Source organism: Anopheles maculipalpis, chromosome 3RL (assembly GCF_943734695.1).
Source record: "Anopheles maculipalpis chromosome 3RL, idAnoMacuDA_375_x, whole genome shotgun sequence".
NCBI lineage: Eukaryota > Metazoa > Arthropoda > Insecta > Diptera > Culicidae > Anopheles > Anopheles maculipalpis.
The window spans coordinates 14,161,428-14,305,606 of NC_064872.1; the positions used below are offsets into that span (position 1 = coordinate 14,161,428).

General features: G+C 43.3%; 12 protein-coding genes across 12 annotated transcripts in view; 7 read left to right on the plus strand and 5 right to left on the minus strand.

The window, feature by feature from the left end:
- Positions 1 to 337: 337 nt before the first annotated feature.
- LOC126560419 (MAGE-like protein 2) lies at positions 338 to 37,175 on the minus strand. Its single transcript, XM_050216379.1, has 3 exons — positions 37,170 to 37,175; positions 36,625 to 37,071; positions 338 to 622 (listed from the first exon to the last, which is right to left on the minus strand). Exons 1-3 carry the CDS (start codon positions 37,173 to 37,175, stop codon positions 338 to 340), a joined length of 738 nt encoding a protein of 245 aa, XP_050072336.1.
- A 7,770-nt stretch (positions 37,176 to 44,945) lies between these two features.
- Positions 44,946 to 61,272, plus strand: LOC126560420 (keratin, type I cytoskeletal 9-like). Its single transcript, XM_050216380.1, has 5 exons — positions 44,946 to 44,951; positions 45,208 to 45,897; positions 46,018 to 46,265; positions 47,041 to 47,143; positions 59,983 to 61,272. The coding sequence occupies exons 1-5, from the start codon at positions 44,946 to 44,948 to the stop codon at positions 61,213 to 61,215; spliced, it is 2,280 nt and encodes a 759-aa protein (XP_050072337.1). The 3' UTR covers positions 61,216 to 61,272.
- Positions 61,273 to 68,628: 7,356 nt separating this feature from the next.
- The window catches only part of LOC126564268 (carnitine O-palmitoyltransferase 2, mitochondrial), a 141,739-nt gene continuing 66,188 nt past the window's right edge, over positions 68,629 to 144,179 (minus strand). Inside the window, exon 3 of the mRNA XM_050221269.1 lies at positions 68,629 to 68,640. Within this exon, the coding sequence (XP_050077226.1) occupies positions 68,637 to 68,640 (4 nt within the window). The 3' untranslated portion in view covers positions 68,629 to 68,636. The remainder of the gene's footprint in view (positions 68,641 to 144,179) is intronic.
- On the plus strand, positions 82,592 to 83,340 carry LOC126565924 (zinc finger protein 512B-like). The gene is made up of 2 exons (XM_050223127.1): positions 82,592 to 82,605; positions 82,771 to 83,340. The coding sequence occupies exons 1-2, from the start codon at positions 82,600 to 82,602 to the stop codon at positions 83,338 to 83,340; spliced, it is 576 nt and encodes a 191-aa protein (XP_050079084.1). The 5' UTR covers positions 82,592 to 82,599.
- LOC126565926 (hornerin-like) lies at positions 89,998 to 92,894 on the plus strand. The gene is made up of 2 exons (XM_050223128.1): positions 89,998 to 90,009; positions 90,246 to 92,894. The coding sequence occupies exons 1-2, from the start codon at positions 89,998 to 90,000 to the stop codon at positions 92,892 to 92,894; spliced, it is 2,661 nt and encodes an 886-aa protein (XP_050079085.1).
- Positions 94,414 to 95,606, minus strand: LOC126565524 (chorion protein S38-like). The gene is made up of 2 exons (XM_050222710.1): positions 95,580 to 95,606; positions 94,414 to 95,499 (listed from the first exon to the last, which is right to left on the minus strand). Exons 1-2 carry the CDS (start codon positions 95,601 to 95,603, stop codon positions 94,414 to 94,416), a joined length of 1,110 nt encoding a protein of 369 aa, XP_050078667.1. The 5' UTR covers positions 95,604 to 95,606.
- LOC126565909 (actin-related protein 2/3 complex subunit 5-C) lies at positions 98,133 to 98,897 on the plus strand. Its single transcript, XM_050223118.1, has 3 exons — positions 98,133 to 98,186; positions 98,257 to 98,417; positions 98,574 to 98,897. The coding sequence occupies exons 2-3, from the start codon at positions 98,272 to 98,274 to the stop codon at positions 98,887 to 98,889; spliced, it is 462 nt and encodes a 153-aa protein (XP_050079075.1). The 5' UTR covers positions 98,133 to 98,186; positions 98,257 to 98,271; the 3' UTR covers positions 98,890 to 98,897.
- Positions 100,771 to 104,464, minus strand: LOC126564181 (dynamin-1-like protein). Its single transcript, XM_050221145.1, has 4 exons — positions 104,362 to 104,464; positions 102,209 to 104,063; positions 100,957 to 101,168; positions 100,771 to 100,879 (listed from the first exon to the last, which is right to left on the minus strand). The coding sequence occupies exons 1-4, from the start codon at positions 104,461 to 104,463 to the stop codon at positions 100,823 to 100,825; spliced, it is 2,226 nt and encodes a 741-aa protein (XP_050077102.1). The 5' UTR covers position 104,464; the 3' UTR covers positions 100,771 to 100,822.
- On the plus strand, positions 105,565 to 109,284 carry LOC126565927 (nucleolar transcription factor 1-like). The gene is made up of 6 exons (XM_050223129.1): positions 105,565 to 105,643; positions 105,723 to 106,132; positions 106,201 to 106,322; positions 106,396 to 107,301; positions 108,639 to 108,770; positions 108,852 to 109,284. The coding sequence occupies exons 1-6, from the start codon at positions 105,568 to 105,570 to the stop codon at positions 109,282 to 109,284; spliced, it is 2,079 nt and encodes a 692-aa protein (XP_050079086.1). The 5' UTR covers positions 105,565 to 105,567.
- On the plus strand, positions 110,699 to 111,406 carry LOC126565674 (ATPase inhibitor mai-2, mitochondrial-like). Its single transcript, XM_050222873.1, has 3 exons — positions 110,699 to 110,799; positions 111,036 to 111,171; positions 111,238 to 111,406. Exons 1-3 carry the CDS (start codon positions 110,750 to 110,752, stop codon positions 111,367 to 111,369), a joined length of 318 nt encoding a protein of 105 aa, XP_050078830.1. The 5' UTR covers positions 110,699 to 110,749; the 3' UTR covers positions 111,370 to 111,406.
- Positions 121,159 to 121,578, minus strand: LOC126565621 (pupal cuticle protein C1B-like). Its single transcript, XM_050222816.1, has one exon. The coding sequence runs from the start codon at positions 121,540 to 121,542 to the stop codon at positions 121,162 to 121,164; it is 381 nt and encodes a 126-aa protein (XP_050078773.1). The 5' UTR covers positions 121,543 to 121,578; the 3' UTR covers positions 121,159 to 121,161.
- Positions 128,406 to 144,179, plus strand: part of LOC126565782 (uncharacterized) — a 29,257-nt gene continuing 13,483 nt past the window's right edge. Inside the window, exon 1 of the mRNA XM_050222992.1 lies at positions 128,406 to 128,610. Within this exon, the coding sequence (XP_050078949.1) occupies positions 128,406 to 128,610 (205 nt within the window). The remainder of the gene's footprint in view (positions 128,611 to 144,179) is intronic.

Sequence of the window (144,179 nt, forward strand, 5' to 3'; positions counted from 1 at the left end):
GAGTGACGAAACAATATTTGCGCTCGCCGCCGATGAGGTACTTGAACTTGAAGAGACTAATTTGCTGTGTGCACAGACCATTGCAATGGTTGCCATTTTTCATCGTACGTCTCCCAACGGCTGCGGTAAACAAATGTATGCACCGATTTCGCTACCGAACAAATGCCACAGACGGGAAATTGATAAAGAGAAACAACGCTTACTGCACCTCTAAGTCAGCCTCTTTCGCGCTGTGTATTTATTGTGGCAAGTTAAACAAAATAATAACAATAACGATCCAACATGGACGAAATGACTGCACGAACCGGTTGCTTCAACCGGTTCATCGACATCACACTCAAGCTTTCGTCGCCTTGACCAAGCTCTGTTTGGGGGGACTCTTCTTCACCCGATTGACGGTGCTTTTCTGAGGTTGCACCTTTTGCTTCACAAAGATCGGTTTCTTAATGTACACTGGGTAGGGTTTCGGGACGTGCACCGGGTATGGTTTGGGCACTTCGACGGCCACCTTATGGAAGACGGGTATCTCAATGGGCAGTGCGTACGGAACCGGCCGATCAACCTGAACCGGTATCGGTTTCTCCACGTACACCGGGATCTTGCGCTCGACCACGATCGGTATCTTGTTGTGAATGGCGATCGGCACCGGTATCTTCACCGGAACGGCAACATGGCGCTCCACCTTGATCGGGTAAGGGACGGGAACGTTTTTGGTGATGGTAATCTCCTTAAACTGCTTGTTGCCCCATGGTTCCGGGTTTTGCGTATCAAAGGTATGGGACGAAATGACGTGTTCGGACGTTCCCAGGGGAATGTAGCGTTTGGTGGGAGCCTCCCGCTGGGACACTATTATCGCGAAGGATCGTTTCGTCGCTAGCACCAACAGGATTAACACAATGCTCTAGTAATTCCGAAAGAACAGAAACATTTATATAGAACACAGGAAAATGCACACCCACTAGACACTAGATCACTCGTCGCTTGTTACTTACTTTCATACTGTACCACCGATCGTTCCAATGTTGCAAACTGCAATGATTGAGGAACCACCCACAACGGGCATATTTATACATGGTGCATTTCACACCGACGCGCGTGCCATGACCGGCGTGGATTGAAGCAGGTGGTACTCGGTGGCTTACCTGGAATCACTTCAAATCCTCATTAGGACATGGAAGTGAGTGGAAGCTTGTTATAAGTTAAAACGGCATGAACTCCCAGTGCGGTACAGTACGTTATACAAAGGTAATTATGGTACCGATAATTTTTTGTTACTTCTCCACAATTAGTATAATATTGTAAAGGAACAGAGCCACAAAACACACCTGTGCCCTGCGAGGAATGTGGAATTTAGTTGTAAGGGCTCTCATTTTACATGCAAAAACGAATCATTGATAGCATGTTGTAGCACTGCTTCCAATGTTGTTCACAGGCTTGTATCATAACAATCGAGCTGAAATATTGTTTCCAGGGTATGAGATCGAGAAATGCTTATCGTTTATCGAATTTGGTAATTTTTTTCTAGAGTTAGTTGAGTAAAGTAAATATCAAAGAGATATGCTGATAAATTGTATGTAAACATTTTATTAAATTTTTAATTTTATTTGAAGTATTAGTGCCGTTTTCTCAGCACTTCTTAAGCTGATTTTGTTTGAATTTCACAAGACATTTATATTTGCCGAAATAGTTCCAAAAGTTAAATGGCAAATTCCTTGATGCTGTGTGAAGCGAGTCTTTGGACCAAGAATACCAATGCCAATTTTAATTTAAATTAGCATCAATTCAATGTCAAAACTGCAGCCCAATTTCTCCAGCTTATTGCAAAACAATTTCACCGATAAAATGTGCATTTCATACAGCCGTATCGGAGGATCCAAAATATGGTTCATTAAATCGTAATTTACAATTCCATCGTACCAGCAACACGAGCAAGAAGGACGATCTTGAAGCTTCCGTAGCCGAAGCATCATTATCCTATGGCTTCAATCGCCTTATCGGGCCCAGCGATTCTACGAAATGCAGCGATTAATTCGTTGCACAGAAAATTTATTACCCTACCACTCCAGCCTACGCCACGCAAAACACCCAACGCCCACCGCACACCCATTTGACCTACGGCAAATGTGATTGCGACCCTTTCTGGTCACGTAGTTCTTCTTCTTTGTCATCGATACCACCAGGATACGGTGCAGAAATTCGCTGTCGGTAAACAAACCATAAAGATATATCATCGATAAATGGTCCATTGCGTTTATCCGACGCTGAAGATCTTCGGGCTTCCGAGCGCTTCGAGAAGGGTGGTCCGAAAGCGGGTCGAAACCCGTGGACGTGGCCCTAATTCATTACGCCCTAATTGGAATGCCTTGCCCACTGTTTGCGTCGGTTAGGTCGGCGGTTTCCTGTTGGTCGGTCGGTCGGTGCCTTGGAAACTTGCATCGCCCAGGTCAGGTGAAAAACGTGTTCAACGGTTGGGTACAGCACCCTACAGCGCCAGACGAAGCGCTTGCAAAGCACATTCAATGAAGTCATTGTTTCCAACGACCTTTCCGGCCTGCTCTGGTGCACTTTCTTAAGGACACTACCCACGGACTGTGCTCTGTCCCTTGGTTAAGGGTGCGTACAAACTTTCCCGTCTGCACGAATCGTGCCGCAGGCCCGTTTACTGTGTCCCTTTGCAGGAGAGATAGTTTTGCTGGCGGTTGGATTTTGGTTGGATCAGCAAGGTGTCCTTTGCAAGGGACGGACCTTGGATGTAGGGTATCGGTTCGGTGGTGGCTAGCGTCTCCAAGTCTTCCCCTCCATCTGCACAGCCTAACGTTTCCCTAATCAAATTCACTTCGATCCAGCTCGCTGCCGGTTCGACTGCGTTCGCTGAAGCACCAGGACCAGGTCGCAGATCGAAACCATTGTTTTTGCGGCCACTATAGAGCAAATTGCTTCCACACAAAACCCGTGCCCCGTTATTGTGCACTGCACACAATGGAAATTAATAATCCACAGAGCGCCGCGACGCCATCCTACCCATCGCCTTCCGAAGGCGCTCGGTACGTATAATGGCTTGTACTTACATCGATGAACCGTCTCCGGAATTTCTAGCCAAAGAAGCTTCCCAGCGCCTTATCGTGTGCCGACCATCTTGAATCGAATCGAACAAGAGCTCAGAGCGGTTCCAACGCCGAAGAAAATGAGCTTATTTCTAATTTCGAACGTGAATTAAAATAACGAGCTGCGGAAAGGAATCGAAAGCACTATTTCAACGCTTTATCTGATGCCGATATGCTAATGCCTCACTCGCTGGAGCCACACGTCACCGAAAAAGGCTCCGAGTGGCACGAGTGAAGGTGCTAGAGCTAGAGCTAAACATGCTTCGCTAGCGAAAACGTGTTCAAGTGCTACTTCTGGTGAGCCGTGCATGCCGAGACAGGTCCTCACGGCCCAACTTTCCCACGCAAACGATTCGCGATGAAATACGTGCAGTTGGCATGAAAATCTGTGTTTACAGTTTACAGCCTTCGTTCTTTTGCGGCTGGGAGTAGATGAGTAGTTGTTCGTTGCTTCTTTTTTGGCCTCTTCTTCTCGCGTTACATACAGGACTAGGATCCCGGGTGGAATGGCACGAAGCTCGATGGAGATATGGTCGGGACAATTAGATAACGGTAATGAAAAATGGAGCGTGGAGTTGCCGGATACCGCCTGGATGTGTGTTTAGTTGCCCAAAGAGTCTATTTTACAGGGACGTTGGCAGTATAGTCGTCAATAAATGTAACTCATAATCGTATCAAACGATCAGTGTCTACAGGCACGTAAAAGCTACTTCACTCGAAGGGAGTGTTGATGACATATTAAGTTTTGCTTCTTTTTTGCTCATCAGGGCGTCTAAGGGAGCTTTTCAGTGGAAAAAAAGTGCCACACTCTTAGTAATGCTAATTGGACTCATAAACAAGCAGCACTCAATTCCGTAAGCAACTCTTAATGTGAATAAATAAGTGTGAAACTGTATAAAAACTTAGATTTTCTTTGAACAAAGACTTTCTTATACATGATTTATTAACGATTGCTAATCAAAAGTGAAAGAAGCGTCGCTCGTGGCTTCTTCCCACGTATAAAAAAATAACTTTGTAATGCTTAGAAAAAGATTTTTTGTTAATGATCGCCATTAAATAATTGTTTCATGTAGATAGAAATGTAATAATCAAAAACAAAGTTTTTCAGCAACGACTGTTACATGGGAAAATTGAATCCTTGCTGAACGAACGTACTCAAATTCAACATCCTATTTAAAAGGGTTTGGTTAGCCTCTAATTGACATGGTAGAGTAATTAGCGTTCGTCATGTAATTGTAATGGTGGTTGTAATTGAAGTATAATTATCGTTTACATAGTGTGAAATCTTAAACTTAAATGACAGGCAATGAATGATGCCATTTGACACTGTAAGCGTTCACAGGAGCAAATAAATTGTTTAATTATTTGCGGTTTCTGTGACGTAATTCAAACTTACTACATCGAAAACATCCTTTCCAGGAGGCTTTAAATTTTATTTTATACTAACAGTTGATTGCTATCTTCAACATTATTACCAGATTTTGTTCACGTATTCAGTATTTTTTAAAATTAGCTATGGGATCAAACCTTGGAGATATTTCTCCTTCTTGGCATAACGATCTACTAGGTCACAGCGGCATTCAAATGGTTTACTAGACTTGCTAGGCAACACTTAATCACCAACCGACTCGTCGCAGCTGCTGCTCGGATCCTTGACAAAGGAATCCGCGCAAATGCACTCATTACTAAAGCTAATACCGAACTGCAACTTTTCACCAACCACCAACTCCCACCGATCGTTCAATCCACCCGCCGAAAAATTCGTCCCTGGTACCACCGTACAGCTGCAATGGGAACTGGGAACATAACCGCTATCTCCGGGGAACCCGAAAAAGCAGCCACATTGCCAATAGTAGCTTTACCCAGTTAATACACAGTAAATATAAAAATTGTCCCCATGTCTTTACGAACGGCTCCGTTCACCAGGACTCAGTTGGCTGTGGAATCCATTCCTCCATAGACAAGTGCGCCATCAAACTTCCTAATCGCACTTCCAGCTTCTTTGTCGAAGCAATAGCCATCCAACTAGCAGCCAACGAAGGACTAAAGACCGACCGACAGAACGTCATCTTCATTCATTCAGCTCCGAGACTCCATACCTGCCTTAAAATAGTTTTCTGCTGGATTCCGGGTCATTCCGGAATCAACAGAAAACGGGAAAGCTTGCCATCCGTTTTACCAACATCATAGTCTCCCAACGCTGGAACACCACCTGGCACAACCTAGACCTTAGCAACAGACTTCGCTCTATCCTGCACATGGGAGGGACATTCATGTTGACATCATTATCTGCCACATCCTTAGACCGATCACGTGACAACCGACTCGGCGTCAGAACCGACTTATTAGATTCTTACGCATCTGTTATTTATATAGAGAAATTTAAGCAATAGTTTTATCTTTTTACTAACCATAATTGTATCAATAGTTTATGATAACAGACCAGCCACATCCGCAGTAGCCACAATGTAGGGACTGGCGACACTGTTGACTCTACCACCGGCCCGGACAACGTAGCGTTCCTTGCAATAAGATCAGATCGTCCTTTATTTTTATTTATTTTAAGTATGACGGCTTGAGCCGTATTGTCATAGATCGTTCTTTAAATATCAGAAAAATAAAACGGATCAAACGTAGTTTTATTCAACATTCAATCCATAAGGTAATGAAGGTAATCCTTAAGATAAGTCTGATAATATTAAAATACCATTTCATGCACTTGGCAACACCTCACAGTCACTGCGCCATATTTAGCGTTCGATAATAGATGGTTATAGTAGCGTTTAATATGTCGCGACCAGCAAACAGCGATCAATTTTATTGTTATTATTAAACTATCGATTTATCTGGATAAAAGGTGGAACAGTCACGTAAGACTACTGCACCCGCATCGGAAGTATCCTGTGTCAGGCAATTCCGTACCTTAAGGCGTCTCGAAAGCTACGGAAAGAATTCAACAAGGGAGCGGTTGCGGCCCCCACTCATACACGACGGTCGAAGCTGCAAAGTTATTGCAGCCGTTTATTGAATTGCTGTGTACGACTTCCTCCGCTATCCACTGTGCACTGGCTGGGTAGCTACCCTCTGGTAACGACTGGTAATTTATCCATAAACATTATCTGGCCACTTCTATCGAGTGGGTGGGATCATTCTGGGCATATGTCGGGGGACCTCGGTCCGTTTGGCACGAATAGATTTACCATAAAGTGCACCGTGCGATAGGTCGCACAGGGATAGTTGCATTTCGACACACGAACCCCCACATGGTACATACGGATTCGCCAAAAAATGGTCGCATCACAGGTGAAACAAACACGAAACGGAGGGGGGTGAAAACGCGGACAAGGAACCCGAAGAACAAATGCAGCTGAAATATGCAGAGCCCGAGACACACCCGAGGCACTCGACAGTTTGGGTCCATAAATAATAATATTGGCAGGTGGCAGCTACCGAAACCATCCTCAAGAAGACTGTCTACGGCCAGTGTCCTTTGCGTTTCGGTTGCAGGGAACAAACATAAAAAGAAGAGTTGGGTTAGAAGATATGTACAAGCACAGACAGGGAGTGAAGAAGTACGAAAGCTGCGAGCTTCTTCACAGTGAGCATAAAACTAGCTAAACTCAATAAGCGCACCCGTTAGTGGGACATAAATGCACCAATTCATGGCATTTCTATCGCGTTTTGGAGAGGACAAAAAAAGGATCACCTCGCGCTTTAGCGAACTCTAGCTAGAGCACAGGTTTAAAAAGCGGGGTGGGAAAATTTATGGCAAACCCCACCTCGACGGTGTTGGCTCGTTTGTCTGTCACTAAAAATCCGGCACCGGTTGGATGGTTTGCGCCGTCAGTGGATTTCATATTCTCATATTCACTTAACGCGTGGCGCGAAATAGTGATTCAACTCGAAGAAGAAACAATGGAAGAATGTGGAAAACTGTCGGGCAGGGATTGCAAATAAAAATCAACTTCCCTCGGAATTCGCTGAAAGTCTACTCCGGTTTTCCACCAGCAAAATAAGGGTAAAAGTTGGTGCTGCCAGAAGCGAAAACAATACGGATAAAAAAGCCGAGAGAAGCTCATAGGTAGAAACCCAACCAAGATGCGCCCGGTTTGCCCACGTGAACAAATGGTCACGTGAGGATAAACTTCCGCAAAGCACATATGAAGCAGACACGGTGGGAGAAGAAGGAGAGGAAAGAAACCCTCCAGGATGGAAAACTCGGGACACAAAAAACCACCGGTTGTGAAACAAAAGTGTAAAACAAAATGAAGCTCGTTATACGGTTGGAGCAAAAAAAAAAAAACAGCAAAGCACAGAACAGAACGATGCATCTCCTTTTTCACACACCGTAAAGGTCCTGTAAAAACCCTGGTTGCCCATAAAACAAGTGCAGTCGTTCCGGTTGATTGAAATAATACCGCCAAAGAATTAGTTTCCTAAAGCGAGATTCATGCCACACGAGTTGCTTGCATTCAGGCGTGTATCTGCTGTCACGGTTTGGATGGAGGAAATGACAGCACACGTGAGTGCCCTGTTCGGGACCTGATCGACCTTAAGCTTCTTGTTTATCCCACATGTTCGGGTGTGTGTATGTGTGTGTGTTCGATTCCGTATTCGAGTTGGACAGTTTCCCGGAAGTTTAGCGAGCGGCGATGGACGAAACCGTACATTTTCCCAGCATTGTCCTGGAACACTTATCTCATCGTCATTCGTTACTCATTTGTTTGGGCTTCATCTTCCTAAGAGCAGGCAGCCTTTTCGTGGCAATATTGGTTGTTCGATACGGTGATGTCGTCGAAGCTTTCTGCCGAGAAACAAAACCGAACGAACGGAGGTTTTTCTTCTCACTTTTCCGATTAAAAGGAAAGCATAAATGCACTTTCTTTATCAACCGGATGTAAGGGAACACCTGATGATAATTTATTTATTAGTTGCCTTGCGTTCTCTTTCGTTTCGTAGTTCAACTTGTACGATGGTCTCCTCAGCATCGCCTTTGAAACGTACGGAAAAGAAAGCGAACCATATCCGCAGGTTTGTGATGTGTTTTACCTCTTCCACACAGCATTCTCCTCTTGATTCGGGGTTTGGCACATGGCCGTTTTCCGTGCCAATCGGCCATTGATGTATCAACAGGAAGGCAGGCTCCTCGGGTCCGGGGAACCTTCAATTTCCTGCCATTGTTCGATGAGCAGTTTGCCCAACTCCGAAGCGACAAAGCTGTCGCAATGAAGTGGATGGACAAGCGGTATCCACTTCCCACGCTTCAATCCCGGGCTGGACTGTGTCCAGCCCGGGCGCCGGGACACTGTTTGCAAAACACTTACGGCATTAAGGTCTTCCAGTGCATTTGATGGCATTATCAGGCACGGTACAGCAGTATTTCGCTAGCGTACACTCACATTCCCGGAGTGCCGTGTGTGTGGATGAGAATGTTTTAAAACAGTCGAGTGGTTTCTTAAAATCCATCCAACTAAACGACAACAATGTTACAGCACTGCTGCTACTCTTGAACGTCAACTTATGCTGACACAACGGCTTTGTTTGGGACCGGAAGCTGGGAGGGGTGGACCGTATTTCTGTGAAATACGAGGTCGATTGCAATGTTTTTAGAAGCAATCTGTATCGATCCTGTTCGGATGAAGCGAGCTCAAAACATGTGCTCGCAGAATGGGGGACGGATGGTTTTTGTCCCGCCTCGGTAGAGATGCTCGGTGACGCAATTGGCTGTCATATGGTCGTGGTAACATTCGTGGAATGAGGATAGACCATTGCTGGTGCCGGACTGGAAATAGACTTGTGGATCTTTTTAAAGGTTAGCGAGACGAACTGAAGTGGATGTAATTTCACCTGCCTTTTGCTATGTGACTGACACTGGGGGAAGGGAGCGGACGGGGACATTAATGAGCCGGTGGATATGTTCCATGTGTACAGCTAATCCAACAACGATGTCAAGTAACATCATGATGGGGATGTTTTTTTTTTTTTTTACGTTGGCGTCGCTGGCAGCATATTTTTATGTTGTTCAAATGTGTTTCCTATTTCCTGGTTTAGCTAATTCCTGAGTTTGTTTCAAGAATAGTAACAACAGTGTTGTATTGCAAGCTGAATGGAAACAGTCTCTCAACTCTAAGCATGTCCTCTAATACTACAACGCGAACATGACTAGAGAAGCCTGTGGATGTTCTTGCATTACAGATCTTAGGCCGAATTAAAAATGTCATCATCATTACAGAGCTTTAAACAATCTCAATCAGGATTATACTCTCGATAGGATCATAATCTCTTTTCACTGGGTAACATTGCAGATAAACAGCCATTAATCTAAAACGGTTCAAGATCAATATCGGATCTACTCTTGGATCTTGGATGTCTTGCGAATAGTCTTATTTGTTAATTAGTCACACACACCAGAACTCGAATTTCGCTAAAACGGCATGAAGCAGTAGTTGGTCAGCTCGATTGCCGATTGGAAGGTAGATTTTGACGACTGCCTCTTAAGCACTGGTTTGGCCGAGTAGCAAGGATTGAAATAATTCATCTTCTTCTATATAATTACTACTTCTTTATTATTAAAAAATGCACGTAAAATTCTCCAATGGTTCTTAAGATCAAATGCTATCCTCCACAGCTTTCAAATATTAATAATTTTTCAATCAAATCGTATCAACCGGATCTTTGCTTTGTGTGTCTTATTTGTCCTGTGTATATTTAAATAAGGCGAAAATCTCTCAATACATTCCATGAAAAATGTAACAAGCCGACCGAGGCGATTTCGGTTATTTCGGCGAGGTTCCCCTGAAAATGTGTGATGCCGTCCAAATGCTCGAATCATCCATAACCACACTTATAGGACACTTATAGGCACAATTAATGAAATCAAACATGATTAGTAATATAGCTTCTATGAAGTAAAGTAAATCTGTATAAAAGAAAATAATTTTTTTAACCACAATCATACAATGTATAACATTAAATAATTGTGGAACAAAGTCTAGCAACCATTCGTAATGATACGTTTGAGTTAATTACAACCGTCACATTAATTTTACAGTTCATGATCACGATCGAAAGTTGAGCTTATCAGTTTGTGCAATTACAAAGTAATACTGTCTTTGAAAGTCATCGATCGATTGCGCTCGAAATTAATCCTTTCTCCTATCAAAAACTGCCACGCAATCGATCAAAACCTTGCAGACGATTCGGGGCAGGGTGATGGAGAAAGAAAAAAAGCCGAAACTCCAGCTGTGTCGTCGGTTTCGGTGCGAGAAATTAACGCCTTCCACTCTCTAATTAAACCATTGCAGGCAAAACCTCCAGCAGCGCGTGCTCGGTGCTTTGGTAGTCACATTTGATTAAAATGTCCTGTTTTCCAACGTCGGCCGTGCCTTTTCAACACGCTCCCTAATTGACGCCCTTTTGCAGCACTCTGACACACTGGCTGACTGGCGGCCCCAGCGATGTGCCAACCGTCGTTCAAATCGATGCCTTTCGATCTGCACGCTGCTATAATTTGATGCAGTTGCAGTGATTTTCAACTTTGACAAGAGGAGGGGAAGGAGCCGGATAGATTATTGGCCATAATACACACCCACACACACGTATGCACACAGCTGGTACCAGGCGGGAGAAAACCATCCAGAGTTGCAATTCGTCAACGTGTTTTTATTTAAACCAACGCAGACAAACACTGACACACAGCCTCAAAATTGATCGAATGGAAACGTATCGAGGGAGGTTATGTAGGGGGTTTTGGTTGGAGCGAACCAAGAAAAAAAAAGGGAAAGCAACGTTGGTTGGCTGGACCACACGGCAGGAGGCACACTTTTAATTACGAATGCATTCATAAAATCACTCTAATTTCGAATGGCTACCGTTTCCCCGTAAGGCCGGTGGGAAAACGGGGTTTCGTTCTGCTTGCCCTTCACCGGTATTGGAAAACAATATTTGCAATAATTCCCCTTCTGGGCTTCTGCCCGCCAACGGAAACCGGCCAACCCGTGCCAACGCTTTACGAGGAAGGTTGCGAGAAGGGATGGCAAAATAAATTATCAGATTATCAAACGGCTGGCGTGCGGATGATTGATTTCGATATCAGAAACTAAAGCGAGATACTGGCAGAGAACATAATTTCCATAAGGTCCCGCTGGGCGGTCCGATACGTTGTAGTGCACTTGTAGCACAATGATTGAATTATTTTAATTCATATCGACTGCAGGCGACTACTATTGGCACCCTGTGTTTGGTGCGGTGTGGTTCGGAGCAGGCGAGAAATGGAAACACGACCGTGTCCTACTTCGTAACAATTTGGGGTATTTATTTGCTTGCCTTGCCTCGGAAATCGGTTTGTTACAGTGACGCTATCGCCTCATAGCTACATAGCTGGACACTTGCAAGTGCTTTGCGTTTGTAATAATGTTTTGTAAAGGTTTTGAAGAAATTGTAAATGAAAAATTATTTAATTAAAGTAGACTTTTTGAGCTGCAATTTAATTGCTCAAAACATAATTATGATAATTACATCAATTACTCACATTTACAAGGGATTTACTCCTTTGTTTTAGTGCTTCTTTTCTTACTTCTAGAGCATATTTAAATACTTTTTCTTGGTACTTCAACTTCAAGCAAGGCTATTGAAATTACAGCAGGCTTCTTATATGTTTTCCTATTGTTTAGGTCCGGTATCTTATCGGTGTGTTGGTACAATATTGAGGCCCATTTGATAAATTCATCAAAAGTTATTTTGTTGAGTTATAAGCTACTTCTAAAAAGCAGTGGCTGATTTAGCCTTTCTGGGGCCTTAAGCGGATTGAAAGTAGGAGCCCTCTATCACATTAAATCTTAATTCTCTTCTTGTTCAAAAAATCCCTAAACTTACTATTTTAATCATCGTTAAGCATTGATCTAAATAAGACAAAAATTGCAGAGAAACTGAGGCGAAGCGATCGGTTTATGTTGTTTTTCAAAAAAGATGCTCGACCCAATTACGCATCCAACAGTATGCAGAACACAAAATTAGCGAGTTATCGTCGTTTTTCCACGGGAATGCTGTTGGTAGAATTTTATGGGAGTTTCTGGGCCCACATTAGCCCGTGGAAAATCGGCAATAACTTGCCCAGTTTTGATTTGATCGAAGCGTTCCACATATCGTTGGATACGTCTTTGAGTCGTGCATCTGTTTGTCCAACACCTCATTTCGATTTCTTCACAACCCGCCCAGTTACTCTACGAAAAAAGGGGATTTCTGCGGAAAAGCTGCGATACCACGCTCATTTTTGGTTCGATCAAGTTTAGTCAAGCTCAGTTTTAATCCGAGAGTAGGTCTTCCTGCATACCGTTTAATGCGTCTTTGGGACGCGCATCTTTATGTCGTACATCTCCCCTCGATCCCTTCACCCCTTACCGAGTAACAGGAGAGCATCCACTCGAGGAGGTAACCGGTAAAGTGTAAAATTTGAAACCGGTTTTATCAAGAAACTAGTGTCGTTGCCATTATATCACTAAACTTTAAAGCTAGACAAATTGCAAAAAAATGTAAAAATTGTCATTTGAAGTAAAATGTATAACATTTATTAAATAGCCGGAAGCCACATATTTCTTGGCGAATGCTTTTTTGGCGAAGCTAGCTTAAATGTTTTAAAATGAAAAAAAAAAACATTTTGGAAAATAAACAACTTCCTTGTTTCATTTATAATGTGTAAAAAGTCCAAAGCTCGTTCCATTTATCAAGCGAGGAGCTTTCATATTAAAGTTTTCGGAACAATTTTTCCATTCCAAACTCACCCAACATGATCGAGTTACAATGAAGATGAAATACTTGACCCTTCATGAAAGTGATATTTTATAACGACTCGAACAACATAACCATCTTTAGCCACGCACACAAACACAGTAAAAGGTAAATCTTTAATAAAGCTGTTTCACCTAAACTCCCCTTCCCAAAAAAAAACCACCAATTTTGATTGTTTTCTTTTCCGCCGTTTTCCGCTTCATTCAACCGTGGCGTTCCCTTTATTGGTGCATCGCAAGCATGAATAATTTATTGTGATAATTGTAATGCTTACCTACCCGCAGTCGTAAGCATCGTGTTCAAATAATATTGATGCTCGAGTCATAAATGTGTACCACCAGACGTACCGCTAGTGGACGTCTGTCATTCGGGTTTGACCCGACGTCGAAGGTTGGGTTGCTGGCGAAGCCGATGATGTAACATTGTAACACAGAAATGTATTCAAAGCATCCAAGCGCACACCGCCAGCTGCCAGCCAGATCGACAAACGCGATGAGAAAGTTCATCTGCGTGATGCGCTTTGGCTGTGTTTCATCGCGTTTGTTGAAGAAAAGGGTAAAACTAGTGAAGACGGAGTGGAAGACAGGACGGTGGACGCGCAATGTGGCGTATGATTTGAAGCAATGTGTGCGAGATGCAAATGTTAGCATCTCGCACCATGGGTGTTTTGGAGCCTAATGTTGCCATTGGGCTCCCTCCCCAACTAGTAGAGAGATAACGCGTTCGTGCCAGCGGAAGATGATCACGCGGCCCGCAGCGGGGACGTAATGGAACTGTTTGTCCGGATCCGGTCGTACCAAGACGCTTTGAGCGAGGTTATAAAAGTATCCGAGCGGAAGATGCACGCGGTCAGTGCTGTATGATCGGTTCCGGTGGCTGGACGTTTGTGGTGGGTGGTACGAACCCTTGGAAAGTTCGAACATGGAAGTAAGTACTGTTTGAAAGATACCGAAGATGTTGGCGTTGATTCACTTCCTGTTTGTTGCAGATCTGTTCATCACGTTTGTTCGAAAGTTTACCAATACTGACTTTTGGCGGTGCATCACAGCGTCGGTGGAAATTTGGACGAGATCTACTGTTAGGACACTGCTGTCTGTTGATGCTGGTGTTGTTCTGCTGGCACCAAACTCCCGTACAGGGAGCACCAGGGTGGCGAAACATTGCAAAATCGGACGATTCCGATGAAGGTTACTACGAAACGGATGGCAGTTACGAGACGGACGAAGGTGAGGAACAGCACGAAACGGGTGAGGTGAATTACGGTGCATCCAATCCTCATGACGAAAACGAATCTGTAGAAATCGAGTACGAAGAGCACGATCACCATCATCCTCACCATCACCATCACCAACACCATCTTCCGAATGGAGTCTCGGAGTCTGACGAATCCAGCGAAGATCAGCCGGATTCCTTCAACAACGCCGAGCTTCTAGCACAGCTCGGCATCCATCAGAAGGCTCCACGCGCGAAGAAAAAGGGCAGAAAGCTACCACCCCCGGTAACGATCGCCGTTCCCTATCCGGTGCACATCGAACGCAAGGTGCCCGTGTTCATCGAGAAGAAGGTGCCGGTGATCGTGGAAAAGAAGGTTGAAGTGCCTGTGGATCGCCCGTACGAAGTGCCCGTCCCGGTGAAAGTGCCCGTACACGAAAAGGAAGTGATACACGTGCCGAAACCGATTGTCTTTAACGTCGATCGGCCCTATCCAGTGTTTGTGCATCGGACTGTGTTTGTGGAGAAGTACCGACCGTTTAAGGTGTTGATAAAGTCGAGAACTCGCAACTAGGCTCGCAATATAACACATGTGACATGTGTCCAAAAGTATCTCCAGCGTTCGGATACACTGCAATCGACACTGGAAGTGAAATTTTTGAGGGGAAGTCAAGGAAAGTTACCCTAAGCTGTGCGCAGTGCCGAACCCAATCGAAATGGGCAACAGAAACCAATCGGGAAAACAAACGTCAATGAACTTGCTGAATAGTAGTGCTTCGCATAGAGATGGAGAGTTTGTGTGGGCTGCTCACTGCGTCTAATCCGTTCGCCAATTTTCGGGGAAACCAACTTTAGGTAATGTGGTCCGGTATATCCGTAGCGCCTGGTGCTTGGTGGGGCGGACAGAGTACGAATAAATCAGTGAAACGCACAAAAGCCATAGACTCTGCTGCTGTGGCACTGCACTGCTCCGTCTTCTTCGTGTGGCTCTTCACGTAACCTCAAACAAGCGAACATAAGAAAGAAGAAAAAAAAACAGTAACGAGAGCCTTTTTGCCCGTTTGGGATTTACTGTGGCGTTCGTCAATGCTTTGGCTGCGCCTATTATGCTTATACACGCTCGTTTCGTTTCGTGTTCGGTACGGTACGGATTGACGGTGTGTAAGTGATGTTGGTGAGTTTTTTGCTTCCTCCATCTATCTTGCTGCTGCTGCCTTTTTTCTTTCTTTCATTTGTAGCTACAAAATTTGGGACTGGGTGGACCACGGATTTCCAACATCCAACGAATAATCCATGCAAATTAATCGCCCACTTGTAAAGGTGGTACTTATTAGTCAGCGTTAGGCTCGGATGGGTTGTTATCTCACCGTAGCAGTGCGAAAGTGGCCCCATTGTTTTGTCTGCGGCAAGCACTATCAGCGAGGCTTGTTTTAGAAATTGACGAGAACCAACGAGTGTGAATGATTGCAGCGCACAAGTGGATAAAGGTGCGATAAAAGGTGATGAAATGCATGATTGACTATTGGCAGCTGTCAATGGTTTAGAAAGGGGTTGGGCAGCTTTACAGGCATTACATAAACAAAGTGTACAAAGTGTATGTAGCGCATTAAGCTAGAATGGAAAGGTCAGTGCCTTCATTAAAACCTAAATAATTAAGTCCTACAAATGAGGGCCTCTTCATTGAATAACGAAAATAAATGCTTTTACTTGCTCAAAATTCATTTCTTTTCGGTCGTCAATACCAGATTTTCTACTATAAACACATCAAAGTTAATGATTGTATGTAACGAGTCAAAATAAATTATGCAAAAGACAGAATTCAACAAAAAAGACGGCCAAATTAAACGATGTATGATCCAAATTGCATTTAAAATAAAGTAGTCTTGGACATATTTTGCTACATGTCTTCACATGGCAGTTAGGGATATCGAATCTCAACCGGATCACCTCTCCCGGGACCCGGGACTGAGAATCCAGCTAGAGATATTATCACGTCTAGGAGACAAAAAATGCCAGACACAAAGACCTGTAAGGGTATAGAAAACTTATATTACGGGAGGAATCAAATACTTTGGGAATGGGTTTGATTAAATATTCATCTTCTTTTTGTGGTCAATTAAATAATCTGGTCATGGTATATACTTCAGTTCAGTTTCCCAAGCACATTAACCGCAATGGAAACAGAAAGGTTCCAGTTTTCATCTCTAAAAGAAACAAAAATTAAAGCTACATGAAATCGTAGCTTTACGGAATCCACAATTTAAACTGACAGATATTTTTAGAAATAGTTTTCCTCAACTTCATAATTATACCGTTTTTCAATGATTTACCCTCATTTCTACTACACTTAGTTACAGAAATAAAATCACATAGTGAGTTAGCTTTACCGTAAAGCAATCCAAATGTTTTGTTGCTATATGTAGTTCCAACTCTGCTTTGCTCTCTATTAACAATTTTCATCAAACATTCCAAAATGTCCGTACGATTTAATTTCCAGAGAAAAGCGCAGGAAAGTCTCCGATTAACAGCATGCACTTATTGTCAAACGAGCTTTATTGACATGTGAACATAAAAGTGCGGCATGCTTAAGGATCCTTTGTTTGCTGTTCCCAAAAATTCCGAAAAGCTCTTAGCCCTGGTTTTAGTGTTGGGAAAAGCGAATGTCAATGGAGCCAGATCTTTAATTCGTCTCTCAGAATCTGAATCGGTCATGTTCGCCGCATATTTTTTACGTGACTGGGGAGGGGAATGATTTGATTCATTTAACTCTTTACAATAATTATTGTAGATACTCCCATGCCAAAATAAAATAAAAGAATAAAAAATATCTTAAAGTGCGAGTGACTCAAAACAAAGTAACAAAGTAATAAAATATTACGGTTTATTACTTGAAATAAGAAAACTCTGCTGATGCTCATGTTAAACTTCAATAACATCGATTTATAAATTTAAACTTTAAACAATGAACTTTGTCAAATGAATGCCAAATGTATTTCAATTAGGCTTTCGCTGATCTTAAAGTGGTCTTTAAGGAAGTCTGAACGCAGTTTTATGGCGGCCATTAAGGGTATTTTGTTCTACCATATTATTACCATATTAATGTGGTCTTACGGCGGTCTTAATGCGATCTTAAAGTGATTTTAAGGTCTTAAGGCGGCCCTTAAATAATTCTTTATGTTCTTTCACTACATATAGGCCGTCTTAAAGCGATTTAAACGCAGTCTTCAGGCGATCTATAGGACTGATTTTGTGATATGAAAACATTATCTGTGATAAAAATTTAAAAGCAAACGATCGAATCCCATTCAAAATCCAATCCGATGCGCAAATGATCCAATCCGATGCGAATCTTTTTTATGGGATTGAATCCACGAATCTACCGAAACCCGAATCTGCCAACACTAGCCCTGTTCCTACTTTAAAATGATTGTAACATCGATTACTTTTTGCCAGTTGCGTCACACTCTTAACAATCCTCCCTGCTCCTACGACACGTACGCTTGGCTCTAATTTGGTATGAAATTTACATTTCTCCATTACTCATTCGTCGCTAGCGTTACTAACTCACAAACGCCATTAAAAGAACAAGGCATCCGACCCCCGAACGCATTCCAAATAAATTGAGCACATCGATGCACATCATGTACGAGGTTTTTTTCTCCCCCCAGTACGTAGATTGCGTTTCATATTTCTTCTTCCGGTTAGCCTACGGTTAGCCACAGAACCTACGGTCAACCATTGTTCCAATTTTAGTTGGCATCCTTTTGTGTTGCGGTTAGCCTGACTGCCAAACCGATCCGGTGGCATGGTGGTGGTGGTGTTGGTTTGCGAGTGGGAAAGGAAAACAGAAGCATAAACCCTCCACCAACAAACCCCGATGTGAAATCGGTCCAGTTCATCGTACACAATGGACTCAATCCTGCCGATGGCCTGTCTAAACTGTTATGATTTGCAGCAGAAGTAGCAGCAGTAGAAGCAGCAGCCTTCTTCTGCACGTGCAGCACGCAGTCTCTTGGTTCTTTTTTTTTTGTCGTTGCATTAGATAAAGTGCACCTAATGGGTGAGGTAACGGACGAACTGTGCCGGAGGGTACTTACATATAAGGACAGTGGCCAACAAAAGGCGGGAACCCCGTAACGAACATGCAATTTGAAGATGAAACCATAACCTGAAACGGTGCTGAAGAAATGAAGAGTGAGAGAGAAAGAAAAATAGGAACAACCAGACCATACTACCATCAGCAGCGAAAAGATAGTGAAACCCGGCGGCCATCGGTTGGACGGTGTGGGCACACGATGGGCAGGAATAAAGTGAATGACATGAAACAAAACTCTGAAGGAAAGAAATAGTAGAAGCAAAGGATATTCAACAACAACAACGACGACATGAAAAAAAGCTTCAAACTCCTCCGGAACACATCGGAACACACAAATCTCGTAACCGTTTGTTGACGATATTATCGCTTAGTCGGTAGAGTGGGTGCACGATGCTGAGATGTCGGACATATCGGGATCGTTTTATGGGATCGAAGGACGACGCTTTTTCCCGACGGTTTGCACCATCCGTCTCCGTCCGATGCCCGCAAGGTTCGTGCGCAAGTGCTGGATGCTCAAATGCTGCCCCCTGTGTGCCACGCGAAACGTAAAAGGAACGATGTAATACGGTCCCTTCCTCGGTACAAAAAGGGGGGGGGGGGGCAATAGGGATCATGCAATCTACACATGGTATCTATAAACATGGAACTATGATGAGTTTATGATTCGCTCCGGGGTGATGGTGATGCTTTCGTGAAGCGTTACAAAGAATTGCTGTCGTTTGCACGGACGATGCGTTGGATGCGCTGCACTAACGTTTGGTCCAGGGGTCGGTCGATGGTAGTCGTTTCGGGGTGTCTGGTTTACGGGTGCCCGATGGTCGAAGGATACGACTGCGAGCGAGTGTCGCAGCAAACGAAACTGCAACCGGAACGCAAATCGAAGGAAAGAGATTCAATTTGTAGTGATTCCGTTGTGATGTGTGTACGGTTCATGTAGAGTTGTGGAGTTTTTTTTTATTCTCATAAGTTACAGGGTATTTCACCAGAGGAAATCTAAATGGGAGTTTTGAAGCGATCGTTTCATGAAATATGAATGTTAGCAAATCCCTAGATGACAATACATGTTTGCTTGATATTGAGAAATAGTATTTATGTCTGTGGTAAGGTGGTAAGCAAGGTAGATTTATAAAATTATTCGTTATAACCGACATTTACTTAGGAATACAAAAAAAAAATTAATTTTGTAATTTTATTGCAAGAGATAAATTTGCTTTTGGACAACAAGCCTCCAAAATTTTTTGTTGCTATTCTTTAGAAAAATATGGTTTGATAAGAATAATTCCAACAAATAAATGTTCGTGCTGTCTTAACGATGTTTATTTGTTCGTTACAGTCCAGACCATAGCAAAATGATCAACAATAGATCAGCCACAACACCACAATAGCCGGAATTCGGATGCAACCAACCACCATCATTACAATAGCCACCGCAATAGAACCGGACCATCAGCCACGAATACATCATCATCATCATCATAACCATCATCATCACCATCATCATCACCATAACCGAGTATGCCCGGGATAAGGCAAAGAATAAGGAGGAAATGCCTTATCAAGATGATTATAAAATTTACTCAACACAAGCGGTGTTGACAATACGGCACTGGACCGTCATTATTAATTATAAATAAATAAATAAATAAGAATAATTCCACGAGCCTGACAATAATAACATTCACTTACATATTGTGTACTTAAAAAGAGTTGTCCTCAGCGCCTTCTACCGGAATAATGAGGTATTGTCTGGTAAAGCTAGGGTTTATAAAATTGTGTTTACAGTTACATGAAATAAAGAAATTTTAAGTTGAACGATGCCTTGTGCAGAACTTTTAGAAATCACAAACGCTTAGCTGCCACTTTAACCGACACCTTATAAGGTTCAAACTGGTCAGCATTTTATCAGCAATATTTTAAAATTTAAAATCTCTCTATAAGTTTAAGTACAGTTTGAATGATAAGCAATTGAATTTACTACGTATATGAGCTGATAATGGTTTGATATATTTTATAACGATAAGTACAGTCTGGATAGTAATCCCATTAGGATCATTCCCTCAGACAAGCAATCCAACTACAGAGGAATTGTTCGAGAAGGCCATAAATAATATGCCAAACACTTCCCGATTACGAGGCGGCCCGGTGGTTATAGCGACAGCGCTGCCAGTCTGCACACGGCAAGACCAAGGTTCAAATCCCATTCGAAACCGTCTCTCCCGTAGTGAGGACTGACTATCCAGGTACGTGGTATAGGAAATTTTAGTAAGCCATTCGATGGCCTGGGCGCAACTTAGAAGGGTCGTTAAGCGAAGAAGAAGACTTCACGAAAAAAAATTTAGTGCTATAAGAAGACGAACTGGGCTGCAGCAACAACTATGGTGTACTCTGCTTAGTTTGATTACAAAAACCATTAAAATAAAACATTAAATAAAAATTGAAATTAAATTCTTTTGCAGTTCTTTCTTATAATTATGCTTCCTGGCTTAACGACCTTCGAGGTAACGCTGGTCATTTAATGATTCACTAGACTTATAGATACCAAGTGGTTAGATAGTTGAATAGTTAATAAAATTTCAAATCAATCCATTTGTATGACAAACAACAATTATATACTTTTAATAATTTTATTATCTCCTATCATCCATATATGCCACAACCCTGTGATTTAAGCGGCAAGCTCGTTAAAACAGAATACATCAGCGCAATGTTATTGGTTCCTTCCGGGGGCGGGAAAAAAAGCGTCACACAATGTAGTACAAGTGTGCGGGCGCGTAGCAAGCAATCACTGCATCGATGCACTCTTGGTTGATGTCGTGCTGCTGCCGGTGGTACCAACGTGTTGTAACCCAGAGAAGCAAGAAAAAAACATCCATAAACTTCTATTCGCGTCCATATTGCGGGTGCGGTGCAAAGTTTCCCAGCCTCAAAGCCACCATTTTCTAGAATGGATGCACCAGAGATAGGGGCGTTTTTTTTTTGGGAGCAGTAAGGTGTCAAAATTCAATTTAAAACAACAGCTCGAGGCTTTTGAAGAGTTTCTCGCGCACAGCATGAGATACTTCACGCTCGCTTTGATTGAGTGTGCGCTTGTTTTCTGCACAACGGAACAGAATATCGGATCGTGGACCATGGAAAGGTAACGGTAGTGCCAGTGGTACTTCATCATGCCGTCATACTTTGAACCGAAAGCAGTGTTTTCGTCAATCTGACAGGCACGGGCAACCGGAGATGCAGCATGTTTCAAGCGTAACGCCTAATCGTAAGTGATCGCCCGGTGAACGTCAAAAGCTCCGCAAGTTGGTGGAAACTTTTCAACCTTACATCTTTGCTCGTTCCAGACCACACGGAGTGTCTGTACCCCTGGGCTGGATGTGTGTAGGACGACGGTGGAAAAGAACACGATTGTTCGACGCTGATGATGAGCATGATATTTCTTCTGATGATATAACCACCGACCTTAATGCTGTCATTGAACCACGAGGAACACAATAGTGTTCCAACGGGGTGACTTTTCTTGCTCTCCCCCTCCTACCCAGTAAGGGGGAGGGGGGGGGGGCGGATTTGAGTGACCGGAGTGAGTAATGGGAGGGAACTTAAATTGACAAAAGCAGTACAATGGGGAAGCGACGCCTCGCAATAGCAAAAAGAGTGCTCTCTACTCGGTTGTGGTCCGTCTTTTGTGTGAGGGATTTGTGTTGGTCTTGAGTGTGTGTATGTGCACGTCATGAACGAAAGGAGTCGCTAGTTCTTAGATCATTGTCAGAGTACGTGCAATATTAAATTGACGCAAGATCCCCAGCAGAACATGGGTGGAAGCGTAAGGGACATTGGACAAGCGTTAGATGCTATGTAAAGCTAACATTTTGCCGTAATATCGGTAACTATTGCTCATGGACTAACGTCGGACATTCAGCTCCCGTACAACCGCAAAGAAATGAAATGCCCAAGGAATGAGGCAGAGCTTTTTGAAAATAAACCCCTGGCTTCATCTAAATGAAGTGCTTTTCCGCACCGGATCTCAATCGCCTTCCCTCCCCGACGACTCGTTCCCGGTTATGCTACCACAGGATCTACTCTGATTATTACTGCTGTCGGTTGCGCAGCACAACGAGCGATGATTCTTCAGCCACCCGCTGCCCCCAAAACCGAAAAGATGGCTGCCAGAAGAGATTCACGTAGTATGTAGTAACCTCAGGAAGTTCCTCAGCCGGAACCAGCCAAAAACCAGATGCGCCCAGACTGTTTGCGTTATTAAATTGCCCATCTTCATTACCGAAATTTGCAATCACGCGTCACCGCCTGTCTGTCTGTTTCGCCCGGGCGCCTTCATCACCCAGCAGGCTCACGCTGCCGGCACACGAGAAAGATAAAGAACTTTGTCCGAGGAGTTCGATTGCCACTCGGCGAAAGGAACTCCACGAGAGGAATGGAACGAGTTGGGCGGAACAAAAAACGCAGCCAGGCCTGTGTGATGGTATAAAAGTCGAATCCATCACCATGATTGATCGATGAGTTTTATGGTTTTTGACGAGAGCCCGATCGCAACGCCCGAATGGCTGAGGCGTGGCCGGAAGCAGTGTCTGCCGAGCTGAGAGCGGTACACGGATTGTTGCTCCTTCCATTTTTTTTTGGCAGCTTGTATCGAGCACGACACACCAAACGGGCCGCTTTTTTGTCCTACTTTTTGCACCAATCATTCTCAGACTATTATTCTAGGCTTGTTCCGAGTGTGGTTTTTTGTTGGTTGTTGCATTTTTTTTTTTTGCTTTCGGAATTGATCCAAAAGGTACGCCATATGAACCATGTCTGCATGTGTAGCATGTGTGCCAGCCACACTTTGATGATGCTGTGCTGTATGTTGCATCCGTACGGAAAATTGCTGCCAGCATTCTCCAAAACACCCCAGTTGACAGTGAGGGGAATGACGACGAGCACCCAGATTTTTCGGGTTCGGATAATCAATGGTCATTGCTTTTTGTGTAATGAAATACGCTCGGATCGGGTTCCGGGTGCGGTGCCGAAATTGCAATGCAATGTAAACCTGGTGATGATGTGTCGGTCCAGTTTTCGAGGTCAGCACTGCTAATGGAGTGCATTGGAAACGAAATCAAAGACCCATCCATTCGGTATCCTGTGTACGGTGTGGGTACGGTGAGTTGTCTATTTTTGGCCAACGCCGTGTGCCTAGCGCAGGTACTCAATGTGATGAAAGGTTTATCCGGGTTTTCCGTATCAGCGTTGTCTTCTTTCCGTAGAATTGTAGAACAGTTTGAGCGCGCAATTGCATTTTCAAATTTTTTTTAAATATTTTTACATATTTTCAATTGAGACGGTTATGAGCATCGAAGAATTTTATCGGAAATTTTCATTGTAATAGCTGAAATTAAGATTTATTAAACTCCTCGACCAAACAAGTTTGTTGCTATTGAACAAATTTCCAAGCGAGATTTTGACTTGTGCTATTGGATGAATATTTTAAAATGGTTTCTTTTTATCAGACTAGCGTGTGAAAGTAGCCTCTCATGCGACTAACAGCTTTCCAAAATCAATTCTGTCTTCTATATTACAGCTATTACATGATCTACATCCTGACCGTTAATTTTATTTTAAGAAGCACAGATTTCCTCATAAACATTAAATAATCGTCACTACAATCCTGTAACGAAATGAAAAGGCATCTTGGTCAATACAACTAGTCGTCTCGTCTTTTAGATTAGAGAGTTGATTAGTTTACTTATTAGATTAGTTGATTGCTAGACTTGCTGATACCGAGAAAATGAATAGACACTCCTCACACTTAGGGGAAACGGTCCGGATGGGATTTTCATTCCTGTCCTCCCGTGCGAAGACCAGCGCTGCTGTCACCTTTCCATGATATAATGATTATGACATAAGCGTCTTGTGGCGTAGGCGACAGCGGTGCCAACGACCGGGGTTCAAATCCCTTCCGGACCGTCCCCCCTGCAGTGAAGACTCACTATCCAACTACGTGGTATCGTAGTTAGTAGGGGTATAGACAGGATTTGAGGCGCGATTTTCGGTTCATTGAACAAGAGTTTCGAACATTGACGCCTCATTCTATCTATCGCTACGAGAAAATACGCTGAATATTTCTATAATTGTTATGATATTTTATCAAACTTTCTGTTCTCTTACTTTATAGTATTCTAGCAACATTAATAAAATAAAAATAAGTATAAAAAGCATAACAGCACATCATTGTCTGCAATATCGCTTTCCTGTAACAGGGTTAAATGAAAAAAAAAAAACAAATTTTAACACCTTTTTTGTTTGAGATCGTATCATAATGGTGTATAATTAAATTCCACTACAAAGAAATTCAATACGTTTCTTAACTTCCTTAACTATCATATCTTTCTACACTTGTTTCCAACAATCTAAAGCTCTAACAGTCCCTCACAATAGCACCCCTCCCTTTTTGTTTTTTGCTAAACCATTATCTAGCGGGTCTGATCTGCACCGGAGTTATCACAATTCCGTACATTCATTTTAGCATAAACGCTCACCACCTTACCCATCGCGCAACGCGATCACACTTTCGTCTTCAACGCGCGTGAAAATGCAACCACGCGTCCTAGTGTTACGCAAGCCCGCGGGTTTTGCGCTTCTTTTTTCTATGCCACCGCACAACATTCCACCGGAATGGCATCGTAACGGATGGACGGTCACGAAGAAGATCACCACCACCACCACCCGCACGGTGCGCTTGATAAGCACCCAAATGGGGGACGAGCCATCGGCCAGCCGTGCGTCAGACGATGCTGGCGGTGTGCTGGCCGATCAGTTTCGGCCGATGATTGCTAATAAGATTTAATCACAACCACCAAACCATCGCGATAGCGCCTTAATTGGTGCGGATTTGGCATCGGTGTTTGGCGAAACGAAGCAAACTGCAAGAGTCGTCGTTGTCGTTCGGTCAGTCTTGTGCCGTGCGTGCAATGGAAACCCGATGTGGGATGGGTTAAAGGTGGGTAATGCTGCAACAGTTTGTTGTTGTTGTTTGATTTAATTTAGCGCAACTTTCTCGCTCGGTCATCGTTTGCTGGGAGTTGGTCATGTAAGATAAAAAAGGCTGCATTAACGATGGAATATTGATGGAGGCTATTTATATTGTAATAAATGAGACTAATTTGAATGTGTGTTATTATAAGATTGCAGCGATTCAGGCGTTAACATGAAAATCTCTACTCATTGGTTGCGCTTGAGGGAAACATTAGGAAAATTGATAAAGACCCAACTCAACAAAAATGGACACTCCTGGGGAAGAAGTGGAAAACTTTCAGATATAACTGGATTTTGTAGCACTTTCCTGGACTTCAAGGTTTTCTAGATGAAGTAGAGTTTATTCTGCTATACCTGTACTAAAGTCCTATAAAATCTGAACCAGTGAATATTTCGAAAGGTTTCATTCCGAGGATGCCTCTAACGATTTTATATGGTTTTTAGAACCAACATTTTTCTTCCACCAATGAAATGTGATTATGTTCCACAGACAGTCTATTTAATTGAGCATGGTCAATTCATACGCTAACAGGCTTTAAACCGTTTTTCCGAGAATTTTCACTCTTTTATTAAGGTTTTTTTTTTCTATTGCTCATACACTTTCCCAACACGTTCATCTATACTTTCGGTAGACCTCCGTATGCGAATGAGCGACGACCGTACCGGGCACCGTAGCAACAGCCGGTACCACGGGCACAACTGGCACCACCGGCACTACCAAGGGAACGGTTCCACTGCGACGATGCTGCTGTCCGATGTCAACTCGCGTGTGCAGCTGATCGACGGCCTGCATCGGACGGCGTGTTGGAAAGTGCAGCACATGTGCCGGTGTCGCCAGTTTCGTCTTTCCGTGCTGCAGAAGCTGGTTTTGAATGTGCACCGACGGGGCCACCACCGGTACGAGTGGTATCTTTTGCACGCTCGCGATCTGATCCGTTCGATACTGGTAGGCGTAGGCTACGTTCTGTCGGTAGCGAAGATCCCGCCGTGCCCTGAGTGTGTAGCCCTCGGACAGGCAGACTGTCGCGAGTACGAGAAGCAGCCAAAAGCTAACCTGGAAGGACTTGAAGGAAGGAAGGCAGGAAGAAACGTGCAAAAAAAAAGTATAATTAAATCCAAACAAATAAAATCGTGTGAAAATAGATTCCTTTTTTGTTTGCTCTTTTCTCATGGGTGCAAAGAGCTTTCCAGCTTTCCTTATCGGCCCGGGAAGTTCTAGCGTGCAACACACGATCGATTTACCTTCATGGTGTTGTTGAGCGTCGATTGCCGTCGATGTGCAGTGATGAAGTGATGCAGGTTCGGGTAATGTGTGACAGGTTTTATACCAAACCACCAGCAGTGGCTTAGGAACAGACTTTTGTGACGAGTGTGCCTTCTTCCAGGCTGGTCGCTTGTTGACTGCACCGGCAATCAGTTTATTGCTGGAGCTTTATTGATTTTATTGTACGCATTAGGACATTTCCTTCGTGTGTTTAAAGCACACGGCCGAGTTATTGAGTTGAGCAATGCGACGTCTCGTAGTTGGTCGATTCGTTTTTGCACAACGTTGTCGTTGGATGTTTTTTGGCACATGTTATTTGGCAAATGGAGTTAAAGACGTGCGAAGTGAGTAAAAACTTATGGTCCTAGCGGAACATTGGACTGTTAAGTTTAATTAAAATTAAATGACAATATTTGGTTTTTTATTTAATATTTGTTCAAAAGGCTACCTAATATTGTCTATTAAAAGGCTAACTAGCAACTTTAGTTGAAAAAAATCAAAATAAAAAAATCGCTGACTTTAGAGATTATTATTCGAAATAATGTATAGATAATAAAAATATGGACAATCGATTATAGTTTTATACATTACGAGGCTTTATTTATCATCTGTAGTTCAAGCTCTGAAAAGAAACCAAAACCCACAAATATTTAATTAATTCAAGGATAGTTTTCGCTTAGGAGCGGCGGCAGATCTTCATAGAGACCCAAAAGAAACAACCAGATTCTTTGGATTCGGATCCAGATTACCAATGAAATTTATCATGGGTGGTATGGGCGATTTTTGCTATGGGCACGGCGTCGCTCTGTGACAAACTTGTTGAGGGTTGTCGGGCGTCTTTGAATTACGATCACCGTCTGCGATCACCTGAATTAGTTTCATACGCTCAATGTGACCGCGGAAGAAGCCTTGTCCTGCCATCGGCTTAGCTGCGAAGAACTCGAATTCTCGATAACGAGGGTAAGTCTAAGATTCCACTTCGAGGAAGGGCTGGCGCGTTCACGAGCCATGAGTTAACTTTTCCCATTCAAGAGATCACTTTTTTGTAAAATCAAGCAGTTTGCAGTCAATTGTCTCGGCATTGGATGCAGCACTGAGTGTCGTCCAAGATTCTAACACACAACAAGAATCATGAGATACCATTTATCATTCTAATGAGATCATTTGCAATCTTGCTACGCGCTCCACGCAGCTTAGACGAAACATCGATGATGACGACGTACGACGGTACTTACCGCGATACTCGTCCACGAATCCTTCTATTGTTGCATCATAAAATTGGTTTAATAATTCTACGACTAAAGGGCTCCTCTTGCCTAGGCTGGCGAGAATCCCGTTGCCGACGAGATTTCCCGGCCGGTTGGTCGGCGGATCGCCTGGCCGGTCAGGTTATCTATGACAAGCCGAGTACATATTACCATTTATGTTGTATATAATAAACGTGTTATTTTTTTAGTCGGTTTTACATAGTCTCAAAAAAGGGTTGTAATTTCCCTACCTGTATCATTCACATTGAGCGCGTGTCAAAATGCTTCGATAAAATAAAGAATAAATAAATGTTTCGCGTTACATAGCGTTACATTCAATCTAAAACCATATAAATGCAATATGTTACTACAGGTATTTATCTTGTTTTAGATTTTTCTAGTCATATGTGTTAATAATAGCCGTATTTTCACTACTTCGACAGCTATTGATCACCCTGTTGCCACCTCCGTTTTATTTCCTTGGTGCTCGCACATACCATCTGAGTGAGTGTGTGAGTGTTAATGCCGTCACACTCGCAACGCCCAACCATCTTCTAATGCTAAGCCATTTACAATTTATCGAACCTGTACGAAGAGATTTCGGCTGTAAATAACTACCAAAGCCAAACAAAATGGATCGAACCAAGCGTGAAGAACGTTCCTCATGCCACGTGCACATTACAACGGACGGTTTTACTTTGGGTAGTCGTTTTTCTCCCGACACCGACCGAGTGCTGCCAGACGTTCGCAACGCGCAGTGCCACAGTTCCAGCGGTTCCTGCTTAGTGGAAGAAATGGATGGTGTCGCTGTAAACATGGTGCGCTACAAACTGTTTGCTTCCCGCCAGCCGGCTGCTGGGCTTTCCCGTGCGTCGGGTGAAACTTTCTTACCGTGTGAAAAGCACCAGCAAACGGGATGACGGCCCACCAAACCGGGCCACGGCTGTAAATTGCGTTATCAAGACGTATAAATTTAGGATGTTTTGTAATTATTTAATGTGGTTTTCTCCATATCCTAATTTATGTGCGATATTAACTTTAATTGGTGTCTCCCGAGCCGTGATAATAATGGATGTACTGCTAATGTTTTCGCTTCTCGTTCGTTCGTGTCGGAGAGCATGGAGTTCTAGGGTGCCCAGGGTCTGTAACGTCTTCCAAACGAGGTGTGTCCCAGTTGCAGTTGTTGAAAACGATCCTCTCCGGAGCTTTGTGTTGGTGTGTTGGTTGCGATGGCCGTAGTTTGCGGTTTGACTTCAATGACGCTGTGTTTCGTCGTACCAGTCTACGCTTTATCTTCCATTCGGAGTCATTTCATATTCTTACCATGATGCTTCAGTACCAACCAATTATTCCTTCTTTTGTGCTCTCACCTGGAGTGAGGTGATACTCTTGTTAACCTGCAATTTGATTCGATTGCGCTTGTACAACCATCGCTTCAGGTGAGTGTAAGGCAAATTAAAAGCATTCTAGTACTTTGTTTTCATTCAGCACCGATGAGCTCATTGCCTTGGAAGGGATCATTGGAGGGCATTGAACTACTACAGCTCGTTACTTATTTCGTGCTGGATTCTATAATGAACCGGTTCGTTAACAATGTTTTTAAAACGATAATTTTTGCATATAAAACTGTCAATTTCTTGTAACCGTTACAAGTAACATTACAGATTGTCTAAAAGTTTATGGCACTTTTATTGGTTTTGAACAACTTCCAAGGATAGTTCACAATTTTCGCGATCTATTACGGCTTCCTAAGTATTTTAAGGCTCCTTTCCTTGAAATTTTCCATTTTAACTTTAATAAAGTCCCTCCGACGATACAGAGGGTTAGGGGACAGGCCTTGCCAACCTCCCCCGAAATCATTGCAACGAAAGTTAACCAAAACAATTAACGGATTAGCAGCCTGGCCATTTCTACACGATGTGCTCAACCCTGAGCAGAACATGAAGGAGAAGAATTTGTTAAAAAAAAGAAATTATTTTATTGAGTAAATAGTTGGTAGAAATTCATGAGAAGAAATTAATTTATATTTGTCTTCTTTGACACCACAACCTTAAGAGTCTTATCGTATCATTTCTGTCTTCCTTGACTAGATATGGCTAGCTATGGGTAGATGTACTATTCGGGATTCAATGTCCGGTCCTACCGTGTGGAGGCTTGGACCACTAACATCACTACCTCTAGGTTCCCCAAAGTTTTACAAAAGAAAGACTTAATTGTGAATTTTTAAAGCTCGAAATTTTCAAAACATAAGCTTCATATCATTCATTCATATCAACCCATATCCGTATTGCCTGTCGTTTAATTTTCCGCTTACCCGTCGGCAGTAATTTCATGCACGCTGTCAGTGATTGCACAGAATAAACGCTTTTATTTGTTCATATTTCCGGATAAATAAAACGAATGTTATACACCGAGCCAGTAGACAACGAGCGAACGATTCTAGTAACACTATCAAACCAGACGCGAAGTTACTCGGATTGGTGGATGAAAACATTTTGCAAATTTTTCGCCTTTCCTAGCCAACAAATTGAAAAAAAAACCTGAGTATAACAAATGGAAAAGAGCAGTTTCACATCAGTACGACAGCAGTAGAACAACAACAGAAAAAAGCACAACCGGAAAACATGCAGGAAAAAGAACGCTGCAGCAAAGAACGGCCAATTAAACTGTTGCAAACCAACCAAAAACTCGGACCAAACATGCAGCAAATCCGGACTGTAAAATGTTCTTCGACTCGGCTACCATTTTCCCCGCGCTTCGAAACAGGACATCGTGCCAGCAAAACAAAAGAAGCAACATTAAAATCGAGTAGAGCTGCATGCAGGACCGGATCGTTCGCTTGTTACTTGCACGGTACACTGGTTATCGCTTTTGCGAAAGACAGCACAGTATCTTCCAGGAATGCCGGGCGCTTTACTGTGTAGTGCCGTGTGTAGGATAAGTTCTGAAAAATAGCACAAAACCGCGTGCGTTAACTGAAACTGAAACAAAGCGGCGAACCACCGGAACTATCGACACTCATCTCGTCCGCGTGGCAAAATTTTGTCCTTTGTGGATCGTGTGCCATCAGACAATCGGCACAGGTTTTGTCTATCGCATCACTATTGCAAGCCGTCCCGTGTAAAAGTGATCCGGGGAACAACGACAATGACAACAGCTAACGAAAAAATTACAATCAGAATGATCTTGCTTTTCCTCAGAACTTATAACGAACTGGGTGGAAAACAATGGAAACATTAAAACATACCTTGTGAAACACACAAAAAAAGGCTCCGCCTCTAAAAAGAAAACATCAACAACATGCAAATCAACGTGGGTTCCACTCGCCCCAACGCAACTTTATTCTTGTGCTACAGCAAAACAAAGCAAAAACACACAACAAAACGGACAACTCAAACGCCATCAATTTCGCGTTGTAATAAATTCATGAGAAAATTGGAAAAACTGCATGAAAAATGGACTAATAATAATTGCCAACCATAGCCCGCCCCGCCTGTTTTCTATTCTTCGCTCCTGAACAGGGCGAACAAAACGGTTGGAACTGGTGAAAATGAAACGCAACCTGGCATCAGCACGGCGAAAGATGTGCACGACACACAAACGCGACAGGATGAAAATTTGAGGCAGTGAATGGGGTTTGGGAGCAAAAACAACTGTAACAACAATGGCACTAGAAAATGCTTGTCCACAAAACACACAAACATTCAAGATTTAGCAGCCTCGCGGCTGTAACATGCAACATGAGCCGAGAGAAAGTCGCCCCAAAGGCGACACCAAATTCGCGTTTTGGCTGTGCGCACCGGTGCAAGCCGAGTATGAATTGTGGTCAGTCGCATTGCTAGAGAATAGTAATAATAGTTTGTCGTTTTTCCTATCACACACACACACACGTACAAAGGGAAAGCCACACATGCAGATCGGTGCGGATCAGCGTCATCTGTGCGAAATGTTTCTTTTTTTCCGCTCTAACTGCGGTACTTCTCGTTCGCCTTTTTGGTCGGTACACTTTTGCGCTGGAACCTGCCGGTGGAAAGTGACCACACGCTTGCAAACACTTGTACTTTGCAGGGTGATTTGTATTATTTCGTCCGTTCGTTTTTTTTTATTATCTTCTTCCGCTTTTCAACTTAGATATTCCATTCGGTTCTTTTTTTCCTTTCGTTGACGGTTAAATTGCCCCATTGCGATTGCTGGAAAATGAAGGCAAAGTTAAGCGTTCTGTTTGTAAGAAGAACATGGCTAATTGTGTTCCGTGTTGTTTTTTGTCTTCTTTTCGTTTTACCGCACAAAGCACATGCCAAAGGTGAATCGAATTCATTTTGTATTCTTTTAGTTGTCAAAATTAATTTTACGTTTGGTGGAGCGCTTAGTGGAAGCCAAACTCGGATGTAATTTTCTTTACATGCCCTGCAGCAGTTGGAAGAGTTTATTTTTTGCGGCACATTGCATCGTTTCTGTCGTTTAAAAAAAGATTTGTACATTTATGGCTTCAACACTTTTGCTTCAGAGTCCCTTGTTGGTTGATTATTAATCTTGATAAGACTCGAAATATTCATTTCTCGTTCTCTACTCTATTGTATTTCTTTTTCACCATATGGTACATGATTTACTAATAAACAAATATTTGATTTTGTTTATGTTTGTTGATGAGAATTTAATATTTTTTTTACATTTCAAGGGTTGTAGTTCAACATTGAAAAAATTCATTTTTTTGCTCTGTATTTTGTATCACTTTTTTGTTAAGAAGGTATCTTTTCCAGTTTTATTTTCATTTATATTATTTTTTCTATTTAGCCAGTGGCATGTTGGCCGATGGAGTGGACCTGGTGGAAGACAATTCATCAAAGATATGAGCTCATGAGCTGCCTTAGACTGGCCCAATTTTATGATTCGTCGAATTCAATTGATGCAGATGATCTGGAGAGTACACAAGGCAGATGTGGACATCGCGCCTGCAACATACGACCTCTAGAACAATTTTACATTTTCCTTCAAGGATAGTTTTAACAACGGTCTCATTTGACTTAAAGAGTACATAGGATTGACTTGGCGGTCCGGTGATGTCTTCACACGACATTTTCAAGGTTAAAATCTCATCCCGACTGTTCCCCTGTAGTGAGGCTCGATGACCAACGCGACCTAGAAGGTCGTTAAGCCAAGAAAAAAAAGGGTTTAATGATGACAGCTTTTTCATTTTGGAATTTATTTACCTAGCCGAAAGTTTCGATTCACTGCAGATGTACTTTTTGGGCTGTACTGATGTGATGTACTAATAATTGTGTTATTAAATTGGAACAGCTGTTACAATAACATCTATTAATTCCAGTCATTCTTGAAGATAACTCTTTGGCCTTAAGAGCGACAATATTCTGGCTACTATTATGGAATTTAACTTTTCTGCCAATAATAATAGATCAATATATTTAAAACTACGCAACCTAGCACCTACCAACTACTGCACTTGCGACGAAACACAATTGAAAGACTGCAGGCCTGAAACCGCAGAGTCATAAAACGCGTCGCAATGAATCACCATTTTTATTGGCTAGCACCCCATGGAACACACGAAACAAGTACAAAAAACACGATCCTTAGTAAAGGACAAAGCTGTATCCCCTTTACACAACTCCCCTTCTTTGCACATCCGCTTTTTTTGCCGGAAACTTTCTTCACCAGCGCTGAGTTTTAAAGCTCGCCAACCCTGTCTTTGATACCGATAGCAAAACGTCACTATCAATGGTCAACCGTGCTCGCGGGAGGTGGCAATGGTTCTGCTTCCTGTACGGGATGTCATCGTACCAGTTGTACCAGTTCGCCCTGCCCATGGGTAGCAATGATTTGCGTTTCCTGGTTTGCGAAATTGCCCCTCGAAACGAGGATCCCAGTGGATCCCGGGGCCTTTCTTTTAGACGATGCCATTCCTCGCATTCGCAGTTGTTCGTTGACAGGATTTGTGTAAAGGTTTTTTTTTACGACACGTTTTGCATGTAGCGCCTGGTGTCGGCGTCCTATGTTCCGCCTTATCCAGAACGATCTTGCATTCCGCCAGGAGAATGTATCCACCCAGCAAAATGGATGGTACGCCTTGCATTGTTTCTATGTTTTGTGAGGAACAATTTTTATGCACCCTCCTCACGGATTCCAGGACTGCGCTCCACGACACATACTCTCACATACATACACACACACACATGTACTCATCTAACCAGGGATACGAGTAACAGTAAGGGGGTTCTTTGTTTTGTGGTTGCGTTATTAGATTTTACCAGCACCCGCACACGTACACACTTCACACCTTCCCCGATCCGTATAGATCGGCTCCATTCCTCTCCTAAAACAGTCTTTCCCGTGAATGCATTCCACCGTTGGCTACTGTTGCGTTCTCGTCCGCACCCCGCCATTCTTTCGCGTATAAATTATGGATGCATTGTTCGTGCGAAAAATAAAACAGTAAAGGGAAGGGAATTTTCGCGCGCTCATAAATATGTGCGGAATAATGGGAGAGTGGTGGGTAAAAAGAGGAAAAAGAGGTGGTCCCAAACTGTGGGAAAGTAGGATTCATTTCCATGTAGGCATCCTGCGAGACAGAAGCGGTGAAAGGTGAAGAGCCGGGAGCCTGACGCCGAAAGAAAACGCGGTAGAGTTTCTGAAAGAAAAGCACAAATACCGACCAAAAGCTACGGCCAAAGCTCACTCGCAACAATACCGAAAAAAGGGGGTTCCATCCCTTCCCTTCCGCTCTTCCCCACGCGAGGGTCACTTCCGCGCGCCTCAGTAGCGCCCTACCATAAATACTCCCACCAAGCGTCCCGAGCGCACCGCGTTTCTTTGAGACTTGAGATTTTTATTGTTGCACTTTTGCATTTGCTGCAAACAACGGACGACCCTTTTTTTTGCAGTTGCTGTGGAGAGATATTTCAAAACATGAAACGAACCCGTCCGAAAACAAAACACACCGACCGGGCGGAAAAACAAGACTCGCAGTGCGCGCGTGCAGCATGATTTGAAATTTGAATTTATGGGTCGTGCACAAGAACCTTCCCGGGTACAAACATTCAATGAAACGATTCCGCAACCGGTCGTGCTACACTCGCACGAAAGGAACAGAAATAGAGAGCAGGAGAGACAGAAACAAGTTACGCTCTTAATTTTTGTTTACCTCACAGTTTTACCTCCTTTTTTTTGTGTGTGCCAGTGGTAAAGCGTTTCTGTTATTATTTCTTTTTATGCTATCGCTCCTCAGCGCCCAAAAAGCAACGTATGCAGCGTAAGAAAATGTCAACTTTTGAGCTTAAATTTAATAAAACCCGGAAGGTGAAATTGAATGGAAACCCATTTTCCTGCCACCTTTGGTTGCGTTGCGCTGTGAGCGGGTTTTTTCGTTACTGTTTTGTATTTCATTTTCATTTAAGTCTTTTATCAAAAGTGCAACAACAGAAAGAATGCACTCATTACCTACCTGGTGGAGGATGTAAAACATTGCAAAGAAAGGCAATAAATTACTCGCTGCACGGACAGAAATAAGCTATTTGCGAATGCCGGTAGATGGCGCTGTACCGCTGTCAAGCAAACGGGGTCAGCATGGTTCCGCTAATGGAGACGCCTGGTGCTTGAAGGCAAGCGATACGTAAATGAGAATCGTACAACGAGGTTTTATGACGGCAGTTTTTTAAGTGGAAAGTGATTAAAATGTGCATTTTGATACATTGTTTATCAGCACATTTTTTGAAATAAAAAATTCAAACCGGGTGTGAGTTTTTATTGCAAATTAATGCTACATTTCTTTGTGCTTTTGTGTGCAAACTTATTTTCATTCAAAGTCAATAACATTCCAGCTCATAACTGAAGCGTCAGATTTGATTCTTTCATATCAACAGAAGTAATATTAATTGTTGAAGATATTTCTTACCAATAATTTATGGCAATACTAAAATGTTTAATTAGATGAGCGGGTAGAGTGAACTTTCATTATTGATACAAATATTTTTGTTAACTGTATTGAAAATACATAATTTTGAACCAAAAAAAAGGATAACGGGGACGAGATACAAAATATTATTACATTTGAATTTTTAAATTTCTTTGCGGATAGCTTGACCCTATTACCATTTGATTAATTGTTCTCAAAAAGCTACAATTAAGTAAATTATTTCAAGAATGATTGTACAAAGCCAGGATATCCCCACAAAGGATGTAATTTTTAATTCGATCTCACCAATTCCTTACCATTCGTAGCACAATCTGCGGTAATGCGCGGGATTGATAGATTGTAATGCAAGGTCCTTTGAAAAGTCAATGAATCTCATACATTCCAACGCTTATGTATGCTTCATAGACAAACTGCTTGTCGGAGGCTTTGATCTTCATAAATCACGATTGGTAGGCAGAATATGAGTGCAAAGATCTAGAGATTATAGAGTAGTTTTGCTACAAGAGCACAATCCAGAAGACTACAGACTTCTGGTGGCCCTCATCAAAGCGAAAAAAATATGGCTGCGCTCAATCGCAGTCCCAATCAGTGATCCGATCAGTAAGAGGCTTCGACAAACATAATGAAAATAAGAAACCGCAGGATTAAAAAAGAAAGCCAGCTCCTAGACATGTCTCAAGGTTCAATTTCTATCATCAAATTTAATCATTACTTCGGATAGCAAATTAATAAGTAATACTATTCCAATCAAAATTAATATGTTGTCACCACACTCATGCCGTGACTGACTTGGGTTTGGTGCTCGTTTAATGCACCAGACATTTATTTCTTTTCGCCCTCGAACATCGATCGTTCAACAATCGATCGCTTTACACCTAAAAACGGTGTCATCCCGATCGGTCTCCTGCGCACACTCCCTCTCAGTGATGGTGCTTCTTCACCTTCTTGATGTGCACACTGACTGGGACTGGCTTTTCGATGTAGACTGGCTTCTTCACGTACACCGGGTACGGCTTCTCGACATGCACCGGGTATGGCTTGGGCACCTCGACGTACTCCTTGTGGACGACCGGCACCTCATACGGTACCTTCACTTCCACCGGCACTGGACGATCAACATGCACTGGCACCTTCTTCTCGACGTACACTGGGATCTTCTTCTCGATGATGAACGGAACCTTCTTCTCCACGTGCACCGGGTACGGGATCTTTACCGGAACTGGCACATGTTTCTCCACCTCGACTGGGTACGGCACCGGGACCTTCTTCGTAATGGTAACATGCTTCACGTGGTGATGATCCGATCGGCTTTCGATCTCACTCAGACCACGCTTCTCGATGTTTTTCTCACCGGATTCGATGGCTGCTCCGGCCACCAGTGCCACCACAATCGAAAGCACAATAAACGTCTGCAAAAAAAAGGAGTGAAGAGAAAGAAAAGGAAATTAGCTAGGAAACGGAAAGCAATCGCTGGGACACTTTCACTTTGTGCGGCACTTTGCATTACCTTCATGATTGAACGTTGAGTGTTTGGTTGTGCCGGTAGAGCTGAAATGTTAACTTGATGTAGCTCGCTACTGAACTGATCGCAACTAACTGATGTCTCTACCGGTCGTCCGTCCGTACTTTATATACGTCTGCGTACATTGTTCGACTGCCTCCAAGACAGCCATCAGTGCCCCACAGAGGGCGCTAAAGCAAACCTAATGAGTGAGCCAAATCGCCCAAAAGCCCCTACCGAACCCGCCACAATTCAAATCGCCCTCGTTCACGGTTAAGGCTCCGTGGGGCCTTAACCACCAGCCTCTGGCTTAACACGTATGACATACACCTTGTACAATCCCTTGCCAACCCACCCCACACCGCTTCTCGCCCAAAAGCCCTGTGTGTGCGATCGTTAGCAGTGCGAGAAATGCGCCCAAGCTACACAAACTAATGCCGATTGCGTCATCATCACCGGCACACCGAAAAACCACCAACACACCAAGTCGAATGTTGCCATTTGTTCTGTTTTTTTTTTGGGTTTATCCATCTTGGTTTGAAGGTACGTTTTGATTGCATTTTCAGTTCAACGCTCCAGTTACAGCGTGCGGGTCGGCTTCAGTTTGCCAATGGTCCACCGGGCATTTAGTGCGCTTTAGCAGTGACCACCGTTTTGCTTTCATTGTTTGCAGTGGTGAGTGTTTTGTTTTACCTTATCGCTAAGGATGCGCAACACACACTCACACGCGCGCACGCACGATCACCATCTTTCCTTGCGACACCTACTGAACCGCTCCAGTGATAACAGCCCTTCGCATTGCTTCAGTTGTAGTGACCTCGGTCCAGTAAAGTGACCACACTCTTACCAAGGTGTACTAATGTCAAATACGTAAAAGCATTAGTGATTTAGTGCACCTGCGACATCGCACGGGTCGTTGCGTCGTGAGCTTTTACTGCTCTGCTGCCATTTAAGCACTTCTTCTTTGGTTTAGTGATCGTTACAAGCCGGTTTGCATCATGAAAGTGAAATGTAGCGAGACGCATCGCATTCGGTCGGGAAATTGCACCGGCCGGAACACCGGAGGAAGTGTTCGTGCAACTTTTTACAGCGTGTAGCTTGGAACCAGCATCAATGGGCGCTGCCGAAGGGTGTATTACTATTGTTAGTGGCTTGTGGCTTTTGATGTGCACTTTTTCGTCATCAGTTAACAAATTGAAAATAAAAGATTATCTCTCGTATGAATGTAGTGAAAAACACGATGCTTACTAAACTGGATGCAAAATACTGTTTCCAGTTCAAATAAATTAAATAGATAATTTATGGCAAATTATATGATGGTACGATGGACCTAAGTCTTTACTATTGCTTATTTATTAGCTGACCTTTCTGGTGCTAATACTTCATCACAAACTTCGTTGTATGGAGTCATTCCCATGACATGACCAGTGAAGCTCATTAGTTATTGGCTTCCCTTATAAAGTATTAGTATCAGATGAAACGTGATGGAAATATGAAGAACTTTCAGCAGCTCGACCTGTTCTACTATATCTACTAGTTTTAATAAAATATTCTCAGCTTCGTACCTCGTCACAGGTGCTCTACGTGGAGAAATTTCTGCCGCTTTTATTGTAACCGTTGACCGATTTTGGTGCTCGCTTATGACTCCAGAGAGGAAAATAGATAGAAAGAAAATTTGCACTACTTCAAAGGTAGTATCTTTCGGTACATAGCGGCGCGTTGGTCAAAATAATTGCGAATCTTTTTTGTAGGTTGTGTAGATGCTTTTCACTCCTCAGTCATATCCTCTGTCGTGTTCTTATGACATGTTCATCTTATGTACCTTATCCTTCATAATCTTGAATTCTTAATGTATACTGGTAGCGTCCAAATTTCTCTGCTTGTTCACAAACTAAATTTCTGCCCCTGGAAACCTTTAAGACTATCTTTTTCTTACAAAACAAGCAAGCATAAAGAATCCAAACTCATTGTTTGCTGTTTCGTAGACTTACAACCCACTTCATTAATCTAATAAAATATTCATTAAAGCATTGGCGGGATAAGACCTGTGTAGACACCAAGCAAAACAGAAATGTGACTCGCAGGACTCTGAGGCCCTGTAAGTATCCAATATTCCCATGGCCAAACAGCTTCTTTTAAGGAGATTCGAATCTGTCAGGTCTCCAAGTATTTGCTTAGCTTGCTCATACTATGATCCGCCCCAGCATTAAAGTGTTTTGGTGTGCTTGATCGGTCTTCTTCTTGGCTTAACGACCTCTAAGGTCATGCCGTCCATCGAATGGCTTACTAGGCTGCCGATACCACGAAGTTGATTAGTCAGTCCTCACCGTCACTCACGGGGAAACGGTCCGGATGGGATTTTAACCCCGGTCCTGCCGTTTGAAGACCGGCGCTGCTTTCGTCTACAGCACCGGGCCGACCCGATCGGTACTCTTATGGAATATCCTTCAATAAATTGGAACACTGTCGCTCTTCTCTGTACCGCTAAATTAGGCAAAGGTACAGTGACGTTCCTCGAGTATAATGTCTTCAGTGATTCATGGGCCTCAATCATTGATCTCTACCTCAACACAAACAATTCTGCCATATATTTGACCTGGAATTGTTTCAGAGCAAATAATGTAAATTAAATTACAATTTATATTCTTGATTTAGTCAGTTACGTAGTTGTTTAGTTTGTTCTGTATGGCCCTTAAATTTAATCAGTTTTTGCTAAATTCTTGCGTTGAAGAAAATTTGAACTTGAATGTTTAATTTGAACAACTGAAACATTTACGCTCAACGCCATTTCCAAATACAAGATCAATTTTTCAAATGACATGTGGCAAATACATTATAAATCATAAAACACACATCTTACATCATGCAACATAAAGTAACTCGTACCCGAAAAGTATTTCAATCAACTAAACCGAACCGTCTGGGCCCTTAATTGACCCTTGACCCTCGTCACTCATCAGCCAATATTCCGGGCAGCACACAGCAACCCGTCGTCACGGTGCCTGCCACCGTCGATTGACAGCACAAACCGTGGATGGTGGCGGCAACGTTCCAGCCATTCGCTTGCAGGCATTCGTAAAATCGGCTGCAAACACCGGAGGGAGGACGTAATATGCAAAATTGATCTGATGTTCGCTACCACCTGCTGATGCTGGTTTATATTTTTCATTCTCCTTAGAAGTTTATTGCTGTTATTCTTTAAAATTGCTTACTGCTTACAGCCGAGAAATGAAACGCACCGCTTGTGGCCGTCCCGGTTCTTTTCTTCCCGGCAGGCAATTATAATAAATGGAGGCTTCGGGATGGAATTGAAATTCCAGACCTTGGTATCGCTTCTTTTCATCCTTACCTTCAAGAACCCTTCAGCTCGTACACCTCGTTTAGAACGTCTTCTTAGCGATCGCGTTCAATTTCACCTCATCAAGGTACCTGGTACTTTACCCCAAGGTGGGTAAAGTGTGATGGGAGAAGTGTTTTGCACGGCCGGCGAATCGACCAAACGCTTGTTTGAGCTTATTATGTTCGTGTTCGTACCGGGGAAACCCCCACCCTCCCCTCCTCCCACCCACACCGACACCGTACTTGGGCTAATCGAACTGAATTTAATTACGCTTACACTGAATCAATCGCGATTTCCGAGGAGATCCGATTTTCCTCGAGGGATGATGGCACGTGATGACTTTACACGTGCTTTCATTAGCCGACATCCATCAAAATAGATTATTTACTGATTTTTAGAACAGAAACGGAAACAACGTACACCAACAAAAGGGCGCGTTTATTGTTTTCCCTTCGTTTTCCACGAAATCTTATACAACACCTCCAAATCCGACGAGCCCACCCAGAAAGGTAATGCGTGTTTTCGGATCCGGAGAATGGCAAGTAGAAGAAGAAAAAAAGGCAACAACTCGAACTTGATTAGTCTAATCTGCGGCATCGCTTACTTCAAGAGGTGATGCAATCAATTCATCGGTTTAAATTGTCATGCAACCGTAACCAAATGGTCACGGTCCCGCACGATGCTACCGTCCATACCGTGGCCGTGGCACTGCAGCCAAGATCAAACGGTTCGGACGCCCGGTGGGATATGGTTTTTGATAAATAATTAACCAAACCCCGCGTTGGTGGGATTGCTTACCTGGCAGTTTGAGTACGTCGTTGTTTGCATTATTCATTACAAAAGCGTCAAATCAGGCGGAGTCTCTTCCATCTCTAGTCGCTTTGGTGGTTCGGGATAAAATTCAGAAATGCAAATATGACGCATATTTCGGTAGAAATGAACCGAAAGGCTCTTTAATAGCACTTAATTTTCATTGGCGATTTAGACGGCCTTTTGATTGTGTTTCAAATATACGAAGGCTGGATAATTATTTTCAAAATATTTGAATGTGTTAACACTTAGCACGAAGAGGTGTGTGTGCTAATGAGAGGTAAAGGTTTAATAGAAATCATTTTCTTCGAGCGCAAACTGTGTCTGTATTTATAAAATCTCACTTGGTAATTAGCAGTACGGACAGGCCCATCTTCAGGCCGTTCACAGTGGACAATCTCATTTCCTTCTAAAGTCAAACGATATTATGATTGAATTTTCATGTTCAACAAAACGAGTTAAAAGCATAGACCAATTAACAACAAAAACATCGCCTCTTAATATTCGGTAAGTTTTAAAAGATATCCTTTGATGAACTAATTGCATACATTTAGGCTCCCCATACTTAAGATACAACGCAGTTAAATTACGTTGAGTGATAGGATAATGTAAGTCTCTGTCCAATTATCGTCTAGTAATCGATGATATGCTGTTTGTATAGCATACTTAGGCATTGTCTGAGCTTATACTACAGATCGTAATATTTCTTATCGCGTTATAAAGAGTTCCCTTCGAAAATCTAAGTTGTTCTAGTAAAACTATTAGAAATCACGCTGAACGGATTGTAGGAGATGGATATTTACTCTTCTTTGAGTCTAAGCCACTCTTTATATAAACATAACTTCGGTGATCTTCAAAGGACGAAGATATTTATAGATTAAGATGGCGAATCACTGAAGCTCCGAACTCCGTTGATATAATAGAATTCTTAATGTTTAATGTATATTCCACAGCAATGGCGACCTAAGATTATTGTAAGAATATTCTTCCAAAACTTCGTTCTACAGATCTTCAACAATCAACATGCATTAGTCACAAAATTTCTTACATTTAAATCTCAAGCAAAATAAGCTCAGCTTTAAAACATCTACCACCTGCAGTCACCATCGAAAAACATTATTGCATCAAGCAAAAAAGTCTTTCCTCAGAGAACCACTTACCCGAGAAGGCTTCATCGAAACATCATCGACATCCCTTGTAAGACGAGATTGTTTTATGAGCTTCATAAATTATCGCTAACGTACATTCAATTATTTCCGGATGTCAGTCTTTTTAGCATTAGCCGCAGCAGCAACCTGCCCCGATATTACACTTCCCATTTGGCTCGTTCCATCCCACGTATCCTTCGGTTCGCTTGACCAGCCAACCTTTTGCATGCTGGCCAGTTTATCGCTTCATCTTCACCAGGGACAACCCGGATCGCCGGACGACTACTGACCGGTGTGGAACGGGTCCCGGTTCCGGATCGTTGCGATCGGGGCCGAAAATTGTATGTTTCCTGTCGCAATTTATTACGCCCGAGCGGATATCCTGTCTTCGGGCTGCCCGGCACTGGTTACGGCTCTGATGCGAAGGTGTCGGAACGTTTCGATGCGGTGTTGCGGCGAGCATCTTGAACTGGTCAAGCGGCAAACGATGACTATGAATTGCTATTACTCATCCAGCCTGCAAACGATTTTAAAGTGTCTATCTTTAATTGAAGAGCGATAGATAGCTGGCAGACGTTTTAATTGTTAGCTTTACGGCTTAACGTATTAAAATAATCAGCTTTTTTATACAGAACATTTGCATTGCAATCAACAACAGAAAACAGAAACACTTTGTTACCGAATACACTGGCAGCTTCTGCCAGCATAATCCTCGTTTACAAATGGTTTCACTCAGAGCTGTGTATCACATGCGCTTTTTATTGGTAATTGGATGATGATTAATTCGTACGGAATAAACACACGCCTAGCGTCGCCTTCTAACCCAAGCTATTGCATCGAAATAAGCTTACATTACATTCCGATTAAAACAACAGCATCCTTTGAAGTAAAACGTTCACCATATGGCCATATTCTCGGTTGAGTTATGATAATACGTAACACTTTTTTGGCGTTCGGTATTGCTTCCCATGAGCCGAGCATAATTTTATTTGATCTCTGACAAATAAACTGTAGCCAATCGGTTATGCATGAACCGTCAATGTGATAAATCCACACGTTTTTTTTTCTTCCACACACGCACACACAGAGACTCGTCCCAACGTTCCGTCAAAGTCAATAGCTTAAACTCAACGCAGTCACCCGTACCCGATCGGCTGCATTAATCCACTTTAGTTTCTGCAAAAATAAATGCTGCATAATGGCGATTGACACACATTTATTGCACAAACGGTCATTTATCGGCGTTTTATCTGCAGCACAAGCAGCAGAACACGCCAAGTGGGCCGTTGCGTTTCATTCATTACAATTTCGTAACCACCGGGCACGGTATCACACCGAAAAAAGGGCCATCGATCGTGAGGGGTGCCCACTTTTATGACAGTCCGAAAATCGCCGTTTATCGTGTCTTTCAGGTGAGAGATTGACCATCTTTATTGGGCCAATCAGCGTCACGATTTTTTTTTTTTCACGCTGTTATTTTTTTGCGCATCCAAAATCAATTTTCCCTGCAACAATCGGGCCCGATTGCAGCTTCTTCGGTCACAAAACTAGCGAAAAGCGAAATTTTGAGCACACCAATCGAACTCAATCAACCGATCAGCGTGATCGAACTGACGGTTTCTGGCCAAAGCAGTGCGTTCCCGAAGATGGCCCATCATTTGACGGCACAATTAACGGCACAGCGTGCGGCAGGTCCGCTTTATCAAACAGCACCTTCGGCCGCATCTTCGTAACCGTTTGCCAAACAGTAATTGACTAATCTGCTGGACATTACCTGTCCGGTGGCTTTATTTTGCCACGGCAATCCGTTTTACAGTGTTTATTTTTTGTTGCACAGCTGTCTGCCCTCTTTCGTCAGTCTTCCTTTCCGATAACTGATGGGTGTGACGAGCCTTTCCGTTCCCGTGGTGGAGGATGTGTGTCGAGAGTCTTCAGCGATTCCATTTTTATTTTGCTTGCCCGTCTTCTTTAATAATCGATGAAAAATGCATCACTTTTCGGGTCGGAGCGTTATCGTACTGGTGGCCGCAAAAAGCATTACATGTCCTCCATCGTGCTAATTTGTTGTCAAGTTTCTGCTTCTGCCCAACCGACATGCTTTCATCATCAGCGCGTGGTGATCGTCAAGCTGCCTATGTGCAAGACCCCATCCGGATGGGGTAGAAAGAGCAATCGTATGGTGAAAAACGGTACGGCTGAACGAGATGCAACGAAAACAACTCCTATCGCGGTCTCGTCTTTGCGGTGGAAAACTCTCGTGCGTCGATGGAAAATTTTGGGCGCGGTATAAATTGATTACGATCCACGGTGGGAAGCATCATTCGCTAGCGATCGTTCGTACCATCTCAATCGTGTGAGCGTTTGGATATAGAGTTTTCACGAATTTTCGACATTTTCATATTGATTGTGCAGTGTGTGCAGTGTGTCTTCTGGCATTTGGACATTCAATTCAACACAGCAGATAGCTGCAGATTGAACTCAGTTATGAAGGTGCGTTAGTGTTCTTGTGCGCTTGTGTAAAGTCAAGAAGTGATCAAGGACATTTAAGAAAATCCTGTGAAGTTTTGCGATCTTTAGACGTGAATATACATCTGTTAAAAGTGATCTTGAGATTTTCTGGATAATTTCCTTTTCTTGAAGGACTTTTCTCGGACAAGAACCCATTCTGTGAATATATATGTGTGTTTGTGATGTGTTTCTAATACGACTTCTCTGTGTTTTTCTTTCCACCACCCATCTTTTGCAGACGTTCATTGTGTTGAGTCTGGCGGTGGCACTGGTGGCCGGTGCCAGTCTGGATAAGTCCTCTGCTAAGGAAGCACAGGATCGCAAACTGGACGGACAGTCCAAGAACCATGGCAAGCGTGGTTTACTTGACTACGGTTACGGCTACGCCAAGGAACCAGAGCTGCAGGGTGGCTTTAAGCCCTCCTTCGGATACGACATCACCGTAAACGAGCATCATGTACCACAGTTTAAGACCTATTCTGCTCCCGAATATCACCACAACCAGTACGCGCCGTTTCACAAGGAACCAACCGTGTACAACTGGAAGGAAGAGAAGCACACCATCATCACCAAGAAAGTCCCCGTACCGTACCCGGTGAATGTGGAGAAGCAGGTGGTGATCGAAAAGAAGGTCCCAGTCCATGTGCCAGTGAAGGTGCACGTCCCGTATCGCGTGGAAGTGGAGAAGAAGGTCCCCGTGTACGTCGAGAAGAAGGTTCACGTTGATCGTCCGGTGCCGTATCCGGTGAAGGTGAAGGTTCCAGTGTACCACAAGGTGGAAGTTGAAGTTCCCAAGCCGTACCCGGTTCACATTCCCAAGCCGTACCCGGTGTACATCGAAAAGGAAGTTCACGTCCCGGTCGTTCACCGTGTGGAGGTTGAGAAGCCGTACCCGGTGTATGTGGAGAAACCGGTGCTAGTGGAGCAGGTTGAACAGCACGAGCATGAGCACAGCCTGGAGCATGAGCAGAGCCACGAACTTCAGCTTCACAGCCACGAGCAACGTAGCCACGAACTGCAGAGCCACGAGCTGCAGAGCCATGAGCAGAGCCACGAGCATAGCCACGAGCATAGCCACGAGCAGGAGCACACCGTGCATCACAACATTCGCCCAGTTGGCATCAAGTCTACGGACTTCATCTCCGAGCCTATCAATGTTGCCGAGCACGAACATCAGTACGGTGAGGAGTCGCAGAAGATCGAACGTAAGGTGGAAAGCAATCAGAAGTCTGCTTCGGACGCTGCCAGCGAACAGTCGAAGGAGTCGGAAAAAACAACCGAAAAGGAATCTGCTCAGTAATGAGATCGTACTCAGTTTAGTGTAGTTAGCCAGTTTCATCCATTTTGCTTAAGAACATCCCATTTTCATCATTAGGGATGCTTTCTGCATGTTGATCTTGCGTACAGAGAGGCCCACCTAGTTATCATAACGCCACTAAAGGACTCACAAAAAATCGCGTGACGAACCTTTTGTTCTAATAGCTAAGAACTATAACCACCAACACCAACTCTAGTCTCAAACCGTACACTTTTGCACCGTGCGAAATGTGTGTTTGTTCCAGTTGAAAATGAGTAGCTTACGGATCAAAACAAATCATCCCCTCCCTCAACATGTTACTCCAAACGAAAAGTGTAACGAAATAAGTAAATAAACAAAACGAACTGTCAAAATGAAAAACTGGACCGCCTTTTCTTGACGATCGATCGATCAGCCACGTGCCGACAAATGCCGACCAGTTTCCCTCTCGATGGTACGCGTCAAACCGTTTGCGAGCTTTGACCCAGTTTTCTCGGCCGTTTTCTCTCCGCACGGGAGAGTGATGATCGATGATACAACAACTGCCGCGTCATATTTGAGCTTATTGCTCAATAACTTACACTTTTACCCTCGTTACATGGCCGGTTGCTTTCGCCCAGACGACGCGCGCACGCACCCCACGCTCGAACGTCGCCCGATCTCGATCGCACATTAGATACGGCTCCCGGTGGAAATGAGCCGAAAGCCGAAACCCTGCCTGCCTCACGAACCTCTTCCGCTAAACTTAATTTCGTCTCGATTCGTCGCACACAGCGCTGGGGCGGCCCCCGGTTACCGTTCACCAATCGGTGAGATGATTTGCAACGGGATTCGTGAAGATCTTCACGATCCGTCCTACAGTTTGGGCGATCTGTGGGTATTAAGTAATCGGTAGAGGGGTGGAATGGAAAGAAAAAAAAACGGGGAGGGATGAAAGGAAGCAACATAAGGCCTAAGAATTGGCCCAAGCAAATCAAACCAACCATCCACACCCTACCCAACAGCGAAACCGTGGCAGCGACAAAACAGATGTAACTGAAACCGATCCGAGATTGTAATGCGTACCGTTTTCGTACGCCGTGAGCCATGAAACGTGGCTGGGTACATAATTTTGCATTACTATTGGTAAATACTTTTAAACAAACAGCACACGGAAGGTAAAGAAGGGTCCTGATTATGTTGGGCTTTTGATGAGTTTATTAATTTGCTGAGATTGCATTGACCTGCATTTTTCTGTTTGTTTGGAGTTTTGAAACCAAGCAATAACTAATGAGAAATTGATTGAATTCATTAGGCGAAATCAAGGGCCTTCCGGGCACTGGAAGATAATAGGGTTTGTTGTTTGTAAACTTATTTCTAGAAAAGGAAAAAAAGTGGTGAGACTTTCAGATTTGTTGAATGGAGAGAAAGTGTATTCAATGTTTCTTCTTTTATTTTACTATCATTTTAAACAACAATACTAAAAAGCAGTTCAAATGCTCATTATCGTCCATTTTTTTTTAGTATTGATGGGTGCTAATGCACTTAAAAAAAGTCATTAGTGTCATAGTCATTAGCTAATGATATATAATCAGATTAATTTTTCTAATTCGCTCAATATAAATACATTTTAAAAAAACAAACCTTGGAACCTCACCAATAATTGATGGCAATTAAAGCTCTTCATTTCCTTCTCGTGATTAATTACGGCAGAGAGTATTAATTGTAGCTCTTTTAAAATAAAATTATGTTACGTTATATTCCACTAAATATTTAATTCAAATCATTACATATAATTTAGTGTTATTCAACGCATATATTCTGGCAAAAATGATATAAAACTTCAAACATAGAAATTTGTGTTGCTTAATTAAAATATGGAAGATAGTTTCCGCAAACACATTTTCACGTATCAATGCAAATAAAAAGCTTTTGTGAGCTGACATTCGACGTGTTTTATCGTTAGGCCTCTTAATATTAATGGATGGCTTTCGAAGAGCAGTGCATCGTATTCTCTCATTCAGGCAATATATCTCAAGTTTCCACACACAGGGAAATCTCTTCATTTCGAACCCTTTTAAAATTGAACTTTGGCAGTTAATACCAATTCGAGGCCTTTTGCTACTATTAGGATTGAGCTTCAACGAACTGGAGAAAATATATCAATAGACAGTTGAGTATACTTTTGATACATTTAATATTTGAATCCTTTTTGTTGCCAAAAATTGACTAAGGAAGGTTGAGAACCTTTTTGGTTTAAACAAAACCATTAGTTAGATTGTTGAAGAATAGCAATAGTACCTTTTTTAGTATGTATACCATTCCAAACAAAAGCAATAAATGTATCATCACTTCCAGTTTTTCTGCTCAGTTTTCATTATTATATTTTAAAATTACATTTTTGTTTTCTGACACACATCATCTACCAATACATCATCATCAGCTTCATCACCACAACCATAACCGAGTATGCCCGGGATAAGGCACCTTACCAATAAGATTGTAAAATTTATTCAGCACAAGCGGTGTTGACAATACGGCACTGGACCGTTATACTGAATTGTAAATAAATAAATTAAAAAAAAAATGTTTTCTGTGAGGATCGGCCTAAGCGTATCGCTAATACGAGAGCTGACAATAAAGTAAGGTCTCCAACGCTGCAACTTCGCCGGATCACGCGCTAGGCGAAATCTGGCAACACCGCCGTGTTCCTTGGTTCCCCCACTACCACTTTGCCGCTGGGTGAGGCTTCCCCGACCGCACAGTCTTGGCTGAGCAGCCGTCAACGATGGAGGTACCCCTCGCGTCAGCGTCCAAGACCGAATTGCGTTCTGTAATACGTTTTTTGAGTGCGAAAAAGGTGACAACTATTGAAATCCAATGTCAACTAGTTGAAGTTTACAGGGAAATGTGTATGGACATAAAAAACGTGCGTAAGTGGAGCCGCGAGTTCAATTCCGGGCGCACTAATGTTCACGACGAGGAGAGAAGTGGCCGACCGTCGGTCTCGGATGCGATTGTTCAAGCAGTGGAGGCAGAAATGCTGAAAAACCGCCGTGCGACAATTAGGGACTTGGAAGAGAAGCTTGGAGGAGTGTGTAGCAGCGAAACAATCCGTCATATCCTTGTGAACAACTTGCACTATCACAAAGTTTCTGCCCGATGGGTGCCGAAACAGCTGACGCGGAGGTTTAGAAAGAGGTCAACACCTGGCTGCGCGAGGCGGACGGAGAGTGGTATTCTGCCGGCATAGACAAGTTCATCGTGCGGATGCGCAAGGTGTTGGAAAAAAAATGGCGATTATGTAAAAAAGTAGCCAAGACCTTGGTCTTTCCAACGGTGTATCGCTTTTTGTAAATAAATGTCATTTTCTATGAAAAAAAAATTGGAGACCTTACTTTATTGTCAGCCCTCGTATTACATTGTATTTGCTGATTAAACATTCTTAGGACAATGAGCGATAAATCACAATACTATAATATAATATTTAAACAGTCTAAGGTTATTATACTTTTTTAATGCTGCTGAAGTTAATAATTATTATTCTATATCATTTTTTTATGGGAATCCAACTCAAGAATCGACCTTTTTAGCGTGAGCCTAAAACCAAAACTAACTCATATTGTTGCTGATAGCTGATGTTTTCGATTGCTTGTGTTATAGATGTTGTTTGTTGTAGTTTTTTTCATTCGCCTCTTCCCTTAGACAATCTAAATTTAAATCCATCTTTTAATTACTAAGCAAAAATCAAATCTCAGAGCATAACCTGACGTCTTTCAAAATTTTTTTTTAATTTGTTTCTGTCTCCTTGATGTTGTGCACAACTTCTAGGAGCCCACTTAGTTCGTATTTCTCCCTTTTCTCGGGAATATCCATGGCATTCTGTTAGAAGGTGCTGTCTTGTGACCGCTAGGCCACAGCATTGACTTATTAGCCGTGATTCTTTCTTCAGCCAATGCGTGTGGGTCAATCGTGTATGGCCAATTCTTAGCCTAGAAAACGCTCGTTGCTCGTTGTGATTGTGGAGGATCAGTCCAGGATACCACTGTCAGTTTGATTTACTTAAGATGGCTCAAAGGTAGTGTACTCCAAGTGTTTAGTCAACTCTGTTGTACCATTTGTTTGAAAAAAAAAATCTCTGAAAATCTCCCGTCCACCCATCGTTTGCAAGACGGTCTGCTTTTTCATTACCAATTATACCAATGTATCCAGCATCCAGCTATCCAGCAAAGAACGATTTTACCGTTTTTCATTATGGAAGGCGATCGCTTGTATGTAAAAAAAATAATAATAAAATAAAAATTAATACTACAACTTACCGCAGTGGCTGTAGTTCAACAACCTGCAGAGTAGTGTACTAATGAGCTGCTATGGAAGAGGAATATTTTGCAGCCAAAAAAAAAATGAAAAATTAGTACAAATTACTATGACAATTTCAAACGATATCATGCTATGTATTTTGTTAAGTTTCGTGACTTTTTACGCAAATTTTAGTGGGACAAAGCTAAGGTTTCGCACATGCCGCCTACAAGTCCACATTCCAACAAATAACGTGTCCCCATCGTCATTACCAATTTAAGCCTCACTAATAAACCACCTGGGTAGGTAAATGGAACGGTTTAAAGGAAAAATAAAATTATAAAAAACACAAACACACACAAATATCCTGCTACACAGCAAGCACAGAGTGATACGCGTCAGCCTGCACGACGCCTGCTATGGTCGAGCAAATTGCTGCAAATTGAAATTTATTGAAACAGAAAACCCCCTTCATACTACGATGGGATAAGGTGGAACCGAAACAGGAGAGAGCAAAAAAAAAATATATTGTTCCCTTTGTTTTTTGTCGTTGTATTCGCTGCGTTATTATTATTATTCCTAATACAGGTCTCAATAAATTCTCCACTATTTTAGATGCCAGCAGACCGCCCGACGCAGCCTGTCAATTGCATTGTTTTTGCTGTCAAACTATTTAGTTTTATTTGACGGATTTTTTAAACGTTTTTCGCTTTGAACACAACTCCACACACACACACACATAGACATAGAGCTATGGGGCGCACACGTGCCCAGGCCAGGATGGAGTCTGTCAGTACCTAATGGACCCAGTTTTCGGGAAAAACGTGGTTTTTGCGCGAGTATTTGTGTGTGTGTGTGTTTGGCGCACGCTGATTGATTTTTATTTCTCCATTGCGTTGCATTTTGTTTTATTTTATGCTGAATGATTTTCCGTGTTTTTTTTTCTTTTTTTTTTATTTGAGTTTTTACCCAACCAACCAACACTTCCGATCCATGCCGGCTGGCGTAGGTTGGAGCTTTTTGCCTCCAAACACTCGCGTCTCGCCGTTCATCAATCTCCGTTCGGCGCGGGCGAGTGAGTGTTTAGTGATGGAACGGCCGGAAAGTTCTAATCGTTTCCTCGCACTGCATCAAGCATGGGTAAAAGTTCAATCAAATGGAACATTTTGCTTTAATGGCATTTCTAGCGTTTGCATAGGGCGCGAGCCATCCCTTCCCCGCTTCGGTCTAGACCTTTGGGTGAATTGGTTGTGTGTGTGTGTGTGTGTGTGTGTGAGTTTTTATGTGTGTTTTTTTCTTCAATTCTGCCACTATGCCTCCCCATGGCCATCGAATCGCACGGACGATGAACTTTGATGTGTTAAAGATCCATCAAAGCATACCGTACGTGCTGCACTGAAGCTTGTAGATTTGGTGGTTTGATATGTTTGCCCTAAGCTGCACTAATGCACTTTACCTCGCTGTATCGGCTGGATGCTGGCTGCAGCAGGATGCTTTTGAAATGTACGTTGAATTGGTGAATAAGGCCACACTTCACCCGCAATTGCTGATAGTCTCAATGCATCGCAGAAACTTTGCAATAGTTAACTACACGTTCATGGTTGAAGTTTATCGGAGGTTAAAGCTATTTTCTATTGATTGCAGCAAATAATATTGTTGTTTTTATTGGGTTTGGGTAAAAGGGTTTGTGGAAAAACTTTAAAGAAGTGGGTCTCATTACATTAAAAATGAAAAACATCGTGTATAAAATATTTACATAAAAAAAATTTCCGAAGCCGTAAGCTTTAAAGTAACCCTCCGACTAAGCTTTGGCAAAGCGTTGAAAACCCTCATCGAAAGCATGCCTTTTTTCATGCTGATATCTTGAGGATGTCTTTTTAATCCTACAATCTACCAGAAGAGTTGCGTGGCGTTTGCAACTTTTCTCCACTGAAAATAATCCGATTAACAGCCATTATTTCATTCTCGAAACGAATATTCTTTAATTATGTAAATAATACATAAGATTTTTTAAAATTTTTATTTTCTAGATGATTTATGTTACACGCAACATTAGCTGCAACTGCTATATGTAGTTATTTATTATTTATTTACATACTGTCCGAAAATAATGGCTTAACAAAAACACCAAAAGTCTTCATAGATAACTAATGGGGATCGGTATTTAAAGAATTTTTGAAAGGATGATGAGAAAAGGAAGAATAATTGAGGAATATTGTAGACGAATAGGTGATAAGTGTTGCTAAAAAGCCGATAGTGCACTGAGAAGAGTGTCGTTCGATCCGTAGTGAGGCGGGATAGAATATAAAAGGGTGGTCTGCAGCGAAGGTGATGAGAAGGGGCATAAGGAAGGGGATAGGGGCGTAAGGAGGGGCTGATAGGACAGATCGAACATTAAGTTTTAATTTAACAGCAGAATTGCAGTGAAGCTTGTTTGGATATAGAAATGTCTTTTTTTAATAGACTCAAGCCTAAGAAGGTGTCAATGAACAGGATAAGATCCGAGATTAGAGGTAATTAGAGAGCGCTGAACAGCTACAGGAGTAAACTTTGAAATCTGTCTAGTCTGGACGTCGCGAGTCCTGAAAAGAAACGACTACAGCTGCGTATTTCAGAGTAGATCGAATCTCATAACATTACAGAGACTTTAGGCCGAGGGGATCACGATTTTCGGACAAATGAGTGTCTTGACAAGCCACACACCTGGATGCTTTACACAGTATCACAGACTAACACTTACCGGAACTATTCCTCTGTGTCCATTCTTGTGACATCAGACAGAGAAAGAGTTTAGGATGGTTTAAATAGTACAACAGTCAGCAGACGACGTCATAGAAAGAAAAATCTGGAGATCATCAGCGTAACGTAGGAATCCCTCCGGAGAGAGGATGAAGGTACAGTCGTTGATAAATAACAGAAACAGAAGACTAAGTACATTTCCTTTAGGAACTCCAGAGGACACTCCAGCGGAGACGACATAGGAGACTGCAGAGGATTCTGAGCTTTTACGATCAGTTGCTTCGCCGCCTTGACTGTAGGATAGATCTGGATGGAGACCTCCGAAAGTGTTCTTGTTTTACTCTTCGATCGATCTGATGGAGATGATCATTATAGTCGGCTTCGTTTCAGAGACAGACTAAAAAAGATTTCACATTCTTCATATGACGGTACCGAGGCTCAAATCCCATCCGAATCGATCCACCGTAGTGAGGACTCTCTACGTGATATCAATAAGTCTAGCAAGGCATTTGATTGTCGGCCTAACCAGGACATGTCCTAACGTCCTAAGCCAGAAAAAAGGGCGAATTCGATCTTGGCAACCGGTCAAGGAGAGCAAATAAAGACCATATTAAGGTTATTGATTATTTTATCGTTCTCATTGCCGTCAAAAAGGTTCAATGGAATATGTTTTAAGTTCTGCTAATTTTTGTCTCTGATCAAAACCACATTTCCCAGTCCTTTTTTAATTGATAATAAGAATGAGCCTTCCCCTTATCGGTGCAACGAAACTGCTTTCCAGCGAAACCATTACTATTAGCTACTTTTGCCCATTTTCATGAAGCTCACTTTACTCCAAAGTAATCCCTATTACCATTAGCTGAGGAGTAGGAGAAGATAATGATACCCAAAAGCTAAATACCCTGTCCGGGAAAACATTCTTTAAGCCAACGGCGCCCATCACACAACTTTTGCGTCACCCATTTAGAGTAATAACCCTTCAAACGCAATTGTATAAGTTAAGCATTAAATAGAAACAGAAAAAAATACCCTCCATCCAACATTTGGCGTGTCCTGATACCTCCTCCAGGCTATCATCATCACGGGTCAAGCGTGATCGAAAACCGGACGAGTAATTGGGTCTACCCTTGGCCGGAAAAGTCAACTACACCGCACCGGCCTAGTCCCAATTGGATGGCAAACGATTAGCAACTTGTTGGGCACGGTTGAGCGGCCTAGAGTGAGAACGGGAGGAAGATTTATCCACCACACCCACACCCGGAAGTGAACCCTTTCCGCGTTCGGCTATACCGCACGAATCCACACTTTATGGTGACAAATTTGCGGACACCAATTACCATTTTCCTAATTTTTCCAAACCATCTCTTAATTACAATTACGCCAAAGTTCTTTGAGCAATTTTTTTGTGTGTTTGGCTCTCGCTCCCTCTCGCTTTCTGTGTTTGATAAGAGTAGGATCCGCACAAGTAGCATAAGCAGCACCATATCCTTCGGATGAGCGATTACCCGAGGAACGAAAAGCGCTCTGTAGCGGTGTGCAAATAAAGACAAACAAACAAACCGAAAAGGAAGCGTCAAAAAACACGGCCACGGTGCAAATCTCAGGCGAGCAGATGGTTTGCTTAGGACACCTGTGTGACGGGGTACGGCACAGTGGTAAAGTGGTGGACCAAGTTAGCACTTGAACGTTGGCCGCGCGGGGACCCAACCCCCCGGTTGGACGGTTTTTCACGCTTTGTAATTTTTGAGCAACATTTCCGTTTCGCTTGGTTTGGGTGGCAAAGGAAACAGGGACAAACCTCTCGCGGCTAACGCGCGACAGCCGCAGAAGGGTCTATTTCTCGCACGTTTGAAGCGACAAAAGCAAAAAATCTTCATTTGCCCCAAAAATTGTGTCTCATTCTGGTGGGAAGGGAGAGAAAAATTACCACAAAAAAAACTCCCCCATTGCGAATCGGCGCGGCACAAAGCAAAGTGGCGAAAATGCCACCGAAACAATACACCGGTATTAAATTGAATTAATATCCTCATTCGGCTGAACAAGGAACCCACCGGGGCTCGGTGGTAGGTGGTGGTGGTGATGAAAATTCCTCCCATGCTTGCGCATCTCACATGCAAACGGACCGGTGACCCGGGAACGAGAGAATTGAATGTGGAATGTCTACATTTAATGGGTGCGTCATGGGTCACCATTTTTAAAGCCTGCTTGCCAGTTGATGCGGAGAGTAGAATTTATTGAGATTTCCTACATTTCATCACATCCTCACACCCGGGTTCGAGTGAAGTGTGTAGCCGTACACCAAGACACGAGATCCCTTTAAACCCTTCCCTTTTCGTAAATGGTTCACCACTGGTACGATGTTGCTACGGATTAGATCGCATCACTAGCGAAATGGATGGAAATGATGTGCTTTCTACTGTGTGTTGCAAAAAGCCCATTCTCCCGTACAACACGTACACGGCGCAGGGAAGGCTCGGTTTGAATCGTCCTTCAGCACAACCGAAAGGAAGGGTTACATCTTTAATAAAGGATTTTAATTGTGCTCATCACGAGTACGAGTGTGGACAGCGGAAGCAGTTTCGCCATGTTTATTACCATCTTTACCGGGGTTCCCTTTTTTTGGTTCCCTGTTTTTGTGTTTGGGAATGAAAAACTTTGGTCCGGAACTAATTCCACTTGACAGTGACCGGCCGACAGACCGGGATGATGATAAGCCGACGGTTCAAAACCGAGACCCAAACCAAGTCCCGACAGGAGTGCACTTTGCAAAGCGTAAAGGTACAAAAGATATCATCCATCGAGGATTTAGTAGCAATAAAAGCAGCTCGTTTTGGTTATGGAGCACACCATCCTCCCGATTAGGCATGTAGAGCGAATGAACACGTTCGGAACCTACAACGATTTCCACTTCTCCAACGTGGAATCGCATCGACCGCGCGCCTTTTTTGAAGGTGGTGAAGAAATCGATGAAAAATTTCTGGAAACTTTTCATTGCAATGAGGGATGAAAATTCGTGGTTTATAGCAAATGGAAAGTTCATCCGCGAAGGGGAATCATTTAATGAAGGGGATGATTTTTCTCCCAAGAGGGGAACATTTCTTCGGTTCATCGAAAGGGGAAGGTAGGTAATATTTTTAAACTCAAACAAATACTGATTGTTCATTTAAGACCACATACTGTATTTTGAAGCATAACCATATCAATAATCCTTGAACAAACAAACGAATAATCAGCAGAATAAATGTAATGATAAATGTAGTTGCTTTCAAAGGTATGAAAAACAATAGTAAACGGAAATGCTCGATACCAAATGAATCTGGGAAATTTCATTGAGGTGAAAAGTGAACGGACGTTGCAGGATAAAGTCATGCAACTTGCAACTCTCCTACAAATGTTTTACCCCACATGCTCTTACTAGGGAAATTTGAATGAAGCTGGAGAACTAAATGCCCCTGTTACATGCTTCTTTGTAGCTGGGAAATTTGGTAAAAAAATCTAGAAGATATGTTGCAGGAAGAAGTCATGAAACGTGGAAATCCATCATGTACTGTCTTACGCCAAACATGACGCATAATTGTATGTAACATGGGGAATTTGGTTGAAGCAGAATTTCCCAGCTACGTAGAGATGTGTAGCAAGGAAATTTTGTTGAAACTGGAGAATGTACGTTGCATGATAAGGTCATGAAATTTCCTTTCCTCCCAAAAACGTTCTACATACGTTTACGTAGTATGGAAAAAAATACGTTGCATATAACAGGGAAAATGTAGCTAAGAATATGGTTTAAGTAGGGGAAAATCACACACTGTTATGTAGCATAGGAAATTTGCTGGCTAGGCTGGGCTGGGGAACCTGACGATTCATTCTCAATCATGTGGCGTGGTACTTCCCTTGATATGTAGCAATTTGACTGCATGGTTTTGGGAAATTTTGTTAAAGGTTATAACATGCAACGTGCGATTCCCCTCGTAATTTGCTACACCAAGGGTGATTCATGATTGAAATTTCCCATTGTGTAGTATGGGAAATTTCAACGCTGTAAGATAGAAATTTTAGAATCATGTAATCTTTATTGAAATTGGTTCATGAACGAAACACGGTAAAATCACGCTGCTTAGCACACTCCTCAATATTTTCTACATAGTTCGAGTAGTTACTATTTGTCTATTGAAATGCATTATTGAATAAATGTTACAATACGGTGCAAGATGTCATACTTAAAATAAATAAAATGAATGAATTATTGATTTTTTTGTTAATTTCGCAATAGATTCTTGTAGAAAAAAGGCTTAGGTGATGTTTCTATATAATTTTATCATAAATTCTTTTTTATCTTTCGTTAGGTCTAGATTAGGAATAGGCATTAAGTTTGGTTACTATGTTTTTCGACTCACAAATCAACCATCTTATACTTGTACACATTATACGAGCACTACACTTTAAATGAAGTATTCCTAGATTTGTCTGCGTAGGATCATTTGGCTCGAGAACCTCGAAAAGACTCCCAGTTCTGGCATTCTTTGCGTCTAGCATTCATTCATTTTACCCGCAGTTTGATAATCAGGCAGGGCATGGCAGTTAAACGAGGTACGTTAACGGGTACTGCCGTATGACGACCGGCCCTACTACCACATCCGTCTCCGGACCGCTCCTTATACGTAGAGTAAAGCATGAACAGACTTTAACAATATAATGCCATATGAGCTTATGTGTTGCTTATGTTTCTTCAACACGTTCTATTTCTTATTCTTTTAACACAATAATGTGAATACTACAGCACAACAAATTAAAATATGTTGTGTTAGTTTTGAAATTATTATACCATACTTTCCCCCGTAAACGTGAAATGATTTCACAGAATTTATAGCATTGAATTTATTCACCGAACCGGTTCGATCGATTATGGCACTATTATGGCATTTCGCACAGGGTGGTTCGTGTTCATTGACAAGAGCTGATAGAAAATATTATGCTCTTTACTTAGTTCACAAATAAAGCAGTTTGAAGTGCCTAAATTTAATTTGGATGAAAATTATTTAAATTACATTTGAAAAATGCATCATTTCACACAAATAAACAACTGCAAGTGATGAATTTGAACGTAGATATCGGTTCCATTTTTACACACCTTGCAGCCTATGAATGTGTGGCATTGAAATACTGAACCCGTTCAAACAATTTTCCTTTTACTCATTTCAAAGGGAAAGTCCTATCCTTTGTGTTGTTGGAGAATGTCGGAAAATTTATAATTGAATCATACTCCAATTACTTGTTTGCCAAAGTCAATCATAAACCTTTGTAAAGTTTACTAAGCAGTCAGCACTTCACAAGGCTATAATAGATATTTAAAAAAAATAATCATTTGAAAAACTATAATGTGCATTTATACCTCTTACAATTGTACAATACTGGCGATAAATAAAGGGAAAATTTACCTATAGATTCCACAGCTATATTCGAGAATCATTGACGATGTAAACCTCGTGCAGGTAGTTGAATTGAAGATCCTGTTTTACCTCAATAAATAACTGGCGATGTTTGGAATAATTGATTAATGAGCTGCTCATTAATAGTCACGTGCACATCGACGAAGCTTTAGCATTGCCATCGTGCTTCGAACGTTGTAAAAACGATGCATCATTCCATATTTCACTAATTGACTAATAGTAACGGCAATGCAAAGCGCCTATTGACATTGATTTAACCTCTTGTTCTAAGAAAGTGTGCTGCAAATTTCGAGATCGTGAGATACCCAACAAAGTACGCACGTGGTACATGTTTGGAAATTCAAACAGTCCTATTGCCGGATATGCCACTAAACGCCGGTGGTATCAACTCACGACCGAAGGAGTTTGCAGGAAAAAAATATTAACATAACTATCTTGAGCCAATAGCAAAATCGATTAACGAATCCACCTGCCCAACTGAACGTGAATCACTTTCAGTTTCGTTTGTAGTCACTGTTGGTAGCAAACACCGGTGCTCGTGGTGCTGTACTGCAATGTGCTTCTAGACTGGAATATCCCATTGCAACTGGCTGGGATGATTCGTGAGACGATGATTCTATTAATATGATAATTGCACTACACTGTTGAGGAGCGAGTGTTCTAACACGTTTGAGGATTGCTTGGGTGTGCCCTGGCCGGGTATAAAAACAGAAGAACAAAGCACTTCCAGCTCAATTTGTGTTTCAGGATTGATGCAGCTGGAGTTGACTCCAGGTGATAGTTTAGTAACGGAGTGATAAAATAGAATATAATTACCACCAGAAAGCGAACAAAATGAAGTGTTTCTTGGTGAGTGCAGTGAATAAAAAAAGTGCAGTGAGCGCTTAAACGTAATGGAAATTCAAATATTTTGAAGTATTGTTAAATATGATTTAAAGTATTTGTTAATTCAAACCAAATCACATATCAAAAAGTTACGTATGAGCAAGGATAAAGTGCAAAAGAACCATGGAAAAGTGTTTGCTTGTTGCTAATAACATTCTGTTTCTGAAAGCTTAACCTATTCAAAAGAGATTCAAATCGATTTTAAGCGTTTCTTGGAACGCTTCAAAAGTGTCGCACAGTGGGCACTTGAACAATATTGGTGATTCATTTTTCCACGATCGTGTAAATTAAGTGAACTATTAGAAAGACATGTTCTTAGACCAGTTTAAACAATTCATCTCAATAATTTCTCTTTTCTTATTTCTAGATTGTTTCACTTCTCACGCTGTCGCTAGCAAACGCGCATCTGTTCAAGAAAAAGCTTATACTCAGCTCGGAATCTGACGGTGGCCATAGCGGTGGAGGCAGCTTTTCCTTGGGTGGCGGAAGTTTTGGACTATCGTTTGGAGGTGGCCTGCACGGTTCCGGAGCTGGTGGTGGTCATGGAGGCTCTGCTGGAGGAGGCTATGGAGGAGGATCCGGTGGTCCGAGTTACTCAAACGGGGGACATACTGGAGGATACGGTGGAGGTGCTCCAAGTCATTCCGGTTCAGGCGGTAGCCATCAAGTAGCTGGAAGCACTGCTTTTGCAAGTGCAAGTGCAAGTGCCAGTGCAAGTGCAGGAGGTGCCTCATCGGGACACACCGGTGAACATTCCAGTTATGCTCCATCACACGGAGGATCGTCTGGATACGGACATAATGGCGGCAATGTTGGTGGACATGCAGTAAATGCCCCGTCCGACCATCTTACACCTCCAGCGGGAACGGGCAGTGCCGGTGGTTATCAAGGATCGGGTGGAGCGTCTCACAGCTATGGCAACAGTTTCGCGAACGCTGGAGCTAGTGCCGGAGGACATGCAGGTGTACCTCAAGGTTCGACGGGTGGTTCTTATCATGGTGGTGCTCCACAACAGTCATATGGTGGGGCCGGACCAGCTCCTTCCAGCGGATATGGTGGATACAGTGGATCAGCTCCTTCTAATGGACACGGTGGCCACGGTGGACACGGTGGTTTTACGAAGCAAATCACCATCACTAAACACGTCGATAACAGTCCTCCTCCGCGACCGATCGTTATTGAAAAGCCTGTCCCAGTACCGGTCGATCGACCCTATCCGGTGTACATCGAGAAAGAGGTACCTGTGACGGTAGTGAAGGAGGTCCCAGTTCACTCGGGAGGTGGTGGTGGAGGTAGTTACGGAAGTGGTTCGGGCCATGCTGCAGCCAGTGCGAGTGCCAGCGCAAGTGCGCACGCGGGAGCAAGTGCCGGTGGATTCGGTGGTAATTACGGTGGTTCTAACGGAGGCGGTTACGGAGGTAACAGTGGGCATGCTGGAGGAGGCTATGGCGGTGTAAATGGGGGAAGTGTTGGAGCAGGTGGTGGATACGGTGGTGGTAGCCATGGTGGAGGTCATGGAGGCGCATCGTTCACCAAGACGATTACATTTGAGAAAACCTTCAACAAGCATAAACACCATCTCCATCACCACGGATGGTAGAATGTGTAAGATTTCCTCATGGTTGACGGGAAATGGATGATCGTCGTATCGGACATTTTTCCCATCAATGAAAACCAGAAAAGCTTTACTTATGTATTAGGCCCCAATTGCCATGAGTGTGTGGAACTGTTGATAAATAAATAGTTAAATTAATAAACAATAACGAATTTTGGTAGATTTTTATTTGTTTAAAGTTTTCTCATACCACACAAAAATCACAACAAATTAAAAGTCTTTTCATCCATTTTAGCTATTTTTAAACTTTATTCGGTGAAGCAGTTAAAATTATTAACTGTGTATCATTAAAAACGTAAGTTTAAATGCATCTCAATTCAAATAAACCGTAACACAACGATCGTCGATCGAAACAACCCGTGCCATGGCTGGACGTGATCGTGCCTTGAGTGCCATTTGTGATGGCTCCGAAGAAAGACTCAACGAAGCAAAGCACTTTCGTACGACGCCGGATGCAAAAACCAGTCTCTGTGCCAACTTATGAATGAACTCGTCGACGGCAATCGAATGGCAAGGTGTTTCCGGTACGGTTTCGATTCAGTAGCACACCATTTCCTTCGTCGTCTACCACCCTACCCTCCCTGGGTTATGGTTCCAACAGAAACGAAACACACAAAAAAAACCCACACACCATACATTCTCGGGCAGGTCTGCCCCAGGGCGTCCAGGCGCCGACGAAACCATTTTTTTTTCTCCCGTTCGTCTAGTTTTGGAAATAAGCCATGGGAAATGGGTTACCAGGCAAAGGACGCGAATGCGCCGGACGCAAGACGCAAGCTCAGAGTTATGAAAGTGAAAATACACAGCCCTCGGGGAGGGTGTATGTGCCGTTGGGGACGAAACAGGGAATAAAGTTTTTCGGTTTAACGATGACCATCGAGGACGGAATTGGCGGGGAGCATGTGTGATTGCATGTGGCGCGTGATTTGGATCGTGACACGGTGATCGTGCAAAACGTGCCTGCCCGACTGCCGGACAAGCGTTGTTTGCTGTGTAGTACAAGAGCGTCATTTTATTGCGAGCTCATAAATAACAAAGCTGAACAGGGACCGACATAAAGGAGGTTAATTGAGTGGATTGGCAATCAATATTGTGATGCGGCTTTCGCCCCGCAAAGAAATTGATAAAAGCTAACAAATAATAAACAATGTTTATCATTCCTTTTACTACAATGTCTAGTTTGTCATAAAAGTTAACAAGGCTTTCATTATTAAAAACTAAATCTTAAATAAAGCCTCATTAATCAATTAATAAATAAAAAATAAATAAGGATAAAAGATAAAGTAAAAACAAGGAGAGGTTTCCTTGGGAAACACATACAATATCAGCACAATAATTGTTGAAAATACGGCGAAGAGTCGAAATAATTAATAACTAAATAAATAATAACCTAAGATAAGAAAACACTCATGTGAAACACTAGCTTAAGGTAATGGAAAACATTTGGAATAAAGAATTGAAAGCAACGATTTTAAATAAATAAATAATTATTTTTAAAAATGATTTACAAAGTAAAAAACAGTAAAAGAACTACAATAAAAAAGTTAAATAATTAAATAGGGTAAGTAATACCCACTTTGACCAGCTCTATGTAAGACGAAATGTTAACAAATGAAAGCAATCCGGTATTAATAATTGAATGAAAATTGTGACGCATTTCTATTAATCAACGGACCACATTTTTCACTCTCTATTTAACGCTACTGTTTTGGCATACCGTTTTTGGCCCAAGTATTATGTTCCACCGTCGGACGTGTGCCGCCGAAACCATTTCATTTATCATATGGCTAACAATCGTGAATTAAGACATCAATCTACAACAACGATTAACCTTTTATGGAACCACAGCAGGTCCATAAATGGACGTCACTAGTGGCAAAAAGAAGGTGCCACACCGTGGTTCGAGCTTACTTAGCTGCCTGATAAAATATTCGTGACCACAGTGTTTGTTTTTCGTACCGATGATTTTGTTCCACCTTTCGCGGGTGAATCGAAAAGAAGACGAGAGAAAAAACAACCCAAACAGTTCAATCTGCATGTGGAAGATGATGGTCATCCCTTCTGCGTCTTCTTCTTCATTTTCTGTGCGAAAACCTTACCGCATAACTTCCTACGCCAACCTTCCTCCCCGCGTGAACTTGATGGATTGACCAAAGTAGACGATACATCATAATAATAGGTGTGTAAATTAGGTGAAGATCAACTCACCGTGATCGAACCGGGCGAATCCAATCGGTCAGATCGCTCACCATAATGGTGTTCCAAGCGATGCGTCTCGGACCTTGAAACCATGGTACGCTTCAGGGTCTGGTTTGGTTGCAAAAACAGATGTTAAAAAGCACACAAAAGCTTTCCATACTAACACGTGAACAGGAAAGCAAATAGAAGCAAAATAAAATGGGAAGGAAAATGATTAAAAAACACCAATGAAAAAGGGTAAACTTTGGCAGTAGGTGAAGGGCACTCGGCTCCTTGTAAACCGACACAATTAATTAGGGGAATTATCTGCTGCGAAGAAAAATAAGCGACGAACCCGAAAAAAAGATGCCGAAAACCCACCCAAAAACCTAACGGCCCACTAGCGCCCCAGTCCGGACCGAACGGCAGCCGAGCGAGTAAAATCATTATGCAAGTGGCTGAAAGTGGGCCCACTAAGGTGGTCAGGGAGCCGGCGTGACCGCCGAAGGAAAATAGGGTGAGGAAAACAACCTTAAACCAGGTTTCGCTGGTTTGATATGCGCACGCGGCACAGGGCAGCAGATGTTTTTTCAAATCGGCAGCAGAAACAATACCCATTGTTTTGGTTTAACGTTTTTGATCTATTTATGGGAGACGAAACGACATCGATGCGATGTTGTTATCATCTAAATATGAGCAAACTGGAGGTAGAAGTTGACAAAGAGCTCTTAACCATACACTCACGACATCTTGACCAACTTTTATTTTTGTAGAAACTAGTTAATCTGGCCTAGTTACAGGGAAAACTGTAGGATGTGTGCCGAAGAGTCTTCTTTATGTATGCTGTTTTATGATGTCTTTTTAATTTCCAATATACACTGACAATCCCTAGGAATCGGCGTGGCGGTTCACAAAAAGCTCACTGTCAGTGCCTAGGCGCTGACACTGCAATCAACAAAAATTCTGGGAAATTCACCAAAACCTCCGTTGGTTTCGGCCGCGCAATGTAAGTCCGCCTGTGTAATTAGTTGCTCTTAAAATTGCAATCAGCACACCATACACCAACCGCATTCGGTATGTGCAAGAAGTGAAGCTACAGCATTTGATGACACTTGTCTGGAAGCGCAGCGCAATACTCTTTTGGGTCAACGAGCGCCAGGCTCAAGTGTGCTTTTTTTTTCGTTCATTCATGGAAGCCTCTCCGGCTCAAGTGAGCGACGGGACCCAATTGTAATGGTTGCTGTTGCCTTCCCCAATACGGTGATAGGTTATTATTTATCTGTGAAAAACAGCGCTGTCAGGAGCGCCGTTTGTTTGAGTTTTCGCGTTAGATAATCATGGCATGTTGCTTGTCACTGTTGTTGTTATTGTTTGTCCAGCCCGTGTACCCTCCGGTTGGCAAATAGCAGATTCCATCGAACAGGCTGGTAATATCGAAGGGGTTTTCCTTTGTTTCTTAATCGATCAGGTTCAGTAAAGAAATAGGTTGACCGGTTTTGTTTTGAACAGCGGTCTTTGCAAGAGTCCAATGGCCTTACGAGTTGACGATGGGATTAAACCCTACCTAGGAGAGAGAATGTTGCGAAACAATAGGATCTATCGCTGAACCGGCTGATGGAGAAAAAATCGCAAAATTATTGAACATTGAAATGGAGGTATGTAAAGCAAGTAAAATGTAATTACGATGATGTGTTGACTGTATTGCGAGGTGACTTCATTGGGCAAAAAGGGTCACTCCTGACTCAAAACGTAATGCTTGATTAATAAATTGCTGGAAATCGTATATGAGACCTCGTCATCTCAAGGATTTTTTCGTATATATGATCCCGTTTACTTGGACTTCAACGTCCAAAACATCTCGTGTTCCTTACCGTTTTCCTCCCAGCCCAGTCCTTCAAGAGTCCTCATATTTTATTAATCTTTGTCGTCAAAAGATTCTCTCCGCATCTGTGGGTCTTCGTTGCCTAATAGACTTTACCGTTCAGAGAAACTTACTGTCAAAGGGGTTCGTCGTCTAAGAAAACTTGTCTTATCCGGTATCAGTCAGTAAAAAGCTCTTTTGGACATTTTGCTGTCTTACATTGCCACAGGAATTCCAGATTATGGAATGATAATAAGCAGACCAAGTCCTGTCTTAAATTTTTAAGATGCAATACAGAGCCAATTTCTGATGATATGTAAGAGTTTTTGTCGTTCTTCAAAAGATAGTTCCGAGCATGCTCATACTCCTAACACTGCAAAATATCACAAAAAAAACTAGAAAACTAAATCTCTATCAAATCAAATAATTCCTACCTATTGGCGTTACAAAAACACACACCTTCTACAGAGTTGAACTACGAACTGCAACGCGGTTCAAAGCACAGCAAACATAAAATTCTCACCGTTAATCATCTCGCTACATGTTTCATTCATTTCACAACGTCTTGCAACTCGTCCGACCGGCCGAGGATTCACGCCATGGATTCCGGGAGGTGGAACGAGAAATTCGAGGCGCTCTGGCAAATAAAATAGCAAACTTACCCAAAAACCTTTAGCATCGAGTAGGTGGAAACGCTGACCGAGAGGACACTGTGACAGATACGGGTGCGATGTGCCTGGAATTGCGTCCAGCATAAGCACGCATTTAATGCTCCCGGCCGTCCCCCGATGTTGCATCTCGGTCTGCATTTACCGGCGCCTATCTACCGGCAGTTCCAGTCGGTCAGTGTGTTATGTAAATTAATTATTGCAATTCCGCCAGCTTACCCAGTTGTGCCGTGCGCCGAGACACAGGCGGACAGCATGTTTTGATGCGGTTCTTGCGCTGCATACCAAATGTCAGCCTTGTCTTGTACAGCCGTGTGCGCGTGGATTGCAATGCGGCAAAGTTCAGCTCGTAGATGACACATTCTCGCTGCTGCTACCGTTGCTGTTGCAATATTGTGCGCCTCCTCTTTCTGCCAGGCGCCCCGGCGATTCCTTTCGATCGGCGAGAACTGCGCAGTTCTCCATCATCCAATATCGATTGCACCGCTCGGTATCTTACATGGTGGAGCAATGAAAATAAAATTATAAATGAATTTTCTCAACCTCACCGCCAACGGTAGGTTTGATGGTTCAGTATCGCAGCAATAACACCACCCCATACAACACTAGCCACACAAAGAAAGAAAAACCCACGGACACGGACGCAGCATTCCAGTCGTCAGCCTGATAGAGTGAGGGATAAAATGCTGCAACATGAAAAGCATTGTGATGGGGTAGCGGGAAGATCCATCATGCAGATTGAGTAGCTGATTCATCGTCACCATTATTGCCACCTGCCAGTGCTGCTGTGTTGATGAAGCCTTTGTCACGAGAAAAGCGGCTTACACAAAGCGCGTAGAAATGAAACAAATTAAAATGAAATATTCAACGGGAAAAGTGCGAAAAGTTTTGGTTAATTTCATTGCATGAGCTATTTACAATGGATAAGTAAATGGAATGATAAGCTTCAAGAATGAAGGCATAAAGTGGTAATGTGATATCTGCTGAAGAAATTTTGAATTTTGAAAAAAATAACCGAGCATGCCCGGGATAAGGAAAAAAAAAACAGGGAGGAAATGTCCCATTAATCTAGTTTATAAAAACAGTCAACACTTGCGGTGTTTTCAATACGGTGTAAGCCGTCATACTTAAAATATTTTTTTTAAATAAAAGAAATTCCAAAAACTGCGAAACTATAAAGATTTGTTCTGAAGATTTGCTTGAGGATTTTTAGGCCATTGTTATTTTAAACACTTTTTTATATTGATAACGGTATAAAGGAACTTCAAAACTGAGTCTTTTGGTGCCTTTCACTCGTCGTCCCATTACGACCGGTGGCCCATGAAAGCGTGGAACATTAAGTGATGTGAAAAGATTGTTTATAAAATTTTGCAAACAGAGTTCGATCGTTAAATATAAAACAGAAAAACATTAGATGATTTTGAAATTACTTTAAAAGAATAAAAATAAATTTGAAAAATGCATGTACCACAAACTTTTCATCGCCCTCTACTGATCATTATCAAATCGGAGACAGAGTTCGTCGCTTATCGTAGCGTTTAACTTTATTTGCGTTCCATTTCGGTGACGCTCCGGTTTTTACCTGCCTCTTGGAAACACCTCCGGCCGCCCCCAGTCAGCTTCAGCAGCTCACGATTTTTTTCCCCATCCCAACCCTATCATTATCCGTCTTTCCCATCTTCGATGGCACGATAATCACACCATCAACGGCGCTATTGTTCACGATGCGCATTGCGTTAAATTCGCAAGCGATGTCTGGCGCATACGGAGCAAAGCGGGAAAGGGCTACAGCAAATGACGAGGACACAATTCGCAACTGAAATAAAAAAAACCATTTCGTCATTATCACACCTAAGTCAAGCGTGTGTTAAATCGACCGCGTGAATTAATGTCATCAAGTTAGCTACTTAACTAAGTGAAAATTAGCTCAAAACGGACTCGTGTAGACAAGGTGTGGGAAGAAAACCGTGCGACACTGTTTGCATAGTTTAGCACTTTTACTTTAACTAGCTGGTAAGCCGATGAATAAACCGGTGACATCAATTGTAAATCGATGGTTGTTGCGAAAACGGTGGATTTACGGTGGAAGTTGTTCTGGCATGCTTAAAGAAGATGAAGTAGAGCTAAATTACTTTTTTAGCTCACCGTACAAGCTAAATCCAATTACCGGGAAACGACACATTCCTATCTGCAACGAGACGGCAAGGTGATACACATGCCGATCGTATTGCTACCGGTTTTTGACACGTCGCATTAGGTGAGTAGAAGTGTTGTTGCAATGGTCGGTTATAAATTCATTCATGTTTCACAAACAGTGCTGTGCGATCGGTACGTACGAACATTAGTATTTGCATACTCGTACCAAACGGTGCTCATGTTAATGTTGTTTTTGAAGGAAACACGTGTGCCTTAAGCTACGTAATTGGTTCGCGTTGTTTGGTACAGTGGCCAGTGGAGCGATATTTCAGTTTAGTGATGAATTAACTTCTTACATGCCGAAATTAATCGTGCTCCATTGCATTTCCTGTTTTTGAAGAGCCATATGCTAATGAGAGGTGTAAAGAGGCCTTCTGCTTAACCTCTAACCTCTCACCAAGTGACAGTTCTCTCTCACAATATGTAAAAATGTAAACTAATCCTATGCAAGTTGGTTATACTCCTTGTATTTCTATATGAATTCAACATAAGGATGTCATGCTTCAGCTGGAGTATGCTTGTTGCACAGAGGATTCAGAATAAATTCCTCAAAAAGATCCTGAACTACCCGGTAAGGTATCACACAGCACAGCTTCGCAAAGAAGCTTAGACTCTCCTTCGAATTCAGAACATTCGGGAGGATCTTAAATCTAAAAGCCTCTTATCAGATTTAATAATAATCATCGAATCGAATGTTCAACGTTAGATGGGCTAAAGTGTGAATTCTACACATATTGTAACTATTGCCTTGTTGGAAATAAGATAAGATAGATTAGATAGATTAAATAGAAGGACAATACGACGGACGACCATCATACTAAAATATAAATAAAAATAGACTAAATATATTGGAAAATGAATTAGATAAGTTAGGGGCGTCCCGGTGGTATAGGTGATAGCGGCGTTGTTCCATAAACGACTGGACCAGGGCTCCTGAGCTGAAGAAGATAGGTTAGAAAGATTAAGTAGTAATTATTGGGCTTTCAATACCCGGGGGTCCTAGAAAAAAGTTATCCTTCTGATGTATTTTCTATCATTGCCAAAAATTCTTTAGAAAACTACAGAGTAAACACAAACACGAGAACGAATCCTGAATACGTTTCCAAAACGAACTAAATCATGTAACAATAATTCACGAAAAAACAGTTCTAATACTGTTGCGTGAAGAGAAAAGAAATGTGTGAAAAAAAATTTAAAACATAAACCCAACTGTTCGAATTTCTTCAAGATGGCCATGACCTTAAACACACTAACAGTTTTTAGCTGATCTTCGTATGGCCGTCGCATGTTGTGCCACGGTAACAGCAGTCGCTGGTGAACAATATTGGATCACGTTGTACCTTTTTGGGACGGGTCTCTAGGGACCACACTCCGGCGATTGAAGCTCGGTCCGAAGTTCTCAAATTGCAAAATCCACCTGAAACTATGTTGTAAATTGGGACGAACAAAATTTTTAATTTCAAAAGTTGTCTCTGAACTCAATAAGTTTTTAATTTGAAAAAGAAAAACAGCAAAGCTTGTGTTGTCGGGTTCATCAATTAATTTTATTTTAATTAAATCATGTCTTAGTTGTCTTGGTAATTTGCCTTTTTACATCTTTTACTTCCCCTCTTGTTAAAGCTACCATTATTTCTTTGACTATAATTCGACTCATCTCAAACGGCTCACCATCGTACCAAAAGCGAGCAACACACAATCCTGCAAAACGTCTCGACAATGACAGCACATAAATTTAACCCAATTTTCATCTAAACTCTCAAGTACGCAAAATCTCCACAGTGCCCAGGCTCACGCTGCTTAAATCGCGCACCGAGAGGTCAATCTATTTCAGTGGACTGTTTTAGCTCAACCGCTTTTTTCCATCTCCTATTTTGACTTCATCTTCAATCCACCATGTTACGTCTAATGATTTCAGCTCGCTGCGTCCCCCATGCGTACAGACTGGTGGCGTGGTCAGCCAGCGGTGAGGCTTCCGTCGGATGTAAATTATATGTTTTCCGGCACCATCGACGATGCATGAAAGGGAAAAAAAGAGACGATGAAAAGGGAAGGTCGGGTCAGTGTTGCGCCACCGTTTCGAGAGTGGCGCCTCGCGGGATCGGTGACCTTGACGGACCGCGCTGCATACTGACCTAGAGAAGTTATGTCCAATTATTTCTGCTGCGACTTGGTCAGCTTTTACTAACGCGCGGTGGCACGGGAATCAGCCGGTACATTCTACGAATAGGGTGCAGTAAAACTTCATTCTTACAGCTTTAAAAAAAAATGCCTCAAATAAAATAATCCACTGTTTCGTTTTTTTTTAGCGAGCAAAACTTTATTGAACATATTATATCTACCCTTGCCGGTTGCCCTTGCCTGCGAACCATTCAATAAACCTATTTCCCTCATTGTAACGCTGCAAACATCCAGCGTCTGGTAGCAGGAAATGAAAAATTCTACCGGAAACGGACCGGACGCACTAAAAGCATTTTCCACAAGGACGTACAGAGATTGTTTCCTACCAATACGTAAGTTTTTCCGAGTCTTTTTCAACCACAAGAGTGCGCCAGAAACACGCCGGGGAAGTGGTGTTGTTGGAGAGGAAGAGGTGTAGTGTAGCAAAGAAGAATCATAAACTCGTCGTACGTCACGGCTCGACGATGCCACCGTACCGAAACCGTTCCGAAAGCTAAATATGGTGCCAGTTTGCACATGGAATTCTACTCACCCACCGATCGGTCAGATGCTGAAACTGGTTGGAACAAATGGCTTACATTAACTAGCCGACACAGCCGCTGGGGTTCTGGTTCGCGATCAGTGCTCACGACCTATCCTTCGATGCAGTAAAAGTGCTTCCATGGCGGGCATTCTTCAGCCGATCATCATTAGATTCTGTGATGATGTAAAACCGCTGCTAATGAAGGTCTGAGTGAGATCTTGGGTTAAGGTACACGTCACGGCGGCGTCTCTATGCAGCGGTATGATTGATAGGGAACGGTCGACCCGGCGATGGTTAATCGAATCGAAAGGTGTTTAGTTCAGGTTCAGGTGTTTACGCAATTCTGAAGAGAATTAGCTGTGAAAATGAAAATTATGTTCCGGTTTATTTGTATGTTTCAGCAATGCTATGCTAAGTTGAAGTATAGTATGGCATGAAGTACAAGCTCCTAGTATTTAAAGCGAAATAGCGTGGCATAGTTGATTTACCCAGTTTTTTTTCTTTATATTCCTCTATGAATCTCACAATGAAATGTCTGATATTTGACTGAAGAATCAAATAAGTCCTCTTTAATCATAGTTTCTTTCTGCCATTAAATACCTGCACTAGCAAGATGGATTTGTGCGAGATCTGCTTTTTCTGCTAAAGTTGGAGACGATCATCTGCAACTTTCAGCAAGAATTTGGTCCAGAAATTATTAATACATCTTTGAATGTCAAAATGTCATTCCTTCGCCACTTGTCTAGCCTTTATCGGTGGACAAATAATGAATAATAATAATACAGTTCGATAAAACAGAAGTCATGAGCCCCAGTACTGACGAGCTTTGGGAGTGGTTCGATTTTCGAACTGTTTTGGAGTGAATTGCAAACGAGCAAAGTTCCCGTAGTCCAGTCATGTCATGAGAATTAATTCAAACGATCCAGTCCGTTAGTCGGATCACAAAGACTCAGAAGGTGTTGCGGTGGATCGCGTCCACTGTGCGACCGCCAAGTGTCAAACAGTTTGACAGAGGAGTTGAAGGCCCCTGACAGAAAGGTGGTACGACCTGGGACTGAGGCAACAGGCAAGTAGTAGGGATCCGGAAGCCGACCAGAAAAGTGCGGAATTATGAACTACGTTTGAATTTTTTTGTTACTTTCATTTAATATACACCTTTATACCGTCTTGCGTTGCTTATTACTTCTGATAAACCACCAGGTGAAAAGTGAAAGTTTAATTCCAAGCCTTTATTTTTCTCGCATTGTTGGACTGCGCCAACAATTTTCAAACGTAAAGTGCGACATCTCCGGATCCCTAAGATCGCGCGCGTGTGTATGTGTGTGCAATTTGGCGACCACGCTAGCAGAACAATAGGTGTTTGCGAGAATACTTGGTAAAAGCGACAAAAAGACACGCGCGTGATATCGAAACTGGAAGTGGGTTCGTGTCGGTGTGAATAAGGTGATGGACAAAACTGATCTTTCAGGGAGTGAAAAAAGCCGTACCATGCCAACTACAAGATCGCAAAAAAATTCATCCGAAAGCGGAGACGTTCCAGAAGGCGCAAGCGGGTCCGACCTATGGCCTATCGAGATGCGGCAGGAGGAGGAACGGCGTGAAAAGGAAGTCTTCGAAGAGCGCATGAAGGAGATGCGTAGGCAGTTGGAGGAACGGAAAGCACGCCATGATCAGGAGTTACAGCTCCTTAAGGAACTGCACACACTGCAAATGAAATGTGATGCAGAAAAGAAGGAGCAGGAAGAGTTGTTCAAACAGGAACGAACGCGTTTGCTACACCCACACCAACAGGACGACGAACAAAGGAGCATTCCACTAAACTGTGAAAAAACCCAAGCCTTGTTGGAGGGAGGGGATACAGCAGTTTCGACAAAGACGGAGCAGACTATTGTGCCGGCCGGTGACGGGTCGGGGCAAAGTGGAAGCAGGTTGACGAAAGAGCAGATTGCAACGAGGAAGAGCATTTCCACGAAACTGCCGAAGTTCGCCGGTGAAGCTGAAGTGTGGCCGTTGTTTATCAGCAGCTACACACACACCAACGAAGCATGCGGTTTCACCAACTTGGAGAATCTACAGCGTCTCCAGGAGTGCTTGCACGGGGAAGCGTTAGAGGCAGTGAGAGGACGTTTGCTGATGCCTCATTCGGTTCCAGGCGTGATCGCGGAATTGAAGCGTCGATATGGAAACCCAAAACGGTTGTTGAAAATGCTGCTTCGAAAGATTCGGGCTACCGAACCCCCGCGAGAGAAACGCTTGGTGACGTTTGTGGAATTCGGGACGAAGGTGCAACAGCTATGCGATCACGTAGAGGAATGCGGTCTAACCGAACACATAAGCAATCCACTGCTAGTTGACGAATTGGTGAACAAATTGCCTTTGCAGTACCAAAGAGAATGGTCTCGCTTCGAACGGGAGCAGAATGATAGCTCGTTGTTGGGATTTTCAAGGTACATTTCAGGATTGGTGGATGATATTTCGGATGTAATGGAACGCCTTGAAGACGACCGTATTCCCACACAAGAGAAAAGACGGGTAAATGTACACGCTACCGAAACATCTTCTACTCCGAGAAGCGAATCTTGCTGGAATTGCGGAGAACAGACTCATCGACTTAAGAACTGTGGAAGTTTCAAGCAGATGCCTTTGAGCGAAAAAATGAAGCGGATTAAAAATCTACAGTTGTGTGAGATCTGCTTAGCGAGAAGCTGCAACGGTTCAGGGCAGAAGTACGAGTTGATCAACACACGCACCGTGTCTGAATTGAAACTTCCCATGCCGTATACCACAATCGCCGACCTCAAGTGTAAGTATGCGCATCTTACAGACATTTCTGCGAAGGAATACCTTCCACAGAGGCCAATGATTATTCTGGGACTAGATAACGTACACTTGTTTGCTCCCATTGAGTCTCGTTTAGGAAATGTTGGGGAGCCCATCGCTGTACGATCGTTACTGGGTTGGTCGATATTCGGAACGGAGAGATGCTCGAGAATGTTCAGCGCGTATCTGAATCTCCATACGGCTTCACAAATGAGTAATGAAACGTTGCATGATTTGATAAAAGAGCAGTACAGGCTAGAAGATCTAGACAAGACGACGCATACGATGCCTGAAGCACCAGATGAACAGCGCGCTAGAACCCTGCTCGAATCTACAACGCGTCGTGTGGGTGACCGTTTCGAAACTGGTCTCCTGTGGAAGAATGATGTTCGCCACTTTCCTGACAGCTATCCAATGGCTGAAAAACGTATGCAATCCTTAGAGCGGAAGCTCAATAGGCAACCACAGTTGAAAGAGGTTGTGCTACAAAAGATGGAGGATTATCAGCAAAAGGGATATGCTCATAAAATCAATCCGAATGAAATGCTAGTACCCGGTAACAGCGTGTGGTATATTCCGCTTAATGTAGTGCAAAACCCAAAAAAGCCGGGAAAGGTACGGCTAGTATGGGATGCAGCGGCATCAGTGAAAGGTGTATCACTGAATTCAGAACTCCTTAAAGGGCCAGATATGCTGATACCGCTTCCAAACATCATCTGCAATTTCCGAGAAAAGGCAATAGCTTTCGGGGCCGATATTAAGGAGATGTACCATCAGATCGGGATTCGTGATGCTGATAAACAAGCGCAGCGATTCCTTTTTGGCTATGATTCGTCGGGTCGGCCGCAAGTCTATGTTATGGATGTTGCGACTTTCGGAGCAACGTGTTCGCCGAGTTCTGCACAATACATAAAAAACTTGAATGTCGCACAACATCAGCATGAATACCCTGAAGCAGCTGAAGCGATCATCAAACGTCACTACGTAGACGACTATTTCGACTGTACTGACACCGTTGAAGAAGCTGTTTCATTGGCAGAGCAAGTGAAATATGTCCATTCTAAGGGCGGATTTCATATCCGCAATTGGGTGTCCAACTCTACGGAGGTGTTGAGCGCTTTAAAAGAAGACAACGCAGAAGATCGAATACGCTTCAAGGGAGAAAATACCGCATTAACAGAACGAGTGCTTGGCATATCCTGGTTAGCAAATAAAGATGTATTTTGCCTCAATTCGGAGAACAATGATAATGCATTGCTAACAGATCTGCAAGGGTCACAACCGTCCAAAAGGAAAGTGCTCAGCTTCATAATGGGACATTTTGATCCAATGGGCTTCTTCGCACCGATTACCGTGAGAGGCAAAATGTTGATGCAAGATATTTGGAGAACTGGCAGCAACTGGGATGAACCTATAGAGGCGACCTGTTACGAAAGGTGGTGTCAGATGATTCAGAACATGCAGAATGTTGGTCTGCTGAAGATACCACGTAGCTACTTCGGGAAGGCTTTATCGAGCGAGACAAAAGATGTCCAGTTGCATGTATTCACGGATGCTAGTGAAGCGGCGTACGGATGTGTAGCGTATTTTCGTGCCATGGTTCAGGGTGAAGTAAGGTGTTCACTTGTGATGAGCCGCACCAAGGTGGCTCCGTTGAAGAAGATTTCGATTCCACGCCTCGAACTTCTTGGAGCAGTGTTGGGAGCACGAATGGCGAAGACAATACGAGACAACCATAAACTGGAGATTGACAGAGTGGTTATATGGACAGATGCCAAAGTCGTTTTATCATGGATCCGATCGGATCACCGCCGGTACAAGCAGTTTGTTGGATTCCGTGTGGGTGAGATACTGGATCTCACTAACATATCTGATTGGCGCTGGATTCCTAGCAAGATGAACATAGCTGACATTTTGACGAAATGGGGAAAGGCTCCAGATATAGGACCAGATAGTGATTGGGTATGTGGACCGAAGTTTCTTCGGGCGGATGAATGTTGCTGGCCTGTTCAAGAGTTACCACCTGCGAACACTACTGAGGAGCTAAGAGCACACCTTCTTATACACAATGTGGAGCTACTGAAAGGTTTCATCGATGTTAGACGTTTCTCGAAGTGGACCGTATTGGTGAGAACCGTAGCTTGTGTATACGGATTCATAGCGAACTGCATCAAGAAAGCTAAAGGAGAGCCGATTGAGACGCTACGTGCTACAGTAAATCAACAGAAGATCCTGATGGCAGTTGGCTTAATCACTAAACGTAGCCCCCTGCAACAACCCGAATATGCGAAAGCGGAGATGGTGTTAATAAGGACAGCTCAAGCCGAGAGTTTCATCGATGAGTGGAAGACCTTAATGAAGAACAAAGAGTCTTCGTCAAACCAATGGATCGGCCTGGAAAGGAGTAGCCCGCTGTTTAGATTATCTCCTTTCATAGATGAGAATGATCTAATTCGCATGGAAGGGAGGACCCAATATGCAGAATCGCTTCCTTACAACATGCGATTCCCCATCATCCTGCCGAGTGACCACTACATTACTGGATTGATCATACAACACTATCACGAGCGGTGCGGACACGGTTATCGAGAGACGGTGAAGAATGAGCTACGTCAGCACTACTACATTCCGCATCTGGATGCAGCAGTACGCAGGGAGACGGCAAAATGCATGTGGTGCAAAGTTCGTCGTAACCAACCAACAACACCAAGAATGGCACCTCTACCCCCTCAACGTTTGACGCCTAACGTCCGACCGTTCAGCTATACTGGCGTTGATTACATCGGGCCGTACGAGGTATCAATTGGGCGGAGGACGGAGAAAAGATGGATCGTACTATTCACGTGCCTGGTTGTACGCGGTATCCACCTGGAAATAGCACACAGTCTTTCAACGATGTCGTGCATGATGGCGTTGCGTAGGTTCATCTGTCGGCGAGGCTGGCCGATAGAGTTTGTATCGGACAATGGTACAAATTTCAAAGGGGCGAGTCGCGAAATAATTGGAGCTTTACGAGACATCGAAGAGGAGTGTGCGGACCAGCTGACGAACGCGCGGACAAGATGGACGTTTAATCCGCCGGTTGCACCCCATATGGGGGGCGTGTGGGAGCGGCTTGTAAGATCAGTAAAGGGTGTTTTCGATGCGTTACAAGACGGTAGAAAACTAACAGATGAGGTGTTACTAACAGCGATAGTTGAGGCCGAAGATATAGTGAATAGTCGACCCTTAACAACCGTAACACAATTAGGTAGCGAAGAATAGGCTCTAACACCAAATCATTTTTTGAGAGGGTCGTCCAAAAGTGACAATAGGGACATTCCTATGACGTGTTCCAAAGAGGCGCTCAAAGATGCATACAAAAGATCTCAACTTCTCGCGGATAGGATGTGGTCTAGATGGATTAAAGAATATACGCCAACGATCAATCAAAGATCGAAGTGGTTTAAAGAGACGAAACCTCTAAAGGTTGGGGACCTAGTATATGTTGTAGATGGGAAAGACAGGAAGTGTTGGGTCCGTGGTAAAATTGAGGAGATCATAGTGGCTAGGGATGGTCGGGTTAGACAGGCGTGGGTACGCACGAATAATGGAAGATTTAGAAGAGCAACAAACAAATTAGCGGTCTTGGAGATCGAATAAGGTAACGCCTGTTAAGGATTTTTAACAGGGTTACGGGTCGGGGAATGTTGCGGTGGATCGCGTCCACTGTGCGACCGCCAAGTGTCAAACAGTTTGACAGAGGAGTTGAAGGCCCCTGACAGAAAGGTGGTACGACCTGGGACTGAGGCAACAGGCAAGTAGTAGGGATCCGGAAGCCGACCAGAAAAGTGCGGAATTATGAACTACGTTTGAATTTTTTTGTTACTTTCATTTAATATACACCTTTATACCGTCTTGCGTTGCTTATTACTTCTGATAAACCACCAGGTGAAAAGTGAAAGTTTAATTCCAAGCCTTTATTTTTCTCGCATTGTTGGACTGCGCCAACAGAAGGTGTGATACACCTTAATATTTAAATTGACGCCTATACGTTCGCCAGAAAGATCTAGATATTTTATCGCTAGATGACGTTTCTCAACTGTCATCGGTTTAATAATAATTTTCTCGGATAATATTACATTTGTAGCAAGGAACCAAAAAGCATTTTCCACTTCTTTGTTCTAGCATCACATATGACAACACTAACATTCCAAAATAAAAACCAAACGTGACGAAATGGTCCTACCATGTACGACCTGCCGAACCGAACACTATCAACCCGATCGATCTGAGTGAGCAAACAAAAGGCGAACCCCGAAACCTTGCACCCATTAAGTGCACCCATGACCCGCCAACATAAACCGTTCCACCAAATCCACGCAAAAGCCATCATCCAAATTAATAAACCATTCACTAAGTCCCCACCACTTCGGGAGGGAATTTTCTCGTTGAGTAGCGGATTCCAATTAACGATGCTTTCGCTGTCGGGCGTCACAGGGCAGCGGATGTGGCTGATCAATAGCGACGGCACCTTTACGAGCAAATCGACATCTTGGAAGATCGCTTTAGCCTGTGTACCTTTCCAATCAACGCCCTAAACAAGCATCTGCTGCAGCGATGCAGCTGACCGAGGCCTGTGAATGAAGGCAGAAACCGTTGACCGTTCCATTCATTCCCAAAAAAAAAAAACGTTGCGAGATTCAGCTGCATATAGAATGGCATTTATGGTTTGAACCCGAAACACGAACGAAAAAACACACAATCATAAAACCTCCCTTTTCATCGTTTGTCGTACAAAAATCGATCTCCCGTGGAATGGCTCTCAGGGGTTGGCTGATCGTTGGTGTGCGCGATCATGGAAGCTGTTACGCTGGTGAAGCGTAAAAATTACTCAAGTTATCATAAAACCTCACTTTGCCGATGGTGCAATAGAATCCGGTGCTCAGAAATTAGCCCGAACACGATCGTGGTGCTAGGAGGCAGCTGGGTATCGACTGGACGGTAGGTGCAGAGTGCGTACAGTGTACCATCGTGCAGCCTTCTTACCTCGGAAAGATGATTTCCATCAGTTGGTTCGTGTGGGGAGCGGGAGACAACTCTTATGCGACTTTGCATATGACGAGCACACAAATTTTATACCGATCCGTATGCTAGCATTGCGCAAATCAACAGATTTCCACATGAGTTCTTCGTCACTCCTAGCAAATAGACTAAAAGTACCAAAGACTTAATGTACGAAGAAGGATTGATTTGCTTGTTTTTCTTTTTGATAGCTGTTTTTGTATTCGTTTTACGCACCAGGTGAGAAAGTTGCAATCAAATTTTAATTTATCCAGACTACCTACTTCAATCCCGATGCGATACAGCCGCCCCAGAACTGGTCCATAAGCTATAAACTAGCCAGTTAGCACAGGGATCGAATGGTGGGATTATGTAAATGGTGAACAGTACGGCCTTTCCAGTTCCATTTAATTTGGCCAGTGTGGAAAGACGCAACGAAAAACGAGTGTAATTCAGGTTTGTTGTGCTCATTGTGATGTACAGTGTTGATACTGTAATGTCATAATTAACAAAAGCTGGTGAGGCTCTGGAAAAAATCTAATTAAACTGAGATGAAAAGATTCTTCGTCTGTTTTGGAAGAATCGAAAAGATACAACAGAGATCAGACTTTAGAATTTATTAAAACATTGCTTGGCAATTCAATGCGACTCCAGTTGAATGCTTAAACTTCATAATGACTGCCTGTGGACTGCCCCTACAGATTATCTTCACGTTATCAGGTAAACTCGTGTTTTTATTATTAATACAAGCTTGTAATTTTATGTAATTAATTTAAGAGGCCTAAAACATAATAGCAATAGAAAGAAACGTAAAATTACATGCTTTTATATGTTTCGTGAGTAAAATGAATGCTTCTTAAAATAGTATTATTTGAAAATTTATTAATCATAATTTCATAATTGTTGATCTTCGCTTACAAATATCTGCAGTTTTTGCCGAGTAACTCCCAAGGACACCAATGCTTTCGCCTTATTGCCCAGTGCAAGGATGCCTGATCGCATTGCCCAACATCTTCCAACGTGGGTAATTGACTTTACCAACGCGCACAGCTTACAGCTATCTCGAATGTCATCTCACCATCATCACAAACCGTGCGGCCATTCATTCGTTCGACTTCGTTAAACGGCAAGGTCGCCCGAACGGAGGAAAACTGTTTGCATTCAAAACCAAAGCCAGCGCTCAAATGTCTTCATCGCCCTTCGTCGGCCTTCCGTGCGGATTCCGTGAGATTTTCAACTGCAGCCTGCCGCCATAAGCTCAGCGGACCATTTACCTCGCACGAAGATTGCCGCACCGAGCCGTGAAGCTACCCAAAGCACCAAAGGGACGCCTAGTAGCGTGTGACAATAAACGGTATCAATCGGACAGTTCTCCCAGCCCGTTGCGCGCATGGCCATTCGCTTAAGTAGTGCATTTTAATAAACTGCAGCGCCAGATTGTGGGTTATTGTTTCGTGACCAGCGAGCGACACTCGGCGACAAAACCAAACAACCATCGTGTCACACAAGTGTGACACAAGCCACCGTTAAAGTAAATGTGCTAAACGAGCTGCGCGGCACAGTGACGGTCGGCATGGAGGACGTATGGTGCGAGCGTTGTAATTAATTTTGGACGTTAATTTAGATGTTAAATCGTAATTTACACGCAACCAAGTCAAGGGTTGTTCGGGTTGTGGTACTTGGTGTGAGAAGATGTTCGCATGCTTGTAAGGTCTAGCAAACAAGCTGCACCGGTTGGAATCAACAGCTGATTAAACAGAAACATTTTTTAAAGCGATACCAAGCTTTTTATGCATTTGCTGACCAAAGATCGATCAGAACCCGTTTTTGATGGACATCCAACGCTCCAATTTGGTCCAATTAGTTGCAGTTTAAAATTTTTGTTCCAAACAACACTTTATGTAACGACTGCTGCTCCCTCTTACGTCCCGAAACTTCATGCTGTTGAGCACTGATTTAATGCTCCAAATTCGATTCGAGTGGATGGGAGCAGATCAACTTATCAATCATCTGAAGCTAAACCGAAAATTAACCGTATTATGTAGAAAGCCGGTTTTGAATCTTTAGAAGAGACTGATCAAAGTTTTTGGAATGATTTAGTGCCATAAGATTATTTCCATATTTTGGGCACACAAATCGAGGAAAAACAGTGCTACAAATGATAATACGAAAAAAGTGTTTTTTTATTAAGGGTCAAACATTTCAATCGACTTGTTGAAAATGGAAACGTTTCGTTGCTTTAAAACCACTCCAATATCGAGTTCTGCTCTCATTTAAAATAACTGATAATAATAACAACCAGAAGATAATTAAATAAAAACTTGAGTAATTGTTTTTTAATCCTCTGAACAACGACCAGGCTCCGTATAACTACTTAAATAATACATCTCAACAAGAAAATAAAATAAATTTTAACTCCTTTTGTATTTTTATTTTATGTTTAAATTTGTGATGAGTTTACAGTTTTGTGTACATTAATCATTCTACTAGAAACAAATTCCAAATTTGCTGTATAGTCTTCAGAGCTTCATGTGCCTTGTACAAAACATAAACTCACCTTAACAATTATATAGCTACAAAAAGTGTAGGACTTTCAACGTACATCTAACTCCCTCAGACATCAAACAATCCCTAACGATATTGCTCCACACACAATCCACGCCACACAACAAACCCAATCGATTAAAACACAATTGCCCAGTCCTCGTGTTGTAATGCGACAAATTAAACTTCATTACCAATCCGCGCGCACGCCGTGGATGCGAGATAAAACCGTTTATGCAAAAACACGAACCACACAACCGGTACCGACAGTGACACAGTGGCCACGCACTGTTACCCATACGGAAACCTCCGATCAACTGATGCCGCTGCGCTGTCGATGCACACGTCTCGCATCCCTGATACAGAGACCCAGAACCAGTTGCAATGACCCATGAGGGAAGGAAAACGAAACTGAACAAACCGAACCGAGCAACGCCGAGTGGCCTAATTTTGATGCGGGACCATTTGGGGGACTTATTTTCGCATTCACAACCGGGGTGTATGTGTTGGGTCCGTGCGCCAAATCACACCCCTTTTGCGATGTTCACCGTCCGTTGGAGGGGGGGGGGGGAGGTAAGGAGGCTTAGAAACATCTTCACCACCCCATGTGCCCCATGAAACTGGAATTGGTGGAGTGAATTGAAAAGTGAAAATAGACGAGATCTGTGGGTCACCGAAAATGAGGCCCTCAATCAGCTGTTTCCAACGGTGCTCATCGTTCACACGACCCATCCTGGTAAGTGTGATTCAATGAGGATATAGGTCTCAAGGGGTCCTCCCGGTCCTCTACACTCCAGATCTCCCACTTATACTCCGGTAAGGTGTCATTGGTACGGGGTGGCGTGTGGCGCTTGGAAATGTCCACATGTACGGCAAAGTTGTTTGGATGTTAGGTTTCGATTGCGCGCCAAAAACTCGGCCGGGACCCACAATCTGCTACACACACGCACACACAAACAAATGTTACTATGTCGCGACAGTCCAACACACACACACACAATTCATAGTGTGCCTGCCAACATATCGTAAGTGGGAGATGAATGCGTTCTAGCGAATGCCCACCGAACGGCCAAACATTACGGTGGGGCGAAGTGCAAGTGATCTTTGGTGGAATAATTTGACGACACGCTGCCACAGTTTGCCCTCTCCTTGTTGCGCTCGCCGACAGTTGCGGAGGACAGAAGCGAGATAGGAGCACAGCGGTGAGAGCATTGTTTTTCGGTGGCATCGAGGTGTGGGATCTGGCGGGTCTTGGTCTGCCCAGTATAAATATGGCCAGTTAGTTTTGGTAAATCATCATTCGGTCTTCGCACCAGTTCAGAGTTTTACCAGCTTGACGTGATAAAAAGCAGCTGAAAATGAAGGTGTGTGGGTAGGAGGGACATTTCGTGTCCTGGCGATGTATCGCATCCCCCGAAGTGTACTGCTTCCAGTGCCAAGTGACGGTTGGGATAAGGGTCCCGAAGACACGGTTGTGCCTCAGTGATGATAACTAATCCATTCTTTGTGTGTTCATTCCATATTCGTAGGGATTCGTAGTGTTTGCGATGGCGATTGCCCTGGTGGCGAGTGCTGCCGTCGAGAAGAAGGACGCCGAGACAGCCGCCGTCCCTGCCGAGGGTGACAAGAAGCAGGAAAAGCGTGGCCTGTGGGATCTTGGCTACGGGTACGAATCGCACGGCTGGGATTCGCCCAAGCACGGTTGGGAGGAACCGCATGTAACCACCATCACCAAGAAGGTTCACGTTCCGTACCCGGTCGAGGTGGAGAAGCACGTCCCGTACCCGGTGAAGGTACCGTACCCGGTTACCGTCGAGAAGCACGTCCCGGTTGTGGTCGAAAAGAAGGTTCCGGTGTACGTCGAGAAGCATGTCCCGGTTCATGTTGACCGTCCAGTCCCTTACCCAGTGAAGGTCCCGGTCAAGGTTGTGCATAAGGAGTACGTCGAAGTGCCGAAGCCCTACCCAGTGCACGTTGAGAAGCACGTCCCGGTGGTCGTGAAGAAGCCAGTGTACGTCGAGAAGCATGTCCCGGTTGTCGTCAAGTCGCACGGATGGGAACCTCATTCCCACTCGTACTCTGAGTTCCACTCGTGGTAAATGGGGGATCTAGCCGACCCATCGCTAACCACCGGGTGAGATGCTTTTATCGGGCGCAACGGTGGATCCTGTCCTCTCGATAAAAACATGCACCAACCCATCATACACACATGACACGCCAACACACACACACACACACTAGTACCGTTTGATTGTGATCCTCGGTTTGGCAACAACGTTCCTCGCTGTGATGACTCTGTACTGCATCCAATCCACATCTGACATCTGCTCGAAAGATCTCCCGTCGATCATTTCTACCTTGCTCTTTTGCTTCTCTACGATCCATCGAAAGCGATCGGTCACACTGGACAAACCTCAAACACAGCATCTACTTGATCTCCAGGCTTCACACATCTTCACACAGCTCTACACTTCCGCCCATTCTCCTCTGCACAACCAAAGCAATCAGAGTTGACTTTCTGCTGCCAAGAGAAGTCAAACGGGAACCGCGTATATCCCTCGTTTTCAGCGTGTTGTCAACTGTACATAAATTATTTTACCCTGTCTTACACACTGCTGTAAGCACACATGTAAAAAAGCGCAGAAACAGATGAAACATGAATATAAAATGTAATAAAAAACATAAAAATATTAAACTGGCGGTTTCTTTTCCTTTTTTGAGACCTAATCTCCACTTTGCAATCAAAATTGTTTACCTGACTAAATTACAGCTGAAAAAACTGTCCTGTGCTATGCTAATTATGCTGCTCTGATCAAACAGCTGACCTACTTTACCTACTGCATCTACCATCGGTCAAAGGTTGACCCTTGACCATTAGCGAACGTTTGGGATCGAAGCCAAAGGTGCAAAACGATGTCAAATCGACAGCACAATGCAAAACCAGTCTTCTCCCACAGAAAACCCATCATCTGGAGCGTCTGATGGATGTCTTCCGATGGCCATCGGGGATTTGGATTCTCGTACACGTACGGTTACACAACGGAGATGGGAAACTGGCGATGATGATGATGATGATGATGATGGGCCAGCGTGCCGAGGTCAAGGTACGCGACGCATGATGGATTTTGAAAGTGTAAAGCGACCAAGATCTTTGCATCAATTATGGCAGTGCTACCGTTTTGTTGTGTTGCTCGTGCAAGGAACTCGTACGCGGGTGCGTTCGTTATTTATGCTGCGTCGAAGGGCTCTCGAGAGCGGGTACAGCACATTAGGAGCAGCGAGATGGGTGATCTTGTAATGCACCGAGGTAGTAGCTTTATAGTAGCTAAACTGTGCAACTATGATCAGATATTTAGGCATTGAATGATTTGACTTCATTTGTTTGTAATATTTTTTTTATTTAATGATACGCTGTGAGTAACATGACCGAAACATAATTTTAAAAATGAACCTAACCAATCCGAACCAGCATTATTGAAACAAATAATATTTTGTAATCGTGAATCAAGCAAGCTCGTACTAGGCAAACATTAATCAAATGCCAGAACATTATTTTATAAAGATTTGCTTGTGGAGATTTTAAAGATTCATCACATTGACTAAATTTTGTACACAGAAAAAAGGTGGAAAATTTGTATTGTTAGAAACAATTTTGACGTAAAAATTGTATACAAAACGTTCATCTTCTGTTTTATCAAAACTACAGCCTCGATATGTCTTTGTCTATCAATTTTGCCTTCTTTTAACATCATTAAAATTGTAGTGAAATGGAAATTCGTTATAATGTTTCAATAACCATTGAATTTCGCAGCCATACCGTATCATGAGAATGATATCTGTTTGCCCAATCCATATTGAATCTGCAGATGAAATCGCGAGAGGAATGCGAGGAGCTTAAACACTTTCTGCTGCGAGTTAAGATGCGGTAGCGGCTTTCAATAAGTAAATAAATATTCTGAAAGGTTTTTTTCAATTTATAAATATTACAACATTAATGTACAGTGAATTTGAATACAGTTGGAATTTGAATTATCCTCTTATTGATTCAATCTAACCGTTATTTCATGCTATAAATAGTTTATAGCTATGGCGTACATTCAATTGCAGACATTTAGGCGCGTTTCGAAAAGCGTTCAGCAGCGTTTGAAATGACTTTCACTTACAAAATTTATTTATTTGAAAGAAAAACTCGTTTGATTAGTTATCGTTAGGAAAATCACACAAAACATGTATAAAAACCCAATTTGTGTTTTGCTCAGCCACACACAGGTGTTCACCGTAAAGGCTCAATTGATGAAGGCATATAATGCCATATTCATTGTCCATAATACTTGGCCACAAAAAAAAAAAAAACATTTGTTCACACTATACGCTATCATTAAACGGAATCGACATTATAACCGTAACAAAACGTTTGCTTCGCACGACTTATGGACTCACACTTGGCGTAAAATTGCTCTCACTTGATGCTCTTTAAAATCAGATAAAATGTTTTATACATCCTCCTAGCAACGGTGATTGACAGCGCTCGACGGTACTGATCATGACAGATCAGTTGTAATTAGTACGCTCGAATGCTAGTAGTATGATCTATTGCAGAAAGCATGGCTTGAAAAATACTACATAACAAGCGCTTGGCTGCACTTCTATCATTAGATTAATGAGTGGAGTTATTTGCTCATAGTTATCTTAACAAATTAGTGTAATTGTTGAGATAATCTTCCTGCTGGTTATGTTGAACGGTGGAATTGTGTTGGCAAATTTTTTTTTATTTCACATTACTTTGCTCTATTTCAAATTTTGTGTGTATGCAATTACTTTCACAAAAAATTTTTCAAACACAATTATTTTTTTCAAAAAATATTTAAAAAAATAATAAATGTAAAATAAAAGCATAGGAAATCCAACCTACCCTCAATCAAATATTTCATAATACTCCTATGAATCATGTCCATAAACCATCAACTTTCTATGGAATTCGGTAAAGAACGCTGAAGATTTAATTACTCAGGATATCTCGTGCATAAAGACGTCGATTGATCTCTACATCGATTTGGATCAATCAAACAGATTACACACTACGACCCTAATGCCACTTCAAGATCCAACCCAACCCATTCAAACAACATCCTGCAATCAAAAATAACTTTGTCACATGACGGTTGTTGCATAATTGAAAATTATTTCTATCCAAACCAGTCCGTTGAAAGCACACTCTCGAATGCAATCGCCTACGGCACCATCCCTCAGAGACTACGGGTATGCGGAACTACTTTACACCGTGGTAGGAGAGGATACCAGATGAGACACCACATCCTTTGATCTTCCATCAACACTTTGTACGTGCGTGAAGCGCACGCAATTATAAGTCGATCGAATATGCACGAAGAAACGGAGTTGGGAAACGATTAGGGGGACTTCGGCCATATCTAATGCATCAAGGGTGATACACTTACGAACCGGTTCACACTGCACCGAGCATTGCTCCGTTGTAGGCATCCCTTTAGGTGAGTACATCATCACACTGTAATTAAGTTTAAGCGTTGCAGCTTTAGCTAAAAGCACCGCACCAACCCTTGTGATGACCTCCGAAGGTGTAACGCCAGCCGAAGGAATCGGTAATCGGAAAATCTGCCCGAGTTCACCACCCATCAAGTGTTTCCTCTTGACGGCTCTTCTGTGTGATATAAGTCATTTCTATCCATACACAACGCACTACCGGCCAAAAGCTGGTAGAAAACTTTTCCACGCTGGGTGTGTTTGCTGCTCTCGTAACGTTTCCAAGCGCCAAAAAGGCCCCCCTTACGGAGGGCATCTACAGTCAAGCAGGAAGTTTTTCTTTATTCACTTTCCTGCATTTCCTTGCCCGACTAGCCTAACGTGCAAGTGGCCCAGATTTGTACAATTCCCACTCTCGGCCTCTTCACTGTGTGTGCGTGCGTGTGTGTGTGTATATGAGTGCGTTGTGAGGATTTGTTTCGTGGGCAGAAATCAACACCTACACGCCGTGGCATACGCCCCGCCGGTAGCACGCAACATAGCCGAAGGCTAGTGGCATCAAAGTGGCCAAAAAGGAAGGATGCAGTTTGTTGTGGCATGTGCGCTCGAGTGTGTCGGCTGTCGGAACTGCACGGCATAGGCGCTGCACCCGTTCTCGTTCACATACGTGTTCGGTGCAGCGAGCAAATGTGATTAATTTGGTGGAAAAAATGTATCATTTGCAACGCTTAATTGACAGTGGAAACGAGTTTGGAAGGCACTTGTTGTTATGATTAATGTGCGCATTTATTGTACTTGTATGGCGGTATCAAAGAAAGCAGTTAATTAGGAGGGACGGTATCCAATTTCTTGCATTGCGATTTTTGGAGCTCATTTTTTAGTATATTAAGTTTGGGGTTTTCCGGTGGGTTTGACACGGCAGGACACGGCGGGGTTCGAATACCATCCGTTCCCGTCGTGGCGAGGATTGACAATCCTACGTGGTATCAGGCAAGTCTAGTAAGCCATTCGATGGCCGGCGTGTCCTGGCGAATCGTTACTGTCTAGAAGAAGACGAAGAAGTTATCAGTATGCAACCAAAATAATCAATATATTATTGAAAGAACAAACAAGGATTTCACACAGTTCAAATTGCCATTACAAAGAAATTAATGATTCGAGCTCGACGCACTTAGCTTGAAGCTGACTGTATATTCCGGAAGTATTCATACCAGGTCGGATATTGGAAAAATCAGGAAAAAATACCAAAAATTATGGCTTGGAAAACATACTACTAACCGTCGATTGTCGGTTTAAGCATCATCAAACTCTAAGTATCCTCCTTGTTTATCAATGTTTACGAAATGGGCCGGAGGCGATCGGGAAAATAGCTATGAGAGTATTGCCTATCTGGAGAAGTGAAAGCTTACAGAGAGCAGACCCCCTGGAACATTGAATAGATGCTGCGGTACTCAAGGGAGTCTCCCAATAGTTGCCCCACATGCAATCGAAAGTATCATAAAGATGGCGGAGTGGTATTGTTATCTGTTCGAAGCAATTGCTGGAGGATCCCAAGTAGCCAACCTAAGTATGCTCCCAGTACCCTCCGATCGCATTTTTCTAGAACAATTCGAAGAGGAAAATCTATCTTGCATTGCCAAAGTCAGGGATGAACTGATGAAATAAGCGATGTTTTAACAGAAAAAAGGTCCAAAAAATATTTTTTATGTATGTGGCTTAACTCGATTCATCAGGGCGCAAGATGATAAGGCAAAGATATAGTTTTAAACATACTAAGCAGATGTTTCTGGGCTCGAGCTGTGAAGGAGAATCCTCAATATATGAATAGAAATAAATCTTCCTATAAGTAAGCAGAGTGGTCATGGCATTTTTGATCGTTTAGATGGCCTCAAGAATGTGAGGGGAGTCAGCAGGAGATCAGCTGCGCTATCTGAGAATAGATTGCTATCTGAGCAATCTATTCCGATGATCTTGAATTTCTTGCTGACACGACTGACTTGTCTTGACATGGCTTAGATTTTGTTTCATCCTAAGCGCGTTTGATGGCCTTCACACATTACGAGCGACGTCTTTTCAAGTACCACTTAGCCAGAAATCAACCTACGACATTTTTTACTCATTTTTACGTAGAAATACCTATCGTGAAGCAACAGATAAGGATTATAATATCCTGGAGAGTAAGAATTCAATCGAGTTTAGCTAAATTCCAAACTACGTCCAAATCTGTTCAGCGTGGTATGAAATGCGATCTATCGATCGCTATTGATTGCGAGAAAGAACAATCCCGAAAACGATTAGCCATTTTCCGATTCGATTGGGGGGGCAATTTGCGAGTGGAAATTAAAATTGATATCAATCCGTTTGCCGACGAGTGGTGATCGCTGTTTGTTCGCTACGTGCTCTACCCATCCACGCCAGGACCATGGTTCCGCGTAAAATCCCTCGGCCCATTGCGTAATTCGGACGATTCCCCCCCCCCCTCCCCCGCAGCTACTTGGCACGCCGAAAGTACGGACCGTTGGCCTTTCGCAGCAATTTCCTTTCGATTTCTGGGCGGTAACATCGGGTAGCGACGTGGTTCGTAGTTTTGTGGTGCATTTTCGCACTAACCCCTACAAACCCGCGTGTCTTGGCAGTGGCCCGGGAGGCTTCCGTTGCATTCTTGCTTCCTTTGCGTTACCGCCAGCCCGGAGCTGGCGGTTGGCGTGCTTGTTTGGGCGATGGCGCGAACGCGATGCGCTCTACGCTTGCGCTTCCTGCCCCTGTTTCGACGGTAAACAGTTGTTCTGTTTTTTTGTTCGTTCGCAGGGGAACTTTGTTACCTTTGCTTGGGGCAGGGACGAACCCAACCCTTTCGACCATTAAACAATGGTGTGTTGCGCAAATAGTATAAAAGAAAGTAGCACTAGCCGGCCATTAGACAGTGTGCAGTGCGATATCCGTTCGGGCAGGTCCTATTGTCTCGACCGAACCTCGGCTAGTGGTGTGATAGCGGGTGCTACTGAGTGGCCAGTACTCAGCAAAACAATTGTGCAGTGTGATCAAAACGAGACAGCTTCCGTCCGTAGTGAAAGTGAACGCAATTCTTCATTGCAACCAAAAGAACTGTGCGAAGAACGATAGTGGGTTCCATGAACTGACCGAAGACGCCTCATAGACGCCCAGCTAACAGCAAGCAGCCAACCCGATCGGTAACGTGATTTGGGCGGGTTTTTGTGTTGAGCAAGCAGTTCCACGCCAGAACCGCTAAACACAAAATGTATAATTTTGTAAGTTTTTGTTCCATTTTTTTGTGGTTTTAGTGTTAAGATCGTGTTCTTTAAGTGCTATTTTTGACATTAGTGACATTCGAAAAATACTACCTTAGTGAATTTAACTAATCTACGTTCTCTCTCTTTCTCTCTCCCTCTCTCTCTTTCCGTTTCCTATTTCCTTCCCTTCCCTCTTTTGCTTGATTGGCCACGACATTTGCCCACCTGTCTGTCCCAATTATGCTGTGGATCAGGTGTTCGTGGTACTGTGTGCGCTGCTGGTTGGCGGAGCGCTGGGTGAGGCGGCGCTCGGCAACTACTACAAGGATGTTGTGCGGGAGCAGCACAAGCTAATAAATGAGATGAATCAAAACTTTACCGAGCTCGAGAAGGCCAGCGAAAAGCTGATCGATCTCGGCTTCTACGTCGGCAAACACAAGCTGCCACCGAAAACGGTCAAGATCACCAAAACGGTGGCAGTGAAGGTGCCCGTACCGTTCCCGGTGAAGGTACCGGAACCGGTGCCGGTCCCGGTGCCAGTGAGCAAACCTGTCCCGGTCCCCGTTCCGACACTGGTCGCGATACCGGTCGAGAGTACTGTCGCGACCTTGCCGGCAGTTACTGTGGCCGGTAACAGTAACGGTGACCCAAGTCCGTCGCCGGCACCCACGGATGCTGACCCAGCGTCGTCACAGGCGCACGCTAGCACGGTGCAGGTCCAAGAGTACGTACAATCGTTTCCAATACACTCTGTATACGACGCTGGCGACGATTACAATCCCATGGAAGGAAACCGTCTCGCACTAGCGGAACACACTGCATCCCCTACTGAGAGCACGTTCAGTAAACCAAGTCCTTCTTCACTTCAACAGTTGGAAGAGTATCACCACCAGCACCACCAGCACCACCATGCCCAGCAGCATTCGCAACAGTCGAAGCATCATCAACATCAAAGCGCAACGCAAACGGGATCGCATTCGAGCGCGGAACAGTACTACGGGGGACACGGGATCGGGGGCAGCGGGGGTGCCCAACGACAGTACTATGTCGGTGGTGCTCAAGTTCAAACCGGTGCGCATCCGGCTGCAAAGTTCCGACCTGAGTCTCATGCGCTCCAACCGGCGGCCGAATCGTATGACTTCGGGGACTCCGCCAGCCAATTCCACTCGGCCGCGTTCGCCCGTGCCACGGATTCGCCCTATTCCGCTGCGTCAGGCCTCACCGGAGACAAATCTGCACCGTCTGCGTCGTCGGCCATCGGTGAAGACTACCACTTTGCCACCGAGCAGCAGCAGCAGCAGTTCCAGCGAGGACAGCACGGAGAATCTAACTTCGAGACAGAGCAATTCAGTCGAGGAGGAGGAGGGGGAGGAAGAGGAGGAGACGCAGGAACAACTGGACGAGGAGGAGAATCGAGCGGAGGAAGAATCTTTGGAGGAGAGATCGGAGGAATCGGAGGAACAGGAGGTGATCCGCAAGCCAGTGCGCACTCGTACGTCAAGTTCAGCGAAACTGCGGACCTCCACCAACAAGCGGACCACGAAGCGGCCCCGGTACCGCGATACCAAAGTGAAGGCGAAACGCGACTCCAAGCGGGATTCGAAGCGGGATTCCAAGAAGGGTTACAAGCGACACACCAAGCTGGACTCGAAGCGGGACTCCAAGCGGGACTCGAAGCGGGACTCCAAGCGGAACAAGCTGCCGAAAAAGGTGCGCACCGTCATGGAGCCGGTACCAAAGGTCAAGAAAGCAACGAGCTCACTCCACGCCCGTTCCAAACTGTTCGCGAATCGTACCCGCACTATGAAAAGCCCGATTTACGTCACTACCACGGAGAGTCCGGTGACCGCCACAACCACCACCACCACCAGACCATTCATAACCACCATCATACCGATCATTCGCAGCAAACCGCTGGCCGCGGTGGAAGCAGTACCGGCAGCATCCTCACCGAAGGCTACGATCACCCAGCTTTCGCCAAGTCGAACCGACCTGCTGCTGCAGGAGTCACCACCACCGCCACCGGAACTCTTTCCCCCGCCGCCCCTACACACGGTTACACGGTATCGGGGGAGCGGTCCATTTACCCGCCGGTATCCACCGCGGGCTACCATCATACGCATCCATATCCAGCGAACCTACCGGGGGAAGCGCATAAAGATCTACGTCATCAAGCCGACGCCACCGGAGCCGAACGCTTTCCTTTCTACCACGCCACCAAACACGATCCCCACCTTGCTCGGCCTGCCCTCAAACCGTATCACTCAGGCGCTGCTGCCGGACCAGCCTATCAGCTACAGCAACAGTATGGCGATCACAAGGAGTCCCAGGCGCGCGGTGCCGCCGCGCAAACCGAACTTCGGCAAGGTGGCACCGGTGGCTACAGTACCTACACCGAGCACCACAACTACCACCACCACCATCACTACCTCAACGGTCAGCAGCACGATCGCCCGAAGCACAAGGGAAGTTACGGATCCCGCTCGATCAAGCCCATCGTCTACAGTGTCCCCAGTGACGCACACCTCTACCCTGGCTACAACCAGCACCACGCTCACCAGCACGGAAGCGCCAGTGACGCAACCAACGCCGGCAACCACGCCGGAACGGCCGGCAAGTTCCACTATCACTTCCACAATGTCCACCCAGTTGGTGCCGGAAGTGGACCAGACCACCATCACGAGTCAGCTGCCAGCGAGCAGTACACCGTCCATACCGAGTACGGTGGTGTTGCCGGACCGGACGGAAGCGTCGTAACGTCGTACGATCCACCTGCCAGCGGCAGCACCATACACTTCCACGACGACGGTACGGGTGACATGTTTGCCGGTGCTTCTACCGTGCAGGAACAACATCGGGCACCGTACGGGGAGTCCTCGGACTCGTACCGGCACACGCAATGATCTCGCGCAGCGAAAGCAAAAAACGCATCATTAACTTTGATTCCTTTGGGGACATATTGAGCGGCACGAATGGAGAAGCCTCCGGATGCACAACCATAAGTTTGGACAGCGGGCAGAGGATAGAATTCCTTTTGAAATTATTTATTTTTTTCTTGCTTCTCCGGACATCTGGGATCATTTTTTGTGACGTACACACAAGTTCCTACCCGGGGCTCAAACATACCGTGTACCTATGTACTTAGTGACGCGTGATCGCGTCCGCATGTTTCACGTTTTCCAATTCCGCGCTTCCTCTTCCTTGTCCTGTCCATCTAAACCTTACTTAGTAGTGCCAACTACCAGGGAGTATCTTCCTTTCCTTGTACAGGAAACGCCCATTGGCTCATGGTTGGTTAGGCCATTAGGTAAGCAAAGACACACACACACAAAAATAGTGCTCAGGAAAAGCTCCATTCGGACGGCCATGTTTTTCCATGTGGAATTATAAACGTTAATGTTGTGTTTCCTCCAACTCTATCGTGTGTTTTGTTGCAGTGTTTTGTTGTTGTTTACTCCCCTCTAAAAACTAAGCCCGTTACCTCCGTACCAGCGAGAGTAGTGCGTGTCGTGTACCGCGTGTTTGGTGTTGTTGATTAGTGGTTTAAGAACTGTTACATTCGTAATAGCTTGTGGGCTGGACTGGCAACAACCTGCGAGCTTCCATTTCCACTAGTTCGCGTTTTTTGCGCTACGTTTATACCTTAGTAAAAGGAATTTGCACGTGCCAAGGTTACTATCAAATCGGGCGCTGTACCATCTGAATAAATTGTAAGTTTTGTACAACCGTAATGCTTTTCTTTCCTTCAAATATACACCGATGACAGAATTGTTGGACGATGGGTTTGTAATTGTTTCCTCGAATATGATCGTAGCTATACAGATGAACACAAAGGCAACAAAGAGGCGGATTAAGCCCTTTTGAGGCACCCTAAGCGGAAATGGTGTTGAAATGGGGGCCCTTTCCATCCCGTGACATTTGCACCCTTTCCAATTTAGTCAAGCAGTCTGATGGCTTTTGTGCGGAATGGATTTCGGGACCCACCACCATCAAAATAAAAATCTTTGAACAGATGGAGCGGTGGAGGTATCCTTTGCAGACTTGTGACCGAGAGAGGCTGCTTACTTTCCTTCAACCGGGCTCCTACTCGAACTTTATGTGAGGCAGCTCTCGGGGCCCTAGGTGAACGTCTAATCCAGACAGAATTCAGAGCAGACCGCTTTCAAGGATGGGGCCCCCACGCGACCGATCAGTTCACTTACAGGAAGATCCGCCTCTGAACCATCTTTAACTTTATCACGGAAAAAACAGCAAACATTGGTAACAAAAATATAGATATTTATTAAACTCTCCACTACATGCGAGAAAACGAAACGTTCGAAGCTGATAACTCCTGAGCATTGAACTTACTTACGACACGCTACATAAACTACAAACTACTTTGTGCCATTGCGAAATGCTTCCCGGGATGCCACCGATTCCCTAGTGATCGCATAGGACTCCGGCACTTAGATGACCTGAATATTGGCCAACACCGGCTCCATAGTGCGCACCGTACAGCCCCCCGTAGTGTGCTCCGGACGAACCCGTACTGCCGTACTGAGTGCCTCCAAAATGGCCGCTGGAACCATAATGTCCACCACTGCTGCCCGTGTACAGACCGGCCGTGCCGGAAGTGTATGCCTTGTACGCTCCACTCCCATAATGGCTGTGCGAGTGGTGCGTCTGATGTAAGCCATGATCGCTGACGGAAATGTGCCCAGCACTGGTAACGATCGGTGCGCTAACGATCGGTGTGCTGACGATGGCGGGCGAGTAAGCGACGACGGGCTTCGTTACGATCACTGGCGTCGGTACCTTCACCGGAACGGGATGCGGAACGGACACCGGATAAGGCTGTGGGACGGGTACGGGCACGTGCTTCGTGATCGGTACCGGTACCGGGTGCGATACAACGATCGGAACCGGAACCGTTTTCTTCACGATCACCGGATACGGTACGGGCTTGTGGATCGGTACCGGTACAGGGACCGTTTTCTTCACAAACACCGGGTACGGTTTGGGGATGGCGATCGGGATGTGCTCCTTGATCGTGGCAGTTACGATCGGTTTCGAGTAGTGTGCATGGAATCCGTGGAAACCGTCTGATCCGTAACCACCGTACCCGACACCATAGCCGGCACCGTACCCACCGTAACCTCCATAACCACGGAATCGACTTCCGTAGCCTGCACCGTACCCGTAGCTACCGTATCCGTCGTAGCCGATGCTCGATCCATACCCGACTCCAACGCCCGAACCATAGCCTACACCAACGCCCGATCCGTATCCAACACCGGCCGAAAATCCTACACCACCACCATACCCATGTCCAAACCCGAACGACAGATGACGCTTAGCATTCTTCTTATCGCCACCCTGCACACCGACGGCACCGCCATCCGACGAGGACGAAGAGCTAGGCTCGATCGGTGAGGATTCACCCCTTTCTACTGCATCCTGTCCAACGGCCACTTCCTCACCATCGATCACGCTAAAGCAGCCAAAAACGAGCAGGGCCAGAAATATCTAACGATTGGAAAAAAAGACACACCACATCAGGCTTTAGGGGTCACTTAACTTCACGCACAAGAACGTTCCCGCTTTACCCTTAGGTAGCTCATTTCGACCATGTTGCACAGGCACAAACTCACTCACTGCGCTCTTATCACTGGCTTAAGACAAACTGATGGCCAATCGTTGGCGAGTCGCTTACTTTATACATTCCACGGCTCGAATGCCACCCGTCAGCATCCCGTCAACACTATCCGGCAGCATGGTGTACTGCGACCGCTACTCAAACCCCCATTTTCCCCCTATCCGTAAGTAGTGGTTGCAGTACCACCAAGGAAGGCTTCTCATGTGACGAGTTTTGACAGATTTGCATATAATTGCATCGATTTAATCGACCCAACATAAACATCCAACTCCGGACGCTTGTGCGGTGCGTGTCTGTCAAATGGCCGCTGCGGTGGCCTATCGCAAGGAAGCTGGCAGACGGGTAGGCAGACAAGGGAACTGTCTAGCAGATCTGCAGACAAAACGATACTACTTCGTGCTGCGAGCGGGAAGGTACGTCAGCCAACGCTGATCACTTGCACTTTCGAACGGGGTTTGCCCCTTTTCAACCCGTCTTGTGCTTGCCGTCCGCGATTAGTGGAGCCTGTTTGCGGGTACGCACTATTTACCTACTAAGCTGCAAAACCAGGTGAAATACGCGTCTCGTAGTTGACTGATTGCTGGGGGGAATCCTAGTGACAGCCCGAGGGTATGACGCTGTGCATGTCTGCAGGGCGTGGATGTAATCCAGACTAGGCCATCCAACGAAACCGGTAGGTGAGTAATGCACCTTCGATCTTGCATAAATGCCTGTGCATTTTCTATTACCTCAAGTTCAGGAAGTATGTGTAATATTTTACATTTGAAAAATTCATATTTTACATAAAAAATTTCTATCACAAAGAAAAGGATCAGCTGCAACATACCACAAGTACATTATGGGACGTTAACTTGATATAATTTGAATCATTATCCCAGCAGCCCGGCGATCTGTCTTTGCATTACGTAACTGATAAGCGTGACATGATCTGGAACAGGATCATGGTGGCGGGGATCGTTCGATCAAAGCTAGGGAGAGCAACAATAAACCTCATAAGTGGCCGTAATAAATTAATTCATCTCGTTCAATGCTAATTTCACGTTACGCACGCGTACGGCACGAGCACACCGCCGGGTGATAGTTAGACGAAAGTTGCCATACGGTGCAGAGTAAGTGTGGTGCATGCAAACGGCCCAGGCCCGGAAAACTAACACGCACTGGAGAGGCAGTACACGTTTGATTAGCGAGACGAAATCGCCAAGGGGCGTTATGGTTCATCGTGTTTAGATCGTGTTGATTACGATCCTGTCGCAGATCGCAGGTCGATGTCGCACAACATGAAGGTAGTAATAAATATCCAATGAGTAACTTACTCTAGATAAATGTAGCCGAATTGTTAAATCATTGTAGATAAAAAATTTGAACATTGAAACTGCTATTCATTAATAAATAATGCAGTGGAGCTAGTTTTTAATATTTTATCTCTATAATTTGAATCTCCTTTAGATAACTATACCTTGGATATACACATTTTATACATTTATTTTGAATCTCCTTAATTTACTTAAAATTACGGTAAACGAAAACTATTCCAACGACGAACTGTGAATCAGTGCGTTCTTTCGGTTATGAACTTTTGAACATCAGCTAGTTGCCGGTAGATGACGCCACCACATTCAGCGTGAATGACCTGAAAAATGCGCACCAAGTACGATCCACAACGTGTCGTGATTTTCATCTTCTCCATCTCGTCCGTTTGAATGCCAAGAGACCAAACTGTTCACAGCAAAGGTTTTGCCCGGGTTAAGGCATAAATGGTTTGTTGGACCATTTGTGTTCAAACAGCTGACAATGACTACACTTGACTTAAGGAAAAGAGCAGTGGCGGGATAAAATACGCCAGAGTGAGCAGTGGCGCGGGGCCCGAATCCACTACGAATCTTCTCCAATCCTCTCCACCCCTCCGTGTAGTACATTTAATGTGGTAGGGTACTTCCATTCCGTGTATGGTTTCCTAGGGACTAAATTCGCCACCGAGAGAGGGAGAGCCATTCAGTACGCTCAGCTTTTTAAAGAGCAGGTATCTCAATGGTAACCGAGCTCCAAATAACAGTATGGTTGTGGCATTGTTTGAAAATGGCCCGGTGGTTTAGGCAAAAGCGGAAAACACTGGACGATTCTTCTCCTTTTAAGTAGTGAATGGTTTTGGCCCGCTTTTTTCCATCACAAGGCTGTGTGAAATTTGAAAAAAAAAATTGAGAAACAGGTGCATACACAATCTAACTACACTGGATAGATTTGGAGATTTTTTTACAGTTCCGCATCGGTTTCAGCAGTCTGAAATTTCCCATGGCCCGCAGCTTTATAAAACACTCACGAAAACCTGAAATTTTGCTTTTGAAATCTTCCGTGACCTGCTTTCTCATGGATTAATTTCTCACAAAAAAACTCGCCTTCAACCTCGCAAAGTGTAAATATACGCTGTTCGGCCATTTGCCACATGGGTTATGTCAGCTGTCATACTGTTGTGTTGACGTTTTGCTGGCCCGTGAAAAAGCCCCTCTCGGTTTGATTCATCACATTTTGGGTGTGTGTGAACGGTTTTAGTTTGTTTATTGTGAGTAATTTACATTTGAAAGTAATATCCGAAGCAGATTAACTCACTCTACGCTATCCTCCCTTTGCAGGTGAACGTAATCACAATGGCCAAAAATACGTCCAGCTCTGCGTTCCGAAAGATCGATGTCGACCAGTACAACGAGGACAACTTTAAAGAGGATGACGCGGACCAGGCCTCCAGTGGAATGATTGTGCCGGATGAGGCGGAAATTAATTCGCTACTGAATCAATATCCTTTTCCAAATGCTACTTCACAGTATCAAATGTCCACTAGCGCGCTTTGAGTCAACCACTTTCGTTTCAAAGCCGAGCGCAGCATCAGACTTTTTACTTTCCTGTATTTTTTTTCCTTAACCCACCGCCTTTTTTCGAATCTCTCCTGCACGGGTCGCAATATCGATGCACTCAAAACCGTCCTTCAGAATGCACCGCTAATGTGCAAAAACCAGCAAGTAAAAGATAATGCACTCAGCCTCACGTTGCGCGTTCTACTGTCGATCAAATCGTCCCAAATCGATGCGGCCATCGAATCGCTCGACGATCCGGAATTGTGCGACGTGCTGATGAAGTACATCTATCGCGGGTTCGAAATTCCCTCGGAAGGTTCGAGTGGTCATCTGCTTACCTGGCACGAGAAGGTGTTCGCCAAGGGAGGCGTAGGCAGTATCGTGCGGGTGCTTTCGGACAGTGCCCGTGCCTAAAGTTGTTATCACCCGAGGGCGAGAGAGAGAGAGAGAGAGAACAAGTCATTTTTCCATCGTTTCGAGAGTATTCCTGCTTCCTTTTAGATAGCACAGATTTTAGTTATGGTGCGGTTCGCTGTGGCGCAATCCTTTTTCAGTACATTCTTTTCACAATCACAGCTGTGTGCCAGCGAGTGCGAGCTGCCGATTTGTGGTTGAGATTTATTTTTGAATTTGTTAAATAAAATAGGTGATATAATAACAGAATTAGCATGTCTGGGGAAAAATCGTGTGCGTCAAAATATGAAATAAGTGAGTAAACTTTTTTTTTATTATCTAAAACTTTGAGGAACATCACTTTTATCTATCTCTTCGACTTTTCCAGTTATTCTCAAAAAACTAAAGGGTTCTATTGTTGTGTTAAACAAATAGCAATCTGTTCTGTATGTTAAAAATTCCGGGATTCTTTACGCAACTCCGGTCGGTTTCCACATTTCCTATTTCTTTCTTATGTTAGATAACAGAAATTAAAAATGAATAGAGAAAAAAGGCTACAATAATCTGTTTTATATTATTATGTTCGATTTTAGCACTTTTACAGAGCAATCATGCCTCACATAAATCAAACTGCAAACTGTCTTTTTCTGTTTCCACTATTTTCCTGCTAACAGAGTCTTATCAAACAAACCAAAAAAAGAACGGCACACAATCACAATGAAAAAGAGCTATAACTACTACGTACACAGTGACAGTTCTAAAGAAAACGCAACGAAAAAACATTATATTATTCATATGAAAAAAATGCAAACTTCAACCCCTTTTTTTAAGGGTTTCCGCCCCTCTATGCAGCGTCAGATATTTGATAACTAGAATTTTCAAACTAGTGCTGAACGTCCGGAAACCCCGACTGAGATTTGAAAGAAACAAAACAACCACGTTTTGCCGACCGTTGAAAAATTCCGAAACCAAGAGAGCAATATTTTTCGGGCACAGAAACCGAAACAGGAATGAAATCTCCAAAAGGAAGCGGGGTTCGAGAGATGGGTAGGAATGGATTCTATTTCGCCGCATCCTTTGCGTGTGACCTTGTGCCAAGCAATCTACTAACCATACACCACTAAAAAGCATCCGGATGGTGTGTTTGAACTAGTAAAAGCATTTCCGTCACTTTTTCGCAAAATTGTAGCACATTTCGGTTCTCGTTCGCTTTCCATTGCTCTAAGCTGTAGTGCGTTAGGTGAGTTTAAGTTCAACATAAAAGGGAAAAGGAGAAGGAGAAACGATAAGGAACACGCGGATTAATGGTGCATATGGCTAGATTTTTTTTCTTTTCTGCTATGATATCTAACGTTCGCCCTCGAATTTGTCTACTGAATTTGTGTCATCCTCCAAAACGAATGTATGTATGCGTCAGAATTTATGTGTGTGTTTTTAATTTTTCCTTATCTCCTTGCATTTATCCGCCTTTAATTTTTGGGGCCCACACACACGATCGTTTTGGGTATATTATTATTTAGGAAATAGTAGTTAATAGTTTTACATTTCTTGTGAAGAATGCTTTTTTTGTTTTGTTTTGTTTTCACTGAATTATTTTTGCTAATCGTCTAAGCACAAGCGCATTCGCCTCGAAAGCTCCTTTTGCATTGAGACGAATGGATTCATCCGTCGTCTGTCTATCGTCATTGTATTGCCGTCGTGCGTGTTTTGAAGGCATTAAGATGCGACAGAATGAATCAAAATGTTCGACGACATATACAACGGCAATGCAAAAATATCTTATGCACGATGAAAGAACAACTACCTGGAGCATAGCTCCTAAACGTAATGTAACGGTATCACACACTCGTACTCCACTGCCAGCAACCGGAAACCGGATCACCGTAACATGGTCCATTAGCGATCGTTTATGTATTTGGTGTGCGAGAATAAATAGTATTTTGTTGCCGACGCCTTACCACATGTGTGTCTCTCGGATTTCGCTTATGATGTGATTGGCGCGGGTCAGTGCCTGGAAACAAACAAACGTAAAGCACATTAATCATCATCGATCCTCGATAAAGGTGGTCGAAGGTTGCTCTACTTTACCCTCAACATATCGCTCGCTTCCTTGCGCCGGATGGAGATGTGATCCGACTCGTTCAGCAGCTCGTTGGCCGAGTCGGACTTGTACAGATGCGTTACCAGCTCCGACTGCAGGTTGTCCTTGACGAAGTTGACTAAGAAATGCATGATGGCCTTCGGCACGGAATCTTGGATCGATTTCCGCACGATGTAGAAGTACGATTTGATCAAGCGCTCTGAAATGGTAACCAATAAAACCGGAAATCGGAAAACAGTTATTGAAACGCGTAACCATAATGATGTGTTTACAATGTTTTGCCTTTTTTTGTATCATGTTGCGTTCTTTAAAGGTATGTTGGTTCATTAGAGATAGACTCGCAGTACAATTACAGTAATTCACTTTCTAATTTCTGCTTCAAACAATAAAACCTGCACCGTACAGGGGCAAACTACAGTAACTGGCGAAAGAAAGTGCACACTTATTTTTTAAATATCTTTCTCTATATATCTGATGATGATTGGATTGAAAGTTAACATTTATGAACATAACGTTCAAATTAATGGTAGATCTAGGAAAGTAGGAAAATAATGCTAAAAAGATTTTAAAAAGAAAAATACGTGTCGTCATACCTAATAATAAATAATATATCTTAGATCTAGATCTTACTGATGAACGAGCACTTCTAGGTAAACGACTGAAAGTTACTGAAGCATATGTTGATAATACTCGCGACTTATGGAAAAAACTACTTTGATAAAATGAAACAAAATTCGATTTGTTTAGTCAACAAGCATTAAGACCTGTGTGATGTGGAACGGTAAAGCAAGGAGGACGCAACAATAACTTAGTTCTACATCAACATAGTGCATACAAATGGGGAGCAGTTTTCACCTGAAAATTAAGTTAACTATTCACATGGTCATTTCTAAGAAGGGTTTTTTGACAAACTAAAAAAAGTTATAGATAATTACCACGTTCTGCATTACATTAAATTTAAAAATGTCCATGCTTCTTAGAAAACAAATTACATCACTAAAGAAGACCGGGCGTGTAGAAGCAGAATCAAGAAATAGATTAGATAATTTTTTAAAGTTAAAAAAGGTGCATTTCCTGCTGCGTCTCACTGTAATAGGAAACCCACGCGCACGCACTGAACCATAAATGAAAAAAACAAGTCTAAATGCGCAAACTTGCTCGTTTTCCACCCCGTTGCCTTCAACGCAGAGGTAGATAGTTATTAGAAGAAAAAAAGATGAACAAAAAAAAACCACTTACCAATAACATCGCAATCTTTCTGCTCCTTGTCGGTTAGCTTGCGGGACGAATGGTTCATCGGGACGTCCGGCAGCAGATTGACTGGTTTGGTTGGGCTAAGCACACCGTGTGTTGGGGTGTTGCTGGCCGTACTGTTGCCACTTTCACTGCCCGGTCCACCCATCTGATGGCCCCCGCTGGCCCCAATCATGGCTTCCATGTTCGGTGGCAAAATGCTACCCAACCATCCACCCGGTTGTTCTGCAGCATGATTTTGCTGCTGCTGCTGCTGCTGTTGCTGCTGTTGTAGCTGGTTTGCATCGTGATTTAAGTTCAGCATGCCAGTCTTATCCACCAGTGCCAGCTGTCTGTTCGAGCCCGGTCGCCGACTAGGTGGATTACCCGGCTGATGTCCCGCCCACTGATCCTGTGAGTCCGTTTTAATTAGGCTCGGTACCAGTGCCGCATCCTTGTGAAAGTCTGGATGCTTGGTGTTGATGTATGCCAGCTCAATTTGCACCAGATTCTCCACCATGCTGTTGGTGGTGGGCAACCGTCGACGCAGCAGCTGCGTCACCACATCAACAATTTTTTCGTGCAACTTCGGAAAGCGTAACATCTCCTGCTGGACTTCCGTACCGCAGTGTTGTATGATGCGTTGCATCTCCTCGTGGATCAGTTCCACGCACCGAAGGGACGGATCTTCGAGACGACGTATTTGACGCTTCACCAACAGCTCGAAGCTTACCTCGGGCACAAACAGTGCCGGCCGTGGACCGGTTGCATTGCGGATCGCCGTCAGTATGTCCATCTTGGTCAATCCCGTTAGTGGGTGAATGGAGTCAAGCGTTTTGCCGAACGTTTCGTGAAAAATGTAACATATCCTCGCTCCACCGCACAGTTCGGTCGTTTCAATGTTGCGCGATGTACCCTCGATCGTGGAGCAGTAGGCCGATGCAAACTTCGTAATGATCTGCAGCAAGCACTGACTCTTGTCGGTAACATCTTCACCGTACGAATTTAGCAACGATTGAAACTGGGATGCCATCACGTTGACACGCGTCTTGAGATCCGGCAGACAGTCGCGGATGTGATGCATCAGCAAACGGTTAAGCGTTTTTGCCAGATACGGTGTACCGTTGCGTGTCGCAAGTGTCGGATACTTTCGCTGCAGATATGCCGCCTCATCCCGCAGCTGATCCTCTATCACTTTCTTATCCAGTATATCCTGCTGGGAACGGTTCATCACACCGATAATGCCCAACTTCACCGGGATAACGCGTCCGCACAGAATGTCGATTGCATCCGTCCCTGCGTCCATCAGATCCAGCTTCGTCAGCACCGCCAACGTACGCCGACCGTCCGGATCAACGTCTTTCGCCATCTTGAGCGCTTCGCTCGTTGCCATATCGGTGTTGGCCGCCGTCACCGCCAGTATGATTGAGTTCGGATTCTCAATGTACTTCAGCACCAGATCCTTGATCTGTGCCTCAATATCCTCCGGCTGATCACCGACCGGTACCTTCGTAATGCCCGGCAAATCGACCAATGTCAAATTTACCACCTTCGTCGAGTAGATCTTCAGATTGATCGGTTCCGGACAGATGCCCTTGTTGGCACCCGCCATCCGATCCGTTTCATTCTCAATCTCCTCCCGTATGTCGTTGAAATCGGTAAACACTTTGTTTTTGATGTGCAGGAAACGGCCCCACTCCTCCACCGCCACCGTACCATGTTCCGCCGAACGGTGCTCACGGTCATCGAGCGGTGTGTAGACGAGCTGCAGAACCAGTGGGCGACGCGTTACGATGCCGGTACCACGCGGAAGAAACGTTCGGCCGACCAAACTTTCGATGACCGAACTTTTGCCCGAGCTCTGTTGGTTGGAACATCCACCAAAAAAAAAAACACAGAAATACATTCCGTCAGTGTGTTTGCTTTACATCATCGCAGACCGTTCATCATCCAATAATAGCGATGCCAGCGTGTGAAACAACATGCAGAAGCAAGAAAAAACCTCTCTTCTTCCAAATTTCGCGCAAGTTACATAATTTCTCCAATCAATGCCGATAAAAAAGGACTCACAAACAGGGGAGTAAACAGACACCAACTGATAGTAAGGATAAAACCTTTCCACTTCCCACCCAATATTAGTGAGGCGCATTCGTTCTTACCTGACTACCTAGGACGACAATCTGTGGCAACTGGATCGCATCTGAGCCTACGGTGTTGAAAACATCCTGCAGCTTATTCACTACCGGAATGAGGGCTTCCATCGTTTTTTTTTTTCACACGGGGAAGCAGCTACGGTTTCTTTCGTCGTCCAATGCACAACACACTCCCGCTTTCAAACACGTATCCAATGTGCGAACGTTTTCGCACCGTCGGAATTCCGCCCCGTTCCGTTTGCACGCACTTTTGCACTTTTGTACTGGGGATGAGTAAAAGTTCAAGAGCTTTTTTTTTATCACACACTTCTTCACGTTCGCGTCAGGGCAGTAGCAAAAGTACGAGTCCGCTTGTCTTGCCTCTCCTTTTTCTACCGTTGCTTTGAAACAGGCAGTCCCTTCACTGACAGATAAACGATCAGCTGTGCGATGTGGCTGCGTGTACACGTTTCTTTCGTTTAGTAGTATTTCTACACTTTGTGTTAACGAATAAACCAATAATATTTGGTCTTCATCTTAATAAGTTGTAAACATCTTGATGTTACAATAACCTTGGGTTGTGAGCATCTTGGGATTTTGACACATACGATGACCGAAGAAGAAACAGTGTGCGAGCTGTCAAAAGAAGAGAGAATAAAATAAAACCTGTGGAAAAGAACATCTCTTAACCTCCTTGCGAAAAATTTACCGAAAATCCTTGTGTTTACAAAGTAGTGAACGAATATTTATTTTAATTTTTTTCATAATTATGCTTGTTTTTCTATTATGCCGAAACATGTTACACTGCCGAAAACTGGTACAGTTACTTTAATTTATATTCTTCCCCCTATATACACAAGCTTCACATTGCTACCGTGTAATTATACCTTCACTACGCAGCATCGTTTATCGTTTTCGTGTCAAACGTCACATGCAGCATGTCGTATTGTTGTTCAAATTTTGGCTTACTGCTTTGAACGCAATTCAGCTTAAAAAAAGCCGACGCGTTTGTGGCCAATAGCCAGTGCGTCTGTGGAATGTTGTTTATGTGAAACAGTGTACAATATCTATAAACTGTGTAAATAACACGTAGTGCATTCTTGTTGAGTGTTGTTAGTTTCGTAAAATTGAAATTCAAAGACGCTAAACCCTTCTTTTGGAAGGAACAGTATATTCGTATTCATAACCTAATTTTTTTGCACGAACTGGTCAGTGAAGCTTCACGATTTCACGATGAGGAAACGTTCGCTATCCGTCGCTTACGAGCGTGCTCCAAAGATGGAACAAATATCGAAAAAGTTCGAAGGAGGTAGCGTATCTAGCTGTTCACCCTGATGAAAGCACTGGTAGCTCACACCCTTACCAAACCGATTTGAAATTATTTACAGTACTCTCCGAGCACGAGAATGAAAGTGAATCGGAGGAAGAAAATGATGAATTGGACGTCGGCGATACCGCCACCGATTGGCCTGCGGCCGATTACAAGAAGCTTGTTGAGCAGCTGCGAACGGTACTGCCGCGTAAGGACCAAAGAAGATACCTTAACGGACTGAAGAAAGTCGACTGGGATCGGGTTGCATTTGACGGTCATAGCCCAGAGGAGATAAGAGCAGTTACGAAGAAGGTGCTTAGCAAAATACGCAAACATCGTACCCTTGCCGAGATGGTGGAGGATATACCGCAGTATGTAGACAAAATGCTGTCATCTGGAAAACCGAAAAATCCTCCCTCGGCGTATAATTTATTCGTCAAGGAGAAGTTTTCCAACTTTAGAAAGAAAAACTCTGATCTAGCTACCGTAAGCATTAGTAGTTGACCCAGTTTGCACACCATTGTACCTAATGATTTATTGAAAATTAATTGCAGAGTGAGGTGTTTAAAATCGTTAGCCAAGAGTTTGCCGCGTTATCGCAGAAAAAGAAGCAAAAGTACGAAGCGATGGCAATGCAAGCGAAGGAAGCCCATAAACTTCAGCTGGAACAGTACTAGTTAGTATAGCATCATCTGCACCTCAAGGCTCTGAGTCCTGATTTGTTTCCTTTTGTCCCCCCATTTCAACAGCAAAGATAACCCGGACGCGTTGCAATCCAAGAAGTCCCCCAAAACTCCAAAAGAAAGGAACCGAAACACGAAGAAGATCCCTAAGACGATAACGCCATTTGCATTGTTTAAGCTGGATTCGAAAAAAGTTAATGCAGAAATCACCACCACCGAGCTGCGTGTCCTCTGGAACGATCTAGAACTGAAGAAGAAAATCAAATACATTCAGCTAGCATTCAAGACCCAGACAGAAAACATTGGTAATTCCCTAAAGCTCACCAAGGAGGAGCAACGATTGCTCGAGCAAGCTAGTGGCAAGCCGGGAATGTTTCCCGGCTCGACGAGCGAGTATTATCTCAAACATCATGCTCAGCATAATCCGGCCCTGACGGTTCATGCCTGGCGCAAGGAAAAGCTGCGCGAGTACAAACAACTGTCCAAGTTGCGAAAGTTGGAGCTAGAAATTGAGTATCGCCAGGCAAAGCAAGAGTACGTCAACAAGTATGAAGCTTACATCGAAAGCATCGCGGATGAAACGAAAAGGCAAGCGGAAATCGATCTTTTACGTTCGTTTATCCAGACGAAAATGGATAAGCACGATCGGCAGCATTGCGAAGGTCGTTCGTTTATGTCGATTCTAAATTCGTCACGGGATGAAAACGATATAATGGCTTACCCGATAGCAGAATCGACCATATTGGTGTCTGAAAGCAAGAAAGCCAAGCGTAAGACAAGTAAAAGCGCGGCCCAACCGAAAGCGGAACCGGAACCGGAAATGACGAAGAAACCACTGAAATCGATTCTGAAAAGTACGGCCGCGGTAACGGCGGTGCCGAAAAGTACGGTACAGGAATTTGCCGTACCGGAAGTTTTGAGCTCACCGAAGAAGAAGCGAAAGCAATCCTTAAGCGACCATGAATCTGACAGGTAAGAGATCCGTGAGATATTAAATGGGGTCCAAAGAAAGTAATGTAGTGGTCTAGCTACAGTTTTGCAGAATATTTAACTATTGTTAGACATCACACGTAGTTGGATATTATGCTCTGAACTTCAAGTTTAAGGTAGGAACAATAGTCGATACATCGCTGAGTCAATTATCGTTACTGAGGTTATTTGGATTATTATTATTACACAGAACAGATTTGTATTAGAATAGAAGACCTTTTCTATCCATCGCCAATATTTTTCCCATTAAGTTAGCTTCCTTCCTAGCTTCAGTCGAAAATCAAACAATTGTAGAACTAATCTACGAAAATAATTCGTCCAAACGAAGCAAGCGGTATGTCTCACATCAATGGGATGTTTCTCAGCAGTGAAGTTCCTAGAAAATTGGCAATGTTTAATAAATTTGTTGAACGCGGCTCAATGTTCGTTGAACACTCTTTAGAAACAAAGTCATATGCCTCGGACGTATTAAGGAGCCATGGTTCTCAAATCAAATCATTTTCTTTAAGGAACCACAAAGGATCCTGAAATGGAATTGCTATAGATACTTCATACAGATAGGACTAAAACCAAGACATTTATCAAACTTAAGGATAAAGAAAAAACACCGCTGAAGGTAGCTTAAAATACGTACAAACATCGTTTTGTTGATTGTTTATTGAATTAAAATTTATATACTGTTTAGCCCTCTCGATAGTTGCCAGTGGTGCGGCAATATTTTATAAATATTTAACATACAATTTAAACGCACAACAGATAGGTTATCTCTCTAAAACCACCACATTACTTATGTCGCTGACATTCCCGGATCGAACGCCCCGCCAAACGTGTTGAAGAGACGACGCATGCAGAGCCAGAGTATCGTCGCATCAATAAGCACACCTAGATCTTGGATAAGATTTTTTTCCCACAAAGATCCGTCCATTTAATTCATAGCTGAAGAGTGTAAGGGCTCTCGGTTGTCTACAGATGATGATGACACATTTGTTGATGCAAAGAGTTAAAGCGTTGCGTTCAGGAGTCGACTTCATATAGCGTTTGGTTTGAAGATAACGATTGTCCTCCTGCGTACGGATGTGACGGAAAATTGTTGCATCTTCCGCTTATAAGCGAAAGTTGTCATGAGGAAGCACTATCGCCCCACGTTTTACCTTGCACGTTGCGGTAATTGGAGTGTATGTAAAAGGCGATCTTTTTTTTAGTGGATAGGGTAGACTTACATGCAGCTAGACAAATGCTTCCTAGGATCACTGTATGTATGCTTCAAGGTCATTCGCAATAATACCATTTATTTGATCTTTACCTTTGACAATTTTTAGTAGCAGTACTGCCGAAAAGAAGAGCAAACTATCAATCACCCTCCCGCACAATGAGGAGACGGACAAGAAGAAATCCGGTGCTAAACAAAATGGCACTAAAGCATTGCCGAATGAACCGATACGGCCGCCGACGTAAGTAAAGGTTCTTCCATTTCCTTCTAGAATAAATATATCCTATAGCCTCTCTCTTTCTCTCTCTTTACTTCCTCTCAGAAACACGCTCCAGTTCTACAAAGAAAACTATTACCTTGGAAAACCGGAACAATGTGAAGAATCATTCAAAAAACTTTCAGAGACCCGTAAGGCGGTAATTAAGCAAGAAATGCGCGCAGCGCATAGTAAGTACTTCAAGCAGCTGCAAAAGTTCCTCAAATCGGTACCGCAGAAAAACATTGAATTGTATCTAAAGAAGCTGAAGCAGGCCGAACGCGACTCTAACAAGGGTGAAGAATCGTCCTCGGAGGAGGATGAGAGTGGAAATGTATCGGTAGCGAAAGGAACTCCAAAGCAGGAACCACCGGAAACAAGTAGTAGCAGCAGTAGCGAGGATGAGGATGACGCTCCGGAAAAGAATCAAAACGGCCAAAATAAGGCAGAAGACGACACGGAGGAGGATGATGATGGTTGCAGCAGCAGCGATGCATAAGGGAATGCATTATGCGATGCATTTGAATCTAAAATGTAAATTTAATTTTACGGATAGCAATTTGCGCGCATCGTATTGTTTTCGAACCGGCCACGGCGCACATTGTGGTCCATTTTTTTTTTTTCGACAAACACATATTTCAATTTTTGTATAAATAGCGGTAAAGGTAAGCCAAGCCCCCCCACCCACACCTCAAGGAATTGGTACGTGTAACATACCGTACTTCTGTCGGTTGTGCAGCGAAACTGCCCTATGAAACACTGGACTATAGTAACAGTTTGCTAGTATGTAGGTATGTTTTCTGATCTTAAGTAGCGCATGGCTCTTTCCTGCAAGGTGCACGGACAGAACCGTTGAGTTCCGGCTCGTTTGCTGATTGAGTTTGTTTTATCGAGTTTATAAGACCAGTAGTATGCTGCTTTCAGTTCGTAATGTTTTAATTTGAAATTTAATAAAAAATATATAAAGTGGAATCTAAACTATGTATGTTCCTATGCAATATTAGTTGGTCGGTAGTTTACCTTCCCTCAAACAATCTTTATTTTTATTGAACTCTATCTGTCCGCTAAAAGGCTTAAGAAACTAGTAGTCTTACACTCTTACCTAAAAACTGGAAGGACATCGTCTGGACAAAGGGTGAGGATAGGTTAAAAAGACGGATGCCGTGGAGGACGTGCGATAGGAGGCAAAGGAGGAGTTGAAGTCAAAAAGATAAAAGAAGTGGTTGCACCGGGGCATTGGAGCCTTGAAAAGTGTGTCTGGAGAGAACGGCAAGTAAAGTACGAGATTGGAGGTTGAAAACAATGGTGGGCTGATCATGCGATGGTAATCGATCCATCCCTTAAAACTGTTTTATGCCATCCAGATGGGCAAAGGAAGTTTGGTAGGCTTAGATTGAGATGGAGTGATGGTGTCTCTACGGAAGTTCCTCCAGAAGTTCATCGTTTATCAAGGACTTCGGAGGGGAGAACTGGTGGTGAGGCGACAATGTCTTCACATGGCAGGACCAAGGTTCAAATCTCATCCGAACCGTACTGCCGTATTTGCGGACTGACTATCCAATTACGTAGTATCAGCAAGTTTAGTAAGCCATGCGATGGCCGGCGTGACCTAGTAGGGTCGTTAAGCTAAGAAGAAGACTTCTGAACCACGACAAGAGGTAAGCAAGTTGGTAGATAAGGTTAAAATTTCATTTAAAAAAAGGAAATCTACTGATTGCTATTTTTCTAAAATAGAACCTCACCAAATCTTTTTCTACACAGGTGTTGATATAAATTGCACCTACCTGTTGCAATACGCCTTCATACGAGCTGTCAAAAACGTCAAAGTCATCTTCGCGTGAATAGGTGGTTGGGAAGTTGGGGTGTGTGCGAAGCCACAGTCTTCATTTTTGTGTTGCATCTACGTTCGACGGTGGAAGGTCATTTTCGTTGTTTGAAAACTTGCCCAAAAGTGCTACTTTAAAATGCAATCTCTCCGTAAAACTACAGCCTGGATGATTCCCAGCGGCATGAGGTAAGCATCGAAATGAGCTGTGAAGAATTGCATTCTTGACTGCACCGAGCTTCATTTTGTGGGTTTTAAAGCTGATGCACCCGTGATGGGTGCCTCAATGCCTATCCAAACGCTCTTATCGGATCGAAACTCTCAACAGCATGAACCGTTCATGCTTATCATTTTGGGTGTAAAAATCGATAAAAAGGGGGTCGATGCTTTTATTTTTAACGTATACAACGTTACATTCCTTCCAGAATCGCTCGCATGAGTGCCGGTGAGATGGGTAGTGGTGCCGGTAAGGGAGGCGGTGGCGGTGGATCGATCCGTGAAGCCGGCGGTTCCTTCGGTAAAATGGAGGTTGCTCATGAGGAAGAGTATTTCTACAAACAGGTAAGAAAAATGATGATCGCCTATTATTGATGATCAAATATTAACGTCTTTTTCTTTCTCACCCAGCGCCAGGAACAGCTCGCTAAACTGAAAAAGCAAGCCATTAATCAGGAAGATTTCCACTCGGAATCGATCAAACACCACGAAGAAGCCATCGCACGGCATAAGAAAGCGATCGAACAGCTGAAGAAAAACTAAAGAAACGATCTCGCTCTTGATCAGCAGCGAGAATCCGGCACACGCATGGGTACTTAATGTTTCTTTTCTTTCTGTTGGATGCATTTGCATTCCTAAAAGCAGGGTGGAAACTGTTTTTGAATATTATGCCTTTTCCCACAATCCGCCCGGTATTTGTTGTCGATGGTGTTGGGATATTAGAAATGCATGCACATATTTTAGAATAAATTAGAGATTTCAATTTATATACATGCCTTCTACGATTTGAACGAAATGGTAAGAAACGGTTGCATTATTTTATGCAACGATTGCTTTACAGCTCATCGAGAAACTCAAACTCATTGCAATAATCTATTTTTGTCCTTTCCTTTGCAATCACGTTGCAATAATTGAAATCGTCAGTACTAGCGAGTCTCTACGGTAGATTGAGATTAACAGCTGTTTCTGTTTGGTGGAAATACTCAACCAAAACTGATGTCTCTAGCGCATCTGTTTGCACATTGCCGGTAGCCGGTTCTATAAATAAACACTGTTTGATGCTAATTAATATAGGAATGAAAACAAAACAAATTAATAACGGATAGCACTACTACTCCTACAAAATAACTCAGTCAAGCCATCTTTTTACAATCACATTTGGCGCCTTGCAATCTTTAAACAGTTTGCTTTACTCATGGTATGAGTAGAGATGGGAATTCGAACCGCCGGATCTGGCTTAGGATTGATCCTCCCAAACTCTTTCCCATTGCTCTATCTAGTATTGGGTAGTGAGCTCGTGAGCTACCAGGAAGCCTCATATCAATCGACTAAGAGATATGAGCATGCTCTTAAATGTAAAAATGGTAGCTCCGCATTCTTCTCAAATTCAAAGTATATTTCACTAGAAGAAGAAATAAACTCGTCTAAATCATGCCTTTGAATAAACCGCATTCGCCCTCACCAGGCAGCCTAATTGGAGCTCTTCAAGCTCTTCGCTCTCAGCGAGCGTGGAGTTATCGAGAAGCCTCAACTCTCACATGTTAATAAGCAGTTGCCCTATTCTCTTTAAAAAGAGCTCCTCTAGACAGTACTATCCCACTCCGGATGCTGTTCTGCCCAATCCGGTCAGCAATTATTTTCCCGGATACTCGATTCCTGGCTGCAGCTTCCCATCCATATAGGTGTTTCATCTACGACAGGATTAGCTGAAGTATTCGCTGTGCACCCTGACGCCTCGTGTCGAAGTGGGGTGGTCGCTGACGCACGAGTCCGACATCCTCATAACATACCGGTCAGCAAGCTCGCTCAAATACGCCAAGAGCGTTTGCATCATCCACTCGGATGGGCCAAGACTCGTAGCCTTTAAGGACCACCGGGGCTAATCAGTATGCGATTTGCCAAGGTGTGTTATTTGAAATTACGATAGTCCCCAAGATAGCAGCAACTCCTCCACCACCTCGATGTTATTGCCGTCAACTAATACGGCGCTTCCCAACCGGGTTGATACTAATTCGATCATGATATGCTAAGTGTACCATACAAGAAGTCTATATCACAAACATTTCAGGGAACTAGGGGTGGACCGGAGGAGCAATTCAAAGAGCTGGAAATATAGATTTCCCATGAAAAGCAAAATGCCTGACCGCATGATATAAGCCCTCAACAAGGCAAGTGACAATGAGAGGAATTCAGCACAAACCCCTTTCTGGCATTTGGCCCCATTGTCAAATGGTCAATAAGAAAACGTCCTCGCCATTCATGTAGTATAAATTATTTATTTTCACCATTAATATCGTTACTGTCAATTCTAATCGTACATCGCTAAATTAATCTCAGCAAGCATTTGTCTACCAGCTGATCCGCACGTAGTTCCTTGACAATGTCTTCATCGTTAAGGTTTTGTCCGCCAAATTCATCCAACAACTTTGACTTCAGCTCGTCATATCCAGTCAAGGGAATGGTTTTACGATAAACTGCCGCGGTTCCCGTGAGCCAATCACATGTAATCATCACACTTGAAATGTTTTGTTTTTATTTCCTATTTATATGTGGATTTTTAATGTACTTGCTTATTTATGTAGCTATAAATTTATTTCCTCCTTTATTAATTTATTTACTCTACTTTCTTGATTATTTATATGTTCTCTATTTATATTTATTTATTCCATTATTTATATTGATGACTTATTTAATTTTTTTCTTTTGTGTATTCGTTTATTTATTTTTGCAATTCTTGTTTGTAAATAATTGGCTATTATATTAATTTTTCTTCATTATTTTGTCCATGAATTAAAAGCCGGTTAGATTTACTGAACTATATTTAACTTTTAAATCGCCCCTACATCATTCTTGCTGGCTGTTTTAGTTTATATATTAAGTAAAACTTAACTAAAATCCTAATAAAATATAATTACTTCCATGTAATGCGCTAGCAGTTTTATTAAAAATAATATTTCGATTAAATTACAAAGGCTCAAATATTCTCGAGAAATATTGTTCCAATTATAGACTTAAACCTGTGAAACATTGCTTGCTTTCGGCATATTTCATGATCGTTAAGCCAATAAGAATATAAAATAAATAAATGCTCTCAAAAGGCTGGAGATCTTTGGTAATAGCTTGATGTGCCCAATACAACGGTCCGATTTTTATCATCATTTTCTAATGCACTTTATCATTAAAAAGTACTGCAGAATGTTCATTCAATGTTTTTGCCTTTCCACGCACATTGAAAAAGCTGAAATGGCTTTTTCCATTCGTCTATCTTTAAGTTCCGCAAGTAACAATACGCAAAAAAATCCATCGAAACAGTTTTTACCTTTGAAAACCCGTAACCATTCATTATCATTATGTCCACAGCCAAGTCCTCGTCATATCGGTACGCACCGAATGTTCATGGGTGAATTAATTACTGCCAAAAAATAGCGCCAACTCCCCTTTCCCTCATGGGAATTTCAAGCGAGCCAGTGCCTGAACGAGCGAAATCGCTGGACATTTGATAACATCTTTCAACTCGGTCATTATAGTGAAGTAATTGTTGCGCTTTTTTTGCCAAATGTTTGAATGTCATGGAATTAATGAAAGCACTAACAAATTAAAACCCAAACCGTGGCTTTCTGATGCAACCTACTGTGAAGTTTTGCTTCCAGCAGGACTTTTGGAATGGCGATAAGTTATTTATACTTTATATTAAATGATTTCTATAGCCTACAGCAACATTATTTTTAATGAAACCGAAATAGTTTTCTTCAAGCAAGCCACAAGCAATAAAATGGTAACGATATGAGACCTCGAAAAACCACTTCATGCTATGCATTTGCGGCAGCGCTCGTCATCTATTGTAATGCAGCATGTGTACCGGAAACGCATCCAAGAAGCGGGAAAAAAAGGCTATATAGAATGCGAAAAACACCTCCTTTCTTACTAGGGGATAAACCACTCCTGGGACATGGGACACGATTGCAGAAAGAAAGGATAACGTTTAATGTGAGTGTGTGTGTGTTTGCCCTTACTTTTTTTCGAGGCCTTGGAGCTGGTAGATGGACCGACATGTTTTGTCCTTAGAACTAGGTTTTTTCCCCCATTTTCTTATCCTTCGGTCGAGGCATTTGAGCATGTGAGGAAATTATGTCAAGTATGTGATGGTATTTAAATAATGTCAGCTTACTATTTGCCGGAACCCAGTATCTTGGTCCTGCTTCTAGACTTCGGCCCCGGCAGTATTCGATCGATTCCTTTTACCCGGAGTAGGTTAACACATTCTGCTGGAAGCAGGAAACGAGTTTACGCATAACGATTCTGACAAAACTTTATCACTTTACGCGGAATTATTGCAATAAAGCAAATGGATAAAGTATTTGCTGCGTATTTTGCCTGTGGGGCAGCATGGCTTATTATTTAGCTATTTGTAGCACGACCCGTGTTGATTAATTGTAAATCTCTACCACACCAGTTTCCAATTCAGGCTCTGGATGGGCCATTTTCATCAACTTTGTCGATGTAAAACAAATTAAGTAATCGACTGGCCCGTATCACGTGATGATAATAGGCAAGAGGGGTTGAAAAAAGGTTTTGGGAACATGCTGCAACCCTCGTGTATTCATTTTTTTTCTTTCTGATTATCCGTTTTTGGACGCCATTTTCAGCTCGTAAGGGTGTTTCTGGTTTTCCGTATGCACCATTCCGTTTGTCCCGGTACTCGACGACACTCTTGGCACGTGCCTGAGTTCATTCAACAATGTACAAATAGTGAGCCAGAGCCACCCATCCGCTTTATTGGTGGCTAAACGTGACCGGGAATTCATTGTGGTCACGAGCCGGCATTTGCCATTCCAGCCAAAGGTTTTCAAAATGAAGAAAAACGCTCTTGCAGAGTCCGCTTGACCGATCGCAACGGTAAAGCGGCTCAGCACGTCGAGTCGGATTACTTTTCATAGTAAAAATCAATTGATTAAGAGAAGCATGATTGGAATAGGACGGACAGTGTCAATATTTAGGCTACAATACAATGTCAGTCACACTTTCCGTGTTTCGGTTAATGAAACATCCGAACAGCTCGAGAGTGTCGTTTGCAGCATTTTAAATCCTTTTCACCACACATTTTTCCAACCGGCTCACGCCTCTCCAAAAAAAATCCCCCAGTTTTACCTCCAGTTTAATGCAACACGTCATTGCATGTGTCTCCGGTCTACTCGGCTGTCTTTTTCGGCTGCCCTTAATTTAATAAGGCACTAGTGGTGGTGCGAGCACAAAAAAATCGGCCATCCTAATGCTTCTCGTATGTGATTAAATTGACGGATGGCACCCTCCTCCGTTGGAAATGTAAATTTCCCAGACAAGGGCATAAAATATGAACCCCGGGTAGGGCGCACCCGGTTCGTTATGGGCGGTGGGTGCAATAAACGCTCACACAGGCGCGCACACACACACATGCTTTCCTCTGGAATTACGTCATAATTGTCCTAAAATCGGGTGGTGACCCTTATAATTTTCGTCTATAGACACTATAGGGAATTTTCTTACCGTCCTCTACCGTTACCCTTATTATCTTTTTATCCTTGTTCCGTGATTTTTCCACGATAAGAAAAGAAGTTTTTTTCCCTACTGATACGCCTTTTTCGTTATCTGTTTGAGAGGTTTTTTTTTAATTAAATTATTGTTCAGTGATTTTAAATTATAATTTTATATAGCTATCCGTTCAAACACGTGCAAACAAGCATACATTCAGGCGCACTAATGTGTGATGAAGTCATCTCCTACCTGGCTTTTGTTCGTCTTGGCACTTATCGCATCACGTTTGGCAACGGTTTGTCCAAGCATCCCAATCGGAAGGACGAAAAAATACCCTCACTATACGGTGAGTAAATCTGACACAATTTCGACGCGGTGACCTAATTCGATGGAACACGAGACGCGGGACAAAAAAGGCAACAACAAAAAAAAAAGCGGGAACACGCACCGTGTCACACAGGAATGTTTTCCCGGGGTATGGCGAGAGATTTTTTTCCACCCTCCCTATTGTCAACCTATAAAACTAGTTCATTACGCACCCTCCTGACAGGATTTACGTACGTCGAACGCACATTTCCATCCACTTTGAGGCCGGATCAATTTGACAAATAGAAGGTCCGGTAATAGTACATCTGAGTTGAAAGTATTTGCCCGTGCTGTGTTTGCTTTTCTGTTCTGCTGGTGTCCTTTTCAATTTGGTGCACCCGTCCGCGTCCTAATCAATTCGCATCCCTATCACCACCACCACCACCACCGGAGTCCGGAGTGATTGATCGGGTGAAAGGGGACCACCAGAGAACCCTTTTTCTCCCAGTAATTCGATCTCGATTGTAATTTAATCGTAAATTTATTACAACCGACCGGCAATTGCTTGCCTTTTTCACGCCTCTGTCTGTATGTAGCCTCCGACTGTACTACGTAAAGGGTGTTTTGTCTACAAACCAAAGAAAACCGTTCACTCACGCCAGCCCTTAGAGTGGTGGGTGCAAGCATTTATTAAAAATCTATCTCACCCGGGGAATTTGTGGTAGTCGTAGGGGTCGTGTTGGGGCGCAGCAGAAAATGCTTATAGGCCAGCCATGTCTACTATCGCTTTGTGGAGGTTTACTTTTATTTTCCGATCCGCAATTAAGTCCACGCCTTCACCACAAAGGACCTGGTGTGTGTGTGTGTCCCAAAAGACGGCAAGAAGTGCTTGGAGTGCTTTCCGTCCTATCGGCTAGACTGTGTGCCTGATGAATGGCTAAATCGGGACGAACGGCCCGTTTGGGACGCGGGTTCGTTGACCGCTTTGGTTGTGCAGTGTTGGGGCTAGTGGCAGCGATACATTATAAGAACTGGTCTGGTCGCTCATTTGCACGGTGTTTGCTCATTGTTTCATGATTTTGCGCGTCTGTCGCCGTACTCCGACATCCTGGGCAGGAAGGGGCTTCGGACGGACATCTTCCTTTGGCGACAAGTGGCAACTCATGGCTAGGGAAAATGGCACAAAGGTGCCAAGGGATGACCGCGAACTCTGTATAGTGACTCTGTCGATGGCCGTCGATGATGGATGATGGCTGCAGCGGACGTAATTTCTGTACACTTCCGTTTTCTGACGGCAGTTTTTAGATTCGTTGCATTGCGCGTTTCGTCCCTGCTAATGCACTCGGTCAGGAAGTGGCTCGGACGGGTACAATGGAATAGTTTTTCAACGCAAATATTTTTTTTAGAATAGTTTTTTAAAAGTTATGTATATTTAAAACAAATAAATGTTGTACTGTATAGTGCAACTTTCACCAGTAGTAAGGCGACAACGGCCCCGGTCTTCACACGGCATGATCGTGGTTCAAATATCATCTGGACCGTTCCTCCGAAGGGAGATTTTCTTTGCCTCCATTGGGCAGTTGACCTCCAGTTTATCGTACTTTAGGTCTAGGTGCGGCACCTACGAAGGCATACCTAGTGATCATAAAGGCAACATCGTCAATAAAATCAATATTTTTCCATTGATTTTTTATTTTTTAAATAACGTTTTATCATCATCATTTAATGATGATTACTTTTTGATAAAAGATGCAAAATATTTAGGCCAAATTAGACTAATTGTTGTGATATTCGCTCTTGAAATTGCCAGGAACCCTGCATTAGGCATCTGCCACACACTATTTAGGACATCTGAATGTGTTTCAGTTAGTTTTTAAGTAGGATTTTTTATTTGATTCTGCAGATGTTAACATAATGTCGTAAATAAATAAATTAATATCCATTTCTTGAAACTTAATGCTCTATATCTTAATTTTAGTGAGAATCAAAAAGCTCATCACTTGATTTGGATCAAATATTCGACTCAAAAGTTAGTAAAATACGAAGATCCCAAAATCAAACCTCAATTACAAAATTTTTAAAATATCAAGTTTATAACTAAAACATAGAAAACCTTACCCATTGTGCCCTTTGGCGAACAAAAGCACAGCAACATTAGCAGGTCCCAGTATTATTTCGCCATTCTCACCGTTGAGCAACCGCTTTCTACGGGATGCTTTCCATTTATTTTTTTTATTTTTTGTTCCACGCCACGCTTTCCACGAGTATCTCATCCACACTAGCTTTTTAATCTCATTCCACTGGCAATAGCTTCGGGTGCAATTAGAACCGGTTGGGGGAAATATGCAAGCACCGCCTGCTTCCCTCGCTACGCTTCATCCCACTCATCACGAGCGCCTCCCGTTGAAGCTAGTCCACGTGCCTCTTCGGGGTTCTTCACCGCTGAATGCACTGCCTTCGTATAAGTGGATTCCATTCCGAGAGGAAGAACATCCGCGTGCGTTCCCAATTATGCCACGGGAGGGACCCATTCAGTCCACTTTTTTGTCTATTAAGGATCCTCGATTATTTTTTTTCGTTGTCGTTGGTCTCTACGCTTTCCGAGCAACAAACGGTTGGTATGACATATTGGTTTTTAGTGCGGTTAGGAAAACCCGGTCGTCGTTGCGATTCGCGCCGCGTACCTGGCCGGCAAAAATGGTGTCCCGCTAGAGGTGATATCCTGCCTTTGAGGTCAGGACATCCCGTCCGTTCTATTGTTTTGTGTGAAAGCTCATTGCGTACCTGCTGCCATCAATCCCGACCGAGGAAGTTCACTTAACAGTCCTAACGCAACTCTCCTAACACACCACATGCTTCATAACTCAAAACTAAAAGGGCAACGGAATATTGAGTGAGTAAGAGACGGTCCTTGTTCATCGGCACAATGATGGCGCATTCTTCCTTTCAAACACCTTGCTTCTTGCGCAACACGATCGTTGTGCTGGGAAGCTGTTGTGCTGGGTGACAGGTCCCAGGCTGCCGCCAGGGAAGGATAGAAGGAAGAGTGAAAGGATAAGAAAAAGGGAGATAATATCCGGTGGCAAGTTCTAACCGCTCGGAACGTACCGTGCATAATTATATCGGTATGAATATTAAATATGAGAATTGTTGGCATTTCTCGAGATATTCTGCACCGTATTGCTGTGAGGCACGCGTCGATGGAAAATGCCATTTCGTGTGCACGTTTGGGCACCTACCTAGCTAGCCGGGTTGGGTCGAAGCGTCCAGGAATTTTCCTCTCAAATACCCCACCAAAGGCTGGCTGGTTGACTGGGTTTGGTGTGTAAGGTGATAAGAAAATATCACCAAAGCGAACCATCCAACCAACCGTTTCGAAGATTTCCTCCGATGCTTTCCAACTTTAAACACAATCGGCTAACCGCAAAGGCGGGGATGTTCGTTGTGTGCTGATGATTTGGAGAAGAAAGGATGGTAGGAAAATATCGAAATAACTGCTTGCAACCAAGCATTCCGATCGCTGTACGCCGCTCGAATGATGGATGACAGATGACCGACCTTTTATGAGGTTTACCTCATATATGGCCATTTGCATAATCTTGCCTCGCCAGTGTCTTTTTGCGAACATTGCGGTGTGCTGCATCGATATGAAGGTAATCGTGCCAGTTATTTCGAGCATGTGCGTTGCTTTATTACTTCACCGTATTAGCACAGTTTGTGGAGTTATCGATTGATTTCTAGCATTACTTGGGAGTTGTCTATACAGCTAGCATCTAGTAATAAGGACTTTGACTTCCCAAGTCTTCTCTTATTAGCGAAAGTCGGCAATGTTTCAGATAACTCTCGACCCCAACCAAATTTAATCAGCTGCACGACAAAGAATAATTTTGCTTTCCAGAATCTCATATCTTCCTTAAATCTGAAATGTATGCTCCATAAAAGAAGAACAGTTCCAGAATGGGGGATCCAACAAAGAACCATATCGACCAGGGAAAAGAAATACACACACACACTTTCTTTTACCCGTCGTGACCCATAAAGAATTCTATAGCTTACTATCGCAATGGAAACTGATCAATTTGCTGACGGCTTCATTGCATCATCAAATGGTGGCCTTCTCTCTTCGTCCATTTGTAACCTGCGAAGACACTTAAAGAGGCTTTACTGCTTCCGGTTCCGCTTCCGGAATCCTTTTTCTACGAATGACGAAGAACAAACGTAAATCTTTGCCACCTTTTCTTGTTTGCCCAGGACTGGACACTTCAAAGCATTATTGAATGTCAGTAGGACACGGGTCAAAGCGGGAAGAAAAAGACTCGAAAGTGACACAGGCTTTGCGACACATCAAAGAAGAAGGTTTGCATCTACCAAGGCGCCAATGCGAGATGAGTTTTCTTTCCATTTGAACAGCAAAGGGAGTAATGCTACAGTCTGATTGAAATGCTTAACGGTTCGATGGTAATTATTTACAACAAACGATCGGGTTTTGTGATGCGATGGTGGTCAGTCCCCGCTGCTTTACAGCACGTAAGGGTAGTAGGAAGCATACGGGGATGCGGTGTAGGCAGCGGCAAGCGGAGCACTGTAGGCAGCGGCCACCGGAGCCGTAGTGTAAGCGGCAGCAACTGGCGAGCTGTAGGCGGTGTAGGCAGAGGCAACTGGAGCAGTATAGGCAGCAGCCACCGGAGCAGTGTAGGCAGCGGCCACTGGAGCAGTGTAAGCGGCCGAGACAACCGCCGGTGCAGTGTATGCAGCGGCCACACCGTTGTAGTTTCTGGCAATAACCTGCGAGCTCTGGGCGGTCACGACGGCCGGTGCAGCCACGACAGCTGCCGTCAGAGGCTTACCGGCGGCGCAGGCAACGGCAATCGCTACGAAGATGATCACTTTGGCGAACATTTTGATGTTTTGCGGTTTGGGTTTGGATTTGGGGAGTTGAAACTTAATTGCTGATCGTTTGCTGGATGTGAACTGTGTCTATTGCTGGCAGCGATAGCCATATTTATACTCGTTTAATTGTAACCGGGGTGCGAAAAACAAATCGTTTGTAAGAGACCCGAAATATTGCCCACGAACCCCGGTGGTGAGGGAACAGGCCAACCAAACACATGTATCGCGGTCATCGAACGTCATTGAAAGCCCTCCTTCCCTTGGCGTACTACTGGCGGGTGTGTAGAGCGCTTTCATTAAGCATTCCAACCTGATCACGTCGCATCAACGCGCTGTGGTCGGCTTTGGACGTGCTGCGGTGGCGGCCAGTCCGCACCAGACCGGAGGACATTGAGCCATCAGTTGAACGAGGTGTAGCCGTGACGTTCTTGTCGTGACGCATCCTGCACCGGTGTTGCACAATGTGTTTGGTAGTCTGGAGGTCGGTGATATTGGGTAAGGAATTGGGTAATGTCACTGTCATCCATGTAAACTAGGTCTGCTGTCGTAAAATATACACATATACAACATATGGAAATTGAAGTAATTTCTATATTTTACTTATCTCGTTTAGCTGTCCCGAAGCATTGCTATAAACAGGTTAAGACACTTTTAGACCATCTTCTTCATGTACTTCTCTACTAGATCTTTAACAGGTCTTGTCCTACCATCCGTGGATTCATTCACTGAATAGTTAAATAGAATTAAGATCTTCTTCTCTAATATTTTAGATCTGAGATCAGAGTAGAACACTTTCAACCATAAGATTATCCTGGAACGTCGATCCACCATTGATTAGTGATCAAGGCACCGATAGGGTCTAGTACAAAAGACATCATTCGTTCCTGTGTATCAACCCTACTAACGTGATAGATGAGTTGGCACGATAAGTATTTCTAAAACCTACCTAATCAGTGAAGAACTATGCCTATCTGTGACTGCATGAACACGGAATATATCGAGCATCAAGCGATATACCAATGCTTGATGCTCAGGTTAACTTGGAGCATATCCTGATGGCGGGCAAAACCGGAAGGATACGATAGTTGAACACAGCCGACACCAGGACACAGCGACCTGGACCTAGTTTCAACAAGGATCAGAAACGTATTTCATACGAAAAGGGAAGATCATGTAGAAGAATAAAAGAAATGAAGGAATATCTTTTATACCAAAATAATCATTATTTTCTTCTTTTTTCTTGTTTTCTTGGCTTAACGATCTTCTAGACCACGCAGGCCATCGAAGGGCTTTACTAGACTAGTCTTCTCATTACGATGGAACGGTCCTTACTCCTTACTTACTTCTCATTACGATGGAACGGTGGGATTTGAATTCATTTGTCATTTTGTATTACAAAGAATTAATTTTGTATTACGAAGACTTCACACTAGAAAGTGCGCACAAGAAAAAAAAACTTGTATCAAAAACAGGAAACTTAAAAAAACGATCAAATAATCATTTGGACGTCTTTTCGCCCTAGTCTCCCTTAGGCCGGCTTCGTTCAGGGTTCGCGTTTCGTTTTGCGTTCTGTTGTGATCGCATTTTCTCTTCCTGCTTCCCGCTCTCACGCTCCTTTCCACGTGCACGCAACCCAAATATCCTCACAAAACCCACGTACACACACACACACACACACACTTCTTCTACGCTGCTGCTGCTCGCTTTTGTACTACCTGGCGAGAGAAATCGCTAGCAGAAAACGAGAGCGCGCACATGTGTAAGAAAGAGAAGGGTAGATGCTATTTTGCTGGAGAGAATTTCTTTCGTCGAAGACGCGGCTTCACGCTGCACACACACCACAGAAACGAAGCACAATAGTTTTATCAGTGATAGCGCACGGATCTGTACGGAACGTCGGTTTTCCAGGATTCGCGCGCGCTGCCAACCTACACACAGCTCTCTGTGGGAGCTGGTGTTCCGTTTGTTCCAAATGGTTCAACATTACAATCCGGTCGTGCTTTCGGTGTGGTGTGCGAACGCGTCTCGCGATATGTGGTGTGGTTACTACCAGTGATGGAATAGAGCCTTCGAAATGAAACTTTTCGCCTGAGTGCTCAGTTCAAAATCATCACAATAAGTGCTTGCTGAGAGTTTTTTTTGTAGTTTGTGGTTTATGTTAAAACATGTGATTTTTTAAGCGAAAGTTGTGTAGCATTCTAGTTAAATAAATGAAGAAATGAAGCTTATCATCTCAATTTGAATAGAAGCAAACATAACGCAACCGTTGTGTGAATATTCACTGTGTAGATTGGATTGTCCAGCAAGGAAAATCCTCACGAATTCCCATTTTGTTTCGCGTCTGGATGCGTCGCGTTTTTTTTTTGTGGTAAAGTTTAATTTAGTGAATTACATTCCGTGAATATGGTGGTCGTATATGTGTACACGAATCTACGCTATGAGTTGGTTACTACAAGTAGGCTGAGATGTTAAATTCGGTCCCCACGCCGCTTGTGTGTGCTCCTTTGAAAGTTTGAATAACAAAACAAAAACCGACTTCGAAGGAGAAGAAGAAGTGAAAAAGCAACAACAAAAGCGTGGCGCTGTGTCGAAATTTGCAAACGAGCAACTAACCCTACTACGGAGACGCCTCGAAGTAAATTTGGCGACCGTTGTTTCGTATTTTGTAGGCAAACAAGGTAAAGACGTAGATTGCGCTGTTCAAGAGCGTGTGTGTGTGTGTGCGCGTCTGTATCCTACATATGAGTGTTGTCAGAACCGTCCTTGCACGTTGGGCACATCCGTCTTTTGTACACAGGACGACGACGACTCTGTGCGTTCGTATTAGTAGAAGTTGGTTTTTTGAATGAACCGGAAGTGAAAAGAGGAACCGTGCATTCCGTGTACGACGGGTAGTTTGGGGGCAATTTCATTGAGTGATTTTTGAAGACCAAAAGTAGCTATCAAATTAACTGGTAAGTGTGAGTGTGGAAGGGTTAGTTATGCTATAATTGGTCTTGTAAATAACATTTTTGTTGAAAGTCCTTAAAACCTCTTTTCGTTAGAATTATTTAACCTGCATTAGCCTTGAGGGATTTACGAGAAATTTAATCAAGCGTCCTACATTTTTGCATATCATCTTCCAAAAAATGATACTTGTCAAGATAATGCTAGAAATCTCTGCCTACTTTGCCACTGGCCACTGGTTATTGTGCGCCCTCGATAAGGTTATTTCCTCACTCCCGATTAAAAGCTGACTGTTGGTGTTGCTTACTTTCGTCACGTTTTGCATTAACTTTTGGTACGGCGCGGGGTTTTTTGGGCAAAGGTCACCTACCGCCACCTGATATTTTGCCTTCTCCAGCACTGCTTACTCGCCGTTGTTTTCTTATCTTCTACCCCTACAGGAGGGTTCCCTTCCCGCAATTACCGAAATTCGAAGTTGAATGGGACCGAATAGAGACAGAGAGGGAGAGAGAGAGAGCGAGAGAAGGCTGTCATACTTGAAGAACAGATAACACGCGGTTTATATTCTTTAACCCCGTGGTTGGTTCCCTTTTTGTTTTGGGCAGACGATCGCTGACGTCACGAATGAATCGAGCCGGTCGAGCCCATGGCCATTGGATTATATCCCTTCTTATCAACCCACCTGTGCCAGCGCGTCCTTGTCCGTCGTTTCTCGTACTTCATTGTCAATGACTTCTGCTTATCTTAACTCCTATCGGCAAGTTCCCACTTTCCATCATCGACACAGTAGGGGAGGCCCATCAAACATCAGCACTCTGGAACGGATTGTTGTCGTACCGGTGCCGAAGATCACTTGACGCGTTCTTTGATTCGCACGAGACAAGATAACAGAGTCGTGGCCAGGGGTAAAGTTCATCTTGAGAAACGTATGCCCTATGCTTGGGGTGTGACTCACTGTTGGTAGAGGTTGATCCGTTCAAAACACAACCTATGGAGAAGGAAACAATTTTTGGATCATTGTGAGTTGTGAGTCAGCTCGATTATTTTGGCCATTTTATGTAATTATGATTACTGATTGCAGATTGATATAATTGATTGAATTTCGGTATCGAGAAGCAATTTTACCAAAAGAAGAAATCGCTTGCAGTACCGCCCGAGGTCTTGGTGGGAAACGAAACAGTGAGCAGTAATGATGGTAACAGTTTGCATGCCTTGCAACTTCTACGTTGAACAGTACAGACTTTCGGGGAATGTGAAAAAGATGGAAAAAGCATCAAATGAGATCTCTTACAGTGGGATTAAACGGTGAAGAAATTGCAAGAAATTTACAAGTTGCAAAACATCTGTGGGATGAAGACAAATCCGGTCCAATCCTACTTGAGAAACTCTGCACTCATATGCCATATTCTCCAGATGTTGCATCCTTACATTATCACTTCGTCCGTCTCATAGCGCATTGTTTTTTTTTTATCCCTTCAAACCGAACGTTAAACATTGCGAAAAATGGCAGAAATTAGTATGAAACAGATTCAATTATCTCGAATAATTTAACATTTACTCAGGAGTTTAATGCAACTGATGAAACAGAATCATTTTGCATGCAAATTCTTCAAGTTTAGCAAAAAAGCTCCTTTGTAGCAGGTGTACAGTGTTATCAGCAAATTAGAAGCAGCTGAGGTCGAAAAAATCGAGGAACTGCATTATTTCTACCATAAACGCCATCCTATGGTGAATAAGATGGAAATGCTTAGGCATTTCCTGACGATTAGCGTTGGTCAATTCGGGTTTTGCAATATCTTCCATCCGGTGAAAAGTTTATAAATTTTTAAGGTCCGCTAGATATCCAGATATATCGGTCTAGATATCCAACAGTTTTTTGGATCGGAAAATCCATCGGCATTGGTAGCTTTTAAGGAAAAAAAACTTGAGTAAGTCAGCTATATTGATGCATTTATTGAAGGTAAGGATTCTAAAATATCTTGTTGTTGGTAGTTCTCACGTTGCAGATCGAAGAAACCTCATCAGGAAATAGGAAATAAAATATGTCTCATAGGTAAACGTCTACTAGAAGATCTTGTAAAATAATTATGTAGCCATTGTGGCGATTTGAATGATTGATAATATCTGAGAACATAAAAAATATATTTGATAGTGCTTACGCTTTATGAAAATAACGTTTTATAGCCAGTGACATATTCGCTGTTCTAAATTAAGCAGTAAATTGTAAATTGCAATTATGTCAAAAAGCATCCGTAATTGTCCATCGTAGAAAATCCTACCCGACATGATACACCAACAAGAAAGCCGCACAACTATCAAATTTCATCGAATCGTTTTTAATTAGGTTGAAAATTGAAGTCACGATCCGAGTCGATTCTCGTTATAAGCGCCATCATAAAATAAATTCCTTCTGCCATGACATGACCAATCTCTCAAGTTCAAGAGTCGAGAAATCATAATTGATAGGAAAGTTACGACATTGACGATGCTGACGGACGATGGACTTGAAACTTGAAGCTGCGAATGTCATTCAATCTTCACTGAGCCGCCACGCCACGGATCTCTGTGCGCTGTGCTTTAAATTGCTTCAGGTTCTTCAGTTCCGTACTAATAATCGAACAAGACATCATTCGGACATCATCATCATCGTCCATCGCTGTGCAAATAGCTTCGAACAAATTTAACAAATACCAAATCTCCGCTCATCATTGCAGCTCCCTCGGTGGTTCCCAGCGTCATCATCAGCAACATCATCCAACCATCGTTGATACGATACGAACGACCACAGGAGAAAGCACACTCGGTGAGGCGCCAGTTGGGTAAATTATCTCGCAACGCAGCACCCGGTGCTCTGGTAGTCATCAAAGACAGCGCAAAGACAAACAGGGCCAAGAATCGGATGCGCAACAGGCGGAAGAATAGTGCCATTGAAACTTCCAAACGACTCCTCCGACGAGACCAGTTCGGAGCATCGCAGGAGGAACCAAGAGGAGACTAGATCTGTCAGTTTGAATGGTTTTTAAATTGGACAGAATCAAACCTTCCACCGTGTGTGGGAAGGTGCGTGAGAGGCAAGAGAAGCATTAGTTCAAGCATCCTCAACGTGTGTCTCGTGCCAAGAAGTCGTACCAACAAGATTTAATCGTATCAGCTCATTCGATGTTTGCCCGATTGTGCAAGTAATCGATTTGGGAGGTGCATCTAAGTCGAAATTGCAAGCAACAAGCGCGCATTGAAGTGATGAATGAAGCTTTCGGGTCGTCGTCGTTATCTTGGTAGATTAGAGTAAGAGTTCGCAGCTTTTCTTTTCCGCTGTTGGAAAGGAATTAGCGAGGAAGCAGGGTAAAACCGCCCAACACGGTCGTGCCGGCGAATAGCAGTCCGGAGCGTGGCAATAACGTACGACAATTTCATCCCTTCTGTTTTGAGGGAGATAAGCGGTTGCGTAGATAGCTCGCCGTGGGTGGTGGGTACGAGTCCAGCACAGCAATTCGTACATACAGTTTGAATGCATCGTAAAACTATGACGTGTGCGAGACCATAATTGCTTGTGATGATGCTGCCCGCCCCGTAGCGTACATCCGGAATGAGACATTCTTACCACACCCCGATGTCATGCTGCACAGCACCAACCATTCGTCTTGGCACGGTGCAGGAAGCTGGAAGTGAACCTCGCAGCAAAATTATCATCTTCTTCTAGAACATATAAACATACCAAACTCGGTGTTAAATTATATAGACTACTCCACGTGCCTCAACGGAGGACTCAAATAAAACGAAGCGAAAAATAAGTTGCGGTTGTGGAGAGGAGTTGGTGGGTGACATTGTCTGCCTGGGCGTGTAGAGTCGATCTCTCACACCCGCATGAACAATTCTGCCGAGTCCAAGACACGGGACGTATCATAACACATCCGGCTATCATCATGATGCTGCCGTTGCTAAGACATTTCATCCCTGGTGAAGCATGCGAACAGGACAACGGTTTCCTTCGACGGAAACAATTGCCGACAGCTCAGCGGCCTTCCCGAACCCGACGTCAGGGCGATTGTCGGTCGAAGATGCTACTGCCACCTACGTTTGTGCTGCTGGCAGTCCTTTGCAGCGTTACGTCCGCATTTCCATCGACGCTAGGTGAGTAATGACAGTTCAGTCTTCCTATTTGTCTTGGTTTCTTTTTGCCCAGAGCAGATCTTTATGAATTTTCAATAGCTAATTGGGTGTTGGGCAGAGATGTTTCATGGAATAATGATGAGCATTTTAATATACTCGCGGTGGCGTGCCTTTCATTCCTAGTTTGGACGGGTCTTTGGACTTAGGGGAAATAAATATTGTCAAAAATGTTTTGGGTCTTTGCCGCATTTAAAGCAGTAGCTAGCTTTAAAATTACCAAGGAAGTTATGCATTGTATTTTAGCATTTTTTATTATACAACTGCTCATTCGAAACGATAACGAATTATTGGATGAAGAAATAAATATACCACATAAATTAGGCTGGCAGCTTCCGAATCTTTTACCCTCGAAATGCATCAGGAACCCTTAGCGACGGACTGATTTGATTATTTCCAGTTTGCTGGTTGGATGACGAGGATGATCCTGATTCAATAAAAAAAAGGATTCGTAACAATAAACCAAAATCGTCAAACTGTTTACCCCACTGGTTTATGGTTGATAGCAGCGAACGGTATATTTCATTATTCGATCCGAGCATGGTGAATTGATCCGCAAGACAAAGTCCAGAAACGCTGGAAAAGGTTATGTTTCCGATGTCGGAATAATGCTTTTAACTACTTTCCATTCGCATTCGTTGCCAGAGCAAAAGATTAGAAATGAGTTTTATTGGTCAAAGTTTTTTCGCACTTCACAAGTTTATCGTACGATTGTGCTTTGTCCTTCTTTCTTTCGAGAAAGCAGTATCTTTCCAGGCAGGAGTATTATTTGCTTGTTTGAGATGCGAGTGAAAAATGTAAACTTTGTCCATCCGTGACTCGTGTATGGTGGAAAAGGACGCGCTAGTAGAGAGCCAGAGTTCCACCGGTTGTAACGAAATATTTCGAATCAAATGCGTATCGAAACGAATCGAAAAGTGAAATTAAAGCTAAAACTTTCTCTGCTCAACCGTGACCGGTGTTGGACCGTCAAACACACATTTTAGCACATTGTGTGATATGGATGTCCTTTTTCACAAGCTTTGCCCACAAGTTCAATTGAGTTGCTGTAGGGTATTTTGCTTCCATGTTTTTTTGTTGTATGTGAGGAATTTCGTCGATATGGAAGCAAAGCGTGAGAGAATTTAGCACTATCACCCTACGGCTATGAGACGAGTATATATTTTTTTTTTACAGAGGACACACAGAGGACCACAAATAATGGACTATCTATTCTCTGATGGTGGTGCGCTAGTGAAGTTGAAGAGACTTGCCAACTGTTTGATTATCTCACCATTCAATGGAAACGATTAAATTCTGGTGAAAAAAGGTTTAAAGCAAACGTTTCGGAATTGGATTTTCCATTTTGTTTTGCTATGTATTTAATGGATGAAATTATTTTTCGAGTGTATGGTGACCGCTTTTTACCAATGGGGTATTGCCTTTACGGTCAATAATAGGGAATAGATTTAACTACTCCAGTAGCGAATATACACTGATGTGTGCTGCACTTTCAATAAAAATATTATTTCTTGTTGATTTTATATCTCCGTATGACGGTCCTCCGCCACATTGTCACATTCTTTCTTATTGATTTTGTTTAAGCCTTTTAAGTGAGAAGCTTTTTTTTATTCCCTGTTTGTCTGTGGTTGTTTGTTGACTGTTTATCTGTTCATTATTAATTTCTTTTCAACTTACTTCAACATATTCTCATGAGTATTTTTTATATAGGAGTTAGACGTTTCTATTTTTCTATTTGTAGCTTCTCTAATAAAATTCTTGCAGGATTAATGTTTAATTCAATTCGTTTTGTTTGTTCCTTTTTAATATTAAACTCAATTTTATTCATTTTTCTAAAGTAACAGTAAAGCACAACATAGTTTTAACTCTTTTTGTTTGTTTAATTCGTTTTTGTTTTTTTTTTCTTTTAAATTTTTAACTTTCTAGGCTATGTCCATTGCGAGTTTTCTTATGAATTTGGTGTCGATATAAATATAATCTATTCATTAATTCAAAAATCCAAAAATAATTGACTTATTTTGTATGCTCCTCGTGTGTATAAGTAAATTAAAACATAATTCTAATCCGCTCTTGTTGAGATCCACATCCAGATCGGGATTCCCAGTTTGGTACGGGGGTTACCCATTATTTGGATGGTTGTTTGTTTTCGGATAAACAAATGTAACTCCTTTTATCTACATTTCTACCATTGTAAGGAAGTGGAGCATGATAGGAATGCATAACTTCTTTATCAACTTTAACCGGAAACAAATGTGGTATGGACCAAAGCACACCAAAACTAGATTTATGAGTAATCTTGAAAGCTACTGCTACAAAAGGCAACATCATGCAAACACACTAGAACAGTTTTGTTTAAAATTAGTTTAAAATAGAAATGGTGCATATTTTAATTGCTTTTTCTCTGTATCTCTGAGTCGCGTAAAAGTTGCCATTTCTCGTTAACCTCTGCAATGTATAAAGCAGATAATTTAATTCACTCCAAACATTGTCAAAATGGTTGACGATTGATGAAGCTCTGTTCCTGATTGGTTGTAAAAAAATGGCAGCCTGTTTGGGTTCTAGGTTCGCCTTTAATTTCAAGGTCGCTGTCCTAAAAATTTATAACATTTTTCTCACAACCACCCAAAGCTACTAGTCGCATAAAGTCGAAACGTTTTTATAAAGATCAGTCGATGTAACTTTTCACCTTTTTAAAACCCCTTTTATACTTTATAACCCCAATTTTTCTTCTTCTATTCGCTGCTCTTTATTGTGTATTTAGGACACTGGTTGCTCTCTCAGACGAAGGTGCATAAATTACTTTTCCCGAGTTGATTGAACCTGGCCCCAGAAGGGGGGTTTTTTTTCTTCCTTAAGTACAAGCACACACAATCGCACAGATTCACGGCTTCTGCATCCGGTGATGAGTCAGATTTTGTCAGTTTTGTCGCAACGCACTTTAGAAGAAAAAAAAAACGGGGACGGGGAAAATACGCTTAGCCGTTTTGGCACCGGTCCAGAACTGTTTGCATCCTGCCGACCATGGTTCCATTCTACGTTTATAGAGCATGATGCAGCCAGCTTTCGGGTGGCTGCTTCTAACTTTTTTTTCCATTTGCTATTCCACAAAAGGATTATATATTCCACAATTCGCTCGTACCGGTTTTAAGAAAAGAAGCACTTTTGATTAAATGCGTCTTTGCGCTTGTCCACTCTGGTCCCGGTGTCAGTTACGTACACACGCACACTCACACACATCCCCAGTAGTATTCTCCTTCTTGTGTGCTGTTGTTGCTTTGATTCGATTAGTCGCAAAGGAAAACCTTCTCGCCACCCATTGGAAGGGGACAGTCTCGCGTGTTAAGCAAAAGTAGTACCACCAACGATGATGTTGATGATGCTACTTCGCCCGTGTTTGGGTGCGCGCGCTCTGGGAGGTTTTCCAGCCCCAAAAACCCATGACCCTTGTCAGTGAATGTCGGGGCAACGCGTCGTATATCGCAGAACGGAAAACCGCCCGGAACTTTCTTGATATGTTCTCGCGTTCGTAGAACCGAAGGGCGTACACTGTTGTTGAGATGCGTACGGGAAAAACCTTTTCTTCGGATTCATTCAGCAACAAATGTTCGGCAAGCTTTTTGGCCAAAGCTGATTGTGTGTGGTTTTCGATTTTCGTAGGTTTATTGTTGAGAAAAAATAAATCCCTTGCGTGTTGAAAGTTTTTTTGTGTGTGGGAAGTTCCTTGTGAGGGGGGTGAATCTTCTAGGAACGTGGAAATACTTTTGTAATGTAAGGCATCATCAATCTCTCAGGATAAACAACATATATGGCTTAATAAACGATATAACATACAAGGAAATGTTGGTTTTGGTTTCTTTTATGCACGTAGACGTTATGCATTTAGAATTTGGCTAATGGCTTACAAAAATATTACGATTCTTGCTACCGAGGAAAGGTTGAGTTGGGATTTTATTTCCGAACAGAACAGTCTGACTAAAATAAAGCAATTTTAAATTTACAGTGTGCGATTGCACGTTTGCTCAAAACAATTATAGATAAATTATTAACAAATCACAACCCAGACAAAAAACAAGACGTGCGTCTTCTTTTGTAAGGAAGTAAGAACTTCCTTTTTCCTGTTGGTTAAAACGATTAGAGAACGGCTTAAGCGCCGTTTGAAATTCTTCCGGCAAAAGACGAAAAACAATCCAACGGAAAAGGCAACGCCACTTTCCCGGCACAGCTTCTTCATCACCGTGCTCTCTTAAGTGTTCCGACCGCACTCGGTTTCTAAATGTGCCCTATTAATCGCTTTTGCATGATAAAAAGGCCCTCCACCCTGTGCCTCACTGTTGCTGTTTTGGCAAAACGGGCGTTCAGGAAAAAAAAAAAGCAAAAGATTGGCAAAGAAGGGATTTCTCCCATGCCCAAGAGCGCACAAAACCAATTCCACGAAATCCATCATCATCTCGCAGTGATGAGTGCGCGATAAACGGGCCTGAGAAGTTCGATGAGTAAACAAAAATCTGATGGTGGTGTAAACGGTCGGTTTGGCATATAAATCACATCAATCCTCTGCACCCAAACACCACCCGCTAACGCAACATATGCCGCTGCGGTGCTGGCTTTCCCACCGCGAAACGTACCAGCCAGTGGACAGTATCGTTCGCGAAGGACACACACACTTTAGTTTGTGCACACAGTGTTCGTTGGTTGGTACGGTTTTGCTACCCTCCGAAAAGGGAAATTCTCTTTTGAAAGTGAAGTTTTTTTTCTCCCCACGTGCTTTGGGGTAAAAGATACTGAAGGGAATACTGGAGGATGCTGTCAAGTACTTCCCGTTTCAAAGACCCCCCCCCCACCAAAACTGGAAGGCGTAGTTGACGATGACGACGTGGGTGGTTCGGTTCTTTCGTGCCTTTGCCGGTCGGAACCTATCGAAAGCTTTCGCTCTTGGTTGCACGAAACTTCCTTGGCCCTTAAGGGGATTCTCTCACTCCGTTGCGACCGGCGTTCGCTGTTGTGTTTACATCAGCCAGTTACTAACCAATCATCATCCAACGACCACTTCAGCAGTTTCAACGCGAGATCATCCTCTGCGATTACATACACTGCTCTCGGCCGGCTTCCCTATGGAACCGGGGTAAGGGAAAAGGGGTTGAGCAGCGATTGATTATTAACATCGGCAATGACTTGGTCTCAATTTCACGCGCCAAGTGACAAAATCAAACAAAATTGAGGTTCACGCTCATCGTGCTTGCCAAAACATTCGCAAACACTCCTGCAAACGACTACGACACAGCGTCTCGATGCTTGACGGAGGTAGAACATGCGGTGTGAAGCACGTGCCCGAGTTGGTTGAACTAATTAATGGAAATAAATTTTAATCGTTTCGCCAAATATGTGTAAAACGAACGCGAGAAGAATGTTTTGGTTTTGGGCGGCGCACACATAATGTAATCATCAATTTTGCCGTCGTTGTTCTGGCACATTGCAGTCAATCAATTTATGGTGCGGCGACCCTGAAATTCATTAACATCGATGGATTTAGCATCGTTGGCAGTTTTTGACGATTTATGTTTGTCGTTTTGCTCTGCTGGTGGGGATTGCGTTTGCTGTTGTGTAGGTCCTTTCGTCTGGGTTTGCTAACATTGTGATGAATGTTTACCCCGATTTGAAAACCTAAGCAACGATCAGAAACGATGCACAAATTGATTGAATCTTTATTCTAAGTTTTGATGTTTGAACGTGATGCACAATAGCAGAAAGTCTTATTGTACGATGCTTTACCACAAGACTAGCTTGTTGCGTCTTGTAGTTAATGGTGGATCAAGAAGTCCCTTGGATGCCATAAGCAGAATGGAAGTTGAGAGTTTGCTTTGTGAGTTATGGGCCTCTTGTGAGGTCGGCTCCATGCGGTTGCTCAGCTCGCTAAATGTTAAACCCCAACATCGAAGTATTAGAATAGGTCTGCCTTGGCAGGACTTGGAACAACTAATGGATCCAATGAATCATATCGTTTTAGTTTTGCTAACTTTTTATAATTTTTTATTGGAACATACTACTGTGTCTGAAAAGCAAGGTGACATTGGATGTCAAATTTCGCGCGCCAAAAGAATCCCCTTGTTTTTATTGTATGTTTTTGACAGTTCTGCCACGTTTCAAGCAACAAAATCAACCCGGCTAGGAGTGACAATTTGTTTTCGGAGCTCCGCCAAGTGTTTTTGCCGATATTTGACCATGTCCAAGTTTGTGGAGCAGCGCGCATGTATCAAATTTTGTTAGCGCCATGAAATAGACGCAGCGGAACCATTGCGGATGTTTTGAAAAACCCTTTGGAGAAGACCCGAAAACCCCGAACGAGCCGAGGCCCAAGAAGTTGCATCAAAGCCGGTCGAAAAATCAAGGTGATGCTGACGCCATTTTTTGATTATCGTAGGATGGTTCACAAGGAATTTCTTCCGAAGGGCCAAATGGTGAACAAAGAGTACGATCTAAGTGTAATGCGGCGAAAGCGGCCGGATTTATGGAAAAACAACAGCTGATTTTTGCACCACGTTAATACGCCCTCCCATACGACCACCATTTTAAGGGAGTTTTTCGCAACAACTGGCACTCATATTGTTCTGCAACCGCCGTATTCGCTCGACTTCTAGCTGTTCAACAAGCTAAAACGGCCGCTTGGGACACTATCAAGGAGATAGAAACCGCAGCGACGGCGGAACTAAAGGACATCCCAGCATCTGCGTTTTCCACCTGCTTCGAGGAGAACAGATGAAAGAGGTGCATTGCATCGGAAGGGGATTACTTCGAAGGACCTTCATTTGGCCTAATAAAAAAAACGCAAAATCACTTTATTTAAGTTAGTATTGTATAGAACATTTATATTCCTAATGCTTTGGGAAAGACCCGCTTTGGGGACTCGGTCTTAAAATGACGAAGCCCTCTTAGCCAATTTCATATCAAATTGCGACGGCGTGGATGCCCGAAAGGTAGGAATAACGGATCAGCTGATTACGTCTCTAAGTTATGAACGGTGTACAGGAAATCTCTAGCAAGGAAAGACCGTGAAGTGATTATAGCGTCTTTAACACTACACCCGTCAAATTGAAATGGGCTTTATGAAACATATTAAATTAATGATTTATAAATTTCTGTTCCAACGTCTTCCCGATTACAAATCTCCTTACAGTTTCATTTTCGAGAAACGCAAAGATGGCCTCGTTAGCCTCGGAAACATGGTATGACGCCAGTGTCACACAGTTCTATTTATATGGTTTATTCGAGATTCTTTTGATAAAACAATGATTTGGGGGCGTCTTAAAGGGTTTCTTTCTCTTTTACATGTTAGGAAAATTTTTACAAACGAAGCAAATTTGCAATGATTATTTATGAAACAGTCCAACCCGGTAATGTGACGGGTTTTGTCGTAAAGATAGGTATCTCATAAATGAATTTTAAAATCTTATAGACTTTTTTGATGTTTTATTTCGTGATGACGGCTAGGCCGTATTCCTTTTCCTCCTCAATTCAAGTGCACCTTATCCCGGTTGAGCTCGGTTGTGGTTATCTTATAGAATTTTGAAACTACAAAAAAAAGTTATAAGTTACGCTTATGTATTTTTCTGTGGATATGGAAAAGAATTGCTGGTAAGCCGCATTAACTACACGGTTAGCTATCGGAATATTTGAAATATTACCTTAAATTTGAATTAATCCAAATATTGCTTACCACTTCATTGTTCAACCGCTATGATCAACAACTAAGATTGGCAGTTTGAAGATGTGATCTCACCTGATTTGCTTCAAAAGGTAGCAGACCACCTGTGAAGTGCAAAATTCTTGCATAATATGCTATTTCAATGTTTTTTATTTTATGTTTGACCCACAGCTCCTTGAGCACTACTGCTGTCAGGCCTTTGCTTGCGTTATTCATGATTACGTGATAAAATACGTTCTTTCGAATGGAGCCTGCTGTTACGACAAAAACAACCCCTGGTAGGTTGGCTATACCTGGCCTATTTTTTTCTTCCTCTAACTCTAACTCGAAGCGAATCCAACCCAACCAGAGACTGTCCTAAGATTGTTTTTTTTCGGATCAGATCAGTAGCGTGATCCACTCTTACAGTATGGGTATTACATTTTTCACCAAATTGACAAAACGATGCCCACAACGAAACAACACAACAAATTGGAATAAATATTTATATCCCACTCTGGATGCTACTGCTTGCTGCTGATGCTCTTGTTCCGGTTCGGCTGGTTTCTGAACGACCGAATAAAGCACACGCCGACCAGTAAAAAAAAAATGGCAAACAGGAAAAGGTTTTTTGACGGCTACAAAAAAAAACTGGAAGGGCTTTTAATACAGAATAGAAAAGGGAATACGTGTAAATGTCACATTTTACGCAGACGTGGTGAAATGGCATAAATATTGAGTTAAAGCCGCGCGCTTTTACGTTTGATGTTCAAATCAATCATGGAGCACAAAATCAGTGAAGTTATGTTAACGAGATTTAAACGCCATTTTCAACTTTAAATGGTTTTTTTTTTTGATACTCCATTTAGGCGTGAAAGTGATGGAGTACAAGTACAAGTCTACGAGCAAAAAGTTTTGTGATCAATATATAAATAAATATAGCCATTAGCTCTACATAGAGGCTGGATTTGAAGATTTAAAAAAAATGCTCAGACAGGTACGAGCAAGACACACGGTTCGTGGAAGTTGGATCATATTTTGCAATTAATTTCCACTTTTTCGAGCATTTTTTCATGTTTTGTTTAGTGGGGAGATAAAATAACGCACACACACACTGTGTAGTTTTGCGTGTGTAGCTCATCGAATAGCTGCCCACACTCAATTGGACATGTTTTCCGTACACTTTCTCCTCCTCCTTCCCGTGGCAAGAAAGGGAATTGTGATGAGAAAACAAATTTCGTTCAAAAACCGAGAGCATTACACTAATCCCCAACACTTACAGCTTGTTTCATTCAATTTTCCATTTTATGTTTTGTGCCTCCCTCTCCGTGATTTGATTTGACGAGCCCCTCTCTCTAGTGTGCTTTTTCGACATTAAAGCGGTATTATTTTACTTTAAAGCTGTTTTTTCCCCCAAATCCCTGGTGGATTACAAACGGGGAGGGGACCTTAACCAAAGCAAAAAGCCACGTCTCTGATGGTTGGTTATGAATGAATGATGTTTTCTTTTGATTTTTTTTTTTCTCCCTTCGGATTCATCTCTAGAGTAAACCCAGGGAACGTAAAATATTTGTTTTGTGTTTTTATCGTTCTCTAATGCTTATCGAGGTTTAACCTTTTCGAGCGAGAGACTTTGGCATGTGCGCTGGTACCAGGTGGATTTGGACATGGTAATGTAAATGCTCGTAATCTAACAACCTAAAGAACTTGATGATGATTTTTCACGTGCAATTTCAATCCTCGAAGGAAAGAAAAAAAAAACTTCAAACACCTAAATACAAAGTTTTTCACGGTTACTTGTGTGCCAAAACAATTCTTACTCTTTGAAACGCGTGCTTACAACAGATTCGCCGGTAAGGCTTCAACACAAGCGTGCCAACATGTTTGTGCCCAGTGAATAAAAGTTGGTTGGGCCAATTTCAAGGAATGGGCTTGCATTATTCTGCTCCAACTGGTTTTGATGCTCGTGGTGTTTGCGTTTCCCAACACTCGACTGTATTCTTTTTTACGGGAAAATCTTCCAACAACTCCGCTTGTGGGCTCTCCCCCCCCCAAACGCTCCGTGAGCTACAACTGATAGCAGTGTGACGCAAACGAACTAAAAAAAAAGAAACTCCCACGAAATGATAACGCACGTATAAAGTTCGACGGTAAAGTGTAGAGTCGTGTCAACAATAACGACAAAAAAAAAAGAGCAACAGTACAACGACGAGACATACAGCAGCCTCATCAACATCCCCCCTGCGGGGGGGAGAGCCCAGACACGATATGTGTGTATGTGTTGGATCTATTCTCTACGGCAACATTTGGCTACTCAAGTGCAAACCCCGCGCATCAAAGATAAGACAATTATCGTTATCATCAATAAATATATTATCGAATTACCATACGACGCGGTCGCGGTGGTTGAGTTTTGCCGGTGGACGCGTGTCCAAAGCAAACAAACATTCCGAAGCAACACCAGTCGGTCGGTGTGTGATTGATGGCCATATGTATTATTCCATCCTATCGTTGCTTATCGTATACTATCCTCCTGACCCTTCCCTCTCCCACCATGACGATAATCGATCGATGCTGCACTTCATGTGTTGTGCATATCGGTATGACTGTTGTTTCCCTTCTGTACATAGCTCAAGGAAGATTCCTTGCAGTAAATCGTGGTTTATCGTATGGTGGCAGGGTAATGGCTTCAGCGATGATGATGATGTGGACGCAGAGTTGTTACTTCCTGTGCCATTTTTGGGTTGCCCTTTAACACGATCCTGTCGTGTGGGAAGATTGATGTCTCACTTACACTATTTATAGTGCAACGTAATCATCGTGCAGCTTAGATTTCTCTGTGGCTAGCCAGCAACGAATATGCTAAGGTGTTTCAAGCGTTTGAAAAGCGTAATAAACACAATTAGTAAGCTGTATAAACTATAAATGAAGTAATAATAGTGAAACATGGAGTGTGTTTCCGACGAAAGGGTCTTGTCGGCGGAAAGTGTTCTCCACACTGTAGAATATTCAATTCTTCATTGATTGCTTCTCTTTGTTATTGTGAAGAGGTTGTTGAAACTTTCACATTTTCTGCAAGATCTTCAAGCACTGCATTACTGATGGATGCCAAATATGATCGCTGAATTGATGTTGAGTTCATAGTAAGGAACTTCTGAATGATCCCACTAGAAGTTAAACTTCTAGTGGATCTAGATCAGCATGCCCGAAACTCTTTTCTTGAACTGCACCCCGTCCATAGTGGCCCTTAATAGCCGTGCGATCTTCCCAGGGAATCCGTACTGCTGCATGATGTTCCATAATTCGGTACAATCTATGGTATCGAAGGCCGCCTTGAAGTCAATGAACAGATGGTGCGTAGGGATCTGGTGCTCCCTAAATTTTTGGAGAATCTGCCGTAGCGTATAGATCGTCCTCCAATAAATTCAGCTTGATAGCTGCAGTTCGGGATTCGGGACAGGATCTCTTATAGGCAGCCCTTTTTGTACACCGAGTGTATGACACCCAGTTTCGATTCATCTTTCCTTTAGTTCTTCCTGGCCCCAAATCCTAACAAACAGACGGACCCATCTGGAACAGTTCCAGATGGGTCAGCAGTCGTCATCGTCCTGCTGGCTGTCGTAGTACTGCTCTCGTCCGCTTCTTGCGCCTGGTTCGGATATCTCCTCCTCGCACATAGCGACCATGGGTGTTAAACCGGCTCTTGCCGCATTCAACATCCTGTAGAACTTGAAACGTAAATATGATCGTTTAATTGATATAAGTTAAACTTCAGTTTCTACCCTTCAATATTCCTTTTTAGAGAGCATTTTGGAGATGCCTTTACAAACTTTAAGCTTGTATGTTTCTCGGTCTTTGGAAGGTGTTTCATTGGAATGAAGGAAGCTTCATTGGTCGATATGACTCAGAGCAGTCAACGTCAAAAAAGAGTGAGGTAAGCCTCCGAATCTGTAGAGATGGTTCAGAGCATCAAGCAAAGGAAGATGTACCTCCTAACTCGTATATAGAAGAATAAAAAGAGAAGCTTCATTGGCGAGGTGTCCGTTTTAACCATGCCTTTATTTAAGGATAAGGGGTAGAGTACGATAAGTTGGCACTGGGACAGTTTTTTTTTTTTCAATTTATCTTTGAAAGAGTATAAACCCCATCATTAAATTGCCCGGAGCATTCGGTGGTTAGGACGATACCCGACGAACGCCTCTTTTTTGAGTGTCTTTGTTCCGTTATTGTTCTCTGACTAATGTTCGAGCTGCAAAGCTTTAGCGTATAACACGACTCCAACCGTCGCACAACGTCTCCCAGTCGCGGTAGTAACGTGCTATAACGTTTTTAGTACATTTTGCGTCCATACGATACACAGGTTTTACTCTAACGTGTGTATAAAGAAGCGACCTTTTTTGAGATGAATATTAAAATAAAACGGAAAAAGTAACATTATCAACTCAAATTCCTTTTTTTTTTGCGTTGACTTGCGACTTTTCTTCGGGACTTTTAGTCGTAGGTGACCTAAAGGAATTTGTTGACTTTTTTCTATTAAAAAGGTTTTCTATCTTATCAATTCATTCGTGACATCCTTTGAACTGATTGTGAGCCACAGTTTCTCCGATGGTTGCGCTTCGGTCTCATAAAACGATCAGATGGCCCAGATCCAGGCTTCTGCTCGATGGAGTTTTCCCTCTACAAAAATGTCAGAAGTTTAAAGATATTTAACCGATCGTATCCGATCGACATCAAGTGTTTCACCGTGCCCTACTTTTGTTTTGGCTCTAATTGAGCGAACGGTAAGCGAGGTTTTTTCCTTCGTTTTCTTAAGCACTACAATTTTGGAGCTTGACGTTGAACATCATTATGTTTGATTGCTGAGGTTAATATCCAAAGAAGCCGACAGTAGCATTGCGATAATCCCATCGATTGTGATGGATAGATTCAAAATATAATGATAAAGATTACGATAAAAACATCTCTGCGGTGATGTGGCAGTTTATAGATGATTTTGCTCGATTCCTCATCCTGAGAACTCAGCAAAAATGGGATAAAAGTGACTTCGTTCTGTACTACGTACATTTTTAGATTGAAAACATTGAAAGGGGTTTTGTTTTACGAAAGGAAATAAGACAATCCTTCTTTGAATTCTTCTTCTTCTTCTTGGCCTGCTCAGGATTGAGCACGTCGTGTCGACATGGCCAGGTCTCCAATCAGTTTCCAGGAAACTCGGCCTAGGGCTGCAGTTGTCCATCCACGGCTACATCCGATCTCCGACAGGTTAGACTCCACTTGATCCAGCCAAATAGTTCGCTGTGCTCCTCTACGTCTAGTGCCGAACTGGTCGCTGACGAGCAACTTCTTGGTGGGGCATGCCAGCCATGGGCAGCCAACGTATCCGGCTTTGACTACCGTCAGGATATCAGCACCGCCAAACACCTCAGCTAGCTCGTGGTTCATTCTCCTTCGCCACACGCCCTGCTCGCACACACCGCCAAAGATAGTCCTTAGCACCCGCCGTTCGAACATGGTCCTCCGTCAACATGGTTAAAAAATCGTACCCTTAGAGGACTACCGGACGTATCAAGGTGCGTTAAATCGTGCATTTCGTGTGATGTTGGTGTCTTCTGGATCGCAGGTTCCCCTAAACAATGCGCCTTCGGATGTCGTTGCTTACGTTGTTGTCCGAAGTTACGATCGTACCAAGGTAGCAGAACTCCTCTACCACCTCGAGATCGTCGCTGTCAACTGATACTCTGCTTTCGAGTCGGATAAATTTAAATTAATAGTCCGAGTTCTTTGAATTAAAATTTATAATCGATCCTTATGTAAAAAACGAGTCGAATAACTTCACTTGAACCACTTGCAATATTTTCCATACCTTTTTTTAGTTTAACTTTTTCAAGCACATGCAAAAATCCGTCCAATATTTCATTGTGGAATGTATTCCATGAGTACCGAGTTTGATCACTAAAACCTTTTTCATTTTTGTACCCCTCTTCCATTCACATTAATCCAAAGACCACACATGCATTGCAATAGAAAACAAGAAATTAAAAATTCAAACTCCATAACGTACTCTGGAAAATTAAAAAGTTTATATGTGCAAATAATGGAAAAAAAGTCCCCTCCGTTCGCCATTTTTCCACCCACACGCGTATACTTTTGTCAGCTACCAAACAAGCTTCCGAGAACCGGATAAACCGACCGGCAAATGCAATTAAAATTTTCCTGAATGAGCTAGCCTTTTCTCCCTGTGCTTTTTCTCTCGTCTTGTTTTTGTTCGAACACAGTTTCTCACCTGTCTGCATCCGTATAATGGCAGATTGGAAAGCAGTTGTTGGAAACATGATACCGGGCAGGATCCACCATCCTACACACTATACCACCGGCATATATTCAATCAGACGCCTTGTTATGTGATTAATTCATATCGAAATCGGGGAAAGGCAAACTAACGCATCAGATGATGATATATCCAGGATACACTTTTACCCCGCCTTGTCCTTTGGAAAGCCGAGTTCTCGGAAATAAAAGCTTATGGCGCAGCAGAGAATATCACACGTGTCCATTGACGTACTGAATAAAGGTGACATGGAATAAACTTTTTTAATCACCTCCCAGATGGAAACATTTCACAACAGGTGTTAATGGGTGCGAAAAAATAAAAGAGGCAAGGTGCAAAATTTGCACCACACCCCATGGTATCCAATAGTGTGTGCAGGCGCGGGTTGAGCAGTGTTTTGTCCGGTCGTCGCCAGGACACACGTAAAGCCCCACGGGAAAGCAACAAAAACAGTAGGCGCCAAAGGAACATGTGTGCTTCTCGGTTCGGCATGTAACTCCCAAATTGCGCGAACCAACATTTCACGCGAACTACTAGGAAAGGACGATCACACCAGGGCAGCACAGACCGGCGAATGTCAAACAGGCAAAACGGGAAATTTCATTCGAATCCCATAAATATTCAGCCTCGTCGGTCTTGTTGTTTCGTGGAAGGAATTAATTCGTTATTTCCTTCGATTAGTGTTGTTCGTGGTACGCGCTTGGTGGCGCATGAGCTTTTTGCACCGTGTAGTTTCGTGTGGGATAGAAACTCCACACTGACGCCACGCGGTCCACAACCGTAGTGCTGTATTGGATTTCGTTGGAAAGGATAATGAAACTGCATTTGTGCAGTACGCGTGTGAGTGTGCTTTTGTCCACTGTACACCCCTTTTTTTTTTTTTGCTTTCAGCTAGACTTGTCCACATCGGAAGGTTAGAAATCTTAGACGACGATCATCACCACTAATAACACCCGCGTCAGTGATGATGGTACATTGACGTGACTGTCCTATTGTTTGCCGTTGGATAAAAAGGCACCACCCGAAGGATAAAAATGGCGTGCAGCTTACCGGGGTTAGCACAAAACGCTAATTGATATTTCCATCAAACTCCTCACCTCATGATGTTGGGGCAAGTTCGAGCAAAGAAAAAAGATCCATCCTTAGTACACTTTCTAGTCCCTCGCTTCAAAGGTTCATTTGGTGGCTAAAACAATGAGCTAGCTGGTTTCCAATGTTTGTTGCTACTGTCGGGACTTCCCGCACCTCCGGTGACTCCGGTCCGGTCCGGTAACTCTCATTACCGGACCTCGTAAATGGCTAATCTAATATGATGAGTTTCTAATCAGGGTCAGTACCGTCGTACCGGGGGAAAGCGTCCTCACCTTTGGCAAAGATTGTGTGGTGAACCTTTTGTGGACTGCTACCAACCAGCTTCCCGTCATTAGCGTGACGCTTGAAAGCATAATTTTCCAGCCCAATCCTGCCCGAAGCTTCCAGTTTGAGTGTGTGTGGAGGACGATGTGGATCAAAGGTGTTAATGAAGAT

Bases quoted from the DNA above. Each gene is read 5' to 3' on its own strand.
- LOC126560420 (XM_050216380.1), top strand. The intron at 45,898-46,017 runs GTTGAACAGCAC...AGCCATGAGCAG, and splicing joins AACCGGTGCTAGTGGAGCAG to AGCCACGAGCATAGCCACGA. The intron at 46,266-47,040 runs GTAATGAGATCG...CGTCGCACACAG, and splicing joins ACCGAAAAGGAATCTGCTCA to CGCTGGGGCGGCCCCCGGTT.
- LOC126564181 (XM_050221145.1), bottom strand. From the start codon at position 104,463: ATGGAAGCCCTCATTCCGGTAGTGAATAAGCTGCAGGATGTTTTCAAC. The intron at 104,064-104,361 runs GTAAGAACGAAT...TCCAACCAACAG, and splicing joins TTGTCGTCCTAGGTAGTCAG to AGCTCGGGCAAAAGTTCGGT. The intron at 100,880-100,956 runs GTAAAGTAGAGC...GTTTGTTTCCAG, and splicing joins AAGCGAGCGATATGTTGAGG to GCACTGACCCGCGCCAATCA.
- LOC126565674 (XM_050222873.1), top strand. From the start codon at position 110,750: ATGCAATCTCTCCGTAAAACTACAGCCTGGATGATTCCCAGCGGCATG. The intron at 110,800-111,035 runs GTAAGCATCGAA...CATTCCTTCCAG, and splicing joins ATGATTCCCAGCGGCATGAG to AATCGCTCGCATGAGTGCCG. The intron at 111,172-111,237 runs GTAAGAAAAATG...TTTCTCACCCAG, and splicing joins AAGAGTATTTCTACAAACAG to CGCCAGGAACAGCTCGCTAA.
- LOC126565621 (XM_050222816.1), bottom strand. From the start codon at position 121,542: ATGTTCGCCAAAGTGATCATCTTCGTAGCGATTGCCGTTGCCTGCGCC.
- LOC126565524 (XM_050222710.1), bottom strand. From the start codon at position 95,603: ATGGTCGAAATGAGCTACCTAAGG. The intron at 95,500-95,579 runs GTAAAGCGGGAA...TCCAATCGTTAG, and splicing joins TCGAAATGAGCTACCTAAGG to ATATTTCTGGCCCTGCTCGT.
- LOC126565927 (XM_050223129.1), top strand. From the start codon at position 105,568: ATGAGGAAACGTTCGCTATCCGTCGCTTACGAGCGTGCTCCAAAGATG. The intron at 106,133-106,200 runs GTAAGCATTAGT...AATTAATTGCAG, and splicing joins AAAACTCTGATCTAGCTACC to AGTGAGGTGTTTAAAATCGT. The intron at 107,302-108,638 runs GTAAGAGATCCG...GACAATTTTTAG, and splicing joins AGCGACCATGAATCTGACAG to TAGCAGTACTGCCGAAAAGA.
- LOC126560419 (XM_050216379.1), bottom strand. The intron at 623-36,624 runs GTCAGTGTGCAC...ATTCACAACAAG, and splicing joins ACATCGAAAAGCCAGTCCCA to ATACCGATCGTGGTCGAGCG.
- LOC126565909 (XM_050223118.1), top strand. From the start codon at position 98,272: ATGGCCAAAAATACGTCCAGCTCTGCGTTCCGAAAGATCGATGTCGAC. The intron at 98,418-98,573 runs ATATCCTTTTCC...TCTCTCCTGCAC, and splicing joins ATTAATTCGCTACTGAATCA to GGGTCGCAATATCGATGCAC.